The 144,179-nt window shown below is 42.2% G+C and overlaps 1 protein-coding gene, 1 non-coding gene and 2 pseudogenes across 5 annotated transcripts; 1 reads left to right on the top strand and 3 right to left on the bottom strand.

The window, feature by feature from the left end:
* The first annotated feature begins 35,054 nt into the window (after window positions 1-35,054).
* On the top strand, window positions 35,055-142,599 carry LOC105488293 (BLM RecQ like helicase). 4 transcript variants are annotated; one of them, XM_071100661.1, is made up of 23 exons: window positions 35,055-35,167; window positions 40,426-40,535; window positions 66,503-66,604; window positions 68,515-69,215; window positions 71,915-72,071; window positions 76,006-76,133; window positions 81,365-81,497; window positions 81,812-82,473; window positions 84,219-84,410; window positions 86,853-86,971; window positions 88,767-88,880; window positions 90,979-91,077; window positions 91,290-91,438; window positions 106,237-106,343; window positions 108,476-108,636; window positions 113,784-113,979; window positions 117,900-118,090; window positions 122,564-122,711; window positions 130,106-130,305; window positions 131,046-131,238; window positions 135,974-136,096; window positions 138,058-138,259; window positions 142,338-142,599. In XM_071100661.1, exons 3-23 carry the CDS (start codon window positions 66,507-66,509, stop codon window positions 142,513-142,515), a joined length of 4,251 nt encoding a protein of 1,416 aa, XP_070956762.1. In that variant the 5' UTR covers window positions 35,055-35,167; window positions 40,426-40,535; window positions 66,503-66,506; the 3' UTR covers window positions 142,516-142,599. The 4 variants fall into 4 exon arrangements, with proteins under 4 accessions (XP_070956762.1, XP_070956763.1, XP_070956761.1 ...); XM_071100660.1 differs by lacking the exon at window positions 40,426-40,535 and having other exon boundaries at window positions 35,056-35,167; XM_071100662.1 differs by lacking the exons at window positions 40,426-40,535; window positions 135,974-136,096; window positions 138,058-138,259; window positions 142,338-142,599 and adding an exon at window positions 135,114-135,967.
* LOC105488291 (rho-related GTP-binding protein RhoG-like) lies at window positions 48,621-49,365 on the bottom strand (annotated as a pseudogene).
* Window positions 74,947-75,387, bottom strand: LOC112427806 (ubiquitin-like protein NEDD8; annotated as a pseudogene).
* LOC112427813 (small nucleolar RNA SNORD18) lies at window positions 76,444-76,513 on the bottom strand. Its single transcript, XR_003019554.1, has one exon. It is a non-coding gene; the product is annotated as a small nucleolar RNA SNORD18 (small nucleolar RNA).
* Window positions 142,600-144,179: the final 1,580 nt, after the last annotated feature.

The following is a 144,179-nucleotide window of genomic DNA, read 5'->3' as shown; positions in this document are numbered from 1 at the left end:
GATAAACAGGATTTTTTTTTCTCCCCACAAAACAGTGACTAAAATAGTGCCTTGCCTTTTTAGAAAAAAAAGAAAAAAAAATCTGAGGTTAGGAAGAGGCCTAGGGCCCTGCTCGTGTAATCCACATGTCCGTGAGCACGGAATGGTTCAACTGCAGGTCCTAGGGAGACAGTGTATGAGGCCTGCAGCTGAGCCAGGCAGACACGGGCTAGAGAAGGTGTCCCAAAGTCAGGATTCAAGACTGGGGGTCCAGCAGCCTCCTGAAACTTATGCAATCCTCTGTTTCCATCCCAGTCTCAAAGTTGTCTGAGACTCAGAGGTTTTGTCACCCTCATCATGGATGCAGAGGCCCTTGGGAACTGTGGAGGGTCTTCTGGGAGCTGAGCATCCCAGAATTCTTCTGCTGCTGATAAGGCCGAGGCAACCCATCAGCCTCGTGAGCACTTGTTTCTCAGTCTTGCCTCTACTGTGATCCTGAGAATGGCACTCAGTATGTAGGGTAGTCAGAAATGGTGTTTGTCCTCTCTGGGGCAGCGGGGAGGCTGGAGAGGGAAGGCTCTGGGCCCACCTAGGCACTCAGACTCTGACCTTTGAATGGAGGAAGCAAAAGCCAAGAAGAGGCTGGGGCTGACACATCCTTACAGTGTGGCCAGATAAGACTATTTAAAAATCAATTTTTTATTTAAAAAAATAAAAAATAAAAAAATTTAAAAACTTGATCACATTTTTCTGGAGGGGAATCTAACAATATTTACCATGAGCTTTAAGTTAATAGTGTAATATAAAATTAGCTGGGCATGGTGGCCGGCACCTGTAATCCCAGCTACTCAGGAGTCTGAGGCAGGAGAATCGCTTGAACCCGGGAGATGGAGGCTGCAGTGAGCTGTGATTATGCTACTGTACTCCAGCCTGGGCGATAGGGCAAGACTCCATCTCAAAAAAAAAGAAAAAAGAAAAAAAAGTTAATAGTGTAATATTATGAACTACTGATACATGAAACAGATGAATCCCAAAAACATAATGCTGAGGGAAGAATACATACACCAGGCAGGTGGCTCACGCCTGTTATCCCAGCACTTTGGGAGGCCAGGGTGGGAGGATCACTTGGGCCCAGGAGTTCTAGACCGGTCTGGGCAACACAGCAAGATGCCCCATCTCAATTTTTTAAAATAAAAAATAAAAATAAAATAAACCCAAAGCCCAGTGGACTGACAGGCAGACAACACACATACACATACCCCTGTAGATTTCTAGGTGTGAGTCGGACACCCCGTGTCTCTCTGGTTCCAGTGACCCCCCTCGGTTGATCTGAGGAAAGCAGGAGGCACCCTCCCCTCCCCCATGGGTGTGGCTGGGGGTGGGCTCCACAGTACAAACCTCTGCTAAAGAAATCTGCTTTCGCTGGGCTCACACCTGTAATCTCCGCACTTTGGGAGGCCGAGGCGGATGCATTACCTGAGGTCAGAAGTTTGAGACCAGCCTGATCAACATGGTGAAATCCTGTGTCTACTAAAAATACAAAATTAGCCAGGCGTGGTGGCACATGCCTGTAATCCCAGCTACTCGGGAGGCTGAGGCAGGAGAATCACTTGAATCCAGGAGGTAGAGGTTGCAGTGAGCTAAGATCACGCCACTGCACTCCAGCCTGGGCGACAACAGCAAAACTCTGTCTCAAATATAAAATAATAATAAAAATAATACAAAATTTAAAAAATAAAAAATAAAGAAATCTGCTTCCTTGTCTCTGACTCCTCTCTCTTGGCCTGTCCAACTGCTTTATAAGCTGGATGTGGGTGATCAATACAGTGACTCAGAACTACCAGCTCTCAGACATTTCCCTCCCAGCCCTGCATAGGTGGTCCAGCATCCCACGCTGAGATCGGGAGGGGCTGCCCCGCCTGTCTGGGGCCTCAGCCAAGCCTGAGGCAGAAGGAGCCTGCTAACTACCATCTAGGTGCTCAATCGAGGCCCCTCTTCTCCTCCCCTCAGTATTCTTTCCCATTCCTATTTACTCAACCTCTCCCTCCTAACTAGAACCTGCCCACTGACATTTAGACATATTTAAATCTCTCCTGAAATTTAAAAAACAAACAAACAAACAAACAAAAAAACCTGCTTTGACCCCAAATCTCCTTGCAGCTACCTCCTAATTCTCTCCTCCCTTTCAAAGCCAAACTTGTGAAAAAGCTGTCTGCATCCACAATCTCCCTTTCCTCACCTCCCACGCATTCCAGTCTGGCTTCCCCCCTCATCAGTCCCCAGAAGCATCTCTTCCTAAGATGGTCAGCGATGCTCAGAGTGCCAGGCTGAGCCTGGAGAGCAGTAAGCTGGCCTGGCCTGGGCAGGACCCTGCCCTTGGGAGCAGCAGTAGGGGATGCAGTGGTTGGTGTTACCCAGGATTGTCAATGGCAACTGCAGACGATAAACTAGAACTTCTGTGCAGTTCCAGAAAGAACATCTGGCCTTGAGTCCTTAGACTATGCCAACACCTACTTACCTTCATTGATTCATTCATTCATACATTCAATAACTCTTTACTGAGCACACTTGGGCCAGACCCTGAGGTAGGCACCTGTTATAAACTTGGTCTCTACCCTCATGGAGCTAACTGCCTGGGCATTGGTCAGAGTCATGAAAATACACAAAGATGATCGAGATGTTTGATGGAGAAGTACAGAGTGTATTACTGTGGGATCAGATCTGGCCTGAAAGGTCAAGAAGAGATTTTCAGGCTGGAATCTGGCCAATGAGTAGGAATTAGCTAGTCCAGGAGGAATGGGAAAAAATAGATGATAGGAGACTGGGGGAAAGGTCTCTTGGGGACAAAGAGGCCAGTGATTCCAGAATTGAAAAGGACCAGCAGGAAGCAAGTACGGAGGGGTAGAGAGAGCTGGATAGAAATTAGATTTTTCTCTTTTTTTTTTTGAGATGGAGTCATGCTCTGTCACCCTGGCTGAAATGCAGTGGCGCAATCTACACTCACTGCAACCTCCATCTCCGGGGTTCAAGCAATCCTCCCACCTCAGCCTCCTGAGTATCTGGGACTACAGGCGTGCACCACTACGCCTGACTAATTTTTTTGTACTTTTAGTAGAAACAAGGTCTCACCATGTTGGCCAGGCTGGTCTCGAACTCCCAACCTCAGGTGATCCACCTGCCTCAGCCTCCCAAAGTGTTGGGATTACAGGCGTGATCCCAACTGCACTCAGCTGAAATTAGGTTTTTCTCTCTGCCCCTCAGCCTTTGTGCCAAGCCTTTCTCCTGCCTCATTCTGAAGGACTTTAGCACCCTCCACTCCCTTGATGTGGTCGACCCTTTTATTTCCCTTTCTCCCGGGACTCTGTCATGCCCGAGCTCTTGCATGTCCCTTCTCTGACCTGAATGTGAATGTTCCACAGGAGCTCTACCCAGGCCTTACTCCCCTTCCCAACTCTTTTTCTTGACATTGTCTCCCACATTTGTGGACTGTCACTTCTAACAGATCTCCAGTCCCAGAACTCTCAAGATCCAGGTTCAGAGATCTCCTTGCCCAGTGATCATCTTCACACAGATATCCTGCTCATTATCTTAAACACAGCAGATTGTAGAGTTAGGAAACGTTAAGTCTCACTTTTGCTGAGAAAATGTAGAAAGTAACATAAAGCAGCCAGGTGTAGTGGCACGCACCTGTAGTTCCAGCCACTTGGGAGTCTGAGGCAGGAGGATCACTTGAGCCCAGGAGTTTTGAGGCTGCATGGAGCTATGGTCACACCCTGCACTCCAGGCTGGGAGACAGAGTAAGATTCTGTCTCTTAAAAAAAAAAAAAAAAAAAAAAAATTAAAAATAACATAAAGCCTTTTTGTCCCCCAAAACTTGAATAAAAATAAATCAACTAAGACACAGAATCTTCAACAGAGCCTGAGCCTTCCACCTGAACCTATACACTTGATGCAGATGGTGGGCTGTGAATAGCCTTTAGCCTTTCTTTATGCCGATAAGGAAACCGAAGTTAAATGAGCCTTGATTAGTTGATTAATCAAGTTGAAACAAAGTCCCAGTAAAGCTAAATTTAACTGTAGCCTACCCTAGATTCCAAATTGCATGCTTCCTCTTTTATAGTTTTTGCCAACTCAGTGTAATTCGATTGTTGAGTCTGAGTAATGGGTATATGAAGAGTTCATTACACTTCTCTTTTGTGCATACTGAAATTTTTCATAATAAAAATCTAAAAGAAACAATGTCTGTCTCTTTTTTTCTTTTCTTTTCACCTGACTTGACTACTTGGTTAGTGCTTGTCTACAATGTAACTCTTAAACTTACTGCTATGAGAGAATTGCCTGGACTCATGAAACATGCTTTTTGGAGGAAATTAGGTGATATGAGACATATAACTATACCCTGAAGTTGCAAATGACATCATTAGTGAATTAGTTTTCTTTTTGCTTTTCTTTGTTCTTCTAACCATATGTGTATGTAAATGTGTGTGTGTGTATACCCTGAGAATTTCTGTGCAGGGAGGAAGTGCTTCAATCTGCTTGTCTCTGAGCAGCCGTTGGCTTTTAGAATAAAGAAATGACTCTGCCTTGTTTCTGATTCAGATGCAACATGAGGCTTGCTTTCATCCATGAGGTCTAAATTTAAATGCCTGTCTTCTCCCCCTATAAAACTTAATCCTCTTTCCCCATAACATTGTAGAAAAAAAAAAAAACTTGGCTTTATGTGCTGTTTAGGTTAGATCTGTAAGAGGAGCTTAAGTGATTACAAGAAACACTGAGAGAATGAAAACTAGTTTGGAAACCTGACGTAGCTCAGAAAACTCCATATGACAAAGATACCACACAGCTTACGTAGGCATCCAGGTCAGAAGGGCAGGTGCATGGAAGCCTAATTTGTACAGGCCATTGTCATGTTCCATCTAAGGACGGACTCAGCCCTCCCATTCCTTCAACCATAACTTTTATTCCTTTCCACACCTCTCCCACTGCTGTCTTCATTTCAGCAGAAAAAGACAATCTCTCTTGACCAAAATACGAGGCCTACAATAGTATCATTTTGCACATTTCACCCACCTTGTTTAAATTTTTATTTTGATATACAGTCATCCCTGGATATCCGTAGTGGATCGGTTCCAGGACCTCCCTCAGATACCAAAATCCATGGATGCTCAAGTCCCTGATATAAAATGGAGTAGTATTTGCATATAACCTATGCACATTTTCTCATATACAGAACGTTAAATCATCTCTACGTTACTTATAATATCTAATAAAGTGTAAATGTTATGTAAATAGTTGTTATACTGTATTGTTTAGGGAACAATGACAAGAAAAAAAAGTCTGCACATGTTCACTACAGACACAATAAAAAAATTTCTTTTGATTCAAGGTTGGTTGAGTCCACAGATGCAGAACCCATGGATATCGAGGGCTGACTGTTAAATTCAAACATAGAGAAATCCCATCAGCACAGTATAAGAAACCATCATATAGCCTTTACTCTGGCCCCACTTTTTTTCTCTCCTTCTGTCTTTCTTTCTAAGTGCTGGAATTTATCAATTTTATTAATATTTTCAAAGAATGAAATTTTGTGAGCTTTTTGAAACAGGGTCATCTCCCACCTCAGCCTCCCGAGTAGCTGGGACTACAGGCATGCACCACCATGCCCAGCTAATTTTTGTATTTTTTATAGAGACAGTTTCACCACGTTGCCCAGGCTGGTCTTGGACTCTTGATCTCAAGCAATCTGCCTGCCTCAGCCTACCGAAGTGCTGGGATTACAGGCATGAGCCATCATGCCTGGCCTAACATATCTTTAAATTTCCTTTGTGATTTATTCTTTGACCTGTGAGTTACTTAGTAGTATGTTGTTTAATTTCCAATTACTGGGGGATTTTCTAGATTTGTTTTTGTTATTCTATCAAATATAATTCCATTGTGGGCAGAGAACATAATCTATAAGATGTCAGCCTCTTAGTATTTATTGACCTTATAGTCCAGCATATGGTCTATCATGGGGAATTTTTTATGTGTCCTTGAGAACAAATGTATTCTGTAGTTATCTGGCAAAGTGTTTTCTAAATGTCAGTTAGGCAAGGTGGGTTAATTGTGTCATTCAAGTCTTATACATATTAGTGATTTTTGTTTTCTTGGTCAATCAGTGACTGAGAGAGAGATATTAAAATCTCTAATCATAACTGTGGATTTTGTCTAGTTATTGCTTTAGTTCTGTTAGCTTTTCCTTCATGTATTTTGAAGCCCCATTACTGTTATGGACTGAATTGTGTCCTCCCCCAAAATCTGTATGTGTAAGTCTTAACTCTGAGTACCTCAGAACATGACTGTAATTGGAACTAGGGTCTTTACAGAGATAATTAAGTTAAAATGAGGTCATTAGGGTAGGCCCTAATCCAATACGACTGGTGTCCTTGTAAGAAGAGGAAATTTTGACACAGACACAGAAAGAGGGAAGATAATATGTAGACAAAGGGAGAAGATGGCCCTCAGAAGGAATCAACCCTGTCAACACCATTGTCTTGGATGTTTAACCTCCAGAACTGTGAGAAAATAAATTTTGATTGTTGACACCATCAGTCTGTGGTGGCTTTCTATGGCAGCCCTAGCAAACTAATAGTTACTAAGTGCACACATTTAGGATTGTTAAATATTCTTGATGAATTGATTCTTTTATGAAGTTTTTCTTCTTGTATCTACTAGTACTCCTTATCTTGATGCCTACTTTGTTCAATATGAATATAACCATATCAGCTTTCTTATTTGTTCTTATTCTTGTTTATATTTCATCTTCTTACCTGTATTAAATATATATTTCTCCATCCTTTTACTTTCACTTTTTTGTCTCTATATATTCAAAGTGTGTCTCTTAAGACAGCATAGCCAGGTGTGGTGGCTCATGCCTATAATCCCAGCACTTTGGGAGGCCAAGATAGGCAGATCGCTTGAGTCCAGGAGTTTGAGACCAGTCTGGGTGACATGGTAAAACCCCACCTCTACAAAAAAATACAAAAATTAGCCAGACATGGTGGTGCATGCCTGTCACCCCTGCTACTCGGGAAGCTAAGGCAGGAGGATCACTTGAGCCCAGGAAGCAGAGGTTGCAGTGAGCTGTGATCATGCCACTGCATTCCAGCCTGGGCCACAGAATGTGCCCTTGTCTTAAAAAAAAAAAAAAAAAAAAAAAAATCCCTGAAGCCAAAACAAAACAAAATAAAATCCAGCATAGATTTGGGTCATTTTTTACACAATTTGATAATATTTGCCTTTTTATTGAAGTGTTTAGTCCATTTATATTTAATATAATGATTGCTATGATTGTGTTTAAATCTACCGTATTGCTATTTGTTTTCTATTTGTGCCACCTGTTTTTCATTCTGTTCTCCTTGCCTGCCTTCAATTAATCAAATATTTTTATTAGTCCATTTTATTTCTTCTATTGGTTTCTAGCTCTACCTCTTTATATAATATTTTCAGTTTAACTCCAGGTGATTACAGTATGCTTTTTTTTTTAATTTATTTTTATTTTTTATTTTTTTTGAGACAGAGTCTCACTCATTCACCAGGCTAGAGTGCAGTGGCACGATCTTGGCTCACTGCAACCTCTGTGTCCTGGGTTCAAGTGATTCTCCTGCCTCAGCCTCCCAAGTAGCTGGGACTACAGGCATATGCCACCACGTCCAGCTAATTTTTATATTTTTAGTAGAGGCGGGGTTTCACCATGTTGGCCAGGATGGTCTCAATCTCTTGACCTTGAGATCCGCCTGCCTTAGCCTCCCAAAGTGTTGGGATTACAAGCATAAGCTAATTTATTACATTTTGCCTAGAATTAATTTATACCAATTTCCATAAAATGTATAACCTAAAGAGAGAATAATTTCATTTACCCTACCTGTCCTTCTGCTACTATTGTCATATATTTTACTTTTACATGTTTTATTTTTATTTTTAAGAGACAGTCTCACTTTATTGCCCAGGCTGGTGTGCAATGGTACAATCATGGCTCATTGCAGCCTCAACTTCCCAGGCTCAGGTGATTCTCCCACCTCAGCCTCCTGGGTAGCTGAGACTGCAGGCGCACACCACCAAGCCAGTCTAATTTTTTTTTATTTTTTGTAGAGAGAGAGTCTAACCACATTGCCCAGAGTGGTCTCAAATTCCTAGACTTAAGTGATTCTTCTGCCCCAATCTCCCAAAGTGCTGGTATTACAGGTGTGAGCCAGCCTGGCCTTACATGTTTTAAATCTTATAATACATTATTTTTGGTTTTGTTTGTTTTTTAAAGAAGTTGTTTTTTAAAGAAATTATTTTTAAAATTCAAAAAATATAGGCTTTTATATTAGCCCATATAATATGTTCTTCATTCCTTTCTGTAGAATGTACCAAAATTTATTTATCCATTCACCTACTGAAGGACATCTTGGTTGCTTCCAAGTTTTGGCAGTTATGAATAAAACTGCTATAAATATCTGTGCAGGGTTTTATGTGGACATAAGTTTTCAGCTCCTTTGGGTAAATACCAAGGAGTGTCGTCACTGGATATCTTTGCCTTTCAGCCTGATGAACAATCTTTAGCACTTATTGTAGTGCAGGTCTGATGAAAATGAATTATCTCAGCTTTTGCTCATCTGAAATTGTCTATATTTCATGTTATGGCTTCCAGTAACTGTGAGTCCCATGTAAGCATAGCTGACAACAAAAGATACACAAGTTCTTGGCATGTTGCTGTGTCAAAGAATAGCATTGCTTTCTTAGTCTGGTGAGATGTTGAATGAGAAAATTATAGTTATAGCCAAGTGAGTGCCCAAGACTTCAGGAGGCAGTGAGTTTTTACAAACACGTTTGGATTGGTGAAGTATCTTTGTTTTGGGATTGCCAATTCCCTTCAACTGAAGAGGAAGCTAAAACAGAGATTCAAGGCCGGGCACTCAAGTTTGTAATCCCAGCACTTTGGGAGGCCGAGGTGGGCGGATTGCTTGAGGTCAGGAGTTCAAGACCAGCCTGGCCAACATGGCGAACCCTGTCTCTACTAAAAATAAGAAAATTAGCGGAGTGTGGTGGCAGACGCCTGTAATTCCAGCTACTAGGGAGGTTGAGGCAGGAGAATCACTTGAACCCAGGAGGCAGGGGTTGCAGTGAGCCGAGATCCCACCACTACGTTGTCCAGCCTGGGTGATAGCACAAGACTCTTAAGAAACAAACAAACAAACAAACAAACAAACAAACAAACAGAGATCCAGGACCATTCCATAGCAAGAAGAACAGAATCACAACCAACAGCCCCTGGTGGCTGCTCCTCATGAAGCACAGATGATTGCAGTGGTTGTTTCCCTAGCAGCTCCTGTTTTTGTGTCAAGGGCAAAGCTCTAAGTGGCATTGCTCTGTCTCTTCACTCCCCTCCCTGCCTACATTACAGAAGTCTTTTTGCAGTTGTGGATTCAAGGCCAAAGGCCCCTATTAACAATGTTTCAAAGAAGTTTTTTTTCTGGTGAACTTTGATGTGTATCCCAATTTTAGGCTGCACATGGCAGCATGGTTTATCAGGGATGGTTGGTTTCTTAGGTTGGGTTCCCGAAAACAAATTTTGAGACAGTAGCAATGTGCAAATGATTTATTAAGGAAGTGCTCCCAGAAGAAACAATTAAAGGAATGTAGAAAAGAAGTAAAGGAAGAGAAAGACGCCAAGCAAGGCTTTGATGCTGGCCATGTCCCAGCCTCAGCCTGATGCAGAGGTGAGTTCTGAAGGGGAAATTACACTTTACAGTTTGTTCCACTGTAATGCGGGAGCTGGGCTTTCACATCAGTGAAAGTGCAGGTTTTCCTGCACCAGGCAGTGGTTATGAACACAGGGAGGAAGGACACATAAACTCTCAAGCCATTCTCACTCCCTTTGTGTGCTGGTGTGGAAAGCAACCCCAGCAGACCAGGTGTGATGCTCTCAGGTACAAGCCACTGGAAACAAAGGTCACAGAAGGTGGAGGATAACAGGACAGAAATGGTAAAAGGGATCCAGGGGGACATAGGTGAGGCACCAACAGCATCTGCCACAGTAGGACATGTGAAAAGAAGACCTTGACATGCTTTTTATAGAATGCTTTGTACTAATTTAGGAGGATATCATTTAATATATTATTGCTTTTAAGTGGGTTCCCCTGGGAGTATAGAGGGATGTATCATGGGCCAACCCATTAATATTTCAAGATGAGAATGTCTCTTTGATAACTGTGCGTCTTATACTTGCAAGAACTCTGGAACTATCTAGGCCATTTGAATCAGGTTTCTGCACACATCTTGACCAATTTAGTTTCTGAAATTCTATTTTGTCATTTTACACCCCCTACCTGCTGATTCTATAGTGAAAGTCAGTAGTCAAAGTCTTGTTGCATCTGAAAGTCTTCACAGACTTCCTTTCCCATTTGACCTATAAAGTGTTTGTCTCACTGTATTAAAGGACAAGGATATTTCTCTCTCCTTTTTTTTTTTTTTTTTTTTGAGATGAAGTCTCGCTCTTGTTCCCCAGGCTGGAGTGCAACGGCGTGATCTCGGCTCACTGCAACCTCCACCTCCCGGGTTCAAGTGATTCTCCTGCCTCAGCCCCCCGAGTAGCTGGGATTATAGGTGCCTGCTACCACACCCAGCTAATTTTTGTATTTTTAGTAGAGACGGGGTTTTACCACGTTGGCCGGGCTGGGCTAGAACTCCTGACCTCAGGTGATCCACATGCCTTGGCCTACCCAAAGTGCTGGGATTACAGGCGTGAGCCATCGTGCCCAGACTCTTTTTTTTTTTTTTTCTTCTTTTTCTTTTTAAGAGATAGACTCTTGCCTTGTTGCCCAGGCTGGAGTGAGTGGCGTGATCCTGACTCATTGTAACCTCAACCTCCCGGGCTCAAGTCATCCTCCCACCTCAGTCTCCTGAGTAGCTGGTATTACAGGTGCACACCACCACACCCGGCTAATTTTTAAATTTTTTTTTCTTTTTTTTTTTTTTGAGACGGAGCCTCGCTCTGTCGCCCAGGCTGGAGTGCAGTGGCCGGATCTCGGCTCACTGCAAGCTCTGCCTCCCGGGTTTATACCATTCTCCTGCCTCAGCCTCCCCAGTAGCTGGGACTACAGGCGCCCGCCACCTCGCCCGGCTAGTTTTTTATATTTTTTAGTAGAGACGGGGTTTCACCGTGTTAGCCAGGATGGTCTCGATCTCCTGACCTCGTGATCCACCCGTCTCGGCCTCCCAAAGTGCTGGGATTACAGGCTTGAGCCACCGTGCCCGGCCTAATTTTTTAATTTTTTAGTAGAGGCGCAGTCTCGCTACGTTGCCAACGCTAGTCTCGAACTGCTGAGCTCGTTATCTGCCTGCCTCAGCCTCCCAAAGTGCTAGAATTACAGGTGTGAGCCACCACGCCTGGTAGATATTTCAAATTTGAGTAGGAAAACTTTTAACAACTCTTTGATGATGATAGTATAGTATATTTTGTATATGGTGATATTTCTACACTTCTCTAAACATATATTTCTATTTATGTGATCAGTATTTTTTCATCTGGATTAAATTAACAGAATAATACTGTTGTGAATCATGCCTTTCCATTATCTGCCAAAAAATGGCAGACACAGGCCAGGTGCAGTGGCTCATACCTATAATCCCAACACTTTGGGAGGCTGAGGCAGAAGGATTGCTTGAGTTCAAGATTTCAAGACCAGCCAGGGCAACATAGTGAGACCCCCATCTCTACAAAAAAAAAAAAAAAAGAAAAGAAAAAGGCAGACATGATAGTACTGTGGGCAACAATGGAACACACTGGAACACATCCGTAGCATCTAATGACTTTTTTTTTTTTTTTTTTTTTTTGAGACGGAGTCTCGCTCTGTTGCCCAGGCTGGAGTGCAGTGGCCGAATCTCAGCTCACTGCAAGCTCCGCCTCCCGGGTTCACGCCATTCTCCTGCCTCAGCCTCCTGAGTAGCTGGGACTACAGGCGCCCGCCACCTCGCCCAGCTAGTTTTTTGTATTTTTTTTAGTAGAGACAGGGTTTCACCGGGTTAGCCAGGATGGTCTCTATCTCATGACCTCGTGATCCGCCCGTCTCGGCCTCCCAAAGTGCTGGGATTACAGGCTTGAGCCACCGCGCCCGGTGCATCTAATGACTTTTATCAAAAGTCCTTCATTCATCATACCCCCTCTATTTCATATGAGCCATTCCAGGAATCATGTGAACAAGAAGAAGATTCTTGGGTGCCATCAAGTGGCCATTTGGGGAAAACCAAAGGTGATCTGGGTGTAAGACCATCACCCTCTACATAATTTCCTCCCTGAATCTGGGGCCTGGTTTTGGAGCAGAGAAATGTTTTTAAAAAAAAAAAAAAAAAAAGTTGTCAGAGGAACCTAGTTGGAGGTTGAGGATGAAACCAAAGCCATGGCCTGAGAAGCAAGAAAATGGCTGAAGTAGCCAAAGATTATTTTTTTAAAGACTTTATTTTATTTTATTTTATTAGTTTTTTTGAGACAGAGTCTCACTCTGTTGCCCAGGCTGGAGTGCAGCGGTATGATGTCAGCTCACTGCAAGTTCCGCCTCCTGGGTTCAAGCGATTCTCCTGCCTCAGCCTCCCAAGTACCTGGGATTACAGGCGTGTGCCACTGCACCCAGCTAATTTTTGTATTTTTAGTACAGACAGGGTTTCATCATGTTGGCCAGGCTGATCTCGAAATCCTGACCTCAGGTGATCCGCCTGCCTAGGCTTCCCAAAGTGCTGAGATTACAGGTGTGAGCCACTGCGCCCAGCCAGATTTTATTTTTTTGAGAGCAGTTTTAGGTTCATAGCAAAATTAAGAGGAAGGCACTGAGATATCTCATATGTGCATGCCCCCCCACATGCACAATCTCCCCCATTATCAACCAGAGTGCTACATTTATTACAACTGATGAACCTACAGTGACACACCATCACTTAAAGTGTATAGTTTATATTAAGGTTCATTCTTGGTGTTGTACAATCTATGGACAATGGAGAAATATATAGGACATGTGTCCACCATTATAGTATCATACAGAGTATTTTCACTGCCCTAAAACTCCTCCGTTCTCTGCCTATTCATCCCTTCCTGCCCTCAGCCCCTGGCAACCACTGATCTTTTTACCATCTCCACAGTTTTGTTTTTTCCAGAATGCCATAGAGTTGGAATAATACAGAGTGTATAGCCTTTTCAGACTGGCTTCTTTCACTTAATATTACGGAATTAAGTTTTCTCCATATCTCTTTACGGCTTGGTAGCTCATTTCTTTTTAGTGCTAGGTAATATTCCATTGTCTGAATGTATCACGATTTATCCATTCACCTACTGAAGGACATTTTGGTTACTTCCAAGTTTTGGCAGTTATGAATAAAGCTGCTATAAATACCTGTGCAGGGTTTTGTGTGGACGTAAGTTTTCAACTCCTTTGGGTAAATACCAAAGAGTGCCGACATTGGATCATATGGCAAGAGTAGGTTTGGTTTTGTAATAAACTACCATACTGTCTTCCAAAGTGGCTGTGCCATTCTCCATTCCCATCAGCAATGAGAGTTCCTGTTGCTCCACATGCTTGCCAGCATTTGATGATGTAAGTGTTCTGGATTTTGGCCATTCTAATAGGTATGCAATGACATCTTATTGTTGTTTTATTTTGCATTTCCCTCATGAAAGGGAAATGTGGAACATCTTTTCATATGCTTATTTGCCATCTGTTTATCTGCTTTGTTAAGGTGTCTGTTAAGGTCTTTGGCATATTTTTGGGTTTGCTTTTGTATTTTGAGACAGGGTCTTGCTCTATTGCCTGGACTAGAGTGCAGTGGCACAATCATGGCTCACTGCAACCTCTGCCTCCTGGGCTCAAGCCATCCTCCCATTTCAGCCTAGCAAGTAGCTGAGACCACAGGCATGCACCACCACACCCAGCTAATTTATATTTTTTGCAGACACAAGGTCTCACTATATTGCCCAGGCTGGTATTGAATTTCTGGATTGAGGCAATCCTACTGCCTCAGCCTCCCAAAGTGTTAGGATTACAGGTGTGAACCACCACGCCAGGTCTTTGGCTCATTTTTTAATCAGGTTGTTTGTTTTCTTATTGTCAAGTTTTGAGAATTCTTTGTATATTTTGGATAATGATCCATTATCAGATATATCTTTTGCAAACATTTTATTCTAGTCTATGTCTTGTCTTTTTGTTCTCTTAAGAGTGTCTTTTGTAGAGCAGAAAATTTTAGTTTTAATAAAGTCCAGCTTATTAATTCTGTCATGGATCATGCCTCTGGTGTTACATCTCAATAGTCATCATCAGCTAACTGCAACCTCCACCTCCCAGGTTCAAGCAATTCTCCTGCTTCAGCTGCCTGAGTAGCTGGGATTACAGGCATGCACCACCATGCCTGGCTAATTTTTGTATTTTCAGTAGAGACGGGGTTTCATCATGTTGCCCAGACTGGTCTCTAACTCCTGACCTCAGGTTATCTGCCCACCTCCAAAAGTACTGGGATTACAGGCATAAGCCACTATGCCCGGCTGGATCATCTCATAACACTTCTTCAGAAGATACTTGCAAGGCATGTAAAAATTATTAATCTAAAAACATTTGGTAATTTATTTCTCCTCATTGTTTTTCCATAAATGTGAACAACCCAAAAGTTATAGATGGGCCAGGAGCAGTGGTTCACGCCTGTAATCCCAGCACTTTGGAAGGCCAAAGCAGGCAGATTACTTGAGGTCAGGAGTTTGAGACCAGCCTGGCCAACATTGCGAAACCCCGTTGCTACTAAAAATACAAAAATTAGCCAGGTGTCATGGCGCACGCCTGTAATCCCAGCTACTCAGGAGGCTGAGGCAGGAGAATTGCTTCAACTTGGGAGGCAGAGGTTGCAGGGAGCCAAGATTGCACCACTGCACTCCAGCCTGGGTGACAGAGTGAGACTCCGTCTCAAAAAAATAAAAATAAAAAACAAAAGTTATAGGTGGAATCAAAAAATATTGATAGATTTATTAGAAGAGTAGATGTTTTGATAAAAACAATCACCTATCAGAACGTCAGACAAAAATAAAAATGGGCACATTATAACACTTCATGCTCTGAAACCAATGAACAAACTCACCTACATGAAAGATGATAGTAAAATGTCTTTAAAGACAGTAAGGGTTCATTCAGGTGAGCAGTAATTGCATCAGTTGCAAACCCAAGTATCAGTCAGGGTCCTGGTGGAAAAGAGTTGGCAAACTCATAAGAGGATTTTTTTTTTCTTTTTCTGCGACGGAGTCTCACTCTGCTGCCCAGGCTGGAGTGCAGTGGCGCGATCTCGGCTCACTGCAACCTCTGCCTCTCGGGTTCACACAATTCTCCTGCCTCAGCCTCCCAAGTAGCCGGGACTACAGATGCCCACCACCATGCCTGGCTAATTTTTTGTATTTTTAGTAGAGACACGGTTTCACCATGTTAGCCAGGACGGTCTTGATCTCCTGACCTCATGATCCGCCTGCCTCGAACTCTCAAAGTGCTGGGATTACAGGTGTGAGCCACTGCGCCCAGCCAAAAGAGAATATTTAAGAGATGCTAATGAAGAGATTACTTAGTAAAGTATAGGTAGGGCTCAGGGAACCACAAAGAATGAAACTAGCAACAGAAGGAAACCACCACCACACTTTTTAATTGAGAGGGCAAAAGGAAGGAGAGGGTCTTGAAATCTGATACATAGCTATAGCACAAAAGCCACCTGACAGGAGTTATGGCCTTGGGCAAAGGATGCAGCCATCAGTGAACCAGGGCCTGGCTCTGTACTCCCACCCTTTGATCTGCTGATACATGTCACAGGCCAAACCCAGCCTCCTGATTGACAGAGAGAAATAGGTCTGAAGGGCCAATCAAAAAAAGATCTAGTACATCCAACTTCAATAAGGCTTTAAAAAGTTAGGGCATTTTGGCTGGGCATGGTGGCTCATGACTGTCATCCCAGAGCTTTGGGAGGCTGAGGTGGGAGGACGGTTTGAGACCCGGAGTTTGAGGCTGCAGTAAGCTATGATGGCACTACTGCACTCCAGGCTGGGTGACAGAGCGCAACTCCATCTCAAAAAAAAAAAAAAAAAAAAAAAAAAAAAAAAAGCCTAGCATGGTGGCTCTCAAGTCTGTAATCCCAACACTTTAAAGAGGCCAAGGAAGGAGGATCATTTGAGTCTAGCATTTTGAGACCTGCCTGGGCAACATGGTGAAACTCCATCTCTACAAAAATTACAAAACTTAAAAAGAAAAAAAAAAAAAATCAAAAACTAGCCAGGCAACACATACCTGTGGTTCTAGCTACTCTAGAAGCTGATGGGCGAGGATCATATGAGCCTGGGGAGGTTGAGGCTGCAGTGAGCACAGACTGCACCACTGCACTCCAGCCTGGGCCACAGAGTGAGACAATGTCTCAAAACAAAACAAAACAAACAAACAAACAAAGTCGGGCTCTCCCTTGAGCCCAGGGGTTGAGGCTGGAGCAAGCCATGATGTGGCCACTGCACTCCAGCTTGGGCAACAGGGTGAGACACTGTCTCTGAAAAAAAAAAAACAAAAAAAAAAAACTTAGGTAATTTTATTATTTCATTAAGAAGTAGGGCAGCTCAGCCACATGGTTGGTGGATTTGTTGATGTTGTGGAGGGCCCACAGTCTGTCTGTCTTTCTCTTCATTCCGTCCTGATCACAAGAAGGCTGCTGCAGCTCGATGCCACATTCAGCCTCAGCAAGAATTAGCAAAAGAGAATGAGTCTTCCCGGGGGTCTCTTTTAAAGAATGAGGAAACTTCTTGGAAGCCTCCCCATGAGATCGCTCTGTCTCATGGGCCAGAACTCCTTCACATGTCCACACTGGGCCAATCTTCATCCAGGGAAAAGGTGCCTAACTAATCAAGATTTGCCCTTGAGCTGGTAATGGTGTTGGTTCGCGGAGGGGAGCATAGATGTGCCTACAAAAAACAAGATTCGGTTGGGCGCAGTGGCTCACGCCTGTAATCCCAGCATTTTGGGAGGCTGAGGCGGGCAGATCACCTGAGGTCAGGAGTTTGAGACCAGCCTGGCCAACATGGTGAAACTTCGTCTTTACTAAAAATACAAAATAAATAAATAAATTAAATTAAATTAAATTAAACAGCTAGGTGTGGTGGCAGGCACCTGTAATTCCAGCTACTTGAGAGGCTGAGGCAGGAGAATCACTTGAACCCAGGAGGTGGAGGTTGCAGTGAGCTGAGATCATACCATTGCACTCCAGCTTGGGTGACAGAGTGAGACGCCATCTCAAAAAATAAATAAATAAATAAAAATAAAAATTTTAAAAAACAAGATTCTGCTAACAGAAAAGAGGGAAGGCCGGGCGCGGTGGCTCACGCCTGTAATCCCTGCACTTTGGGAGGCTGAGGCGGGTGGATCACGAGGTCAGGAGATCGAGACCATCCTGGCTAACATGGTGAAACCCCGTCTCTACTAAAATACAAAAAATTAGCCGGGCGCGTTTGCTGGCGCCTGTAGTCCCAGCTACTCGGGAGGCTGAGGCAGGAGAATGGCGCGAACCCGGGAGGCGGAGCTTGCAGTGAGCCGAGATGGTGCCACTGCACTCCAGCCTGGGCGACAAAGTGAAGACTCCGCCTCAAAAAAAAAAAAAAAAAAAAAAAAGAAAAGAGGGAAGAAAGGCTTTGTGAAGGCAAGGGTGTATGAAAAAGACTGCAAGACAATTGTGAGGTTTTTAGTAGACTAGAGGTAGAATAAAGATGTTGGAGGCGGGGCACAGAAGCCCATGTCTGTAGTCCCAACACTTTGGGAGGCTGAGGTGGTAGGACTGATTGAAGCCAGGAGTTCAGAGACCAGCCTGGGAAACATAGACTCCATCCCTACAAAAAAATACAAGCAGGCGGCTGGGTGCAGTGGCTCACGCCTGTAATCCCAGCGCTTTGGGAGGCCGAGGTGGGTGGATCACGAGGTCAGGAGATCAAGACCATCCCAGCTAACATGGTGAAATCCCATCTCTACTAAAAATACAAAAAATTAGCTGGGCGTGGTGGCGGGCGCCTGTAGTTCCAGCTACTTGGGAGGCTGAGGCAGGAAAATGGCGTGAACCCGGGAGGCGGAGCTTGCAGTGAGCCACGATCACGCCACTGCACTCCAGCCTGGGTGACAGAGCGAAACTCTGTCTCAAAAAAAAAAAAAAAAAAATACAAGCAGGCATGATGGCTCACACCTGTAATCCCAGCTCTTTTGGAGGTGTGTGAATCATCTGAGGTCAGGAGCTCAAGACTAGCCTGGCCAGCATGGAGAAACCCTGTCTCTACTAAAAATACAAAAATTAGCTGGGCGTGGTGGCATGCACTTGTAATCCCACCTACTAGGGAGGCTGAGGCAGCAGAATTGCTTGAACCCAGGAGGCAGAGGTTGCAGTGAGCCAAAATCACACCACTGTACTCTAGCCTGGGTGACAGAGTGAGACTCTGTCTCAAAAATAAATAAAGAAATTAATTAATCTCTTTTGAGGGTAGGGTATGGTGGCTCATGCCTGTGATCCCAGCATTTTGGGAGGTGTGAAGATTGCTTGAGCCCAGGAGTTCAGGACCAGCCTGGGCAACAAAATGAGACTATGTCTCTATTAAAAAATAATTAAAAATTAGCTGGGCATGGTGATGCATGTCTGTAGTCCCAGCTACTCAGGAGGCTGAGGTGGGAGGATGGCTTGAGCCCTGCAGGTCGAGGCTGTAGTGAGCTATGATGGCATCACTGTACTCCAGTATAGGTAAAAGAGCGAGGCCCTGCCAAAGGGAAGAAAAAAAGAAGAAGAAGAAGAAGAAGAAATCTCTTTGAGGCCCTTTAATGAGGGGGAGGCCAACAGAAGGCTGCTAACATATTGGATAAGAACACAATTTCCAGGCAACATTCTGTTATTTAAATCACTCTTAAGAATTAGGAAGTACAGGAGCTCTGGGCTGAAATTGCAGATTAAACATGCTCATTTAGATCCATTTCCCCAAAAACCTACTATAGTAAAGCGACTGTATATATAGTAAAAACTACAGTAAGTCTACAAGAATGAGAACAGAAGAGATGACAGCAGGTCAGGCCAGGTGGCTCACACCTATAATCCCTGCACTTTGGAAGGCCAAAACAGGTGGATCACTTGAGCCCAGGAGTTCAAGACCAGCCTGGCCAACATGGTGAAACCTTGTCTCTACTAAAAATACAAAAAAAAAAAAAGTAGCCAGGCGTGGTGGGACACACTTGTAATCCCAGCTACTTGGGAGGCTGAGACAGAAAAATTGCTTGAATCTGTGAGGCAGAGGCTGCAATGATCCGAGATTGCACCACCGCACTCCAGCCTGGGCCACAGAAGGAGACTGTCTCAACAAAAACAAAACAAAACAAACAAAACAAAAAAAGATTAGCCAAGCTTGGTGGCACATGTCTGTGGTCCCAGCTACTCGGGAGGCTGAGATTGGAGGGATCACTTGAGCCTGGGAGACAGAGGTTGCTGTGAGTCAAGATGGCGCCACTGTATGCCAGCCTGGCCGGCAGAACAAAACCCTGTCTCAAAAAAGAAAAAAAAAAAGAGAGAGAGAGGAGACAGAGAGAGACAACAGCAGCAAGTTTTTGGAACCCAGAAAGCAGAAGAGTGGTAACTGTCTTAGCTGACCTAAGAAGGAACCATTCTTGGGCCAGTAGTGGGCAGGGTTCTCCAGAGAAACAATAGGAGGCAATAAGGGGTGTATGTGTGCGTGTGTGTGTGCGCGTGCATATGTAGGAGAGACAGAAAGAGACAAAGAGAGTGAGAGAGAAAAGGAATCGGCTTGCATGATTATAGGCTGGTAAATCCAAAATCTATAGTGTGGATGAAGAGGTATTTTATAGCCTCTGGCTTGTAGCAAGACGGTCCTCACCAGAAGGCAAACTGCCTAGCACCGTGACCTTCCAGCCCCCAGAACTGTGAGAAATGTTTCTGTTGTTTAACCAGCCTGTGTATGGTATTTTATCATAGAAGGCTGAGCAGACCAAGACAGAGAGCAATTGACTTCACTCAAGTCTACTGATTTCAATGCAAATTTTTTTTATTTTGTTTTTGTAGAGACAGGGTCTTGCAGTGTTGCCCAGGTTGGTCTCAAACCCCGGGCCTCAAGTAATCCTCCCACCTTGGCCTCCCAAAATACTGAGATTACAGGCATGAACCACCAGACCCCACCTAAATGCTAATTTCATCCAAAAACACCCTCACAGAAACACCCAGAATAATGTTTGTCCAAATTTCTGGGCACTTTGCCCAGTCAATTTGACATATATTAACCATCACAGTATCCTAAAAAGGCACAGAAACTGACAGAACCAGGCATCTCTGGAACTGGGAGTGAAAGGACGTCCAAAATAATGAGAACTGGGTGAAAGCAGTTTGAGATGCAGCTAGATCTTGAGATCCCCTCACCCACTCCATACTTATTAGCAACTACCCCTCCCTTGTCTCCAAGAAGAGGCATTAGTACCTACAGATGGTAAAATAGAAGGTCTTTGGACTAAGGAAACCAGTCATAGTTGAGGATATGAGTACTGCACCAAAAATAAGGGCTTAAGTGACTACTGCTATTGAATGTTAGATGCTGAGTCCAGCTCTATTCTCCCACTGGGCTCCCTGAGGTGGCAGCCACAGCATTACCAGGAGATTGGAACATTCAAAGAGGCTTCTCTGGGGAATCCAAGCGGCCTGAAACACCTAAATAAAGTGATCCTGGAGGTATCAACATAGGGCCTCCCCAGAGCACATGATAGTGACAAGCAAAACCGTAAGCCCTACCTAACTTCCCATTGGCCTTTAGTCCCTCTCCTATAATGATAAGACAAGCAAATATATCCACATACTTGATATTGTTCCATGGATCTCTGAGGCTTGGTGTATTTTTCTTCAGTTCTTTTTCTCTCTGTTTTTCAGACTGGATCATTTTTCTTGATCTGTCTTTAAGTTGCCTATCTTTGTCTTCTGCCTTCTCTATAGAAAGTCAAGTCCTTCTTAAATAATTTTTGTTTCAGTTATTATACTTTTCAGTTCTAGAATTTCTAGACGGTACTTTGCTATAAATGACATTTATCTGCTTGGTAGTTTTTTTCTTTTCTTTTTTTATTTTTTGAGATGGAATCTCCTGCTCTTTTTTTTTTTTTTTTCTTTTTTTTTTTTGAGAAAGAGTCTTGCTCTGTCACCTGTGCTGGAGTGCAGTGGCTCAATACCTGCTCACTGCAACCTCCACCTTCAAGGTTCAAGAGACACTCCTGCCTCAGCCTCAGTAGCCGGGATTATAGGCATGTGCCACCATGCCCGGCTAATTTTTGCATTTTTAGTAGAGACGGGGTTTCCATGTTGGCCAGGCTGGTCTCAAACTCCTGACCTCAAGTGATCTGCCCGCCTTGGCCTCCCAAGTGCTGGGATTACAGGCGTAAGCCACCAACTTGTCTCCTTGGTTTTCTATTCATTCACTCATTAAGATCTTTCCTGGCTGAGTGTGGTGGCTCATGCCTGTAATTCCAACACTTTGGGAGGCCGATGTGGGTGGACTGCTGGAGTCCAGGAGTTTGAGACCAGCCTGGGCAACAAGGTGAAACCTGTCTCTGCAAAAAAAAAAAAAAAAAAAATCCAAAAATTAGCTAGGCATGGTGGTGTGCACCTGTAGTCCCAGCTACTTGGGAGGCTGAGGTGGGAGGATCACTTGAGCCCTGGAGGTTGAGGCTGCAGTGAGCCAAGATCATGCCACCTGCACTCCAGTCTGGGTGTCAGAGTTAGAACCTGCCTCAAAAGAAAAGACCTTTCCTGCCGGGTGTGGGGGCACATGCCTGTAGTCTCAGCTACTTGGAAGGCTGAAGCAAGAGGATCTCTTGACCCCACGAGTTCAAGTTCAGCCTAGGCAATGTAGTGAGAACCTGTCTCTTAAAAAAAGAAAAAAAGACCATATTTTCCTTTTTTTTTTTTTTTTAGAGACGGAATTTCACTCTTGTTGCCCAAGTTGGAGTACAATGGCATGATTTCGGCTCACTGTAACCTCCGCCTCCTGGGTTCAAGTGATACTCCTGCCTCAGCCTCCCGAGTAGCTGGGATTACAGGCACACACCACCACACCTGGCTAATTTTTTGTTTTCTTAGTAGAGACAGGGTTTCACCATGTTGGTCAGGCTGGTCTCAAACTCCTGACCTCAGGTGATCCACCCACCTCGGCCTCCCAAAGTGCTGGGATTAGAGGCTTGAGCCACTGCACCTGGCCTAATTATTTTAACATAGTTTTTTCTTTAATTCTTTAAACATATTTTCCTTTAGAATTTTGAACATATAATAATTTCCTTAAAGTCTTTGCTAAGTCCAACATCTGGACCATCTTGAGGTCAGCTTCTATTGATTGTTGTTTTTACTATGGGTCATATTTTTCTGTTTCCTTGCACGTTTAAGAATTTTAGATTGTGTAAAGGACACTGGATGATACATTGTAGAGGCTCTGGATTCTGTTATCAGACTGACTGTTTTGCTCTCAACTGGGTAGCAGCCTCTCTCTGGTAACCCTCAGGTAGTCTTCCCCTACACATGTACATCCCAGTTTTCAGCCAAGAACTCATGAGAAAGCCGTGGCGTGGATCTCTGCCTCCCACATAAGCAGCTCCATTCTCTCCATGACTTACGGACTGCAGCGGTTTCGGCAGCCCTTCACTCTGATCTCTTCTCAACACAGCAGGGCATCCCAACTCTGCCAGAATTCCAGCTTGCTATGCTGCAATTGGAAAGCTGTCCCTAGCAGAGAGACAGAGAAATTGTGGGAAACATCTCATCAGTGATCTCAGGGATTACTGTCATGCACTGCCTGTTGTCTATTGTTTGAAAATGGTTGCTTATAGCTTTTGGGCAGTTTCATGGTTGTTTAAGGCACAAAAGCTAATCTGATAATAAAAATCTCATTATAGGCTGGGCCTAATGGCTCCCATCTGTAATCCCAACACTTTGGGAGGCTGAGGCAGGAGGACTCCTTGAGACCAGGAGCTCAGGACCAGCCTGTACAACATGGTGAAAGCTCGTCTCTACAAAAAATACAAAAATTAGCTGGGAGTGGTGGCACATGCCTGTGGTCCCAGCTACTTGGGAGGTTGAAGTGGAAGGATCACTTGAGCCCAGGAGGTCAAGGCTGCAGTGAGCTGAGATTGCGCCACTGCACTCCAGCCTGGGCAACAGAGTGAGATGCTGTCTTAAAAAGAAAAAAAAAATTATATTATAGTTGGAACCCTTACCTAATATGTTTTTCTTTTCTTTCTTTTTTTTTTTTTTTTTTCCTTTTTGAGACAAGGTCTTGCTCTGTGGCCCAGGCTAGAGTGCAGTGGCATGATCTCAGCTCACCACAGCCTTGACCTCCTGGGCTCAAGCAATCCTCCCACCTCAGCCTCCTGAGTAGCTGGGACTAACAGGTACACACCACCATGCCTGGCTAATTTTTGATTTTTTGTAGAGACAGGGTCTCCCTATGTTTCCCTGGCTGGTCTTGAACTCCTGGGCTCAAGTGATCTGCCTGCCTCAGGCTCCCAAAGTGCCAAGATTACAGCCATGAGCCACAGCGCTGGCCTTGTTTTTATTTTCTTCTTGTATCCTCCCTTCCCTGCTTCTTTAGCCATTTAAGCAATCTATGTGTCTATTGGCTCAGATGAGAGATGAAATGGTAACAAAAGTGGAAAACACTCCACAGCAATAGTTTCTGAAAGAAACTAAACCTATTCTTAATGATAGGTAATAATAGGTAAAGTTTTTTTTTTTTTTTTTTGAGACGGAGTCTCGCTCTGTCACCCAGGCTGGAGTGCGGTGGCCGGATCTCTGCTCACTGCAAGCTCCGCCTCCCGGGTTTACGCCATTCTCCTGGCTCAGCCTCCCGAGTAGCTGGGACTACAGGCGCCCGCCACCTCGCCCGGCTAGTTTTTTGTACTTTTTAGTAGAGACGGGTTTTCACCGTGTTAGCCAGGATGGTCTCGATCTCCTGAGCTCGTGATCCGCCCGCCTCGGCCTCCCAAAGTGCTGGGATTACAGGCTTGAGCCACCGCGCCCGGCCGGTAAAGTTTTTTAGGGAGACCAGATTAAAAGCCCCTTAAGGCCGGGCGCGGTGGCTCAAGCCTGTAATCCCAGCACTTTGGGAGGCCGAGACGGGCGGATCACGAGCTCAGGAGATCGAGACCATCCTGGCTAACACGGTGAAACCCCGTCTCTACTAAAAAATACAAAAAACTAGCCGGGTGAGGTGGCGGGCGCCTGTAGTTCCAGCTACTCGGGAGGCTGAGGCAGGAGAATGGCGTAAACCCAGGAGGCTGAGCTTGCAGTGAGCTGAGATCTGGCCACTGCACCCCAGCCTGGGCGACAGAGCCCGACTTCGTCTCAAAAAAAACAAAACAAAACAAAAACCCCTTAAGGAGGGGGAGAGAGAAGTGAGGCACTGATATGACAGCAGTGACAAGGTGGCTCCAAGAAAGAAAGGCCTGAGGCCCTGGTTCCTGGGCTGCATGCCAAGGAACAACATGACCCCAGAGATGGCACTGCATATAGGGTGTTTTGGTTGGCAGCGCCGCAGGCACTCTAAGATGTCCATGCCCTTGTTTGACACTGAAGCAACAGAAAGATTCCCATGGACCCCAGGCTGTAAATAGAAGTGGAGAGAGGATGCCCCAGACTTGAAGAAGGCATAGGCACAAGAACAGGTCACTTCTGTGTGACGTACGAAGAAAGATGATTATAAGGAACAATTGCCCTCCAACTCACACCTTGGCACAAGGTAAGACCCTAGAACCCACGCACCATCCAGCAGGAAGGAAAGAAAACTCCAAATTTTGGGCTGGGCATGGTGGCTTACGCCAGTCATCCCAACCCTTTGGGAGGCTGAGGCGGGAGGACAGCTTTAGGCCAAGAATTTGAGACCTGCCTGGGCAACACAGTGAGACCTCCGTCTCTACAAAACAAACAAACAAACAAATCTCACATATCTAAGATTAATTTGCTGTTATCTAGTAGACTGGGAACTCAAAACACAAGTGAAGTTGTTATGTTAAAATAGTTTGTTGCACACCCGATTTGGCAGACTGAGATTACGTCATTATAATAATAAAGGTCACCATTTACAAGGACTTTACTGAGAGAGTTACATCCATTGTCTCAATTAATCTCATCTCATTTAATGGGAGTCTATTCCCTCACACTCCCTGTGATGATTCCTGTGACATGGTAGATATGCATGCCTGAAGAAAAATTAATAATTTTTCATAGCTGGGTGCAGTGGCTCACATCTATAAACCCAGCACTTTGGGAGGCCAAGGCAGGAGGATTGCTTGAGGCCAGGAGTTCAAGACCAGCCCTGGCAACATAAAGAGAACTTGTCTCTGCAAAAACAATTTTTTTTTTTTTTTTTTGAGACAGAGTCTCACTGTCTCCCAGGCTGGAGTGCAGTGGCGTGATCTCAGCTCACTGCAAGCTCTGCCTCCCAGGTTCACGCCATTCTCCTGCCTCAGCTTCCCGAGTAGCTGGGACTACAAGCGCCCACCACTGCGCCTGGCTAATTTTTTGAAGTTTTTAGTAGAGACAGGGTTTCACCGTGTTAGCCAGGATGGTCTCGATCTCCTGACCTCGTGATCCGCCCACCTCGGCCTCCCAAAGTGCTGGGATTACAGGCGTGAGCCACCGCACCCGGCCAACATTTTTTTTTAATTAGCTGGACATGGTGGCCTGTGCTTCTATTCCCAGCTAAACAAGAGGCTGAGGCAGGAGGATCACTTCAGCCTAGGAGTTCAAGACTACTGTGAGCCATGATTGTACCACTGCACTCCAGCATGGGTGACAGAATGAGACCCTGTCTCCAAAAGTAGTAATAGCAATAATAATGTATATTTACTCTGTACCAGGCATTATACCAAGGGCCTTATGTCACTTAATCTTCATACTAAACTTATGAGACATGTATTACTATTTCTATTTTACAAATGTAGAAACCAAAATTCAGAATTGTAAAGTAAGTGTGGTATTTAGATTCAAATCTGGTAGATGCTTTATTTTATGTTACTTGCAATCTGTGAAGAAAAAACTAGATCCAGGATTCTAACAGGAATTTATATAATATGATTACAAAATGAGTTTATTTATAATTTAAATAAACAAATTCCCTTTTATTTTCTACAACAAACATGCTAAGATTATGTGAATAATCTTGGCTAAATATTGTATTCTAGGGAGACATTAAATAAGAACTTCGTAGTTAACATTGTTCTTTCTATTTTATCTTTCTGTCCTTATAGATTTTCTTTCTTTTTTTTTGAGATGGAGTGTCGCTCTGTCACCTAGGCTGGAGTGCAGTGGCATGATCTCCGTTCACTGCAAACTCCACCTCCTGGGTTCAAGCGATTCTTCTGCCTCAGCCTCCTGAGTAGCTGGGAATACAGGTGTGTGCCACCACACCTAATTTTTGTATTTTTATTAGAGATGGGGTTTCACTATGTTGGCTAGGCAGGTCTTGAACTCCTGACCTCAAGTGATCCACCCGCCTCAGCCTCCCAAAGTGCTGGGATTACAGGTGTGAGCCATTGCACCCTGCCGACTAATACTTTTTTATTGTATGCCAAATATTGTGTATAAAGGAACCTTAAAGGTCGAAGTTAATAATATTTTCCTCTGAATGGTTGACTCTATTTTCTGTTAGCCCATGTAGCTCAAAAGAATGATAATTCTATCCAATCAGAAATCGAGCTGATTTCGGGAGAGTTGTGGCTTTACTTAGATGCCGTCCACCTGTTTTTAATTACCTTGAGAGTGAGACCCGTCATGTATTTGTTGCAGGCCTCTCCCTTCAGAGGGACTCCGTATTCCAAACAATAAGAGACTGCAGGAGACCTTACTCTGCCTTTCCAGTCTAGGTCCCGAGCTTAGCAGCCCTTGGCGTCCAGTCTACCCCAGTATTCCGCAAATATCCCATGGGGAAAAAAGCCTCTTATCTGGGCACCTTTAGACTCTAGTCTGTAACAATAGCCTGAGAGGCCATCAAAAGTTCACAGCAAACCACACTCAATCTTTGGCTTTGACAAACGCACCCAGGGAAAAAAATGACCAACAATCCCAGTTCACTTAGCAATGGGCCCTTCTTTCTCTGGTCCCACTGCTCTCTGATGTTCTTATGTCTTTAAAAATGGGATTTGGGCCAGGTGCAGTGGCTCACACCTGTAATCCCAGCACTTTGGGAGGCCAAGGCAGTTTGAGACTAGCCTGGCCAACATGGTGAAACCCTGTCTCTACTAAAAACATAAAATTTAGCTGGGCATGGTGGCACACATCTATAGTCCCAGCTAGTCGGGAGGCTGAGGTGGGAGAGTCACTTGAACTCAGGAGGCAGAGGTTGCAGTGAGCTGAGATGGCGCCACTGCACTCCAGCCTAGGTGACAGAGTGAGACTGTCTATAAATATATACATATATATGTGTGTGATTTGTGTAATTTATCCTTTTTTTGTATGTGTGCATTTTTGTTTTTCTGGTTGTTGTAGCAGGAGTGACAACCTACTGATACCTACTACATCCTACTTGGAAGCAGAAGTTCCTTGTGAATAACAACGTATATTCTCAGAAGAGCATGGTTCTTACCACTGAATATCTCAGACTGCTTCTAACATATTCTTAGAAAACATAACAAAAGGCAGACTATGTATAACTTTAAGTTTAATTAAGATCTTTCTCCACCTACCTGGTCTCTTAAGTGTTCTTTGTTTACTTTGCTCCTGAGTGGTTAGGAGTGTAAATATCTTACTAGCACAGTACATTGAAAATTCAATGTATTTGCTATAATAGGATTTGTTCTTCATAAGGGCTTTATAAAATAAACCTCAAGTTTTTTGTATTTTTAGAAGTCTGGGCTGGGCACGGTGGCTCACGCTTGTAATCCCAGCACTTTGGGAGGCTGAGGCAGGAGGACTGCTTGAGGCCAGGAGTTCAAGACTAACCTGGACAACAGCAAGACTCTGTCTCTACAAAAAATAAAAATAAAATATCTGTATTTCATATTATGAATAGGTAACATTCTCACATGTTCAAACGTCAAAAAATATGAAAGGGTATACAGTGAAGTATTTCTTTTCTTTTTTTTTTGAGACAGAGTCTTGCTGTCGCCCAGGTTGGAGTGCAATGGCGCCATCTTGGCTCACTGCAATCTCTGCCTCCTGGTTCAAGCAACTCTCCCACCTCAGCCTCCTGACTAGCTGGGACTAGAGGTGCATGCCACCATGCCCAGCTAAGTTTTGTATTTTTAGTAGAGATGGGGTTTTGTCATGTTGGCCAGACTGGTCTCGAACTCCTGGCCTCAAGTGATCTGCCTGCCTCGGCCTCCCAAAATGTTGGGATTACAGGCGTAAGCCATCATGCCCGGCCATAGTAAAGTATTTCTACGACTCATTCCTCCATCTACCCAGTTCCCACTCCCAACAGGTATTCATGATTATTAGCTTCTTATTTATTAGAAAAGTTTAAATGAATATGCTAGCTGACACATTATCTGAATCATTTTCCCTCTTGTTTTGTACATAAACATATCATTCTATGGCTACTGTTTTGCAGTTTGCCTTTTTTTTTTAAGTATAAACAGGAATTAATTGGCTTATATGACTGCAAAGTCTAGGACGTGGCTGCCAGCACAGCAGGATCCAGGGCCTCAGACAATTAATTCTACCAAACCCCAACTTATCTCCTTATCTTGCCTGCACTCTCCTCTCCGGTGGCTTCATCCTCAGGCAGGCTCCCCTCCCAGTCCCACATCCAGGATGACATCTTAACAGTTTGGGAACTCCAACAGAAAGGGCACACCTATTACCACATTCCTGGTAAATTCTAGCCAAAGTCCTGGGGAGGGCTCTCATCGGCCCAGCTGGAGTCATCAGGCCAAGCCAGTAGGATACACTGATTGGCCAGGCTGAAGTCGCATGGCCACCCCTAGCGTTCCAGGCTTGAGAAGTCAGTCCCACATTGGCATGGGTTTCCTGGCTGAATTGAGAAAGGTGGCTCTCCAAAGCCGTGTCAGGGTGCTGTAAGTAGATGATTTTCTCCAGGCAAAGATTACAGATGTCTACTGCAAAGGTAGTGTTTTTGATGTCTTTTTTTTTTTTTTCTTTTGGCTCTTTCATGCCTGGAAGCTGCTATTATGCCAAACGCATTTGTGGCTCAGGCCATACAGGACCAAATGAACAGCGAAAGTTGTTTACATCTTTCTTATGATCTTGCTTTTGTGGGCACCCAAAAAATTATATTACAAACCCTCTAACTGGTCCGAAGTCCATACCTCTAACTACCCCCTTTATCTAACACAAAGCCAATACTTCCCCTGCCCTAAATTAACCCAAGGCTAGGTACTAGAGAACCCCTAGAGATACTGCTAATCTCCAAAACCTCCCAGAATTATTCAAACCAGCCAGTCCCCAACTTTCCCTGCACTGCCTTGCCTTTCCTGCTGAAATGCTAATAAAGGTTCTGGTTTAAGCTTTCCCTTCATTCCTTTCTGCCTCCTGACCAAACCTGGTGCTTCTTCTCCATGTGGCCCTGCATGGCGTGGCGTGCCCCTCCTCTCACGAAATGTGGTAAATCATTCCTTCAAAGACACTAGTCTCTCTGTCATAATTCAGTTGCCTCTATAAATTAAAATCCCACAGGTACAACTGAGACAGGGCTGCTGCGACTGAGTTTTCAGTCCTGGAAAACCACACTTTCTTTTGTCTGTCTCTGCAAGGCTTTGGCAGTCTCTCCTCTCCACCCCCTTATTAATGCTGGCCTCTGTTCCACACGTACCTCTCTACCTGAGCAGGTGCAAATTGTCACTGATGGGGGAAACATGACACAAACTCAGATGCCTCCAGGGACACGTTAGAAGCCACGCTTGTTTCAGCCTATTGTTGGCTCAAGGGAATGTGGGCCCTGTGATGATGCTAGATCTTACTTTCTTTTCTTTCCTTCCTTCCTCTCTTCTTCCCTCTCTTCTTCCTTCCCTCTCTCCTTCCTTCTCTCCTTCCCTCCCTCCTTCCTTCCTTCTCTCCTTCCCTCCCACCCTCCCACCCTTTCTTCTTTCATCTTTTTTAAGAAAAACTGAAAATCTATTTCTGTTTTGACTGGGGCTTTCATGTGTGTGTAAAATATGTTGTGTTTTTTTTCACAGCAACTGCTTGTGTGTGTGGTAAAATATGTATGAAATAAACTGCCATTTTAACCTTTTTATGTGTAGAACTCAATGGTATTAATTACATTCAAAATGCTGTACAGCCATTGCTACTATTTCTAACTTTTTCATCCCCCCAAATGGGAACTATGAACCCAGTAAGCAATAACTTCTCATTCTTCCCTCCCTCCTACTGTCAGTTCCTGAAACCTCTAATCTACTTTATCTCTATGAATTTGCCTATTCAAAATATTTCATATAAATGGAGTCAGATAGTATTTGTTCTTTTGTGTCTGGCATATTTGACTCAGAATGTTGAAGCATGTGTCAGAGCTTCACTCCTTTTCATGGCCGAATGATATTCCACTGTATGGATATACTACTATTTTTTTTTTTGAGATGGAGCCTCTCTCTGTCGCCCAGGCTGGAGTGCAGTGGCACAATCTTGGCTCACTACAACCTCCACCTGCCAGGTTCAAGCAATTCTCCTGCCTCAATCTCTCCAGTAGCTGGGGTTACAGGGGCATGCCACCAAGTCCGGCTAATTTTTTTGTAATTTTAGTAGAGACAAGGTTTCACTATGTTGGCCAGGCTCGTCTTGAACTCCTGACTTCAACTGATCCACCCACCTCAGCCTCCCCAAATGCTGGGATTACAGCTGTAAGCCACCACACCCAGCATATTAGATATACCACATTTTGTTTGTTCATTCATCTGTTAATGAACATGTGGGTGAAATATGTCAATTTTTACTTGTTGCAAAAACAAAACACATTATTATTTTTTTTTTTTTCGAGACAGAGTCTCACTCTGTTACCCACGCTGGAGTGCAGTGGCGCAATCTTGGCTCACTACAAACTCCGCCTCCCAGGTTCACACCATTCTCTGGCCTCAGCCTCCCGAGTAGCTGGGACTACAGGTGCACGCCGCCACGCCCGGCTAATTTTTTGTATTTTTAGCAGAGACGGGGTTTCACCATGTTAGCCAGGATGGTCTTGATCTCCTGACCTTGTGATCCGCCTGCCTTGGCCTCCCAAAGTGCTAGGATTACCGGCGTGAGCCACCGTGCCTGGCCAAAACACATCATTGTTAAATAACTCCTCAGGCTACCCTTCTCTATGGGAAAACGCAGAGTAAATCAAGCAGATTTTTAATAGCAAAATGGCCAAGGAAGAAGCAGGATAGAGACAACGCAAAGATACAAACAATCTACCAAATGAATAAAGCCACTAATGTTATTTAGGCTCAAACAGTATCCCCCAAAGTGAGAGGTTGGATACTCACAACTCAATAAAGGGTGACACTCAGCTAATATTGTTGCTGTCTCACATGGCCTTAATTATCTTACTGTTTTTGTCTTCACTGTTCTTCAATTTTGTGCCCTTCTCTAGTGCCAGCCATTGTGGTAGGCCCTGAAGAACACCCTCATGGAGAGCATATTCTGTAGAGGAAGACAGGCACACTAATAGTGTCAATACAACCAATACAAATGCTGACTCATGTTTTGGGAAAACCCAGGAGGGACACACAGGCAGATTTGGAGGATTAGGTAAGGCTTTCCAACTTCCCAACTTCTCCAACGACTTGCAGAAAAGTTGTCCTGAGACCTGAGATGAATGAGAGGTATGATTTGGAGGCAAAGGCCAGGAAACTGGAAAGACTATAAAACACCTTGAGGAAATGTCAGGAAAATGGGGATTAGGGACAGATGACACATGAGAGGAAGCAGGGACTCAATTGGAGTTTGGTCTTCACCTTGAAGGCAAATGGGAGCTGCTGGAAGGATTGTGTGTGTGTGTGTGTGTCTTTTTTTTTTTTTTTTTGAGATAGATTATTTTTGTCACCCAGGTTGGAGTGCAGTGGTGTGATCTCAGCTCACTGCAACCTTTACCTCCCATCTGGAAGGATTCTGTGGATGTTAGCGTAGGGTAATGAAAGGCTTGTGCACTCATATTAATCTTAAATACATACCTTGGCCAGGCAAGGTGGCTCACAGCTATAATTCCAGCACTTTTGGAGGCTGAGGCTGGCAGATCACTTAACGCCAGGAGTTCAAGACCAGCCTGGGCAACATGGCAAAACCCCATTTCTACTAAAAATACAAAAATTAGCCAAGCGTGGTGGCATGTGTCTGAGGTCCCAGCTACTCAGGAGGCTGAGGTGGGTGAATTGCTTGAGCCTGGGAGGTGGAGGTTGAACTGAGTGAAGATGGCACCACTGCACTCTGGTCTGGGAAACAGAGCCAGACCCTGTCTCAAAAAATAAAAACAAATTTTAAAAAATTGAAAAAATACATATCTCAATGATTATATGTATATAATGATTTTATATATAAATGATTTATATATTACTTTAAATATACTAAATGTCTATATAAGATAGATATGTAATTTCCAGCACTCCATAAGATTTCCTTGTGGAGCTTCCTAGTCTACCTCTGCCTCCAGAAGTAACCTGGTATGCACTATATACTCTTTTATCTGCCTCTTTTTGTGCTCAGCATAGTGTCTGAGCTTCACCTATATTGTATGTACCAGTAGTTTGTTCTCCTATTACTTTGTAATACAGAAAAAAACTGAGAAAAGCTTTGAAATGGTCTAAAAAAGATTACTGGGGCCAGGAATAGTGGCTCAAGCCTGTAATCCCAGCACTTTGGGAGGCCAAGGCGGGCAGATCACCTGAGGTCGGAAGTTCATGACCAGCCTGGCCAACGTGGTGAAACCCCATCTCTACTAAAAATACAAGAAATTAGCCAGGCGTGGTGGCACGTACCTGTAGGCCCAGCTGCTCAGGAAGCTGGAGCAGGAGAATCCCTTGAACCCGGGAAGTGGAGGTTGCTGTGAGCTGAAATCACGCCACCTACTCCAGCCTGGGTGACAGAGCAAGACTCTATCTAAAAACAAACAACAAAGAAATGATTACTGGGTGTCATTGAAAAACAAGGTGCCCAGCTGTCCAGCTTACCTTTCTAGGATGTCTGATTCTATGAGGACTCTAAACCTTTCACTGTCTTTGAGCTACAGAACAACTTGGAGGTTTTACAAACTATAGACACTTCTTGTCTATAGAAATGCAAATTGTTTTCAGTAGAATGCAATTGATTACTGAGTTGTGGATTTGATCAGTTCTGCCAGTTTTTGTATATATTTGTAGCTATTTCATTATTCTTCATTTGACTGTGTGTGAGGTACTTTGAATTTTCCATTGAAGCAGTTGTAATCTTTCTGGATCTCTCATTCATTAATGAGTTAGATAAAATGTCTAACATTTATTTTATATCTGTATGATTATATTTGATATTAAAATTACTCTTCAACAGTAGTATACAGTTATATGAATAAGCCGCAATGTATCTATTCATCTATTGGTGGACATCTGAGTTCTTTACCTTTGGCTATTATGAATAAAGCTGCTATAAGTCTTTTGGTGAACAAAGGCATTCATTTTTGGGGGTAAATATCTAGAAATGGGATTTCTGGGGTATAGGGTAGGAGTAAATTTAATTTTGGTAGAGACTGATGTTTCCAAAGTGGTTGTACCATTTTACACTTCCATCAACACTGTATGAGAGTCCCATTTCTGCATCTTTGCAACTAAGGGAATTGTCAGTTTTTTCATTTCAGTTATTCTATGGAGTGTTTAATAGCATCATATTTTGGTTTCAATTTACAATAGAAGATTTTCAGGAGGGTGGTAACTTGAACAGATTTTTACATTTTAGAAAAGTCTTTCTGCGTATTACGTGGAGAATGATTATTTGTATACCAAATTTCACAGCAGCATTATTCACAATAGCCAAAAGGTGGGAATAACCAAGCATCCATTTATATGGATGAATGGATAAACAAAATGTAGTATACATGTATAATGGAATATTATTCAGCCTCAAGAAGGAAGAAATTCTGATACATGCTACGACATAGATGCTCTTTGAAGACATAATGCTAAGTGAAATAACCCAATCAAAAAAGAGCAATTATTGTATGATTCAATTTATATGCGGTACCTAGCATTTACAGATAGAAAGTGCAATATTGGCTATCAGGGGTTGTGAGAAGCGGATAATGGGGAGATACTGTGTAATAGGCAGATTTTCTATTTGGGATAATGAAAAAGTTCTGGAGATGGATAGTGGTGATGGTTTCACAACAATGTGAATGTACTTAATGCCACTGAACTGTACACTTTAAAATGGTGAATTTTATGTTAGATACATTTTACCACACACACAAAGAGGAGGGAGGGCGGGAGGGAAGGAGAGAAGGAAGGAAGTAGAGAGGGGAAACGAGAGGAAGAAAGGAAAGAAAGTAAGATCTGGCACCACAGGGCCCACATTTCCGCGTGTCAGCAATAGGCTGAAACAGAAGCATGGCTTCTCACGTGTCCCTGGAGGCATCTGAGCGTGCGCTCCCTTTCCCGGTTCAATGACAATTTGCACCTGCTCGTGTAGAGGGGTACGGGTGAAGAGACCAGCATTATTAAGGGGATGGAGAGGCAAGACCGCCAAAACCTCGCAGAGACACACCGTCGGAACCAAGAGACGGGGGTGAAGACGCCTGGCTTGGCCTGTGGGAACTGGCAAGTCTCAGCTCTCAGACGCCCGAGCTTTTCAACCCCGCCACAGCCGGGTTCTAGCTTCCTACTTCCTTTAAAGCCTTCACTGACTCTAAAACACCAAAAACAAAGACCCAATTAGCGCCGGAAGCCCGGGATGTAACCGTAGTCACCTGACCCTCCCGTCCGGACTCTGATTGGGGTTTGGAGATACGTTCCCCTCCCGGCGCCGCACGGCGACCCCGCCCCAGCAGCCTGAGGGGCGGGAACAGATGTGGGGGTACGACAGTATTGGTCGGTTTCCCCAGAAAGCAGCCAATCGGAATAGGCAGACTTCCGGCGCGAAGTGAGCGAGATCTCTGCGCGGCAGCCGTGGTCGCGCCGCGGGGAGTTTGGATCCTGGTTCCGCCCGCTTGGAGTCTGCGTGCGAGGTGAGTGCCGCGCGCGTAACTACGGGTAGATCTGCGCTGACCTAGCCCTGCTCTGGTTGTCCGGCACGGAGCTGGAGGCCGCACGAGTTCTTCCGTTTCCTGCACTGGTTCGCCTCGCCCCGCTGAGTCATCTAGTCTGGCGAACATCCTGGGAGGACAGCAGATACATAATACGTTCCCAGATGGGAAAACAGAGGCCCAGGGCAGGGGCGAACTCTGCCAAGGTCTCCCGGGGCGTCGGAGGCCGAGCATGGGCTAGGACCCGGCATGTTCTTGCCCATGTACTCCAGTGCCTAACATGATGCCCCGCACGGGGTAATCCCAGCCCAGACCTCTGGCACTATTACCTCCGTGTCCCTCCTGAGGAACAACGAAAACACTTTGTACTTTTTCTATGGCCTTCCATAATCACGAACTGGGCTACTCTTGTTTTTGAGTGTCTACTGTGTGCCGTGTTCCTGGCACCCATGATCTTACAACTGTAGCTTCACGATATCCCAGCAAAGCGAAGTGATTAAGAATACCGCATCAGATTGCTTGGGTTCGAATTCTAGCTCCTTCACGCTTAGCTGTGTCTACTGCACGTTACTGAAACACTAAGTGTCTTGGTTTTCGTCTATCATGGGGGAAATGGTCTCTTCTACTTCCTGGCGTTTTTGTTAGGATTAAACGACTTAATGTATGCAATAATAAATGCTTCGAAGACTACCTGTTACATAGTACACAGTAAGGGTTCTGTTATTATTACCCAGAGAAGCGGATGAAATTGTCCTCATTTTAGACACGGAGAATCTGAAGCATAAAGAGGTTGTCTCTGTACAGAAAGAGCATTTGGCAATTAAGTGCTAGAGATACAGAATTTGAACTAAGAGCGCCTGATTTTAAATCATGTCCCACAACATCAGGCTTTCTCCATAATCCCAGTACTTTGGGAGACAGGCAAGCGGATCACCTGAGGCCAGGAATTAGAGACTTGCCTGACCAACATGATGAAGCCCCCTCTCTGCAGTAAATACAAAAATTATCTGGGCGTGGTGGTGTGCGCCTGTAGTTCTAGCTACTGCGGAGGCTGAGGCACGAGAATCGCTTGAACCCAGGAGGCCGCAGTTAGCCAAGATTGCACCACTGCACTCCAGCCTGGGTGACAGAGTGAGATTCCTTCGTCAATCATTCTGAAATGTTTTATGCCTTTAAAAGAGAGGGAATAGGGCCCAATTTAACTTTTTAAATTTGATTAGTGGGTACATGGGTGTAATTCTATTTTCTGTATCTTCATGTAAGAAATATTAAAAATTAAAAGATATATATATCTTTTAATTTACATATTTTTTTCTAAGATAAAAAATGGATAGAATAAAAGAGGTCCAAGATAATCGTAGAATAATCCTAGGACTTCAGTGCTGAAAGGCCGTGAGGGTCTCCATTACCTGTAGGATAAAATGTAAACTCCTTAGCATGATACTTGAGGCTTTTGAACATTCTGTTTCTCTAACACATACTATTCTACCTCAGCCTTTGTACCACTCATAGACTAGTCTTCTTCACAACCTCAGTCCTGTCTGTAAAGTTCCACTTGTCCTTCAAGATCCAATTCAGTGTTCTTTGAAAAGCTTCTCTATCTTTTGCCTGTTTTTCCTTAATCTGTGAAGCCATAGTCTTTTAAGAAAAGACTTGATTGTCGGACTTATCTCATTGCTTTGTAATTATTTGTTGACATGTCTATTTTCTGCTAGTCTATAAGCTCCTTGAAGGCAGTAATGACTTGCCCATCTCTGTACCTCAATGCCTACCATGACTGGCACAGAGTAGTCACTGTAGATGTTAGCTGAATGAAAAATACAAGTCGAAGACCGAGAGTGAAAGTTCTTGGAGTTATGACATACCGATTTTGTTCTCTGGAATGACAGGGAACTATTGAGTTTACTTTGTTTAAAAGTTCCTGTATTTTATTGAAACATATTCTCAATGTCAAGAAAAATATTCCAGTCATAATATTATCTTTCAAACACTTGAACTATTTTTATTTTCCATGAGTCCTTTCCAAATTTCAGCTATAAAATTAGTTATACAGATTTAGCTATACAGATTTCTTAGGTAGCTATAGCCTTAATGTATTCATAACTTAGTGTTTTTCTTTTTTCTTTCTTTTTTAACCTGACACTTGAGGAATTTTTTTTTTCTTTTCTTTTTTAAGACAGGGCTCACTGCAGCTCCAACCTCCCGGGCTCAAGTGATCCTCCCACCTCAGCTGGGAGTACAGGGGTGTACCACCACACCTGGCTAATTTTTGTATTTATTGTAGAGATGGGCTTTTGATTTTTTGTAGAGATAGGGTTTCGCCATGTTGTCCAGGCTGATCTCGAACTCATAGGCTCAAGCAGTTTGCCCACTTTGGCCTCTCAAAGTGCTGGGATTACAGGTGTGAGCCACCACGCCTGGCCTGCTTTTTTCAATATTAAATCATTTCTTGGCTGGGCGCGGTAGCTCATGCCTGTGATCCCAGCACTTTGGGAAGCCAAGGTAAGGGATTGCTTGAGCCCGGGAGTTCAAGACCAGCCTGGGCAACGTGGCAAAACTCCATGTCTACCAAAAAATAAAATAAAAATCTGAACAAATTATTTCTTTTAACAAATCAGTCTTCATGCTTGTCATTTATCTTGTAAATTTTCGCAATATTCCTCTCTCTTTGGCTTAATAGGTATGAAATGATGCTCCATGTTATTAATTATTAGAAAAATTTGACAATTTTTTCATAAGTTTACTTAGTGTATATATATTCTGGTGAGCTGTTGTGTTTATATTCCCTGAACATTTGTTCATTGGAACTGGATATTCTTTATATGTTTTTAATACTAATTCTTTATCTGTTATTTGTTGCTAATTTTTCCTGTTTTTTTTTTTTTTTTTGAGATGGAGTCTCATTCTGTTGCTCAGGCTGGAGTTCTGTGGCATGATCTCAGCTCCCTACAACCTCTGTCTCCTGGGTTCAAGCAGTTCTCCTGCCTCAGCCTCCTGGGTAACTGGGATTATGGGCACACGCTACCGCGCCCAGCTGATTTTTATATTTTTGGTACAGATGGGGTTTCACCAAGTCAGGCTGGTCTCAAACTCCTGACCTCAGGTGATCTACCCACCTTGGCCTCCCAAAGTGCTGGAATTACAGGCATGAGCCACTGTGCCCAGCCTAATTTTTTTTAAATATATTTTTATTGGCCGGGCGGTGGCTCACGCCTGTAATCCCAGCACTTTGGGAGGCCTAGGCAGGCGGATCATGAAGTCAGGAGTTCAAGACCAGTGTGGCCAACATGGTGAAACCCCATCTCTACTAAAAACGTAAAAGTCAGCTGAGCATGGGGGCACACACCTGTAATCCCAGCTACTCAGGAGGCTGAGACAGGATAATCACTTGAACCCAGGAGGAAGAGATTGCAGTGAGCCGAGATTGCACCACTGCACTCCAGCCTGGCGACAGAGTGAGACTCCATTTCAAAAAAAAAAAAAAAAAATTTATTATGAGACCAAGATACATTTGTACAAATATACATAATTTGGCTGGAAACCAAGAGTTACAGTGGCTCACACCTGTAATCCCAGCACTTCAGGAGGCTGAGGCAGGTGGATCAATTAAGGGCAGGAGTTCGAGACCAGCCTGGCCAACATGGTGAAACCCCATCTCTACTAAAATACAAAAATTAACCGGCCATGGTGGCCCATGTCTGTAATCCCAGCTACTTGGGAGGCAGAGGCACGAGAATCGTTTGAACCTGGGCAGTGGAGGTTGCAGTGAGCCTAGATCACGATCATGCCATTGCACTCCAGCCTGGGCAACAGAGTGAGAATCTGTCTCAAAAAAATAAAATTTAAAAAAAAAAAACTTACATAATTTAAAGAATAGTTACAAAGAAATTATGAAGTTTAGTTATGCATAAAAATTATATTGTATCCATAGTAAACGTGAAGACTCAGTATAAAATTACAGTTATACATAATCATCATCTAGATCAAGAAAGAAATAGAGTATTACCAGGATCCCAGGACCCCAGAAGTGTATCTTTCTCTTCATACCTCCTCCCTATGTTAGGGATAACTATTGTCCCAATTATTTATTTATTTATTTTGAGATGGAGTTTTGCTCCTGTTGCCCAGGCTGGAGTGCAGTGGCATGATCTTGGCTCACTGCAACCTTCACCTCCTGGGTTCAAGTGATTCTTCTGCCTCAGCCTCCTGAGTAGCTTGGATTACAGGCGCCTACCACCATACCCGGCTAATTTTTTCTATTTTTAGTAGAGACGGGGTTACACCCTGTTGGCCAGGCTGGTCTCAAACTCCTGACCTTTGGTAATCCGCCCGCCTCAGCCTCCCAAAGTAGTGGAATTACAGGCATGAGCCACCGCGCCAGGCCCTATTGTCCCAATTTTTATGATAATGCTTTTCTTGTCTTCGTAGTTTGCCCTGATCTATGCATCTGTAAATAATACAGTTCAGTTTTGCATGGTTTTGAGCTCTATAAATGGGATGATACTATATGTATTCTACTGAGTCTTTCTAGTTTGCATCATTATGTTTGTGAGATTCTTCCATGTTGTAGATATAGTTTTTCTTTTCTTTTTTTTTTTTAATAGTAATTTTGGCTGGGATGGTAGCTCACTTCTGTAACCCCAGCACTTTGGGAGGCTGAGGAAGAAAGATCTCTTGAGGCCGGGAGTTCAAGACCAGCCTGGCAACGACAGGAGACTTATCTCTACAAAAAGTTTAAAAAAATTTGTCGAGCATTATGGCATGCACCTGTAGTTCCAGATTCTCCAGAGGCTGAGACAGGAGAATCACTTGAGCCTAGGAGTTGGAGGCTGCAGTGAACTATAATTTTGCCACTGCACTCTAGCCTGGGTGACAGAGCGATACCTTGTCTCTAAAAAAATTTGTAATTGTTTTTCTTAACCTCTTAACAGAGTTTTACATGTATAGTACCACATAGCCACAGTGTTGTATGGCAGATCTCTAGAATGCATTACTGAAACTTTATACTTTTTGATTAACAACTTCCCATTTCCTGAAAGCCCCTACGCTGGTGACCACTGTGCCCCTCCTTGCTTCTATGAGTTTGCCTATTTTAGATACCTCATTGCAGTGGAATCTTGCAGTATTTGTCCTGTGACTGGTTTATTTCACTTTGCATAATGGCTTCAAGGTCCATCTCATGTTGCAGGATTTTTTTTTAAATTTATTATTTAATTTAATTGTATTTTATTATTTTTCAGACAGGGTCTTGCTCAGCTATACAGGGTGGAGTGCAGTAGAATGATCATAGCTCACTGCAGCCTTGAACTCCTGGGCTCAAGTGATCCTTCTGCCTCAGCCTCCCAAGAAGGTGAGACTACAGGAGTGCACCACCATGCCTGGCTAACTTTTTTGTTTTTTGTAGATTCTGGGTCTCGCTATATTGCCTAGGCTGGTCTTGAACTCCTGGGCTCAAGCAATACTCCTGCCTTGGCCTCCCAAAGTGCTGGAATTCAAGCATGAGCCACTGCATCTAGTCGATTTGTTTCTTTTTAAAGGCTGAATATTTCATTTTATGTGTATACCACTGTAAAGAAAACTCCATTTCCTCTGTACTCTGTACCCATATAATAATTCTTCACTTCTGTCACCAAATGTGTGGTGTTTTTTCCCCCACAATAGTTCAGTTCTTTAGCAGACACTGGGTGTCCTACATTTAGCTCAGTTCTGACTCTAACTGCCAGGAGTTAGTGCAGACCCCATATGTTAACTCCTCCCTGTCCACCCCCATTCCAGACCCCTCACTTCACACTACAATCACAAGTGGTAAGTCCTCCACATTCAGCTCACAGAACAGTTTCCTTACTAGATTATCAGCTTATTATAAACAACTCAGAAGCAGCCAGCTGCAAGAAATACACAGGACAAGGTATGTGGGAAGGGGTGTGGCACTTCCATGCCTTCCCCAGGCACACCAGCCTCCCACCATCTCTACATGTTCTCACCAACCCAGAAGCTCCCTAAGCCCTAGCCTTCTGGATTTTTATGTAGGCCTCCTTACCTAGACATGACTGATTAAATAATTGGCCATTGGTGATTAAGTCACTCTCCAGCCCCTTTGTCCTCCACAGAGGAAGTTTTGTTTTGTTTTTTGAGAAGGAGTCTCACTCTGTCACCCAGGCTGGAGTGCAGTGGTGTGATCTTGGCTCACTGCAACCTCTACCTGCTGGGTTCAAGAGATTCTCATGTCTCAGCTTCCTGAGTAGCTGGGATTATAGGCGTGCACCATCATGCCTGGCTAATTTTTGTATTTTTAGTAGAGATAGGGTTTTGCCATGCTGGCCAGGATGGTCTGGAACTCCTGACCTCAGGTGATCTCCCTGCCTCGGCCTCCCTAAGTGCTGGGATTACAGGCGTAAGCCACCATGCCCGGCCCCTAGAGGAAGTTTTTATTGAATTAATTACAAACTGATAGGTCAAAGAGTGTGTATGTTTTACCTTACTATGTAATACTAAATTGTTTTCAAAAGTGCTTGCACTCCTACCAGTGTGTTAGATTTTCCATTGCTCTGCATGCTGGCTAATGCTTTATATTATATATATTTTTATTTTCCAATCTGGTATATTCACGTATAGTAGTATTTTTCTGGTAGCTTTAATTTCTCTGATTGTTAGTGAAGATGAGTACCTTGATGTGTTTATGGGCTATTTCCTCTTTTTTACAGTCCCTTTTTAAGTTTTCTGTCTTCTCTATTGAGTTGTCTTTGTTTTATGTAGTATAAACATATTTATATATAGTTATCTACATTTTTATATGTACATACATACACATATGTATAGCAAATATCTTCTACTTTGGCTTTTTAAATGGATTTAACATAATTTTAGTCAGTGATTTTTTTCATTTTTACATTTCTTTAAATTGACATAATTGTACCCCAATAATTTATGGGGTTCATAGTGATATTTTGATACATATACTGTATAATGATCAGATCAGGGTAATTAGCATATCTGTCATCTTAAAACATTTATCATTTCTTTGTGTTGGGAGCATTCAATATCCTCCTCCTAGCTATTTGAAACTGTGTAGTACATTATTGTTAACTGTCATCCTGTAGTGCTACAGAACACCAGAACTTATTCTTCCCATCTAGCTGTAATTTTGTATTTTTTTTTTTTTTTGAGACGGAGTTTCACTCTTGTTGCCCAGACTGGAGTGCAATGGTGCGTTCTCGGCTCACTGCAACCTCTGCCTCCTGGGTTCAAGCAATTCTCCTGCCTCAGCCTCCCCAGTAGCTGGGATTATAGGCATGTGCCACCACCCCTGGCTAATTTTGCATTTTTAGTAGAGACAGGGTTTCTCCATGTTGGTCAGGCTGGTCTCGAACTCCTGACTTCAGATCATCCACCCACCTTGGCCTCCCAAAGTGCTGGGATTACAGGCATGAGCCACCACACCCAACCAATTTTGTATTCTTTAACAAGTCTCCCCCTATGCCTTTCCCTCTACCCTTCCCAGCTTCTAGTGCCCTCTGTTCTACATTTTACTTCTATGAGAGCAACAATTTTTAGGTTCCACATATGAGTGAGAACATGTGGTGTTTAACTTTCTGCTCTTTATTCCACCTAAAATAATGTCTTCAGGTTCCATATTGCTGTGAATAACAGGATTTTATTCTTTTTTATGGCTGAATAGTATTCCGTTGTGTATATGTACTATTTTTTTTTTTTTTTAATTCATTCAGCGCTTGTTGAACACCTTGGTTGATTCCATATCTTGGCTATTGTGAATAGTGCTGCAGTAAGCATGGGGGTGCAAATGTCTCTTTGATATACTGACATCTTTTCCTTTGGATAAGTGCTCAGTAGTGGGATCACTGCATCATATGGTAGGTCTATTTGTAGTTATTTGAGGAACTTCCATACTATTCTCCATAGTGGCTGTACTAGTTTATATTCCCACCAGCAGTGGAAGTGTAAGAGTTCTCTTTTCTCTGCATCCTCACCAGCATCTGTTATTTTCTGTCTTTTTGATAATAGCTATTTTAACTGGGGTAGGATGAGACTTCATTGTGGTTTGTTTGTTTGTTTTTTGTTTTTTTAATTTCTAAAATTTTTTGTAGAGACAGAGTCTTGCTGTGTTGCCCAGGCTGGTCCTGAACTCCTGGTCTCAAGCAGTCCTCCTGCCTCAGCCTCCTGAAGTGCTAGGATTCAACGCATGAGCCACTGTGCCTGGCCCTAATTGTGTTTTTGATTTGCACTATTTTTTTTTAACATCTTTTATTGTGAATTGTTGTATGTTATATTTCATAGACATAACTTGTACATGAATGAGCTAATATAGTAGGCCTGAAACTGGTACCTTCAGAAAAGCCTGCTTGCACAATTGGTCCCTGGCTGTGTCTGGGAACTTGGCTTTCGAACCCTTTCCTACACTGATCAGGTTGTTTTGCCCACTGTAGCTGCTAATACCTGTTTTCCTTGTGGGAGTCTGAAATTTTGGTGGGAGGAAGGTGCCTAAGTGACCAGTCCTCAATAAAACCCCTAGATTCAGAGTCTCTACCCAGCTTCTTTGGGGCAGAAACAGTGCACACGCATAGCTGCATTTTCACTGAGAGAGCGTGCACTTTCTCAAGAGTTGGAGAGCATGGGAAGCCTGCACATGAATTCCTACAGACACTACCTGATGTGTTTTTTTTCCCTTGCTGATCTGGCTGTGTATCCTTAAAGTGTTTATGATATAATAAATGTTAGCTGTGAGTACAACTGTACGCTGAGTCCCATGAGTTCTTCTAGCAAAGTATTGAACTTAGCTATTAAGTTCCTCTAGGAAAAAAAAAGCTGGAATTTGGATTAGAAATGCATTAAGTTATAGATGAATTTGGGGAGAATTAGCATCTCAATATTGTCTTCCAATGTGAATATGGTTCATATGATTGTTTCCTCCCTCCTTGACTTCTCTTAACAACTTACAATTTTCTTTTCTTTTCTTTGAGACAGGGTCTTGCTGTCTCTCCTAGGCTAGAGTAAGTGGTGCAATCATAGCTTACTGGAGCCTCGACCTCCTAGGCTCAGGTGATCCTTCCACCTCAGCCTCCTAAGTAGCTAGGACCATAGGCACATGCCACCATGACAAACAAATTTTTGTATTTTTGTAGAGACAGGGTTTTGCTGTGTTGCCCAGGCTGCTCTCAAACTCCTGGACTCTAGTGATCCTCCCACCTTGGCCTCCCAAAGTGCTGGGATTATAGGCATGAGCCACTGTGCCCAGCCCAATTTTCTGAATAGATATCATGGACATAATTTGTTAGATGTATTTTTGGGTATATAATATTTAAAAAAATTTTTTTTGTTTTTTGAGACAGTGTCTCACTTTGTCGCCCGGACTGAAGTGCAGTGGCGTGATCTCAGCTCACTGCAACCACCACCTTCCAGGCTCAAGTGATTCTCCTGCCTCAGCCTCCCGGGTAGCTGGGATTACAGGCATGTGCCACTACTGCCACCACGCTCAGCTAATTTTTGTGTGTTTTTTTTTTTTTTTTTTTTTGAGACGGAGTCTTGCTCTGTCACCCAGTCTGGAGTGCAGTGGCCGGATCTCAGCTCACTGCAAGCTCCGCCTCCCAGGTTTACGCCATTCTCCTGCCTCAGCCTCCCGAGTAGCTGGGACTACAGGCGCCTGCCACCTCGCCCGGCTAAGTTTTTGTATTTTTAGTAGAGACGGGGTTTCACTGTGTTAGCCAGGATGGTCTCGATCTCCTGACCTCGTGATCCGCCCGTCTCGGCCTCCCAAAGTGCTGGGATTACAGGCTTGAGCCACCGCGCCTGGCCTAATTTTTGTGTTTGTAGTAGAGACAGGGTTTACCATGTTGGCCAGGCTGGTCTCAAACTCCTGACCTCAAATGACCCACCCACTTTGGCCTCCCAAAATGCTGAGATTACAGGCATGAGCCACCACACCCGGCTGGGTATTTAAATTTTTGATGTCATCGTAAATAAGTTTTCTGACATTTTATTTTTTGTTTATTGGTGTTATAGAAAAACAATTTATTTTTGTATATTGACCTTGTCTCCAGCAGTCTTCCTAAACTCACTGTATTAGTTTTCTACAGCTGCTGTGATAAATTACCATAAACTTAGTGGCTTAAAACAACATAGAGGCTGGGAACATTGGCTCATGCCTGTAATCCCAGCACTTTGGGAGGCCAAGGTGGGAGTATCACTGGAGCCCAGAAGTTCGAGACCGGCCTGGGCAACACAGTGAGTCACCGTCTCTATTTAAAAATAACAACACAAGGTGGCTCATGCCTGTAATCCCAGCACTTTGAGAGGCTGAGGCAGGCAGATCACCTGAGGTCAGGAGTTTGAGACTAGCCTGGCCAACATGGCGAAACTCCATCCCTACTAAAAATACAAAATGAGCCAGGCATGGTGGTGCGCGCTTGTAATCCCAGCTGTTCAGGAGGCTGATGCAGGAGAATCGCTTGAGCACAGGAGACGGAGGTTGCAGTTTGCCGAGATCGTGCCACTGTACTCCAGCCTGGGCAACAAGAGTGAAACTCAGTTTCAAAATAAATAAGATAAATAAAAACAACAACAACATAGATTTATTATCTTACAGTTGTGTAGTTCAGAAGTCTGAATGGGTTTCATTGGGCTAAAGTCAAGGTGTTGGCAGGCTGAGTTCCTTTCTGGAGGCTCAAGGGCAGAATCCATTTCCTTCCCCTTTTCAGCTTTTAGAGACTATTCGTATTCCTTGACTCCTGGCTTTCCTCCTCCATTATCAAAGCCAGCAACTTTGAGTCCTCCTCAAGTTGCCATCTTTCTGATCTGTCATCTTATTTTGTCTTCCACTTAAAAAGACACTTGTGATTACATTGGGTCCATCTGGTTAGTCCAGGATAATCTTCCTATTTTAAGGTCAGCTTATGAGCAGTCTTAATTCCATATGACAGTAATTCACCTTTGTCATGTAACCAAGCATATTCACAACATCCAAGGATCAGGATATAGACATCTTTGGATGGGTGTGGGAGACGGGAATAGTGGTGGTGGTCACATTATTCTGCCTCCTGCACTCACTTAAGATTTTTTTTTTTTTTGAGACAGAGTCTTGCTATATCGCCCAGGCTGGAGTGCAGTGGCATTATCTTGGCTCATTGCAACTTCCGCCTCCCGGGTTCAAGCGATTCTCCTGCCTCAACCTCCCAAGTAGCTGGGACTACAGGCATGCGCCATCATGCCCACCTAAGTTTTTTTTTGTGTATGTGTTTTTAGTAGAGATGGGGTTTCACTATGGGACCAGGCTTATCTCGAACTACTGACCTCATGATCCACCCACCTTGGCCTCCCAAAGTGCTGGGATTACAGGCTTGAGCCACCGCTTCTGGCCAAGAATTTTAATAATTTAATCTGAAGAGTCTTTTAGATGTTCCACACACAAAATTATAGCCTTTGTGAATATTAATGATTTTACATCTTTCCAGTTAACATGCCTTTTATTTATTGTTCATGCTCTACTGCTCTGGCTTGTACTTCCAGTGTATATCAGGTAAAAGTGGTAATAGTGGCATTCTGGAATTGTCCCTGATCTAAAAAGAAAAGCTTCCTACATTTCACCTTACTGTATTCTCTCTGTGAGGTTGTAGAAGTTCCTTTCTATTCCTGTTTGATAAGAGTTGTGTTTTTTTTGTTTTTTGTTTTTTTTTTGAGATGGAGTCTTGCTCTGTCACCCAGGCTGGAGTGCTGTGGCACAATCTCAGCCCACTGCCACCTCCGCCTCCTGGGTTCAAGTGATTCTCTTGTCTCAGCCTCCCAAGTAGCTAAGACTAGAGGCTGCGCCACTGTGCCCAGCTAATTTTTGTATTTTAGGTAGAGACGGGGGTTTCACCATATTGGCCAGACTGGTCTCGAACTCCTGACCTCGTGATTTGCCCATCTCAGCCTCCCAAAGTGCTGGGATTACAGGCATGAGCCACCACACCTGGCATGATAAGAGTTTTCATTGTGAATAGATTTCACTGTGAATGGATGTTTGATCTTATCATATGCTTATTCTGGACTTCTTGAGACAATGATATGATTGTTCAGCTTTAATGTTGTGGTGAGTTATATCAATTCATTTTTAAATGTTCAACCACTTCTGAGTCATTTTTGAGGCAACACAACTTAGTCTTGGTATTTTTTATTTTATTTATTTATTTATCTTTTTAGACAGGGTCTCACTGTTACCCAGGCTGGAATGCAGTGGCGTGACTTAAGCTCACTGCAGCTGCGATCTCCCAAGTCATCCTCCCATCTCAGCCTCCCAAGTAGCTGGGACTATAGGCAAGTGTCACCATGCCCAGTTAATTTTTATAAATTTTTGTAGAGATGAGATTTAATCACACTGCCCAGTCTGGTCTCAAAATCCTGAGCTCAAGCAATCCTCCTGCCTCGGCCTCCAAAAGTGCTGGGATTACAGGTGTGAGTCACCATGCCCATGGCTCTTGGTTTATTTTATACATGGCTAGATTTATTTTGCTAACATATTGTTTGGGACTTTTGCGTCTACATTTATGGATAAGAATTAGCCTGGAATTTTTCACTGATGAGCTGTCCTTGCAGGACTCAGTATCAGAGTTATGCTGGCCTCATAGAATGAGTTGGGGAGTTGTTTCTTTCTGTATTTTGGAATAGTTTATGTAAAATTGGAGTATTTTACTGCTATAAGTGCTCAGAAGAACTCACCTGCGACACTCTCTGGTCTTGATGCTTTGTAGGTGGATTTTTGACCATCAATAGGACTTCTTTAATGGCTATAAGGCTATTAGGTTTTCTGTTTATTTTTGAGTGAGTTTTGATAAGGTAATTTTTAAGGAATGTGTCCATCTCATCTAAATTTTAAAATGTATTGATGCAAAGTTGTTCATAACAGCCTAATGTTATCTTTTAATGTCTATGGCATAGGTAGTTAAATCTCATCTTTCAATCTCTTCTTTTTTTTTTTCCACTGGAGACAGGAGGTTTTATTGATGCTGATGGGGGTAGGAAAGGCCCCCAGAAGCATGGGGGCTGAGTCAGTCAGCAAATGCATAAGGCCTGGGCACAGAGGAGCAGGTTAGGGCACATTCACCTTCTCAGGATTCTGTGGCTCCCTCATTGGAGAAGGGAGAGAGCATCTTGGGGGTGCAATTCCAAGAGCAGCCAGGGCAGAGGTTAGAGATGGCTGAGAGCCCCTAACCTGAGGAGGCACCACAATAGGCAAGCAACAACTGTGTGGAAAGCTGGATGAACTGGTCAGCAGCGGAAAATGGGAGGCGGCACTGGGTTGGCCTCTTGGGGAGGGGTCCAACCTTGGCTTGGATGAGTTCCTGAGAATACCCAGTGTTCCCAACCAGAGGGGGGCAGAGCCCAAAGCTCCTTTCTCTGCAGGCCTCCTTAAGGGAAAAAGGCGCTCAGAGAAAAAAGCATTCAGGGAGCCCCCTGGAAAGGGCTGCCAGAATTAGTCCTTAAGGCACAGCTGGGGTGGACAAGGCACCAAGGTGCAACTGGTGGGGGAGGGCAGGGGCAGCCTCCAAGCCAAGTGCCAGGGTCACAAGAGGACGCAGGACCGCCCACACTTGATCGGCGTGGGGTTGAGCACAGCCGGGACAGCCTCGGCGAGCACTTCCTTGACACCATCCTGTTGCAGGGCTGAGCATTCAAGGTAGCGCACAGCGTGGATCTGCTTGACCAGTACCTGGCCCTGCTGCGGTGTGATGGGTGCCTGGCCCTGCTCCTTGAGGCGCCGTAGGGTGTAAGGCTGGGCTCTCAGGTCCTTCTTGGTGCCCACCAGCAGGATGGGTACATCAGGGCAGTGGTGGCACACCTCTGGAAGCCACTTGTGCCGCACCTTCTCATGGGAAGGCGGACTGGCAATGGAGAAACAGATGACGAAGACGTTGGTCTGAGGGTAGGAGAGTGTGGCGGCGGTCCCACAGGTTCAGGTTCACTGTGCGCTTGTCAACTGCGCTCTGCGCGCTGTAATTGTCGAACACGGTGGGGATGTACTCTTTGGGGAAAGCGTTAGTTGTGTAGCAGATGAGCAGGCACGTCTTGCCCACAGCTCCATCACCCACCACCACGCACTTGATGCTCTGCATCGTGGATGCAGTTGCTGTAGTGGAGGCAGTGCCTCCTCTCTCTTCCGGACCGCTCTTGGCTGCAGTGACCTGGTGCCCTCCCCAAGCGACTCCGGGCTCGAGCTCAGTCTCTTCTTTTTATGTCTTTTCACAGAACAAACTTGGTTTATTGATCCTCTCTATTCTATATCTATTATTTTTCACTCTTAAATTTTTTAAAAATCTATTTATTTATTTATTTTGAGACCAGTTTATGAAACTGGCTAATTTTTGTATTTTTGGTAGAGATGGGGTTTCACCATTTTGCCAAGGCTGGTCTTGAACTCCTGGGCTCAAGCGATCCACCTGCCTTGGCCTCCCAAAGTGCTGGGATTACAGGCATGAGCCACTGCGCCTGAGCCTCTTATCTTTACAACTTCCTCCTTTCTATTTTCATCAGGCTTATTTTTTCAGTTTCTTTTCTAGTAATTAGGATCATCCATTTTCTTTTTCTTTTTTTTTTTTTTTTTTTGAGACGGAGCCTCATTCTGTCGCCCAAGCTGGAGTGCAATAGCCGGATCTTGGCTCACTGCAAGCTCCGCCTCCCGGGTTCACGCCATTCTCCTGCCTCGGCTTCCCGAGTAGCTGGGACTACAGGCGCCCGCCACCACGCCCGGCTAATTTTTTTGTATTTTTAGTACAGACGGGGTTTTCCCGTGTTAGCCAGGATGGTCTCGATCTCTTGACCTCGTGATCCGCCCGTCTCGGCCTCCCAAAGTGCTGGGATTATAGGTGTGAGCCACTGCGCCCGGCCTGGATCATCCATTTTCTTGTAACTACTTCTTTAGTTGCATGTTACGTATTTTTATGTGTAGACTTACATTATTCAGTTAAAAATATATTTGAATACTCATTATGATATCTTACTTGACCGATGGCTTATTCACAAGTATATTTCTTTATTTTCAATGCAAAGGGATTTTCTAGATCTCATTTATTTTGAAGTTTTAAAAATCTACAGGAAAAAAAACCCTACAGAAAAGTTGAAGAATTAGTGTAGTATATCATCTTCCCAAGCAAACAATTTACATTCATAAAAATAGTTCATATATTAGGTCACAAGGAAGACATTAGTAATTTCATAAAGTAGAAATATTATAATTATGATCACCATGCAACAAAACTAGAAATTAAAAATGAAATTTATAAAAAAGCAGAAAGGCCCTTCCATCTGGAAAACTGAAAACAACTATTGGAAAATAGAAACTGAAATAAAGGATTTCTGAAACTTAACGAAATGAAAACACAGCATATCAGATTCTTAAAAAAAAGGTAAGGCACTAATCAGGGGAAAATTTATAATCTTCAGTACATATTATAAATGAAGAAAGGGAAATAAGTAAATTCCAAACTTAGAAAGTTAGAAAAAGAAAAACAAGTAAATCAAAGGAAAGCACAAGAGAATAAATAATAAAGATAAAAAGAGAAATTAGTAAGAGAACAGAAAAACATCTGATTCAAAAATTAAGTTTTTTTTTGTTTTTTGAGACGGGGTCTCGCTCTGTCGCCCAGGCTGGAGTGCAGTTGCCGGATCTCAGCTCACTGCAAGCTCCGCCTCCCGGGTTCCCACCATTCTCCTGCATCAGCCTCCCGAGTAGCTGAGACTACAGGCGCCCGCCACCTCGCCTGGCTAGTTTTTTGTATTTTTTAGTAGAGACGGGGTTTCACCGTATTAGCCAGGATGGTCTCGATCTCCTGACCTTGTGATCCGCCCGTCTCGGCCTCCCAAAGTGCTGGGATTACAGATTTGAGCCACTGTGCCCGGCCAATCAAAAATTAAGATTTTTATCTTGGCTGAGCGCCATAGCTCACGCCAGTAATCCCAACACTTTGGGAGGCCGAAGCAGGCAGATCATGAGGTCAGGAGATCAAGACCATTCTGTCTAACATGGTGAAACCCCATCTCTACTAAATACAAAAACTTAGCCGGGCATGGTGGCATGCGCCTGTAATCCCAGCTACTTAGGAGGCTGAGGCAGGAGAATTGCTTGAATCTGGAAGGCAGAGTTTGCAGTGAGCCGAGATCGTGCCACCGCACTCCAGCCTGGGCAACAGAGCGAGACTCTGTCTCAAAAAAAAAAAAGAAAAGATGCGTATCTTGAAGTGTTTAATGAAGCAAATAAATTAACCTAATAGAAATTACAAATATACAGAATAACAAATGATAAGCGGTAAATAACCATTGACAAAGGGTAGTTTTTATAACGATTAATTTACATACCTTTACGTAAACAAATTTGAAAACTAAAATGAAATGGATAATTATGTGTGACAATATAGTTTACCAAAATTGACTCAAGTAGATATTGGAAGTTAAATAGCACAATTTCCATTGAATAAGTTTTTGAAGTTACGAAATAACTATCTCACTGAAAAATAAAAAACATGAAGTCCAAATGGTTTAACAGGAAAATTCTGCTACATTTATGGAGTTCAAATAATCCTAATGCTAAATAAATTGTTTTAGAACATAGAAAAGAAGGAAAACTTCCAAATTATTTATTTTCTAAATGGCTTGGTATTGTAAATGCTGATTTAATTGTCTGTCTCCAGTTGTTGAAGGGCTAAAGTGAAATAAAGTAAAACATCTTAAAACACTTTTTAGTTCTTAGACCCTCTTTTTTTTAAAAGTAGTTTTATTGATATAGACTGCACACATTTAAAGTATATAATTTGTGCAGTTTTGACATACATACATCATCACCATAATCCAGTTAATGAACATATCCATCACTCTCAAAAGCTTTCTGATGCCCATTTAATTCTACCTTCTTTCTCTCTTCTTGCCAGACAACCACTTACCTGGTTTCTGTCACTGTAGAATAATTAGCATGTTCTTGGACTTTTAATAAATGTAATAATACAGTATATATTCTTTTGTTATCTCTTCTTTTACACAGCATAATTATTTTATATCAGTTTTTATGAAGCAAGTATAAAACAAATATTTAACATACAAATTAAAGGGCCGGGCGCGGTGGCTCACACCTGTAATCCCAGCACTTTGGGAGGCCGAGACGGGCGGATCATGAGGTCAAGAGATCGAGACCACCCTGCCTAACACGGTGAAACCCCGCTCTACTGAAAATACAAAAATTAGCCGGGCGCGGTGGCGGGCGCCTGTAGTCCCGGCTACTCTGGGGGCTGAGGAGGAGAATGGCGTGAACTCGGGAGGTGGAGCTTGCAGTAAATGGAGATCGCACCACTGCGCTCCATCCAGCCTGGGCGACAGAGCGAGACTCCGTCTCAAAAAAAAAAAAAAAAAGGTAGCACAAAGAAAATTACAGATGGATATTAGTATATTATATATAAAAATTATGTAAAAGTTCTAAATAAAATACCACCAAACAGAACACAATCCAACACTCTATTACAAAAATATTAGCTCATCACCAAGATGTATACCAGGAATGCAAAGATGGTGTAACATTAGAATCATCAATGTAATTCACCATATTTAGCCTACGGAGAACACTCATATATTTACTTTTATATATGCTGAAAAACCTTTGACAAGATTCAACACCAATATATAGTAAAAACTTAAGAAAGAAAAAAAAACTCTTAAGAAATTATATTATAATCAATACTTCTTTTTTTTTTTTTTTTTTTTTTTTGAGACAGAGTCTCACCCTGTCGCCCAGGCTGAAGTGCAGTAGCATGACCTCAGCTCACTGCAACCTCCACCTCCCAGGTTCAAGCCATTCTCCTGCCTTAACCTCCCAAGTAGCTGGGATTACAGGCGCCCACCACCACTCCTGGCTAATTTTTGTATTTTTAGTAGAAATGGGGTTTCACCATCTTGGCCAGGCTGGTCTCAAACTCCCAACCTCAGGTGATCTGCCCACCTTGGCCTCCCAAAGTGCTGGGATTACAGATGTGAGCCACCATACCTGGCCAATCAATACTTCTTAATGATGGTATTCGCTTGCTCACACACACACACACACACACACACACACACACACACACACACCACATACACAGAGAAAGGGAGAGGGAGAGGGAGGGAGAGAGAGAGAGAAGAGAGAGAGACAGACAGAGACACTTTATTCCTAAATCTTGTATTTTATCTAATAGGAAAATACTGGAGGCATTTTTACTAAGATTGAGAAAAAGGCAGAGATACCAACTCCACTTGTATTTAACCTTGTACTGGGGGCTTAGGCAGTGCAGTTAGATAAATCAATTAGAGGCACAAGATTTGGAAAATAGAAAGTAATATTGTCCCTACTTGCAGGTTATATGGTAGTGTATCTGGAATACTGCAGAAAATCAATAATGAAACTAAAACAAAAAAGGAATTTTATAAGAATATGCAAAAATCAGTGGTCTTCATATAGACAGATAACAAGTTTGAATATATAATGGAGGGTAAAATCCCATTTACAGCAACAAGAAAAAGAGAAAGTATTTAGAAGATTAAAAACATGTAAAACCTAGGTGAAGAAACCTTTAAAACACTTCTGAATAACAAAAGTAGCCTTAAACAAATGAAAAGAATCATTTATTCTAGGATAGGACAACAACAACATAAAAGTGCCAGTTATACCTAAGTTAATATATAAATTTAATGCAATCTCAATATAAATATCAACAGGGTTTTTTTCTGGCACTAGACAAGTTGATTCTAAAGTTCATATAGAAAAATAAACATACAAGAATAGCTAGGAAAACAGAAGAACTACAAAGAGAAAGTGGACTTCCAGATATTGTAACATATTGCAAAGCTTCTATCATGAAAATATTGTGGTATAGACCAATGGTATAGAATAGAAGTCAAGAAGTAGTCTCCTAAACACATAAATTTAGTGTATGATAAAGGTGGTTCTGAAATTATTAGGGCAGAGATGGACTTTTTAATAAATAGTGCTGGGACAACTTGTTAGCCACTTGAAAAAACAAAATTATATCTATACTTTATATCAGATACAGGAATAAACTCCAAATGAACCAGAAATCTAATTTTTTAAAAATTACCTACTAGAAGAATACATAGATGAGTTTTCTATAACCTGAATGTGGGGAAAGGCAATAAAAGAGGGGGGATAAATTGGCTACATTGAGAAGCAAATTCTTGATTACAAAAATGAAAAACACCATAAGCAAATTTAAAAGATAGATGAGAAACTAGGAAAAAATATTTGCAAAATACGTTTTAAAGACCTACTATCCCTAGTCTAAATTGAGAGAAAAAAATACCAAAATTGGATTAAAAAGGCAGAATACATGAGCAGATACAATTTTTTAAAAATATTTAAAAATAGAATAAAGTGTCTCTATTAAATATATGAAGAAAATATTCAATTTCACCTAAAATAGGTAGTATAAATTTAAAGCTGCACTGAAATACCACTTCTCACCTATCAGCTCTGCACTAATTAGAAAGCTTCACAAGAAGCCCCATTGGTGAGGCTGTGAGGAATGCAAACTTGTAAAACCCCCTTTGAGGGAGAATTTGGCAGTCCAGCAGATACACATGCATTTGCCCTTTGACCCAGCCATTCCACATGTAGGAATATTCCCTAAAGATACATTTTCTTTTCTTTCTTTCTTTCTTTTCTTTTCTTTTTTTTTTTTTTTTTTTTGAGACAGGGTCTTGCTCTGTTACCCAAACTGAAATGCAGTAATGTGATCTTGGCTCACTGTAGTCTCAGACTCCCAGGCTCAATTGATTCCACCTTGGCCTCTGGAGTAACTGGGACCACAAGTGCATGCCATCATGCCTTACTAATTTAAAAAAATTTTTTATAGAGACAGAGTCTCACTATGTTGCCCAGGCTGGTCTTGAACTCCTGGACTCAAGCAATCCCGTTGCTGCCTTCCAAATTGCTGGGATGACAGGTGTGAGCCACCATGCCTGGCCTTACGTTTTCAACAGTAGGGAAATATGAATGCACAAAGTTATTTGTTGCAGCATTATTTGTAATTGTAAAATATCGGAGAATACTTCAAATGTCCATACAGGAAATTTGTTGATAAATATCTACACAATGGAGTCCTGTACAGCTGTAAAGAAAAATGAGGAAAATCTTTACAAATGGTTATAGAGTGATTTCTAACATATGAATGGAAAGTGTACATACAGTGTGCTATTTTTTATGTAAGAAAGAAGGGAAAGAGACTAATATCTGCTTATTTTGCAAAAAGAAAAACAGGAAAGATAAATCAGAAATTATTGAAATCGAAAACCCACAGGAGGTAGATGGCAAAGGATGGAGTGGGAAGAACACTTCTCTGTGGGAAAAACAGTCTTTTATGTAGTTGTAACTTTTAGAACTATGTAAATGTTTTATATATTCAAAAATCAAATCCACAAGAACAGTACCAACACAAACTAATCTATTTCAAATGATGAATGTAATCACCCTGAAGGTGAGGTGGGGATGACCAATCAAGTAACTTTTGAATATAGTACTTTAATTATGTGCCCTTAATCTAAAGAAAGAAATGCAACTGCATTTTGAACTCTTTTTAGTAGGTTTGTTTTGTTTTGTTTTTTGTTTTGTTTTGTTTTGTTTTGAGACGGAGTCTCGCTCTGTCGCCCAGGCTGGAGTGCAGTAGCCGGATCTCAGCTCACTGCAAGCTCCGCCTGCCAGGTTTACGCCATTCTCCTGCCTCACCCTCCCGAGTAGCTGGGACTACAGGCGCTCGCCACCTCGCCCGGCTAGTTTTTTGTATTTTTTAGTAGAGACGGGGTGTCACCGGGTTAGCCAGGATGGTCCTGATCTCCTGACCTCGTGATCCGCCCGTCTCGGCCTCCCAAAGTGCTGGGATTACAGGCTTGAGCCACCGCGCCCGGCCTAGGTTTGTTTTTTTAGTGACAGGAGTGTAGCAATTTGAAATTACTTCCTGTAGTTTCAGATTAAATAAATGAATAAATATATGATGGGTTTTTTTCTATGAGTTTTAAGATAGATGGATACATCAATGGATGTATAGATGTAGATACAGAAATAGATAGAAGTGTTTATATTTCCTAGATCTGTCTACTAAAAGGGCCTAGGAGCAATGATATGCAAGTAGCAGATCATATCTAATGGCCAGGTCTTAGATTTTAAATATTTTTCCTCATTAAAATAAATGAAGGCTATTTGGGGAAATGGTGATTCTATGGCTGAAGCAGGGAAAGTATAGGAAGACCATGAATGTTGTGCCAGGTAGTAAGAAAGTGCCTGATGGGAAGGGCAGAGGAACCAATGGGTTAAAGAAGAAAACAAGAGACATTAGAGTATATCTTGAGACAAATGAAAACGAAAACACAACATGCCAAAACTCATGGAATACACTGAAAGCAGTACTAGGAAGGAAATTTATAGCTACAAATGCTTACATTAAAAAAGAAAGATCCGAAATCAACAACTTAACTTTACACTTAAAGGAACTGTAAAAAGAACAAACCAAACCCAAAGCTAGCAGAAACAAGAAAATAATAAATATTAGGGCAGAGATAAACAAAACAAGAATAGAAAAGCAGCAGAGAAATTGACAAAACAGAATTGATTCTTTGAAGTGATAAAAAAATTGATAAAACTTTAGCCAGATGGACTAAGAAAAAATAAGAAAAATTACTGAAATCAGAAGTGAACACGGGGACATTATAACTGATTTACAGAAGTAAAAAGATTTATAAGAGAATACTGTGAGCAAATATATGCCAACAAATTTGATAACATAAAAGAAATGGATAAATTCCTCAAAATACATAACCACCAAGACAGAATCATGAAGAAACAGAAAATCTGAACAGACCTATAACTAGTAAGGAGATTCAGTTAGTAATCAGGAATCACCCAACAAAGAAAAGCTCAGGGCCAGATGGCCTCACTGGTCATTTCTAACCAATATTTAAAGAAGAATTAACCCCAGTTTTCCTCAAACTCTTCCAATTAATGATATATTTGATAAAGGGTTAATACCCAGAATATATTAAGAATTCCTCCTCAGCACTTTGGGAGGCTGCCAAGACAGGAGAATTTCTTGAGCCTAGAAGTTGGAGACCAGCCTAAGCAACATAGTGAAACCCTGTCTGTACAAAAAACTTAAAAATTTGCCAGGTGTGGTGGTACACTGCTGTGGTCCCAGCTACTCAGGAGGCTGAGGTGGGAGGATCACTTGAGCCCAGGAGGTCAAGGCAGCTATTAGCTGGTGCACTCCAGCCTGGGTGACAGAGTGAGACCCTGTCTCCAAAAAAAAAAAAAAAAAAAAAACAAAAAAAAAAAAACAACTCATACAGCTTGACAAATAACCCATTTAGAAAATGGAGAAAGGATTTGAATAGACACTTCCCCAAAGAAGATATACAAATGACCAATAAGCAAATGATGCCCATTATCACTAATCATTAGAGAAAGGCAAATCAAATCCAGGAGATAAGACCTCACACCTGTTAGAATGCCTGTTACAAAACAAAACAACAAAACCAGAAAATAACAAGTGTTGCTGAGGATGTGGAGAAATTAGGATGTGGAAAAATGGGAAGCCCTGTGCATTATTTATAGCAATGTGAAGTGGTGCAACCACTGTGGAAAACAGTATGGTGGTTCCTTAAAAATTAAAAATAAATTACCATATGATTCAGCAATTCTCAAAAATATATTTGTACACCCATGTTCATAACAGCATTATTCACAATAGCTAAAAGGTGGAAGCAACTCTAATGTCCTTGAATGGATAAGCAAATGTGGTATGTATCTACAGTTAGATATTATTCAGCCTTAAAAAGGAAGGAGCAGCCAGGCACAGTGGCTCACACTTGTAATCCCAGCACTTTGGGAGGCCGAGACAGGTGGATCACGAGGTCACAAGTTCAAGACCAGCCTGGCCAACATGGTGAAACCCTGTCTCTACTAAAAATACAAAACAAAAATTATCTGGGCTTGATGGCGGGCACTTGTAATCCCAGCTATTCAGGAGGCTCAGGCAGGAGAATCACTTGAACCTGGGAGGCGGAGGTGGCAGTGAGCCGAGATTGCGCCACTGCACTCCAGCCTGGGCAATAGAGCAAGACTCCACCTCAAAAAATAATAATAATAAAAAAGGAAGGAGCCTCTCATGGTGACTCACACCTGTAATCCCAGCTACTCTGGAGGCAGAGGTAGGAGGATCATTAGAGCTCAGGAGTTTGAGGCTGCAGCGAGCTCTGATCTTGCCACTGCACAAAAAAGGAAGGAAATTCTGACACATGTCTCATAACACAGATGAAGCTTGAGGACATTGTGCTGAGTGAAATAAGCCAGTCCCAAAAAGGCATATACTGTGTGATTCCACTTACAGTGTGAATATAGTATGATTCCCATACTGTATGAGTCAGCTGATGACAAACTTGTTTTTTTGATAATCTGGAAGTGTCTTTATTTCTTGTTGCTTTTTAAATAACAGCTGTATTGTTTTTAAATTAGTATTTGTGATTTTTTTGAGACAGGGTCTTGCTCTGTTGCCCAGGCTAGAGTGTAGTGGTGCAATCACAGCTCACTGCAGCCTTGACCTCCTGATTGAGCTGTTCTCCTACCTCAGCTTCCCAAGTAGCTGGGACAATAGGCATGCACCATCATTCCTGGCTAATCTTTTGTATTTTTGGTAGATGAGGGGTTTCACCATGTTGCCCAGGCTGCTCTCCAACTCCTGGGCTCAAGCGATCCCCCCACCTCAGCCTCCCAAAGGGCTGGGATTACAGGCATGAGCTACTGTGGCCGACCTGAATGACAGGTCTATTGAAGTACATTACACATATAAAATTCACCCATAAACTGTACAATCCAATGGCTTTGAGTATATTCAGTTATGCAGCCATCACCACAATCAATGTTAGAACATTTTCGTCAGCCCACAGAGAAACTTGCATACCCCTTGCCATCATCCCCAAATCCTCTCATCTTTCCCAACCTTAGGCAATCACTAATCTACACTGTATCCATGGATATGCCTATTCTTATACATTTCATATAAATGGAATAATATACTATTTCATCTTTTGTGACTGGATTCTTTCACTTAACATAATGGTTTCAAGGCTCATCATTATTGTAGCATTTATCAGTACTATATTTTTTATATGGCCAAATAATATTTTGTTGATATACACATTTTATTTATCCATTCATCACTTGATGGACATTTGAGTGGTTTCTGAACTTGGCTATTGTGAATAATGCTCCTGTAAACATTTGTGTACAAGTACTTATTTTGAATACCCATTTTTCACTCTTCACGCATATATAGCTAGGGGTGAAATTGCTGGGTTACGTGGTGATACGGTTTGCCTGTGTCCCCACTGAAATCTCATCTTGAATTATGACTCCCATAATCCCCATGTGTCATGGGAAGGACCTCGTGGGAGGTAATTGAACATGGGTTTTTCCCGTGCTGTTCTTGTGAGAGTGAATAAGTCTCACGAGAGCTGGTAGTTTTATAAAGGGCAGTTCCCCTGCACACACTTTCTTGCCTGCCACCATGTAAGATGTGCCTTTGCCCCTCCTTTGCCTTCTGCCATGATGGTGAGGCCTCCCCCGCCATGTGGAACGGAGTCCATTAAACTTCTTTTTCTTTATAAATTACCCACTCTCAGTATTTCTTCATAGCAGTATGAAAATAGACTAGTACACATGGTGACTACGTTTTGCTTTTTGAGGTACTTCCTGACTGTTTTCCAAAGTCGCTGTGCCATTTTAGAATCCTACCAGCAGTGTATGAGGGTTCTGATTTCCCCACATCATTGCCAACACTTACCTGTTGCTGTTATTATAGCTACTTTTTAAAAATAACAACTTTATTGAGATATAATTCATATACCATGAAATTCACCTTTAAAAACCTAGTGTACAATTCACTGCCCTTGATTTGTAAAGGATATTTTTTCTGGGAAAATAATTCTGGGTTATTTTCTATCAGCACTTTGAAGTTATCATTCCACTGTCTTTAGATTTTCATTTTTGCTAAAGAGAAATCAATTTTTTGTCCATATGGTACACAGTGATATATTTTGATGTGGATTTCTTTTTATCTCTGCTTGGAATTTTTTGGCTTTCTCAAATCTGAAGGTTAGTGTCTTTAATTAGTCCTGGAAAAGTCCCAGCTGTTATCTTTTCAAATATTAATTCTTCCCTATTTTCTCTTCTTTCTGGAACCCTGGCTAGATTTATGTTAGACTTTCTTACTCTGTCTTCCATGTCTCTTGACTTCTCATATTTTCCATCTGTTTTCTCTCTCTCTCTCTGTGTGCATCTATTAAGTCAAAAACTATGAAGGGTCTGAAGTTTTACCCTACATTTATCCTACATTTATAGCTATATTTATCTTTAACCACTTTTCTGAAGTTCTAATTATCTATTGTTATGACTGATTTTCTTTGGATTGGTTTGGTATATAATCAGGTTGTCTACATGTAATGATAATCTCATCTCTTCTAGTATTTTCTTTTTTGAATATTTTTGCATTGGCAAGAGCATCCAATATAGGAGTGAAAATGAGAGAACAACATTGTTTTTGCTGTTGTTTTTAATGGATTCACCCCTAGTGTAAAATATATGGTATTTGTTGGTTCCAGATTTTAAATACTTGTAATTTTGTGTTTTAATGTGTTTGTTAGACATGGTTTGAGTTTTATTAGATGCCTTTTCAAAAATGCATTGATAATACATACTGTATGATTCTATATATATGAATCAAGAAGTTTGAGAAACAATGAACGAAGAGAACATATGACATAAAATTCTGTCAAAAATCTTTCTTTGTTTAGAAATTGTGTTTGATGTTTAATTTTATCAGAGAACAGAAAGTTGCTTGCCCTAGTTCCCCAGTTAAGATGAAGTTGAGGTTCATAAATACCTCAACTTCAAAAAATACAAAAATTAGATTTTTTAATTTTTCTTAGTTAGACTCACCACCTTTGCCCCAGGGAAAGTAACTCCTCCCCTTTGAACAGTCACTGAGTGAGGTTTACAGAGCGACGCTCTGTTTTTCAGGAACCACCCCCTAAAATCTCCACTTTTAGCAGAAGACTGGAAACAGAAACATCTAAATGTTACTTGGCACTGAATGTCTTAGAGTAGTCTTTTTGGCAGTCTATCCCTTGATAGACTGAAATAGCCATCTCTGACAACAAAATGAATAAAAAGTCAGGTTTGACCTAGTCTTAATTTTGATAGATCCCTAACCAGTAACTTTAGTGTCACTTATTTCAAAGAAAAGGCACTCTTTTTTTTCACTATGTTTTTCTCCATCCCATGTCTCTCTCTCTCTCTCTCTCTCTCTCTTTTTAAAGGTTTATTGTGTTTACTTTTATTCTTTTTTTATTTTTGAGACAGGGTCTCTGTTGCCCAGGCTGGAGTGCAGTGGGGTGATCATGGCTCAGTGAAACCTCGACCTCCCGGGCTCAAATGATCCTTCCCACCTCAGCCTCCTGAGTAACTGGGACTACAGGCACGTGCCACCTCATCCAGCTAATTTTTGTATTTTTTGTAGAGACAGGTCTTACTTTGTTGCCCAGGCTGAGCCACTGTGCCCAGCCTACTTGAAAAATTCTTTTTTTTTTTTTTTTTTTTTTTTGAGACAGAGTCTTGCTCTGGCGCCCAGGCTGGAGTGCAGTGGCCGGATCTCAGCTCACTGCAAGCTCCGCCTCCTGGGTTTATGCCATTCTCCTGCCTCAGCCTCCGGAGTAGCTGGGACTACAGGCGCCCGCCACCTCGCCCGGCTAGTTTTTTGTATTTTTAGTAGAGACGGGGTTTCACGGTGTTAGCCAGGATGGTCTCGATCTCCTGACCTCGTGATCCGCCCGTCTCGGCCTCCCAAAGTGCTGGGATTACAGGCTTGAGCCACCGCGCCCGGCCATTTTTTGTATTTTTTGGTAGAGACGGAGTTTCACCGTGTTAGCCAGGATGGTCTTGATCTCCTGACCTCGTGATCCGCCCGTCTCGGCGAGGGATTACAGGCTTGAGCCACCGTGCCCAGCCGAAAAATTCTTAATAGCCAGTTTTAAAGGTAATGCTTGAAGCTTACATTTCCTGTGACTTTTTTTAAACACAGGGTCTCACTGTCACCCAGGTTGGAGCAGTGACACAGAATTACTCGCTGCAGCCTCAAACTCCTGGGCTCAAGGGATCCTCCCGCCTCAGCCTCCCTGAGTAGCTGGGACTGTAGGTGTGTGCCACCGTGCCTGGCTAAAGACAGGATCTCCCTATGTTGCCCAGGCTTGTCTCAAACTCCTGGGCTCAAGCCATTCTCCCGCCTTAGCCTCCCAAAGTGCTGGGATTATAGGCATGAGCCACCGCTCCTGGCCTGCTTATTTATATGCTTTTGTAATGGCATGATAGCTTCTTTCATATATGTAGGAGAAAATTTTAATCGTTTTCCAGATTGAACTTGTGATTTTTGTGGTCACTCTAATTCATAGGTTTATTTTTTTGGTTTCTGAGTGCTCATTGTACCCAGAAATTGTTCCTTTTTTTAATATTGTGAAACTTCATTAGCCTAAATTTATTTGTTTTCAGTTATTTTTTCTCCTTTATCTCTGATCTTTGTTATTGTGAATGAACACTTTTTTTTAAGAGATGGGGTCTCACAGTGTCGCCCAGACTATAGTGCAGTGGCTGTTTACAGGTGCGATCATAGTGCACTACAGCCCTGAACTCCTGGGCTCATACAGTCCTCCTGCCGCAGTCTCCTGAGTAGCAGAGACTACAGGCATGTTGGTGAACAATTTTCTTTTTGTGTCAAACAATTGTATTGATATTTTAATGGACTATGTACAGAAGAGACACCCTTATAGTTCTTAGTACTCACCAACTTCTTAAAAGCATTCCCACTGAGGATTTAGAGTAAGAAAATTATGTACTCATTACCATACTTCAGAATGTGATTCTGCTGGAGGGTGCTACCTGGAGAGGAATAACCAAAGAGCTGTGCATATCAAAAGTAGGAAGAGGTCCTCTCAGAGTTAAGGTTGACTGCATGCTAGCTGTGAATCCATAGTGTAATCACTACAGTTGTAAAATAGTTAATCAAACAATTGTTCTCCTGGGATGGCTAAATAAACATAAAACCATGCTGTGCAGTAATGTAGGAAATCTCTGTTATTAGAATACCATGACTAGTTTTGATCCAAAAATAAGTTATGGAAGGAATGTGAGAAAAGGGTAAGTAATGATGCCATGGACCACTTTGTTCTGCTTAGTGTCATAAGACTGAAGATCTGTGTACCTCTGCCTCCTTGTCAGTAGTCTACTTTGTTGATGTTGAAATTCTGAGAAGGCAATAGTCTGACTTCACTCTTTATCGCAGTGGCGCAATCTTGGTTCACTGCATCCTCCGCCTCTCTGGTTCAAGCAGTTCTCCTGCCTCAGCTTCCCAAGTAACTGGGATTACAGGCACATGCCGCTATGCCCAACTAATTTTGGTATTTTTAGTAGAGATGGAGTTTCACCATATTGGCCAGGATGGTCTCAATCTCCTGACCTCGTGATCCACCCATCTCGTCCTCCCAAAATGCTGGGGTTACAGGAATAAGCCACTGTGCCCAGCCAAGATCAATACTTTTAAACTGGATTCCAAATGGTGAGGTGCCCTAGGAACTGCAGAGATCAAGGTCTTAAAATATTTTCCATTAAAAAGAATCAGGGAAGCCAGGTGCGGTGGCTCACACCTGCAATCCCAGCACTTTGGGAGGCCAAGGCAGGAGGATCCCTTGAGCACAGGAGTTCAAGGCTAGCCTGGGCAACATGGTGAAACCCCATCTCTACCAAAAATACAAAAAAATTAGCGGGGCATAGTGGTGTGCACCTGTGGTTCAGCTGTGTGGGAGGAACACTTGAGCTGGGGAGGCAGAGGCTACAGTGAGCCACCACTATACTCCAGCCTGGGCAACAAAGTGAGACCCTGTCTCAAAAAAAGAAAAAGAAAACAAGAATTAGGGATGCTTGAAGAAATGGCTGATTCCAAATCTGGTGCAAAAAAATGCACAAGGTAAGCCTGGAACATCTTTTCATGCCATATAGGAAGGAAGCTCTCAATGACTCATAAGGTTAAGTCATAAGGACTGAAGCGCCCACCTGAAAACTCCCACTGGCAAAACATGAATCAATTTGAGAATCAATAAGGATGATCACTGTATTGGATTGAAACACACCTAATATGTTTAATCCGTGAGTTCATAATGATACTGAAAAAAAAAATTCACTATTTGAAGGTGGTGAAAGAATGAATATCATTTTTAATTTATTATTATTAATATATTTAAGGGATACAAGTGTAGACTTCTCTTTTGTTGTTTTTTTTTTTTGAAACAGAGTCTTGCTCTGTTGCACAGGCTGGAGTGCGGTGGCACAATCTCGGCTCACTGCAACTCAAGCAACCCTCCCACCTCAACCTGCTGAGTAGCGGGGACCACAGGCCTGCACCATTATGCCAGGCTAATTTTTTTGTAGTTTTGTAGAGACAGGGTTTTGCCATGTTGCCCAGCCTGGTCTCAAACTCCTGGGCTCAAGCAATCCGTCCACCTCAGCCTCCCAAAGTGCTGGGACTACAGGCATGAGCCGCTGCTGCCAGCCACGTGCATATACTGTATAGTAGTGAGGTATGGGCTTTTAGTGTACTGCATCATTATTTTGAAACTTATGATAAAAGTCTTATAGCTGGCTAGGCATGGCTCACACCTGTAATCCCAGCACTTTGGCAGGCTGAGGTGGGATAATGACTTGAGCACAGGAGTTCAAGACCGGCCTGGGTGACATGGTGAGACCCTGTCTTTACTAAAAATTTAAAAATTAACTGGGTTGTGGTAGTGTACACCTGTAGTCCCAGATACTCAGGAAGCTGAGGTGGGAGGATCACTTGAGCCCAGGAGGTCAAGGCTGCGGTGAGCTGTGATTGAGCCAGTGTGCTCTATCCTGGGCAACAGATCAATACCCTGTCTCAGAAAGAAAACAAACAAACAAAAAGTATTCCTGCTAATGAATGAAAGAAGTAATAACAGAATCTAAATGTCACTATTTTGGGAGGTGGCCTTCCAAAATGGTGGAGTAAGGAACTCAGGGTGTATGTATAGCTGTAACAATATTGGATGAGTTGATAAGTGTTGAATCTGGGTGATAGGTATGTAGGGATTTATTCCTTCCATCTACTTTTTTTGGGGTAACAAGATATAATTCACATGCCAATGTGAATTATTCAATGTTTATTAAATAACTAGCTATATTACCTAAAGCAGGTTAAAGAGGAAAAAGCAGCAGAAATAATTCCTTCTGGAGAAGGTGGGACAAAAGCTGTATTATGATCATGCTTATAAACATGAAGATTTCTCAATTGAGTGTAACTTAGTTTCTTCTAAATTCTGCTTTTCACTGTTATCTAAAGTCAAGATGGTTGATAGATATAGGTTAATGAGTGGAACATGGCTTATGTGAAACTTCATATTTCTAGAAATATCATCTAGCGTTAACCCTGCCTCCTAAGATATATGCTATAAAATAATAAAAGTAGATGTCTGGTAAAGGTAGGGAAAAGGGTTTATGGGGTTATAACTATCAGCTAAAGTGAGGATTTTTTAATGCATGGATTACAGCTAGGATCTTCCTTTAGCCCCAGTAATTTTAAGGTGGTTAAGCCGAGGAGGGCTATAGCTCAGCATTACCACAGCTTGTTACACAGGGATATAAATGTGCTTGGTAAACGTATTCTTTCAGGTTGCAACTAGATGATTATGAAGCATAGTATCTTGCTGGTAAACCTTTGCTCTCATTGGTGGTGGCGTTCCTCCTTTCCCCAATTTTGCCCTTGCACAGAATTCAGTTATTCATTTGTTCTTTGGGCTTTCTGTGTGCTTTGATCATTTCCTCCCATCTCGCTCCCTTCCAGCTTCCGTTTATCCTTCTAGGCCAGGTCCCATTTTTCTAAAAGCCCTTTCCTAATAATCCCCTCCCTAATGTCTTTTGTACTTATTTTAGTATTGTGGAGGAAGAGAGGGGGAACCTGGTTATTGCGTTATTCAAGTGAGCCTTCAGTTAGTTGAAGATTATATATTTCAAGTGTCACTAGTTGTAAATGTCAAAACAGTCTATTGACCCAAAAAAAAACCAAAGTCCTATTACTCTGGGCACACTTGGAACAATGCCTGTTTGAATCAAATCCTTCCTCCCTTCAATAAACATTGTGATTAATGCAAAATACCTAACTTCACTGAATTTTTTTTCACTTCACTTTTTAGGATTATGGCTGCTGTTCCTCAGAATAATCTACAGGAGCAACTAGAACGTCATTCAGCCAGAACACTTAATAATAAATTAAGTCTTTCAAAACCAAAATTTTCGTAAGTGTTTTTATTGGTTTGCTGTCACACAGGCACTAACTTACCACATTGTACACATGAGATATCTTCTCTTTAAACTCTGTCATTGTACAGATGAAGAAATGAAGCTGAGAGATTCATTGATCTTCCCACTTTGTCAATTAATGGTAGAGTATGTTTTAGCAGCACCAGGTGAGATTGTGTCTCACCTTTGCATGGTTCCTGGCACATAATATTTGCTCAATAAAGATTTGTTGAGTAAATGAATAATCTTGTAAATTTGGGCAGATAAGTGTTTTTTAAGTTTTGTGGGGTTTTTTGTTGTTTTTTTGTTTTTGTTTTTGTTTTGTTTTGTTTTTTGAGGCAGAGTCTCGCTGTGTGCCCAGGCTGGAGTGCAGTGGCGCGATCTCGACTCACTGCAAGCTCCACCTCCCGGGTGCATGCCATTCTCCTGCCTCAGCCTCCCAAGTAGCTGGGACTACAGGTGCCCGCCACCACACCCAGCTAATTTTTTTTGTACTTTTTAGTAGAGACGGTTTCACTGTGTTAGCCAGGATGATCTCGATCTCCTGACCTCATGATCTGCCCACCTCGGCCTCCCAAAGTGCTGGGATTACATGCATGAGCCACCATGCTTGGCCTTTTTTTTTTACTTTTTTGAGACGGAGTTTCACTCTTGTTGCCCAGGCTGGAGTGCAGTGGCGCAATCTTGGCTCACCACAACCTCTGCCTTCCAGGTTCAAGCGATTCTTCTGCTTCAGCCTCCCCAGTAACTGGGATTACAGGCATGCGCCACCATGCCCGGCTAATTTCATATTTTTAGTAGAAATGGGGTTTCTCCATGTTGGGCAGGCTGGTCTCGAACTCCTGACCGCAAGTGATCTGCCCTCCTTGGCCTCCTAAAGTGCTGGTATTACAGGCATGAGCCACCACACCTGGCCAAGTATTTTAATATAATTTTACATCCTTTCGAACAACAGTTTATAAGGAAACTGCAGCTCTCCAGTTCTGCCTCTCCTCTGAGCTATCCTCCAGACTCCTAATGATATCTGATAATAATTTATATTATAAGTGATGCTTTTACCAGGTTGTAGACTCTGTCTGGGGTGCCTGGCTTTGAAGTCACCACTGACTTTTCAGATCATTAAATCCAGCAGACAGCCATGATTCCCGCCTCTTTTACTTATCCTGCAGATTTTAAGAGTTAGCAGTTTTTAACTCTTTTTCCCCTTAAAATTCTTATCAGAGTAGCAAAAAGTAGCCACATTTGAATCTCCTCCCTTTTTCTTTTTCTTTCTCTCTCTCTCTTTTTTTTTTTTTTTTTTTTTTGATACAGTCTTGCTCTGTCACCTAGGCTGGAATGCAGTGGCACAGTCTTGGCTCACTGCAACCTCCACCTCCTGGGTTCAAGCGATTCTCCTGCCTCAGCCTCCTGAGTAGCTAGGGCTTTAGGCATACACCACTATGCCCGGCTAATTTTTTGTATTTTTATTAGAGATGGGGTTTCACCATGTTGGCCAGGCTTGTCTCGAACTCCTGACCTCAAGCAATCCACCTGCCTCAGCCTCCCAAAGTGCTCGGATTACAGGCATGAGCCACTGCGCCCGACCTCTTCCCTTTTTCATTTATGCTGTCACCCCGCTCTGTAGATGCTATTGACTAAGGACTACTAGCCTGAGAAATAAAGTAGTGGGAATGGACTCTCAAAGCCAAATATAATTAGCCTCTGAATGGGAAGGACCAGAGAACAAATAGAATTTAAGTTACCTGATAAATTTAAAATCAAGAGAGAGATGGATTCTTTGCTCAGTTGGAGTTGGGATACAATTAATGTAACCTGTGTGAATTAGTTTTTAATATTACAGTTTTGTAGAGTTTGGGGGGGTTGTTAATATGGATCTATCTAATCCAGTTTTTCCATTATTTTTCAGAGGTTTCACTTTTAAAAAGAAAACATCTTCAGATAACAATGTGTCTGTAACTAATGTGTCAGTAGCAAAAACACCTGTATTAAGAAATAAAGATGTTAATGTTACCGAAGACTTTTCCTTCAGTGAACCTCCACCTGACACCACAAATCAGCAGAGGGTCAAGGACTTCTTTAAAAATGCTCCAGCAGGACAGCAAACACAGAGAGTTGGCTCAAAACCATTATTGCCAGATTTCTTGCAGACTCCGAAGGAAGTTTTATGCACTACCCAAAACACACCAACTGTAAAGAAATCCCGGAATACTGCTCTCAAGAAATTAGAATTTAGTTCTTCACCAGATTCTTCCAGAACCATCAATGATTGGGATGATATGGATGACTTTGATACTTCTGGGACTTCAAAAGCATTTGTTACACCACCCCAAAGTCACTTTGTAAGAGTAAGCACTGCTCAGAAATCAAAAAAGGCCAAGAGAAACTTTTTTAAAGCACAGCTTTATACAACACACACAGTAAAGGCTGATTTGCCTCCATCCTTCTCTGAAAGCGAGCAAATAGATTTGACTAAGGAACAGAAGGATGACTCAGAATGGTTAAGCAGCGATGTGATTTGCATTGATGATGGCCCCATTGGTGAAGTGCATATAAATGAAGATGCTCGGGAAAGTGACTCTTTGAAAACTCATTTGGAAGATGAAAGAGGTAACAATTATTTTATCTTCATTTTAGTATGTTCATTGTACTTTTTTATTCAAAGCTAGCCATTAGGAATAGTCATGAATATACGGAGTTTTTGTCCTTAAGGTTGTTAGGGTCTTTAGTGGTGCTTTTTGAATAATCTGTTGGCCACATATCTAAGGCAGGACATACTGATGAAATGGAAGGTTTTACTCTGCTAATATAATTTCCAGGATAGCTCTGTGATTTTATACATGACGAAAATGCAGTAGTTTCCCCTTGTCCACAGCTTTGCATTCTGAGGTTTCAGTTACCCGCAGCCAGCCGTGGTCTGAAAATACTGCATATCTTCTCTCGCGCTTTGGAACCATTATTAAGAAAACACAAGCCCTGCCATACCGCGACAGTCAGTCTGATAACTGAGACCACTACTAAGTGATTAACAGCAACTCAGGTGGACAGATCAGGTCGGGGCAAGATTTTATCACACTACTCAAAACAGCTTGAAACTGAAACTTTATGAATTAATTTATTTCTGGGATTTTCCATTTACATCACAATGCCTACATTATTCACCTCTCTTCATCTCATCATGTAGGCATTTTTTTATCATCTTACATCTTTACAAGAGGAAGGGTGAGTACAGTACAGTAAGATATTTTGAGCGAGAGACCATAGTCACGTAATTTTTATTGCAGAATATTGTTATAATTGTGCTATTTCATTGTTCATCTTTTTGCTGTGCTTAATTCATAAATTAAACTCTATCATAGGTATGTATGTATAGGAAAACACACAGTACTTATAGGGTTTGATACTGTCCGAGATTTCAGGCATCCACCGGGGTCTTGTCACATATTTCCCGAGGAAAAGGGGGGTGCTGTTGTAAGATCCATAGAGGTTAAATAGTGGTCAGTGGTAAATTGGAAAATGAAACTAAGCCTTTCTACTGTAATTCCTTTATGGCTTGTTGCCACCTAATATTGATGAATAATGTACACTAGTTGTACTATTAAAGTATTATAAATTACATTCAAAGTTTTTCCTGGCTAGATCTTGTAATTATTAAGTGTCCAAAATTGAGTAATTGAGATTACCTACATGTGGAAGTAACCACCTTATGAAGCAGTTGCAAATATGAGAGTAAAATTGTTAAACACCTGAATCCCATTAAGGTTACTCTAGGGTGAGAGAGCACTGAAAAGTGATTGATAATAAGCAAAACTATAATCTCATCAATGATGCTTCTGTTTCTGAAGGGAAAATTTGTTAAAAGATAGACAGCAACAATTTGGGTTGTGTTTTCCCCCATAGTCCAAAAGAGAGACTTAAATAACTAGGAAACTTTGTGGTAAAGGTGGTTTGTACAAGCAGCCATGTTTATGTTATTATCAGACTTATCTGTTACACTTTACCCTTATTTAAATATGAGTGAAAAGCTGAAAACTAGAAACGTTGATACCAAATATGTGTCTCGTAATTAACCAGAGACAGACATGAAAATCTCTAAGCAAGTCTTTGGCCTCAGTCGAGCATTCACTAGACTTAATCCAGTTGACTCAATAATAATCATTTATGAATAAATAAGCCAGCATTAGTGTGTGAAGGGAGAGGATCCATACAAAGTGGTGTGATTGTTTGTGACTTGCCAGAAGCACTCATTCTTTTTTTAATTATTATTATACTTTAAGTTCTAGGGTACATGTGCACAAAGTGCAGGTTTGTTACATATGTATACATGTGCCATGTTGGTGTGCTGCACCCCTTAACTCGTCATTTACATTAGGTATATCTCCTAGTGCTGTCCCTCCCTCCTACCCCCTCCCCACAATAGGACCCGGTGTGTGATGCTCCCCTTCCGGTGTCCAGGTGATCTCATTGTTCAGTTCCCACCTATGAGTGAGAACATGCGGTGTTTGGTTTTCTGTTCTTGCGACAGTTTGCTGAGAATGATGGTTTCTAGCTGCATCCATGTCCCTACAAAGGACACGAACTCATCCTTTTTTATGGCTGCATAGTATTCCATGGTGTGTATGTGCCACATTTTCTTAATCCAGTCTGTCACTGATGGACATTTGGGTTGATTCCAAGTCTTTGCTATTGTGAATAGTGCCGCAATAAACATACGTGTGCATGTGTCTTTATAGCAGCATGACTTATAATCCTTTGGGTATGTCCCCAGTAATGGGATGGTTGGGTCAAATGATATTTCTAGTTCTAGATCCTTGAGGAACCACCACACTGTTTTCCACAATGGTTGAACTAGTTTACAGTCCCACTAACAGTGTAAAAGTGTTCCTATTTCTCCACATCCTCTCCAGCACCTGTTGTTTCCTGATTTTTTAATGATCGCCATTCTAACTGGGTGTGAGATGGTATCTCATTGTGGTTTTGATTTGCATTTCTCTGATGGCCAGTGATGATGAGCATTTTTTCATGTGTCTGTTGGCTGTATGAATGTCTTCTTTTGAGAAGTGTCTGTTCATATCCTTTGCCCACTTTTTGATGGGGTTGTTTGTTTTTTTCTTGTAAATTTGGTTGAGTTATTTGTAGGTTCTGGATATTAGCCCTTTGTCAGATGAGTAGATTGCAAAAATTTTCTCCTATTCTGTAGGTTGCCTGTTCACTTTTGCTGGAAGCACTCATTCTTACGCACTCATGCCCTGTTCTTTCTGTCTCATTAGTGGTTAACAAATCTACGTTTATCAACTGTTTTACTGTAGATAATAGCGAAAAGAAGAAGAATTTGGAAGAAGCTGAATTACATTCAACTGAGAAAGTTCCATGTATTGAATTTGATGATGATGATTATGATATAGATTTTGTTCCACCTTCTCCAGAAGAAATTTCTGCTTCTTCTTCCTCTTCAAAATGCCTTAGGTAAACTAGCTAAATAATTAGCATTATTATTTGTTTCTGAGATACTTTAAATAGTTTAATTTAGTTATATAATATCATTTCTATATAAAAGTGTTTTGTGTAATTATTTTACATTCAAGTGAAAGTCTCAATAAAAAACCCTATTTATACATTTAATTGGTTGCATTCTAAAGATGAAGTCCCGTTATGATTAATTACATGAACCTTCCAAACAATTTTATGTAGTTGATTTTTTTTTTTTTTTTTTTTTTTTGAGACAATCTCGCTCTGTCGCCCAGGCTGGAGTGAAGTGGTGTGATCTCGTCTCACTGCAGCCTCAACCTCCTGGGTTCGAGTGATTCTTGTGCCTCAGCCTCCCAAGTAGCTGGAGCTACAGACACACGCCACCATGCCTGGCTGATTTTTCGTATTTTCAGTAAAGACGAGGTTTTGCCATGTTGCCTAGGCTGGTCTTGAACCCCTGAGCTCAGGCAATCCTCCCGCATTGACCTCCCAAAGTGCTAGGATTACAGACATAAGCCACCTTGCCTGGCCTTATATAGTTGATTTTGACATAAGGAATATATTTCTGAAAATATTATATTTCCAAACCTGACCTGAAATGACACAAAGCTAACCCATTATATGGGAAGTGAACTGGGACATTAGTACTTTTTAAAAAATCCTACAGGATAGAATTGGCCATTGTATTTGTTATTCACTCAATTTTAGCAAATTGGTGACATGATGATTGTTAATTGGTAGTATTACGAGAAAAATAGATACTCCATATGACTCATCAATAGCTTAAATTGCTAAGTGTCAATGTTACCTTCATCCTCATCCCAGTCTCACTCTCAGACCAGTTGAGTGGTAGAGTATAATATATACTAAACTGAGCAAAAGTTTGTATGGGGTCTCAATTCTAAACCAGCATTCTCATTTACTAGGTGGAACAGCTGAGGCCCAGGCAGGAGCAAGGAATTGCCCAGGATGATAAAATGAATGAGAGATGAACTCAGATGCAGTGTAGTGCTTTTCCAGTGTCATACTGATTCCTTGTTGAATGCCTGGCTTTTTTCTTTACTTATTAAAAATATGTATTACACAAATAATATAATCATTTTAACAAGTATTCTAAATAAGAAAGAAGGAGCACTGCTGGGTGTGGTGGTGTGGTAGTGGCCTGTAGTCCCAGCTACTCAGGAGGCTGAGGCAGGAGGATCCCTTAAGCCGAGGAGTTCAAGGCTATAGCATGCTGTGATTATGCCTATGAATAACCATTGCACCCCAGCCTGGGCAACATAGCAAGACCCTCATCTCTAAAAAATTAAGAAGAGAGAGACAGAAGGAATACTAGTAGTCCCACAATTCTGACTATTTTCTTTATCCATCTTCAGTTTTGATCCTTTTCTTTTTTTCTTTCTTTTTTTTTTTTTTTGAGACGGAGTCTCGCTCTGTCGCCCAGGCTGGAGTGCAGTGGCACGATCTCCACTCACTGCAAGCTCGCCTCCCGGGTTCATGCCATTCTCCTGCCTCAGCCTCCCGAGTAGCTGGGACTACAGGCGCCCGCCACCACGCCCAGCCAATTTTTATGTATTTTTAATAGAGACGGGGTTTCACCGTGTTAGCTAGGATGGTCTCGATCTCCTAACCTCATGATCCGCCCACCTCGGCCTCCCAAAGTGTTGGGATTACAGGCGTGAGCCACCACGCCCAGCCAGTTTTGATCGTTTTCTACATGTGTGTTTCATTTCTGCATTGTTGTAATCAACATGTAATTATAATTTTATATTCTGCTTTATTTCTCTTAGCATTATTTCTAAATTATTTTCCAATTGCTAATATTTAATTCCTTTTAGTGGCTACATAATTTATCAAATTGTCATACCATAAATAAATTTACCTAGAGTCTTAACAGTTAAAAAAGCTTATTTTGCAAAGTATTTCCAAGGTAGACTCTCTTTGTACATTTCCCATTGTAACTTAGTATACATATGTGTATATATTATAAAAAATGAAATAGAATTTTCACAATATTTTTTGTGCAGTGCACAGCTTAAATTCTGTGCTACATTTTATTTCAGTTTTAAAAAATACTAGTTGTATCCTCTGAATTTCAGAAGTCAAGTGGTCAGACAGTATATAACAGAGAAGAGAGACCTGTTTTTCAATCTCCTCTTTTCTAAAACCTCTGTAGCTGGCCCTCAAGATTCTGCATCTTCTGGCCACAATTTACCTTTTTCAGCTTTATTTCCACTTATGCCCTTGCAATAATCCAATGGTCTTAATGAGTCAAACCAACAATCTAGAAAGCATTATCATTTTCTTTAATTATAATGTTATTGTTTAAAAACCAATATAAAAAAGTTACACTATTTTGATTTAGTTAGAAAGTTGCATTCCAAAATTCTGCTTTAGGAAAATATGGTTGATTCCCAGATGTCAAGCAAATAGAATTGTCCTTTTTAAAATCTTTCTTTCATAGTCTGGCACTTTCCCCATACTTGTCATTCAAAGTTTGCTTAAATCTTATCTCCTTGGGAAAGCCTTCTCAAGTTCCAAAAAATGTTACCTTTCTTTGGATTTCCACTGTATCCTCTCTTTTTTTTTTTTTTTTTTTTTTTTTTTTTTTGCCAGGAAATACTTTATTGACAACCAGGGACACAGCCATAAAAGGAGGAAGCACACGGGACTGCAAACTAACACCCAATAGCCAGCAAGGGCCCTCTGGGCCAGGAATACTGAATCCTGGGGTCCTCACAGTCTCCCACGAGTAGATGTACAATACTGGGCATCCAGGGGAGGGGGCAGTGGCTCTGGTGTCCCAGAGAGTGAGAGGATATATGATGCCTCATTATGAGCGACACGGTACGGAGGTAAAATGGAGGGTCCATCACTGCCTAAGACTACCTCCTCCTCTCAGAGCCAACACCAGGTGAAGAACTGAACCACCTAAAATCTTGTAATCAGCTGCTGTCTTCTCATCATTCATCTGTTTGCCACTGTAGATGAGCCTCTGCTGTTGTGGGGGGATTCCCTCTTTCTCCTCCACACGCTCCTTGATCCGCTACACCTTGTCTGTAGGTTCAGTGTCAATCTCAGTCTCCTTTCCGGGCAGCGTCTGCCTCAGTCAAGGAAGTGAGGCTGGTCCAGGATGCCAGGCTCAGAAAGGCAGATGCTGACTGAACACACTCCCTGCTTTGGTTCCTTCACTTTAATTAGCATCTTCTTTCCAGTTTGGGGCTGCACACGGATAAATTGCTGCTCCTACCGCTCCGGTCGCCGCTGCCGCTCTCCAGCACTCTGCCTGCTGTATCCTCTCTTTAACACTCATTCAGTACTAATTTATTTTGTTATTTGTAAAGTATTTTTTTCTGTCTAATCAGACTGACCAGGTTTGTATGTTAATATGTTTTTGTATAATCTGTGTGGTGAGGTAATTATATATACAGACACACACAAACACATATACATATATTTGCATGATAAGAGAAGTCCAGAAAAAGTGCTTTGAAATCTCAGAAAAAAGAGACATTAATGATCATTTGCTGGAGAAGTAACGCTTGGGCTGGGGCTAGAAGAACAGGTGTAATTTGGGTAAAAAGAGATTGGAATGGCAGGTTTTCCAAATTGAGGGGATCAGTAGCAAAATCCCCAAAATAGGCAATGCAGGGCTTATATGAAGAATGTAAGTGATACAGTATGATCGAAGCCTTGGGTTACTGAAAGGACATAATTGGAGATAAAGTTGAAAAGGGCTCTTGGGACCAGAGGAGGGACAACTTTGAGGACCAGCTAAAGAAGTTTTATAATTGAGGAAATTAAAAAAACTACTTCTCTTTTCTGTTATATATTGTCTGATCAGTTGTAGAAAAATATTAAGGGTTTTGAAATTATACATTTATTGGGTCTAGCCTGTAGTATGATTGGCTTAACATTTTTTTATTTGCAGTATGTTAAAGGACCTTGACACCTCTGACAGAAAAGAGGATGTTCTTAGCACATCAAAAGATCTTTTGTCAAAACCTGAGAAAATGAGTACACAGGAGCCGAATCCAGAAACCAGCACAGACTGTGACGGTACAAACAATATTTTAGACATATCATGTATTTCAACTACTACTTTTGAAAACAACGTAACACAAAGATTGTGTTTTCAACCTGTGGCTGTATGTTATAAAATGGCAGATTTGTAGTCTCTTCTAATGTTATAACCCTGTTCACTGGTTAGCCAGCATTTACCTGAAGAACTCATGAACTCATGCTCTCACAAGGGCGTTCTTTCCATATTTTGAAAACGCTACTTGTTAGAAATAATCTCTCATACTCAACTTTAAATTCTAGGAGGTTTTTACATATTTATTTATTTATTTATTTATTTAATCTTCCACAAATGAGAACTTCCACAAAATCATGTGTTTCAGAAACATGGACCACAGAACGTAATCTCATCATAATAGAGTTTTTCCCCACCTTGACTAAATATTGTTAGGTCTTTTAACTCTCCTTGCTAGAAATTGCTTTCTTGACCTTTTATCCTCCGGTTCTCCCTTGTATATACTCTGAGTCTGAGTCTGGGTCTGGGTCTTGATGTTCATTAAAGCTAAATACTTGTTTGCTTGTTTGTTTTGTTTCTAATTCATTTTTTGTTTTTTATTAAATATCTAGTGTAAATAATCGGATAGCAGTGCAAGTCTTTGACAGATGACCCTCCCCCTTCCCACCCTTGGTGTCTGCTTCTCAGAGGCACCTTCAGTCTGAAAATTTACATCCTCTTGTAGACATTTTTCTGGCATTATTTCTTTTTACTTTCTTTTTCTCTTTTTCACTCTTCCTGGAACTTCTGTGATTTGCATGTTAGACTTCCACTAATTATCTTTTCTATTTTTCGTCTCTTGATTTTCTGCTTTTTAGGATATTTCCTTGATTTTATCGATAACTCTTCTATGGAATTTTTTAAGTTCTATCAAGGCAATTTCCGAGAGCTCTTTTTTGTTCTCTGAATATTTCTGTCATGCGTTCGAGTCTGAGGGCTGCTGGGCTTTTTTAGCGATGTCTGCATGCATGTGCAGGTCATGTGTGTAGTGTTCTCTGTTGTTTTTGTTTCCTCCAGTTTTTTTGTTGTTTATTTTGGACTCAATTTATTTTAGAGATATTCATGAAATAACTGATGTGCTAGGCGCTCTTATAAAGTGCCTTACAATATTAACTAATTCACTCATCACAATAAACTACGTCAAACTTTAAGGTAATTTCTTTTCTTTTTTTTTTTTTTTTTTTCCTGAGACAGAATCTCGCTCTATCACCCAGGCTGGAGTGCAGTGGCAGGATCTTGGCTCACTGCAACCTCCGCCTTCCGGGATCAAGCAATTCTCCTGCCTCAGCCTCCCGATTAGCTGGGATTGCAGATGTGTGCCATCACACCTGGCTAATTTTTTGTATTTTTAATAGAGACAGGGTTTCACCATGTTAGCCAGGATGGTCTCGATCTCCTGACCTCGTAATCCGCCTACCTTGGCCTCCCAAAGTGCTGGGATTACAGGCGTGAGCCATGGCACCCGGCCCACTTTAAGGTAGTTTCTGTTATCCCCATTTAACAGATAATGAAACTAAGGTACAGGAGCATTAAATAATTACACACTGTCATAGAATTAGCCGCAGAGCTAGGATCTGAACACAGCAGTCTTGAGGCTTTGAGTTTTCATTAATAACAACTGCATTATACTGTCTCTGTATCATTAAGTTTCACTAATAAAATGGTTAGCCAGAACAGGGGCAAGGACAGAGTTCTCCAGCATGTCAGTAGAGGCTTCCCTCTTGGCTTACATCAGTCCATTCATTACCACTTCTTGTTCAGCTAGTTACATATCTGTCTTCAGACCACGTTTCTGTTCTTTATCCATGGAGACACAAAAGACTTGGCCATGTGACTCCAAAAAGTTTGAGGTGTGAGGCAGCAAGAGGAATGGGTGGGACATTGACTCTAGAGTGCTACAGACCTGTGATAGAAACCTGTCTCCTCCTACTCTTGGCTGTGTGACTATGGCAAATAGTTAAACTTCTCTGGACTTCAGTTTTTTTTCTTCTATAAAATGAGGAGAATGATATCTACCTTGCTGGGTAGTTGTCAGGATTCAAGGTAAAGTGCCTAGTACACTGCAGGCCTTTCATAAATGATAGCTATTGTTATCTGCCAGTCTAGTAATCCTTATAAAGAAGGAAATACGTTAAGATGGGTGGTTTGTCTTTCTGACTCTATAATTGTTTCTTCCCCCTTAGAGCTCACAAAGCAGCTATTTGATAACAGACTCTAGAATTTTGCTTTGAATTTACATCAAATCCCCAGCCTGTAGTTTTTGTCAATCACTTTCAAATTTTTTGAAAATTAGACCAATGTTTGTCCTCACTTTCCATTATTTATCTTATTCACTAGATGCCTCACACACGTGTCAGTGACAGGGGCTCTGAGATCCTGTTTGCAGGTTTCCTTTGTACTCTGAGGTATAATCTGTCTAGACAAGGAGTCTTGAGCTAGTTTCTGATAGCTAGGTACTCTCTTTTATCTCCCTCTGAGCCTGTCTTGGCTTTCAGTTCCATCAGACCATTGTGTATTCTCTTTCCAATCAGATGCTTGTTTTTCTTGCAGAGAAAACAGAAGTAACATAGGAATTCAGCAATTCCAGTTTTACGTCTCACACCTCACATTTCCCTCAGTCACCAGCAGAAGTCCAAATTTCTCAGGCCATTCTTGTGCAGATGCCCTTCCCCACCCTGCCATCTTCACTCCCTGTTCTGTCCTCACTGCCTGTCCTTCCTGGCTTGTAAACCATTTAACTGACTGCTCCATCAACAACTTCCCGGTAGCCTCATCGTCTTCTCTGATCATTCTCTTCCCCTTCTTTCTCTAATCATTTTCTGAGAATATACACTGTTTCCCCTGCAGCCCACCTAAACTGTTTTTTTCTCCTGCAGACTTTAGGCCTGAGAGGTGGCACAGGCATCTGTTGTCCTTGCTTCCTGTTGCCTTTTTTTTTTTTTTCTTTTCTTCATTTTTTTTTTTTTTTCTTGCTCTGTCACCCAGGCTGGAGTGCACTGGTGCAATCTCTGCTCACTGCAACCTCCGCCTCCCAGGTTCAAGTGATTCTCCTGCCTCAGTCTCCTGAATAGCTGGGACTACAGGCGTACGCCATCATGCCCAACTTTTTTGTATTTTTATTAGAGACAGGATTTCGCCACGTTGGCCAGGCTGGTGTCGAACTCCTGACCTCAGGTGATCCTCCAGCCTTAGCCTCCCAAAGTGCTGGGATTACAGGCGTGAGCCACCATGCCCAGCCACAGTTGAGATTTTAGATGAAGGAAAGGGCCGGCACAGTGGCTCACACCTATAATCCCAGCACTTTGAGAGGCGAGCTGGGTGGATCATTTGAGGTCAGGAGTTCAAGACCAGCCTGGCCAACGTGGCAAAACCCCATGCTTAATAAAAATACAAAAAAGCCGAGCGTGGTAGCGTGTGCTTGTAGTCCCAGGCACTCAGGAGGCTGAGGCAGGAGAATCGCTTGAACCTGGGAGATGGAGGTTGCAGTGAGCCGACATTGCACCACTGCACTCCAGCCTGGAAGGCAGAGCAAGAATCTGTCTCATAAAATAAAATAAAACCTCAACTGCTTTGAAATTCTATTTATTAGTTATGGCTTAATTTTTAAAATGGGAGTGGGCTGGCAGGATTCAGTTGTTCCAACATCGTATCAGGAGTTGCTCTCTCTCTCACTTGCCTTCTCTCTCCTCTCTTTTGTCCCATCTCTCTGGGTCAAGCCTCCATTTCTTTCTATCTGCTTTCTACTTTTCCTTTGTATCAATCTTATTTGAAATCTGTCTTTCTTTATAAGGTGACAGAAATGGCCACCAGAATCATATTAAACTTGGAAAAAGAGAGGTACTTTTTCCCAGTCAGTCCTAAGTATTTCCAGAGTTAATTTTCACTGGGCTGCCTTATGTCAGATGCCTACTGAGGGAGTGGGAAGGGTAGGTCTAATAGGAAATCTCGGTGCTATACTGTTACCATTAAAGGGAAGCCTGGATTCCAGGCCGATCAAAACAATGGGTAGGGCTCTTGCCTGTCCAACGCTTAGCAGTACACTTTGTGTTGGCACAGTGAGCTTTGCACATGAAGTTAGTTTAAAAAAAAAAATCATAGCTAACTGATAAACCTTTGTTCCAGCCAATGACCTTGCTTACCCCGAGAAATGTTTATTAAATATTATTAAATTAAATGAAAACAGTTATGAGCTCTTATGATAAAGCATAGAGACAACCTAATTTCAAGTTAATTCACAGGAAGATAATAGGACAATATATGGTTGTTTATGATCTTGTTTTTACACTGCTTCACATTTTACATATGTGGCTTTCAAAATCTTAAGACTTGACTGGGCACAGTGGCTCACACCTGTAATCCCAGCACTTTAGGAGGCCAAGGTGGGAGGATCACTTGAGCCCAGGAGTTTGAGACCAGCCCGGGCAACATGGCAAGACCCTGTCTCTACAAAAAATAATTAATTAAAAAAAAAAAAAAAAAAAAAAGATGTGTTGTGTTGCTGGGCACAGTGGCATACGCCTGTAGTCTCAGCTACTTGGGAGGCTGAGGCAGGAGGATTTCTTGAGCCCAAGAGTTTAAGGGTTCAGTGAGCAGTGATTGCACCACTGCAGTTTAACCTGGGCAACAGAGCCAGACCCACTTTCTTTCTTTCTTTTTTTTATTTATTTATTTATTTTTGAGACAAAATCTTACTCTTGTCCACCAGGCTGGAGTGCAGTGGCACGATCTCAGCTCACTGCAACCTCTACCTCCCAGGTTCAAGCGATTCTCTTGCCTCAGCCTTGCAAGTAGCTGGGATTACAGGCACGCACCACCACGCCCGGCTAATTTTCTTATTATTAGTAAAGACGGGGTTTCACCACGTTGGCCAGGCTGGTCTCGAACTCCTGACCTCAGGTGATACACCTGCCTCAGCCTCCCAAAGTGCTGGGATTACAGGCGTGAGCCACCATGCCCGGCCCATGCTATTTAAAAAAAAAAAAAAAAAAAAAATCAAGATCTTAAGACTTTTTTTTTTTTTTTCTTCATTTTAGTGACAGGGTCTCGCTGTGTTGCCCAAGCTGGTCTTGAACTCCTGGACTTAAGCAATCCTCCTGCCTTGGCCTCCCCAAAGTGCTGGGATTAGTCATGAGCCACCACGCCTAGCCAAGGCATTTTGTTTTTTGTTTTTTGTTTTTTTTCAAAGAAAAATATTAACAACATAATTACTTTATAGCTAGACAGATAAATTTACAGCAGCAGCTTATTCACGTGATGGACCACATCTGTAAATTAATTGATACTATTCCTGCTGATAAACTGAAACTTTTGGATTGTGGGAACGAACTGCTTCAGCAGCGGAACATAAGGTATCTTGATTTTCCTCCTTCTGGAATATATCCGATTATATTTTTACCACTCTTAAGTAAAAAAATGGACAAGGCAAAATGTTCAGGCTTTCTGGACTGGAAATGGCATAAAGATGCTCATCATGCAACTATTTTTTAAATTCATTTACTTTTCAAACTACTCCTTTACCATTCGTATTCATATTTTTAAGTTAGAAAAAAATGAATGTATTTTGCTACAATTTCTATTTGGTATGAAAACTAAAGATTTGCTTTTGTGGCCTACCAGAGTAAACTACTTATATTTAATACGTTGTTCTGTTTTCTCTCTTCAGAAGGAAACTTCTAACAGAAGTAGATTTTAATAAAAGTGATGCCAGTCTTCTTGGCTCCGTGTGGAGATGCAGGCCTGATTCACTTGATGGCCCTGTGGAGGGTGATTCCTGCTCTGCAGGGAATTCTATGAAAGAGTTAAATTTTTCACACCTTCCCTCAAATTCTGTTTCCCCTGGAGACTATTTACTGACTACCACCCTAGGAAAGACAGGATTCTCAGCCACCAGGGAGAATCTTTTTGAAAGGCCTTCATTCAATACCCCTTTACAGAAGTCCTTTGTAAGTAGCAACTGGGCTGAAACACCAAGACTAGGAAAAAAAAATGAAAGCTCTTATTTCCCAGGAAATGTTCTCACAAGCACTGCTGTGAAAGATCAAAATAAACATACTGCTTCAATAAATGACTTAGAAAGAGAAACCCAGCCTTCGTATGATATTGATAATTTTGACATAGATGACTTTGATGATGATGATGACTGGGAAAACATAATGCATAATTTAGCAGCCAGCAAATCTTCCACAGCTGCCTATCAACCCATCAAGGAAGGTCGGCCAATTAAATCAGTATCGGAAAGACTTTCTTCAGCCAAGACAAACTGTCTTCCAGTGGCATCTACTGCTCAAAATATAAACTTCTCGGAGTCAATTCAGAATTACACTGGTAAGTTTAAAATAAATTGAATGCTTATATGAAAACAAAACTGTCCCAAAATAGGAATTATATAAGAAAAACCATAGCAAATCATGATTGCCTGAAAACCACATTGTTGCTATGCAAATTTCTACTGACGATATGAATTACAAATCACAATTTCAAAAGCAAGTTGCTCGTTTGTCTCTATAGCAGCTGTAGTTTTATAAAATGTGTAATTATAACCTATTGTAGTAGGGCTCTAAAGTCATTACAAATGTGCTTTGCCTTTGAATTAACATTTTTTAGTTCCTAAAACAATAAACTCATGAGGGCCAAGTTTTTAATGATTTTGGGATGAGCAAAAGCAAAAATGAATTCGCATGCTAAAAATGTACTTTAGAATTCTGTACTGATGAGAATCAATCAATACAAAGTAGGGAAGCATGTTTTATGTCTTAAAATGTTAAAATATAGGGCAGTCTAAAAAGGATGTGAAGTCAGAAGTGTCTTACATCAGTCAAACTACTTCTTTGGGCCTATGTGCTCACTACATGCCATGTGCTATGCTGGGCACTGGTCATTTAAAGATGAATAACAAATACTAAGTAGTTCCTGCCCTCCTGAGCTCACAGCTTAGTGAGAGAGAAGTTTTGAGAGGAATGAAATTAGCCACTATTAAGGCTCCAGAGAAAAGCCAAAAATAATTTTAAAACCTTTTACATCAACTATATAAAGTTATCAAAAGTATTTTTTAGCTGAAAAAAGTTTATAAGGTACAGCCCTCCCTATTTTTGTCATTGATGACTTAATACCATGGAGGTTGTTCTTACAGTTACGCTGCTGACCTTTAAAACAACCATTAATGGATTTATTTTTGTATCATGTTAGAATGTGTCATACTTGATATTTGCAATTATCTTGAGACAGTTGAGTGTTGGGGTTAGCGTAACTGCCAGAGCTGAGTGAGTACCTCTTGTTCTCTGTGCTGAACCGGAGTTGCGACAGCCAGGCTGCAGAGCAGGGGCGCATGTGAGAGGTGTTATGAAAGAAGAGCCTGAGGAAGCTCAGATGACTCTAAGGTTTCAGACGCTGATGACTGGGAAAACTGTGACAACAGTAACACAAACAGGGGAGTCAGGAGGCAGAGTCAGTTTTGGAGAAAAGCTGAGAAGGGCTATTTTAAGACTAGAGGTTAAAGTGCTGGTAAGTCATTCAGGTACCAATGCCTTGCAGACAACGGGAGCTGTGCGCAGGACTGGAACTTAGGAGGGTGTCATTTGGGTCTTAAGAGAGGTGTAGACATTTGCTGCACACAGGTCATGTGTGCAGCTAAGTGACTAAGCTATGATGTGACTAAGATCATAGGACTAGGAAAGCTCCAAAAAAGAATGTCTACAGAGCCCAGTCCCAAATATCTGAAAGACTCCCCTGTTTATGGGGCAGATGGAGGAAGTAGAGCCAGGAAAGGGAATTTAAAGTGAGTAGAAAACCATGATTGTCTTGATGATCGTGGTTGGAGGAAGGGAGAAGAGGAAGGAAGGAATAAAAGTAGTGGTAGGTGCTGTAGAAAAAGTCAAGGAAATACTTGATTTGGGCCTTTGGCAAGTCTTTGGTGGCTTTGAGACTTGTAGGGAAGGAAAGCCGGTAAACAGTTTAGGAACTGTGCTGTAGGGAAACGTGTGCCAGTGATTCTGCAGGCCAAGGGAAATGCTAAAGCTGTACTTTCACTGTATTCATGCACTGATTTTTCTTAATGTTGATTATTTTCCTAGACAAGTCAGCACAAAATTTAGCATCCAGAAATCTGAAACATGAACGTTTCCAAAGTCTTAGTTTTCCTCATACAAAGGAAATGATGAAGATTTTTCATAAAAAATTTGGCCTGCATAATTTTAGAACTAATCAGCTAGAGGCGATCAATGCTGCACTGCTTGGTGAAGACTGTTTTATCCTGATGCCGACTGGTATGTATTTTTAGAAGTGAATTGGCAGGAATCCATTGGCAGATGTTAAATGAAAGCTCTTTAATAGAAATAAAAAGACCACCTACACACTATTTCTATCATTTAGGGACCTCTTAAACCTCCCATACCGTAGTAAGAAAGTGTATTACTTTATATCCTCTGGTCTGGTTGTTGACATGATGAAGTTTATAGCCCTGTAAAATTTTCTTTTTTTTTTTTTTTGGGTGGAGAGGGGATGGAGTCTCGCTCTGTTGCCCAGGCTGGAGTGCAGTGGCGTGATGCCTGCTCACTGCAAGCTCTGCCTCCTGGGTTCACGCCATTCTCCTGCCTCAGCCTCCAGAGTAGCTGGGACTACAGGCGTGTGCCACCATGCCCGGCTAATTTTTTGTATTTTTAGTAGAGACGGGGTTTCACCGTGTTAGCCAGGGTGGTCTCGATCTCCTGACCTCGTGATCCGCCCGCCTCGGCCTCCCAAAGTGCTGGTATTACAGGTATGAGCCACTGCGCCCGGCCTCCTGTAAGATTTTCAACTTGAAGCTCATTGTGTTGAACTGATCTAGAATTTTTCATTGGGAATTTTTCTTTTTTCTAGTCTAAACAATTTTGGAAATCAAACAGAAAAATCACTGTCAGAGACCATGACCATTTCTGGCAGTCTATTTGCAACAATCTAGTGTTGCATAGTGGTTAAATCATGTATGCATACGTGCATAGTGGTCCATCAGCTGTGGACCAAAGGCCTGAACTTAAAGAACAGCTCTGCTGCTCAAAGCAGTGTGGCCACGTGCAAGGCACTTTACTCCCTGGACCCGTTTTCTCATGTGTGCAATGGTGATAGCAGTGAAGTACCTGGTTCACAGAATGGCATGAGGATTAAATGAAAGTCATTTAGCACAATATTGTGTTGGCGCCACTTTAAAGAGTCTAGGACATTCATTGTGCTGTTAAAGCTTATGATAGCTGTTCAATGATTTATAGTCATTCACATGAGAATATTAAATAAACAGGGCAGAGCGCATGGAGAATTTGCAGTTTCAGTACCTACGTATCTAGACCTCCCTCTGTCTATCACTTGACTTGTGACCTTTAGCAAGTTAGCTAGTGCTGTCATTATTGTATAACGTTGACTGGGCATCTGAACTTTTTCAGCCTGGTTTTTAGATTCAGATAGCCTTGGCTTAATAATCAGCATTTCAATTTTTATTAATTTATTAATCACTCTGTGCCTTCCTTTCAACCCTATTTTGGTGTTCCAGAACTCTAAAGCTGGAAAAAACCTTGGCGATGATCTAATCCGTTGATTTTTTTTCAGGGCTTTCCATTGTCCTTTAGGGTTTCAAGAGGGCATTTTTAAGGTCCTTCTACCCCAATTTCAACCACTTGAGATATATACATATAAAAAATATCATTATGTATACTATGTATATTGTATTATAGATAATATGTCTATTATATGTAATTATAATATAGATATAGTGTGTGTGTATAAATATTCCAAGTAAGGTTTAGTTTTATTTATTGTTTTTGAGATAGGGTCTCTTGGTCTGTCACCCATGCTGGAATACAGTGGTGCTGTCATAGCTCACAGCAGCTTCAACTGGGTTCAAACAATCCCCCCCACCTAAGCCTCCCAAGAAGCTGGGACTATAGGCATGTGCCACCACACCTGGCTAATTTTTAAATTTTTTGTAGAGATGAGATCTCACTGTGTTGCCCAAGCTGATCTCAAATTCCCTGGGCTCAAGCAGTCCACCTGCCTCAGGTTCCCAAAGTGATGGGATTTATAAATAATAAAAATAAATAAACATTATATAGAAAGTAATTATTTTAATCCTAGCATCATTTTTAGAGACTCTTCTACTACTAGAAATAAAAAGTTTACTGTATTCCATTACATTTTAAGTTTCCTGCCCTAATTCTTGCCTTTGCTATTATATATGTCTATGTAAGATGTCCTAGGCACAGTGGCTCTTGCCTGTAATCCCAGCACTTTGGGAGTCCAAGGAAGGTGGATTACCTGAGGTCAGGAGTTCAAGACCAGCCTGGCCAACATGGTGAAACCCATCTCTACTGAAAATACAAAAACTAGCAGGGTGTGGTGGTGGGCGCTTATAGTCCTAGCTACTGGGGAGGGTGAGGCATGACAATTGCTTGAACCTGGGAGGTGGAGGTTGTAGTGAGCTCAGGTGGCACCACTGCACTCCAGCCTGGGCAACAGAACGAGACTCTGTCTCAAAAAAAAAAAACAAAACACTTTTTTTTTTAAAATCATTTTTAAATTGTCTAAATGTAATAGTTGGAGTCATTTGAGTGTGGCAAATTGTTGACACCAGGGACAATATGCCTTGGTGTCCTATTAAAGATATGATTTCTTTTGTAACTTTTACATTCATGCTCTCAAGACAGAACCTGACAGATATTTTTTCATTGTTTCTCTTTCAGGAGGTGGTAAGAGTTTGTGTTACCAGCTCCCCGCGTGTGTTTCTCCTGGGGTCACTATTGTCATTTCTCCCTTGAGATCACTAATAGTAGATCAAGTCCAAAAGCTGACTTCCTTGGATGTAAGTTGTAAAAATACTAATAAAAACATGCCTTAGAAACAATTAAATTTCCGTCCTCTGGATAACCTTTTTATTAAATAGTTCATAATTTGTAAAAATAAAGCACAGCAATTAAATTAAGTTGTGCAGTTAAACAGAAGTCTGAAAATTTGATACAGATAACCTGTAGTTCAATCTCATTTTATTCTACAAGAATGTATTTTAGTAAGAACTTTTAACCAATGCTATTTTTTGCTGATGTAATTTTTTTTTAACTAATAGAAAATCATTTCTTTTTTCAGTACTGCCAGGTCAGCGTAGTTCTCTTTCCCTTATATCTTAAAATGCATACACACATGCATGCCTGCACACATACGTCTTTTTTCCTCATGGCTGAGTTTAAGGAAGTAAATGAATGCATTCTACCTAACTCTTCACAATGTTGGTGGGGGTGGTGGCTCACGCCTGTAATCCCAGTGACTTGGAAGGCTAAGGTGGGAGGATTGCTTGAGGCCAAGAATTCAAGATCAGCCTGGGCAACACAGCAAGACTTTTTCTACAGAAAAATAAAATAAGCTGGACATGGTGGTGAACACCTGTGGTCCCAGCTACTTAGGAAGCTGAGGGTCACTTGAGCCCAGGAGTTTGAGGCTGCAGTGAGTCATGATCATGCCACTACAATCTAGCCTTGGTGAAAGCAAGACCCCAACTCAGGCTTCACATTGTGATTAAAAAGAACTGTTTTAGGAGTTAAAGTAACCACTCCTTGATAAGACCACTAGTTTGGTTTGCTTCCAAAGAATGTCTTAGTGCAGTGATGGTAGCCATTATTCAACCATTTGTGATATTATGACCCCTTCCTTGTCATTAATCTTTAAAACCCTGAAATACATTTATCTAAAAAAAAAAAAAAATGACACCATACAGTAGGATTGGAATATCTTGTATACCAAATTCATATTTATCTTAAAGCAAGAAAAGGAAATAAACAATGAGAAGACCATTTTGTGTTATGCTTTTTTTTTTTTTTTTTTTTTTTTTTTTTTTTTTTGAGACGGAGTCTCGCGCTGTGTCACCCAGGCTGGAGTGCAGTGGCGCGATCTCGGCTCACTGCAAGCTCCGCCTCCCAGGTTCATGCCATTCTCCTGCCTCAGCCTCCAAGTAGCTGGGACTACAGGCGCCCGCCACCACGCCCGGCTAGTTTTTTGTATTTTTAGTAGAGACGGGGTTTCACCATGTTAGCCAGGATGGTCTTGATCTCCTGACCTCGTGATCCACCCGCCTCGGCCTCCCAAAGTGCTGGGATTACAGGCTTGAGCCACCGCGCCCGGCCGCTTTTTTTTTTTTTTTAAAGACAGAGTCTTGTTTTGTCGCCCAGGCTGGAGTGCAGTGGTGCAACCTTGGCTCACTGCAACCTCTGCCTCCCAAGCTCAAGCAATTTTCCTGCCTCAGCCTCCTGAGTAGCTGGGATTACAGGCACCCAGCACCACGCCAAGCTAATTTTTGTATTTTCAGTAGAGATGGGGTTTCTCCGTGTTGGCCACGCTAGTCTCGAACTCCTGACCCTAAGTGATTCACCTGCCTCAGCCTCCCAAAGTGCGGAAATTACAGGTGTGAGCCACCACGCCCTGCCTGAGTTACACTTAATAAGGGTTTTTAAAAAATGTATGTACTTACATACTTGTTATATTGAGATATGTATTTCCTTTGATAGATTTGATATGTGACTAATAAAGTATTTATAAAACCTAAAAACAAATGTAATTTTGTCAGGTTAATGTATAAAATTGAAATTGTTTACTACTTTTATACTTAGATTCCAGCTACATATCTGACAGGTGATAAGACTGACTCAGAAGCTACAAATATTTACCTCCAGTTATCCAAAAAAGACCCAATCATAAAACTTCTGTATGTCACTCCAGAAAAGGTTTGTATTTATATCATTATTTTAAAATATATTAAAGACCACTAGAATACATATATTTTTAAAATTTTAACAAAATTTTTTATATGTAGTGCAAAGAATTTTTGTATAACTTTCATCCAGAAACCCTAAATGGTAGCATTTTACTATAATTGCTTTGTTATTCTCTCTCTGCATATATTTTCCTGAAACATTTGATTGAAAATTGCAGACATGGTATCCTTTTAAACCCTAAGTACTTCACTGTGCATTTCCTAAAAACAAAGTATTCTCTTATATAACCTCAGTATAATGATCAAAATTAGGAGATGTATATTGATGCAGTACTATTACTTAATCTGTAAACCTTATTCCGGTTTCACTAGTTGTCCCAATCATGTCCTTTATAGCAAAAGAAAATCCCAGATCTTGCATGCATTCAGTTGTCCTTCTCTGTAATCTTGTAAACAGTTTCTCTCTCTTAATGTCTTTAATGATATTGACATTTTTGAAGGCCAGTCGTTTTGAGAACTATCCCTCAATTTGAGTTTATCTTGCTTCCTCCTGCTTAGATTCCTGTTACTCCTTGAATATCACAGAAACGGTGATATGTTCTCATACCCACTGTCAGGAGGCACTTGATGTCGATTCGTCCCATTACTGACTATGTTAGTTAACTGATCGCTTGGTTATGGTAGTGTCTGATAGACTTCTCTGCTACAAAGTTATCCTTTCTTTTCGGCCTTTGTAATTAGTAGATATCCTGTTGTGGGATGCTTTGAGACTATGTAAATACCATTAGTGATCAGAATTTTACCCACAACTTTTAGCATCCATTGATGATTCTTCCTCAAATCAATTATTACTATAATAGATATAAAATTATTTTTTAAATGTAGTTGGCGTTTTGCTGTAAAAAGAGTTTTCCCGTTGATTACACTTTTTTTTTTTTTTGGAGGTGGAGTCTTACTCTGTCACCCAGGCTGGAGTGCAGTGGCGCAATCTCAGCTTACTGCAACCTGTGTTCAAGCAATTGTCCTGCCTCTGCCTCCCAAGTGGCTAGGACTACAGGTGCGTGCCACGACACCTGGCTAATTTTTGTAGTTTTAGTAGAGATGGGGTTTTGCCATGTTGGCCAGGCTGGTCTGGAACTCCTGACCTTAAGTAATCCACCCGCCTCGGCTTCCCAAAGTACTAGGATTACAAGCGTGAGCCACTGTGCCCAGCCCACATATTTATTGATACAGCATGAACTCATGACTTCTTAATTTATTCAGTGAGTTACAATCAATTATCAAGTATTTTGATGTTCTAATTGTCCTAGATGTGACCAGTGAGACATCTCTATCAAGCTGGCTTCTCTGTCCTTTTGACATGTCCGTCAAGATGTGAGTGCTACATGTGCTCGTTGCTACTGAGATGTCCTTGCTTCTAGGCCCTGTTATGAAGAGAGCTATAAAATATATAATTTCTTCCCCAGCCAACATGCATCCATATAACCCAGATATGGAACCGTGTTGCCAGTGTAAATGTGTGGTGGCCCTCAGATGTCTTGAAGCAGACAAAAGTTTTAGAACCACTAACCTGCTAAATAAGCTGTTTGCTTAATGTTGGTGAACATTCTAAAATGTGATCTGCTATTTTCTGTTACTTCTGCTGTTCTCTTCATAGATTGAAATAAGAACCAATTTTATATGGAGGTGTTTTTTTTGTTTGTTTTGTTTTTTCTTGAGACCGAGTTTTGCTGCTGTTGCCCAGGCTGGAGTGCAGTGGCGTGATCTCGGCTCACTGCAACCTCTGCCTCCTGGGTTCAAGCAATTCTCCTGCCTCAGCCTTCCTGAGTAGCTGAGGTTACAGGCATGCACCACCACACTCGGCTAATTTTGTATTTTTAGTAGAGACGGGGTTTCCCCATGTTGGTCAGGCTGGTCACAAACTCGCGACCTCAGATGACCCGCCTGCCTCAGCCTCCCAAAGTGCTGGGATTACAGGCGTGAGCCATCGCACCCGGCCTTATATGGAGGTTTTAATACAGCTTAAGTTGTAATGGAATTCGAAGACAACAGAATCATAAGGTGATGTGTTTCAGTGTTTTTAAATGTCTAATATATTTCTGGCCTAGATCTGTGCAAGTAACAGACTCATTTCTACGCTGGAGAATCTCTATGAGAGGAAGCTCTTGGCACGTTTTGTTATTGATGAAGCACATTGTGTCAGTCAGGTAAATATTGTTTTTTATATCCGGAAATACCAATAAATACATACTACCAACAATATATGTATTTTCAATACTGAAGAAAAACCCACGTTGAGTGAACTAGTCTGCTATTTTACTGAAGAATAAGGTGGTTCTTAATATATTGAGCAGTGTTGGCTTTTTATAGAGGGAAGCTCCAAATAGTCTGAAAAGCATTTTTTTTTTTTCCCAACTAGTGGGGACATGATTTTCGTCAAGATTACAAAAGAATGAATATGCTTCGCCAGAAGTTTCCTTCTGTTCCGGTGATGGCTCTTACGGCCACAGCTAATCCCAGGGTACAGAAGGACATCCTCACTCAGCTGAAGATTCTCAGACCTCAGGTGTAAGTTGTTGCATGTCATGTATTTGAGAACCCTGGGGCAGTGATTGCCAGAGCTGCTACACGTTAGAATTACCTATGGTGCTTTAACACCACTACCCCACCCCACCCCCATGCCCAAGTTGTACCCGATGGCAGCTAAATCAGAATGTTTGGGGCTGAGAGCCAGTAGTTTTTTTAAAAATCCCCAAGTGATTACAATGTGCAGCGGAGTTTGGGAACCAGAGTCCTAGGGCTTTTCTTCACTTGCTGAAATTAAAACTCCATTTCAGTACCTACTTTGGAAGTAGGGATAAATTGCATACCATACCTATCATCCCTGGTATAGTCCCAGCAATAAATAAATTTTTACTTATCTAATTTTGGCGTCCATATATCCTAGAGTATATTTCGTGAAGTGAAAGATGACCCTGCTTTGTCATTTCCCCCTAAGGTCCCAATTGAATCCACAATGTTGAAAATGGTCCAGACACTATGTCGAATAGTTTTTTTACTTTGTTTTCTTCTCAACAACAAATTGCTTCTTGTTGCCACCACATCCATAGCTCTTCAGTAACAAAACCTATAAAAGAAATCCCCGCATATGTATCTAGGCTGTACTGGATTATTTTATACTTCTACCTGAGTTTGTAGAGATACGGATTTTTGGTAGGTTTATTCACTCAGCGAATATTTAACAACCGTTGTGTGCCAAGGTTAAAGTATTTTTTTCTTCTAGTTTGTTAGTGTGCGCTTGAGTTTGAGATGTAAACATTAACATGGTATGCCTGAAGGAGTAATGACGGAACCGGATACTGGGGTGAATTTTTGAAGCACAGCTTTTGTTCATTTGAAAATAAAGGGCCGGGCGCGGTGGCTCAAACCTGTAATCCCAGCACTTTGGGAGGCCGACACGAGCGGATCACGAGGTCAGGAGATTGAGACCATCCTGGCTAACCCGGTGAAACCCCGTCTCTACTAAAAAAAAAAATACAAAAAACTAGCCGGGCGAGGTGGCGGGCGCCTGTAGTCCCAGCTACTGGTGAGGCTGAGGCAGGAGAATGGCGCAAACCCGGGAGGCAGAGCTTGCCGTGAGCTGAGATCCGGCCACTGCACTCCAGCCTGGGCGACAGAGCAAGACTCCATCTCAAAAAAAGAAAAGAAAAGAAAAGAAAGACAAGCTGGCTCTGTAAATATTATAAGCAGTAAGAACAGCAACAGTATCTCTTAGAGGATTATGAGAAGAACTGAAGGTTCCTTATGAAGGATATGAATGGGTCATTAGATTAAGATAGCTACAAAGGCTTTTGCAGGTTAAACTGGCAGCTTCTAAATTATCTGATCTAAATCAAGGAATTCCAACATTTTGGGTTTCTTCCAGCCTTTAAGTTGTTTGGTTCCGGCCTAGAATATTTTATTACTAGTAGCACTGTTATATAGCACTAATGACCATACTCAAGTGCAAGGATTTTAGAGTCCTCAGAATTTTGCGTGTGTGATCACAAAGTTTGGAATGGAATATTTTAATTTAATCTCACTTGCAGAGGAGTATTTGTATAAAATTTGGGGAAAAATATTTTGCTTCTATCATTGATATGCATTATAATGCTATATTTAACGTGTCATATTAGGCTAGGCATAGTGGCTCACACCTGTAATCCCAGCACTTTGGGAAGCCAAGGCAGACGGATCACCTGCGGTCAGGAGTTCAAGACCAGCCTGGCCAGCGTGGCAATACCCCATCTTTACTAAAAATACAAAAATTAGCCAGGCCTGGTGGCATGCGCCTGTAATACCTGCTACTCAAGAGGCTGAGGCAGGAGAATTGCTTAAACCCAGGAGGTGGAGGTTGCAGTGAGCCAAGATCACGCCACTGTACTCCAGCCTGGGCAACAGTGTGAGGCTCTGTCTCAAAAAAAAAAAAAAAAAACACACAAAAACCAAAAAATTTATATTATACTCTAGATTCTAATAAATAGCCTATTTGCAAGAACTTTGCTTCTATAAGTACTGCATTGATCCATAATTTTTTTTTTTTTTTTTTTTTTTTGAGACAGATCTTGCCATGTTGCCTTGTTACCCAGGCTGGTCTCGAACTCCTGGGCTTAAACAATCCTCCCGTCTCAGCCTTCCTAAGTGCTGGGATTTTTCTGTCTGCTTATACCAGATGTAATCTATTGTTCTTTTGGATCAGTTACATTAATGACAAATGCCCATAGTTAAATGATAAAAAAAATTTCTTTTCCTTTTGAATGACTTTTTGTAAGTATAAGATTTGTGATTTATGTTTGAGTAAACAGTGCACATATTTATTTATTTATTTAGGGGCAGGCACCTTGAATCTCTTTTCTTAGTACTGTGGAGAAGAGATCTGCCTGGGAAAGCAAGGTTGTGGATTTCCAGTCTCCAGCACTTGGTACATAATTGGTACTCAGTAGTAATCAATAAATGAAAAACATGGAGGAATTTGGGTAAATGTAAAAATTTAGGTATGTCTGTTGACTCCTTAATGTGTTTGGCCCTTCCCTGCATTTGGAAGTAGGAAATTTTAAGGAACACTTTCTGGGACTCTGTTTCCTGATCTCTTCTGCCAGTAGGCCCCTGGTTTGGATTAACTTTGCTCAACTGCTGCTATGTCGTGACCCTGGTGAAGTCAGGTATTCCTAAGGTTGAAGCCACAGCCCCTGTGCTGCTCTCCTCCTGCCAGTCTATAATAATATCCTTCCTCTTTGGGAAATACAAGGCACATAAGAAAGGCTATATTCCATTTCCTTAGGGCCTTCAAATATGAACTGGAAGAGAGCAAAGAGACAGGCATATAGAGTTAACTATAGTAGAACAATAATAATAGCTAACACTTACATATCCAGCCTACTCAGTGTGCCAGGCACTGTTGTCATTTTATGTGTATTAACCCCCTTGTCCACACAGAAGCAAGGTAGGTACTCCTATTTTCCTCATTCTACAGGTGAGGAAATTGAGGCACAAAGAGACTACATAACTTCATATGCCTAGCAAGAGTTGGAGTGAGAACTTAAAACCCCAGAAAGCTGGTTTCAGAATCCTTTAAATACTAGGTCAAATTGCAGAAAGAAGAAAGCAGTGATTTGAGATGTAAATTACAACTGCAGAAACTGAAGAAGACAAGATAAGCTAGAACCCCCAGTAACAGCTGTTATGAGGAGGGGTCAGATCAAGTTTCATAAAGGAACTAGGCATTGTAGGAGGAGTAGTTTATTTAAAAGCGTAGGCTGGGCGTGGTGGCTCACGCCTGTAATCCCAGCACTTTGGGAGGCCGAGGTGGGTGGATCACCTGAGGTCAGGAGTTCAAGACCAGCCTGACCAACAAGGAGAAACCCTGTCTCTACTAAAAATACAAAACTAGCCAGGCCTGGTGGTGCATGCCTGTAATCCCAGCTACTGGGGAGGCTGAGGCGGGAGAATTGCTTGAACCTGGGAGTCGGAGGTTGCAGTGAGCCGAGATTGTATCACTGCACCCCATCCTGGGCAACAAGAGTGAGACTCTGTCTAAAAAATAAATAAATAAATAAATAAAAGTGTAAACAGCAGCCTAGCACAGTGGCTCACACCTGTACACCTGTAATCCCAGCACTTTGGGAGTCCAAGGCAGACAGATCACCTGAGGTCAGGAGTTCAAGACCAGCCTGGCCAACATGTTGAAACCCCATCTCTACTAAAAATATAAAAATTAACCAGGTGTGGTGGTGGGCATCTGTAATGCCAGCTACTTGGGAGGCTGAGGCAGGAAAATTGGTTGTACCTGGGAGGTGGAGGTTGCAGTGATCCGAGATCATGCTACTGCACTGCAGCCTGGGTGATAGAGCAAGACTCCATCTCAAAAACAAACAAACAACAACGAAAGCTTAAACGGCTGTATTGAGATACAATTTACATACCATAAAATTCACCTAAAGTTGACACTTCAGTGGCCTTTTTTTTAGTTTGTTTATGGGGTTGTGCAGCCATCACCATTATCTAATTTTAGAACATGTTCGTCTCCATTGAAAGGAAGAGCACACCCAGTAGCAGTCAATTCCTACTTTCTCACTCCGCCATTCCTAGGCAACCCCTCATCTACTTTCTGTCTCCGTAGATTTGCGCCTATTCTGGACATTTCATATAAATGGAATTAAATGGAATCACATAACATGCGACCTTTTGTGACTGACTTATTTCACTGAGCATGTTTTTAAGGTTCCTCCATGTTGTAGCCTGTTCCAGTATTTCATTCCTTTCTATTTTCAAATAATACTCCATTTTATGGATCCTACTCTCTGTTTTATTTACCCATTCATCATTTGATGGATGTTCAAGCTGTTTCAATTTTTTGGTTTTTTTGAATAATGCTGCTGTGAACATTTGTGTAGAAATTGTTCTGTGGTCATAAGTTTTATTTCTCTTGGGTTGCTGGGTCTGTGTTAACTGTACGATTAACCTTTTCAAGGACTGCTAAACTATTTTTCAAAGTGCCTCCATCTTTTTTTTTTTTTTTGAAACAGAGTCTCACTCTGTCACCCAGGCTGGAGTACAGTGACACAATCTTGGCTCACTGCAACCTCCACCTCCTGGGTTCAAGCGATTCTCCTGCCTTAGCCTCCTGAGTAGCTGGGAGTACAGGCACGTGCCACCACACCTGGCTAATTTTGTATTTTTAGTAGAGACGGGGTTCTACCATGTTGGCCAGGCTGTTCTTAAACTCCTGACCTCAGGTGATCCACCTGTCTCGACCTCCCAAAATGCTGGGATTACAGGTGTGAGTCACTGCGCCCGGCCGCCTCTATCATTTTATATTACCTTCAGCAGTGTATGGGGGTTGCAATTTTTCCACATGCTCATCAACATTTGTTACTGTCTTTTTTTTATTACAGCTATATGAAGTGGTAGGTGAATGGCATTTTAGCAGGCAAAGAGTGAAAATTCAGGGCTGACGTTTCTGTTATAAAAATACTGGTCAGGCCAGGCTCGGTGGCTCACGCCTGTAATCCCAGCACTTTGGGTGGCTGAGGCGGGTGGATCACCTGAGGTCAGGAGCTGGAGACTAGCCTGGCCAACATGGTGAAACCCCATCTCTACTAAAACTACAAAAATTAGCCGGGCGTGATGGCATGCACCTATAGTTGCAGCTACTCGGGAGGCTGAGACAAGAGAATTGCTTGAAACTGGGAGGCGGAGGTTGCAGTGAGCCAAGATCACACCACTACACTCCAGCCAAAAAAAAAGTACAGGTCACGCCCAAGGAATGGTGAATAATCCATTGGATAAGTGGAGAAACATAGAGAAGGGATGACCCTGACAAGGTGGCTTGAGGCCAGATCATGGAGGGCCTTGCATATAACGATGGTAAAATGTTTGGACTTTATTCTTTTGGCACTTTAACCTGGGAAGTGGCTTGATCTGAACTGTGTGGATGAATGATAACCCTGGCAAGAGAATAGAGGAGAGGATGAGTGGGAGAACAGAAAGTTAGAGGTAGAGCAGCCCTTCAGGAACCTGTTGCAGTAATTGAGGAGAGCTGATGCTGGTGGTAACAGCAGAAGTGGAAGAAAGAAACGGAGTCAAGAGAGAGGGCAGGAATGGCAACTAAATGGAATGAGAAAAGTGGATATGGTTGAAGTTTATAGTAGTTCCTGGGGCAGGTGACTAGTACCATTGACCATAAATGGAAATGGAGGAAGTAAGATGAGTAATAAATTTGATTTTAGATGCATGGTGCCTGGGATGTTTAAGGGATGAGTGGATGACCAAGATAGCTATCTTCAACCTTCTTTGGTCACATGTACCTCCTGAAAGAATCCTGGAAAACTATGTACCTCCTGCATACATACATACATACATATATATATATATATGTTTTAGACTGAGTTTGGTTCTTGTTGCCCAGGCTGGAGTGCAATGACACAATCTCTACAACCCCCACCTCCTGAGTTCAAGTGATTCTCCTGCCTCAGCCTCCCGAGTAGCTGGGACTACAGGCACTTGCCACCATGCCCGGCTAATTTTTGTATTTTTAGTAGAGACAGGGTTTCACCGTGTTGGCCAGGCTGGTCTCAAACTCCTAACCTCAGGTGATCCGCCCGCCCCAGCCTCCCAAAATGCTGGGATTATGTGAGCCACCACACCCAGCCATAAGCAAACATTTTGATTGAGAATGGATCTCTTAATGAGATAGGCCTTTAGTTTGTTTAAGAGATGAGATCTCGTTATATTGTTCGGGTTAGTCTAGAATTCCTGGCCTCAAGTGATCCTCCCACCTTAATCTTCTAAATAGTGGGGACTACAGGTGAGTACCACCACACCCAGCTAGGACTTTTTGTTGTTCAGTTAGTTCACATGTCTGGACGAATTGGGTCTGTTCATATTTCTTATTTTTATGGATGTAAGCACTAAGAAACATTGCTCACATAAACATGTAGATGAGAATGGAAGGCATTTTTTGTAGCTGTAACAATTATTTGAATTCCTTCTGACATATATGCCAAGATTACATAATGATCCATCATCAAAAATTATTTTTAATTATCTGTCAACCTAATTCAATTAGGTCCTTCAGATTCGTGGTAAGCAAAGAATTGGAAACTCTCTGACTGGGAAAATAAGCAAGATCAATGGTTATTCACTTTATTTTTTTCTAGGAAAAATACCCTAAAAAAAGCTTTACCAATACTTACCTAATGACTATTAAGTAGTCTTATTATTCTTTCAACAAGAATCCTGTTCCCTGTATCCAATATGTATGGAAGAGTTAGAGAAATCAGAATACTGTTAGTTTCAGTATACCTTTCCAATATGATATTTTTGACAAAATATTTTATTGTGTGATGTGCTTCTCTAATAACTTTTTTGTTGTTGGTTTTTGAGAAAGGGTCCCAGTCTGTCACCCAGGATGGAGTGAGTACGGTGGTGCAATCTCGGCTCACTGCAACCTCCACCTCCCAGGCTCAATTTCTCCTCCTGCCTCAACCACCTGAGTAGCCGGGACTACAGGCGTGCACCACCATACCTGGCTAATTTTTATGGTTTTTGTTTGTTTGTTTGTTTGTATTGTTTTTTCGTAGAGACAGAGTTTCACCATCTTGCCCAGACTGGTCTCAAACTCCTGAGCTCAAGGGATCTGCCTGCCCCAGCCTCCCAAAGTACTGGGATTACAGGCGTGGACCACCATTTCCAACCATATTATGTGATATACTTTTAAATACAGTTTTGTCAAAACTTTGTGGCTATAGATTAGCTCTTTCCAAAAATGGGAAATGACTACCATATAACCTAATTGGTAAAGCCAGTCTTTACTGCTAAATTAGACTTCTTTTCTTTGTGGGTTTTGTTTTGTTTTGTTTTTGTTTTTGTTTTTGTTTTTGTTTTGGAGATGAGGTCTTACTCTCACTATGTTGCCCAGGCTGGTCTTGAACTCCGGGGCTTAAGTGATCTTCCTGCCCTAGCCTCCTGAGTAGCTGGGACTACAGGCACATACCACCATGCCTGGCTGACTTCATTTTTCTTTTCTTTTGAGTGGGGGGAGGGGAGGATGGAGTTTTGCTCTTATCACCAAGGCTGGAGTGCAGTGGCTCACTGCAACCTCCACCTCCTGGGTTCAAGTGATTCTCCTGTCTCAGCCTCCCGAGTAGCTGGGATTACAGGCTCCTGCCACCACGCCCAGCTAATTTTTTGTATTTCTGGTAGAGACGGAGTTTTGCCATGTTGGGCAGGCTGGTCTTGAACTCCTGACCTCAGGTGATCTGCCCGCCTCTGCCTGCCAAAGTGCTGGGATTAGGCGTGAGCCACTGCACCTGGCCTCATTTTTCAATTCACATTAACTATTTAGTATACATCACATGACAACTATTGTCAATTCCAAAAGCAGCAAGCTGAGCTCTAGTTGACTTTGTTTCCTCACACAACACTTTGAAAAGACATGAGTTTGACACCTCAAACATGATAATATTTACCATTTTAATGGTAATATCCAGCAGAACCTTAGACAAGAAACAATAGAATCTAACTTTTAAGAAAACTTTATTAAAATTTAATTCACACACTATAAAATTCATCCATTTAAAGAGTACAATTTAGTAGGTTGGTTTTTTTCTGTATTTTCACAGAATTGTACAACCATCCCCAATATCTAAGTTGAGAGGATGGGGAGCAGCTGCTATTTTCACAGAATTGTACAACCATCCCTAATATCTAAGTTTAAGGCATTTTTGTCACCCCAGCAAGAAACCTGGTATCCATTAGCAGCTGCTCCCCATCCTCTCCCTCTTGTTTGTGCCTGGCTTCTTTCACTGAGCATAGTTTTCAAGGGTCATCCATGTTGGTGCATTGGTCAGTACTTCATTCATTTTTATAGCTGAATAATATTCCAGTGTATGAGTGTTTTGCATTTTATTTATCCATTCATCAGTTGATGGGAACTGTCTGTAACTAGATATTTGGTAATTCCAAACATCTTATTTTCCAACAGGCAGAGTAAGATTTGTTACATGTAATAAACTCCAAGGGTCTATTAACTTTTTCATTATAACAAATTGTGTAAATATTGCTTTTAGTTAGTTACCCACAGTCCTTTTGCAGAAGAGATAGTTGTCTTGGTTTTAATTGGATTTGTGATCTACAACTTTATGTTCTAATCTCATGTCATTTTTATTATTTTTAGTAAAAGTAATTTGTTTGACTAAATTAACTGGTAAACAGTTCTGAGCTTTTTCAATTGTGTCTACAAATTTTAAGAAATTCAGATCATATGCCAGATGTTTTTAGTAACAGCTTTGTTGTGGTATAACCCACATACCATACAATTCCCATATTTAAAAAGTACAATTCAAAGTTTTTAGTATATTCAGAATTGTACAACCGTTGCCAGAGTTTTAGAACATTTCATCACCCTCCAAAAACACCCAAACCCATTACAGTTCAATCTCCTTTTCCCCTCACATCTCCACCCTGCCAGCCCTAGGCAACCACTAATCTACTTTCTATGTATAGATTTGCCTACTCTGGGTATCTTGTATAAACAGAATCAGAATCATCCAATATGTGATCTTTTGTGACTGTCTACTTAATATAATGTTTTCATGGTTTATTAGTGAATAATATTCCATTGTATATGTATATGACATTTTATTTATTCATCAGTTGATATTGGGTTATTTCCATTTTTATTTTTTTACTATTATGAATAATGCTAGTATAATCATACATGTATAAATTTTTGTGTGGACATATGTTTTCATTTCTCTTAGGTATATACACCAGGAGTGAAATTATTGGGTCATATAGTAACTCGATGTTTAACCTTTTCCTTTTTTTTTTTTTTGAGACGGAGTCTCACTCTAACCCAGGCTGGAGTGCAGTGGTGCAATCTTGGCTTACCACAACCTCCGCCTCCCCAGTTCAAGTGATTCTTCTGCCTCAGCCTCCTGAGTAGCTGGTACTACAGGTGTGCACCACCACACCCGGCTAATTTTTGTGTTTTTAGTAGAGATGGGGGTTTCCCCATATTGGCCAGGCTGGTCTCAAACTCCTGACCTCGTGATCCGCCCGCCTCGGCCTCCCAAAGTGCTGGAATTACAGGCATAAGCCACCGTGCCTGGCCTATGTTTAACCTTTTAAAGAACTGTCACACTGTTTTCCAAAGTGGCTGTGCCATTTTACATTTTCACTAGTGATGTACGAGGGTTCCACTTTTTTCATATCCTCCCCAATGCTTGTTTTTGTCTCTCTTTTTGACCCAAAGATTTTTTTAAATTAATAAAACACTTTTCTGAAAATAAAGTGTATTTTTTTAATGTGGGAAAAAGCAATAAGGCCATTGTTGTGCCTAGTCACAATAGCATTCCTATCGGTGGGGAGACTCATGCACCATTTCCAAATCGAGTCAAATAAATTTTAAGATTTTCTTTATCATTTGTATTCCTAGACAGTTCTTAAATCTACTACCTCTTTTGCCACAGTCTGCTATACATTCTTCCTTTTCAAGCACTAAAAGGACTCTAGGTGTTTTTTGCAAAGAAATGCTGTCATAAGAGAAGTGGTATCAAAGTATTTTTTAATGGTAGTCTCAAAGACTTTCAGGGTAATGCATTCTGTGATTATAGAGATGAAAGAAACAACATCATGAAGTGAAGGCCATCTTCATTCCCACCGCCTTATTCTCAGTATATCTGAATTCAGAACATCCTAATAAGGGCCAAAATACTTTGTTCCTAGTTACTCTTCACCCTTAACAGAAATAAGTAAAACACCTAAAGATATGAGGCCCTCCTACCAAGGATTTCTAGTGCTTTAATTAAAGAAAATTTCACCTACACCCATACTATATTTCAATTTGCTTTGTTTGGTGTCCTGGAGGTTTTTACATCCTGGAACAGTGCACAGTGGTAAAATTCAGAATGGATGAAAAGTAGGATTGGTTTGTTTGTTTTCAGAAAGTGAGACAATTGTAAAAGGGAAAAATGGGAAAGGTGAAACAAGCAGGATGTCTTTTTTCTTTCTTTCTTTCTTTCTTTTTAGACAGAGTCTCGCTCTGTTGCCCAGGCTGGAATGCAGTGGCGTGATGTCAGCTCACTGCAACCTCCGCCTCTCGGGTTCAAGGGATTCTCCTGCCTCAGCCTCCTGAGTAGCTGGGATTACAGGCATGTGCCACCATGCCTGGCCAGTTTTTGTATTTTTAGTAGAGACAGGGTTTCACCATGTTGGTTAGGCTGGTTTCGAACTCCTGATATTGTCATCCGCCCGCCTTGGCCTCCCAAAGTGCTGGGATTACAGGCGTGAGCTACCGCGCCCAGCCAGGATGTCTTTTTTTTTTAAATAGAGACAGGAGTCTCACTTTATTGCCCAACTGGTCTTTAACTGCTGCGCACAAGTGATCCTCTTGCCTTTGCCTTCCAAAATGTTGAGATTGTTGATGTGAGCCACCGCCCCTGGCCAGGATGTCTTGTCTGTGGGAGCATTCTCAGATCAGTCTTAGGGAAAAGGACAGCCAGCCCTTCGTATCCACAGTTTCTGCATCTGCAGATTCACCCAACTGTATATCAAACACATTTGAAAGAAAAATAGTTTCTGAAAGTTTCAAAATGCAAGATTCGAATTTGCTGAGCACCAAGTGCTATGCTGTGTCCACATGAATGAAGGGATGTGTAGGCATACTCTGCTGTATCCTGCCGCCATGACAGAAGAAAAGTGTTACATAATTACTGACAGTACAGTGTAGCAACTATTTAGATGGCATTTATTTAATACATTGTATTGAGTATTATAAGTAATCTAGAGATGGTTTAAAATATACAGGAGGATGTGCATAGGTTATATACATATACTACACCATTTTATATCAGGGACTTGAGCATCCTTGGATTTATGTATCCGAGGAGGCCCTAGAACCAATCCCCCGTGGGAAACCAAGGGATGCGAAAATTGAGGGTCTGAATTTGTTTAAGACTATCTTTGCTCATGTATACACAGAAAGTCTTTGTGAACCCCTAGGAATGTATGCTTCCCAATTTTAGACCACTGGTCTAAAAAGATATTGAAATGTGGTTTAGAACTCTGAAAAGAGGTCTAAGGTGAGGGCAAAAGCTGGGACACATGGGACTGAAATTTGGGTGCTGTTTAAGGCAGTGAGAGTGCTGAAGGAGATGATGGAAGAGAAGAGAAGAGAGCCAGATGTCTGTGGGGTGATTCTCACTTAAGGAGTGAGCAAAAGAAGAAGAGGTGGAAGTGGAGAAACCAGAGATGCAAGGGAGAAAATCCCATGGGAATATAAAGTTGTAAGACATAATAGAGAATTTTCACTAAGGGTAGCCAACAATGTAGAATACAGGCCAGGCGCGGTGGCTCACAACTGTAATTCCAGCACTTTGGGAGGCTGAGGCGGGAGGATCACCTGAGGTCAAGAGTTCAAGACCAGCCTGACCAACATGGTGAAACCCCATTTCTACTAAAAATATGAAATATTAGATGGGCGTGGTGGTGAGTGCCTGTCGTCCCAGCCGCTCAGGAGGCTGAGGCAGGAGAATTGCTTGAACCTGGGAAGCAGAGGTTGCAGTGAGCCGATATCATGCCACTGCACCCCAGCCTGGGGGACAGAGTGAGACGGTCTCAAAAAAAAAAAAAAAAAAGGTAGAATACAGAGAGGCCAGAGAGACTGAAGTCTGAAAGAAGACCCATCTTTGCATATACCAAATGCAGCAAGATCACTGCTGCCTATTGTGTGGGCCCATCTAGTTGGATTTAGATGCAAAAACAGAAAGCCAGTGGTTTTATTCCTCATCTTTTCTTCCTCTGATCCTGTATATAGGCAGCCCCCGCGACACAGGTTACTGCAGTTTATGATCTTTTCTTCTGTCTACCCAGGCATGGAGATGTCTTTGTGCTCTATCCTTACCATGTTCCACAGTGTTCTCTCTCCTCCTGTGGGTTGGATATAGTTGAAATGTGGAGCAGTGGAGGTACCTGGAGGGCAGGACCCTATAACAATTCTGTCACCTTTCTTTAGTTTTAAAAGCCTTGGAAAAAAAATTGGTAGAATTGTAGAGGCAAAATTGAGAATAGAAAATAATGATAATTGAAATTGAATGTGTAGTTAGTTGGTTGGGAACATAAGTATCTTCTGAGAAACTTGCCATTGGAGGAAAAGAGACAAGTTGATTAGAAGATAGATCAACAGAGGCTTTTGTTGGAAAGGGTGGTCCTAGAACATATTCAGAGACAGAAGAAAAATTCACAGAACAGACTGAAAATACAAAAGAGGAGATAATGGAGAGAACAAGCTCACTGAGGAAGTGGGAGGGAGGAAATGGGACAAGAATAGTAGATCAGAGGAAGAGGAGGAGCCCATCTGTCTCAGAGTTAGCCACATTTTATTTGGGGTCAAGAACAAAAATAAAGTGACCATGATCAGTAGGGCTTTAGCAACTTCTGCTGTCCTGCAGTTAGCTCTTTATATATCCCAGGGGTGTCCAATCTTTTGGCTTCCCTGGGCCATATTGGAAGAAGAAGGATTGTCTTGGACCACACATAAAATACACTAACTGGCTGGGTGCGGTGGCTCACACCTGTAATTCCAGCACTTTGAGAGGCCGAGGTGGGCAGATCACCTGAGGTCAGGAGTTCGAGATGAGTCTGGCCAACATGGTGAAACCCCGTCTCTACTAAAAATAACAAAAATTAGCTGAGCGTGGTGGCGGGCACCTGTAATCCCAGCTACTCAGGAGGCTGAGGCAGGAGAAGTGCTTGAATCCAGGAGATGGAGGTCGTAGTGAGCTGGGATTGCACCCTTGCAGTCCAGCCTGGGTGACAAGTGCAAGACTCCCTCTCAAAAAAATAATAATAATACACTAACAGTAACAATAGCTGATGAGCTTTATTAAAAAATTGCAAAAAATCTCACTGTTTTAAGGGAGCTTATGAATTTGTGTTGGGCCACATTCAAAACTACCCTGGGCTGCATGTGGCCTGCGGGCTGTGGGTTGGATGAGCTTGAGTACCTGGTCAAAATTTGGGAATATTGATGGCCTAAAAATACGCATATTTCCAGCCGGGTGCGTTGGCTCACGCCTGTAATCCCAGCACTTTGGGAGGGCAAGGCGGGTGGATCACGAGGTCAGGAGATCAAGACCATCCTGGCTAACACAGTGAAACCCCGTCTCTACTAAAAATAAAAAATTAGCCAGGTGTGGTGGCGGGCACCTGTCGGTCCCAGCTACTTGGGAGGCTGAGGCAGGAGAATGGCTTCAACCCGGGAGGTGGAGCTTGCGGTGAGCCGAGATCGCCCCACTGCACTCCAGCCTGGGCCAAAGAGCGAGACTCCGTTTCAAAAAAAAAAAAAGTATATTTCTTGTATGAGTTCCTTAATATTTTAAATAATATTCTAACCATCTCTGCTTATAGTCAGCCTCATCTTGGAGTCAAGAGACTGGGCTCCTGCTTACTTTGTCTTTTCTATGTGTTTTCTCTTCTACAATCCTAATTTTTTGTCATCTAGTCCCATAAACATTCCCTCTTTATCACCATTCTTTTCTTTAACCCTTAGCCTAACTTCCATTTCAGTGTTCTATTATGTAAGCTGCTAATGACAGTATTCAACTGAAGACTACTTGATAGGCTGGGCCCGGTGGCTCATGCCTGTAATCCCAGCACTTTGGGAGGCTGAGGCGGGTGGATTGCTTGAGGTCAGGAGTTCGAGACCAGCCTGGCCAACACAGTGAAACTCTGTCTCTACTAAAAATACAAAAATTAACCGGGCGCGATGGCGGGCATCCGTAATCCCAGCTACTTGGGAGGCTGAGGCAGGAGAATGGCTTGAACCCAGAAGGCAGAGGTTGTAGTGAGCCAAGATCGCGCCACTGTACTCTAGCCTGGGTGACAGAGTGAGACTGTCTCAAAAAAAAAAAAAAAAAAAAAAAAAACTACTTGATATTAGCTTGGGCTGCTATGACAGAATACTGTAGACTGGGTGGCTCAAACAAAAATTTATTTCTTATGGTTCTGAAAGCCAGGAAGTCCAAGATCAAGATGCTAGCAGATCCCATGTCAGATGAGGTCCCTCTTCCTGGTTTGTAAATGGCAGTATTCTCTTTGTATACTCACATATGAGGGTGGGGAGAGCCAGCGAGGTCTCTGCTTATTTTTGAGCACTTACCTCATTCATAACTCCACCTCTCATGACCTAATTATCTCCCAAAGGCTCCAACTCTAATACTATCACATTGGGGGTTAGGATTTTAGGGGGACACATGTAGTCTATAACAATACCGAAAGTTATACTTTCTCATAATAACTAAATTTTATGTTTGGGACTTTTTTAGGTTTAGCATGAGCTTTAACAGACATAATCTGAAATACTATGTATTACCGAAAAAGCCTAAAAAGGTGGCATTTGACTGCCTAGAATGGATCAGAAAACACTACCCATGTGAGTACAGCCATGTGATTAACTGTCTAGAAGTAACAAATAAATGTCTTTTTAGTACCACAATAGGATATATAAAATTGCATATTAAACATTCCTTTTTGCATTATGACAGCACTAACTTGCTATTTATAGAGCAGACTATTGCAACTCTCTCAATTCTGGAAATTGTAAAATCTCATTTGGTTTGATAACAAGAAATTCTAACAAAAATATATTAAATACTCCCTCCTGCACACGTGTATTATAACTTTTGGTTTCAATGTCTTTCCTGAGGCTTCAATCAGTGTTTGAATTATACAGCTTTTTGTTTTAGTTCCTTGTCCCAAGCCTGCCTGCCTTTGAGTTTTACTAACTAAAATGAGATTCTGAATTCATAGTAGTTTTCCATGTAACCCCCTTTCCACTTTTCCATGGAGAATATTTTTGGTATTTCTATTTTATTTTTTAGAAATTAATATACATGTTTGTGTGGACAAATCAGTCAGTAGAGATCCACCAAGAAAAAGTCAGTGATTTCCCTGCTCAGGCCCACCTCTCCCAGGCAGCTAATGTCAGTAGCTTCACGTGTATATCTAGACCTTTGGCTCAGTCACAGAGAGATGACTTTTCCTTTAATATCTTTTAATTTCCATTTCTAAAAACAACACACATGGCCAGGCATGGTGGCTCACGCCTGTAATCCCAGCACTTTGGGAGGCCAAGATGGGAGGATCACGAGGCCAGGAGATCGAGACCAACCTGGTTAACACAGTGAAACCCCGTCTGTACTAAAAATACAAAAAAACTAACCGGGTGTAGTGGCGGGCCCTTGTAGTCCCAGCTACTCGGGTGAAGCAAGAGCATGGCATGAACCTGGGAGGCGGAGGTTGCAGTGAGCCGAGATCACGCCACTGCACTCCAGCCTGGGTGATAGGGTGAGACTCCGTCTCAAAAAAAAAAAAAAAAACCCCCACACACACATAATAATAAATATAATACATGCTCATTAAAGAAAATTTAGATGGCCAGGCACTGTGGCTCACACCTGTAATCTCAGCATTTTGGGAGGCCAAGGTGGGTGGATCACTTGAGGTCAGGATTTCAAGACCAGCCTGGCCAAAATGGTGAAACCCCACCTCTATAAAAATTAGCCAGGCATGGTGGCACACACCTGTAGTTCCAGCTATTCTGGAGGCTGAGGCAGAAGAACTGCTTGAACCCGGGAGGCAGAGGTTGCAGTGAGCTGAGATCGTGCCACTGCACTCCAGCCTGGGCGACAGAGCAAGACTGTCTCAAAAAACAAAAAAGAAAATTTAGAAAGCAACAAAAAGAAGAAACAAAAGACAAACATCATTCAATGAGCAAAATCACTGTTATCATGTTATTATTAATTTCCAGTATTAATCTACTTTATATCATGAGCATTTTCCCATGTCTTTTAAAAATTTAGAAAACACTTGATAGTTATAGTATATTTTATTTCACAGTTCCCTTTACTTATTTCCCTAATGTTGCTATTAAAATCTTTGTGATTTTTAAAGTTTGAAGTTTTGCAAGGATGGCTTTTTTTTTTTTTTTTTTTTTGAGGCTGAGTCTCACTCTATCTCCAGGCTGGAGTACAGTGGTACAATCTTGGCTCTCTGCAACCTCTGCCTCCTAGGTTCAAGTGATTCTCCTGCCTCAGCCTCCTGACTAACTGGGATTACAGGCGCCCACCACCACACCTGGCTAATTTTTTTTGTATTTTTAACAGAGATAGGGTTTCGCCATGTTGGCCAGGCTGGTCTTGAACTCCTGACCTCAAATGATCTGCCCTCCTTGGCCTCCCAAAGTGCTGGGATTATAGGCATGAGCCACCTCGCCCGACCAAGGGTGGCTTTTTGATGCCCACATGTATCTAGTGTGAAGTAGAACCCAGAGTTCGTCCAGGTCCAACTCACGTGTCATTAGCAGCAACAGGATGAAAAGCCACATCTCATTTCCAGTGCACATGAATTCCTTGCTTGAATTATTCACGTGTGTGGTCTTCCAGCAGTATAAGAACACTATGGGAGATCTATTTATGGTTCATGTATTTCTAAAAACATAGTGTAAATTGTGTTGTTGTTTATGTTAAAAATTCTTGTTTCTCAGTACTCTTGGTTTCTTGGCAGATGACTCAGGGATAATTTACTGCCTCTCCAGGCGAGAATGTGACACCATGGCCGACACATTACAGAGAGATGGGCTCGCTGCTCTTGCTTACCATGCTGGCCTCAGTGATTCTGCCAGAGATGAAGTGCAGCAGAAGTGGATTAATCAGGATGGCTGTCAGGTAACATTTTTAAAGATAAACAAATAATAGAAATAATATTTTATAGCATATAACCAAACATGCATGTGTAGAATGCAAACTTTTACCTTGAAGGTAGTAAACATCAAAATAAGACTGAAATTTAAAAACGGATTTTCCTTTGATACTTCTAAAGTTGCTTTTTCTTTCATAAAAAAGTATTGCTTGAGATATAATTCACATATCATAAAATTTATCCTTTCAAAGCAAATAAGTTAGTACTTTTTACCATATTTGCAAAGTTGTACAATCATCATCACTATCTAATTCCAGAATTTTTGATCACCATAAAAAGAAACCTCATACCCACTCGCTTCCCCCACCCCCTAATGCCTGGAAACCACGAATCTACTAACTACTACTAACCTGTTTCTAGAGTTTATTACTCTGTACATTGCATGTAAATAGAATCATACAATATGTAGTCTTTGTAACTTTTCTTTTTTTTTTTTTCCGGAGACAGAGTTTCGCTCTGTCTCCCAGACTGCAGTGCAGTGGAGGACTCTCAACTTACTTCTACCTCCACCTCCCAGGTTCAAATGATTCTCCTGCCTCAGCCTCCTGAGTAGATGGAATTACAGACACGCACCACCATGCCCGGCTAATTTTTGTATTTAATATTTTTAGTGGAGACAGGATTTTGCCATGTTGGCCAGGCTGATCTCGAACTCGTGGCCTCAAGTGATCCACCTGCCTCAGCCTCCCAAATTGCTGGGATTATAGGCACAAGCCACCTTGCCTAGTCTGTTTGCTTTTATTTAGCATAAGTTTTTCAAGATTTATTCATATTTTAGCATATATAAGTACTTCATACCTTTTTATGGTCAGATAATATTCTGTTATATGGATATAACACAGTTTGTTTATCTACTCATCAGCTGGTTAGACATTTGGCTTGTTTCTTTCTTTTTTTTTTTTTTTTTTTTTTTTGAGACAAGGTCTTACTCTTTCATTCAGAGCTGGAGTGCAGTGGCATGACCTCTGCTTACTCCAGACCATACCTCAAACAATCCTTCCATTTCTCAAGTTGCTAGGACCACAGGTGCACCACTATGCCCAGCTAATTTTTTTTATTTTTTGTATAAACGAGGTCTCCCTGTGTTGTCCAGCCTGGTCTTGAACTCCTGGACTCAAGTGATACTCCTGCCTCAACCTACCAAATTGCTGCAATTATAGGTGTGAGCCACCATCCCCGGTGTGTTTCTGCTTCTTGACTACTATGAATAATGGCTTTGTGAGCATTCATGTACAAGTTTTTCCATGGACATATGCTTTCAGTTCTCTTGGGTAGACACCTGGGAGTGGACTTGCTGGGTCAAATGGCAACTCTTTAACTTTTAGAGGAACTGTCAAACTGCTTTTCCAAGTGGCTCTGCAGTTCTGCATTCTCACCAGCAATGTATGAGGTGCCAGTGTCTCCACATCTTCGCCAATATTTTTTACTGTCCAGCTTTTTTAATGTGTTCATCCTTGTGGGTGGGAAATGGCATCTCTTTGTGGGGTTTTTTCCTTTTTTGAGACAGAGTCTTGCTCTGTCACCCAGGCTGGAGTGCAGTGGCGCGATCTTGGCTCACTGCAACTTCCACCTCCCAATTCAAGCAATTCTCCTACTTCAACCTCCCAAGTAGCCAGGACTACAGGCATGTGCCACCACACCCAGCTAATTTTTGTATTTTTAGTAGAGATGGGATTCCACCATATTGGCCAGGCTGGTCGCAAACTCCTGACCTCATGATCCGCCCACCTCAGCCTCCCAAAGTGCTGGGATTACAGGTGTGAGCCACCGTGCCTGGCCCTCTTTGTGGTTTTGATTTGCATTTCCCTAGTAACTAACAATATTGGGCATCTGTTTCTGAGATGAGAAATTTTCCATCACCCAGGTGGGTGGGGAGGAAATACTGAGAATACTTTAGGCATCTCTTATTGTGATAAATGCCAGCCTTGGATAGATCCCTCTAAATGTAAGGATGAATTTGAGCAAAACAACTAATAATTACTTGAAGCCAATGAAAAGTTTTGGTGTAGGAAAAAGTATTTACTTTGAAGATTCAGAGGAAAAATATCTCTCAAAATTGTTTTCTCTGGGAAAACAAAATTTTAGAGGATATCAGTTTAGTATCCTGAGAAAGATATAAGAAGACTTGAAATACATGAACTAGCAACAACTTCCATAAGAAGATCGCAGGGTGAGATGAAGGGAGAAATAAAAATCCAGTTTATGGCCAGGTGCAGTGGCCCACGTCTGTAATCCCAGCACTTTGAGAGGCCAATGTGGACGGATCACCTGAGATCAGGAGTTTGAGACCAGCCTGGCCACTATGGTGAAACCCTTTCTCTACTAAAAATGCAAAAATTAGCCAGATGAGGTAGTGGGCATCTGTAGTCCCAGCTACTCGGGAGGCTGAGGCAGGAGAATCACTTGAACGTAGCAGCCGGAGGTTGCAGTGAGCTGAGATCATGCCACTGTACTCCAGCCTAGGAAACAGAAACGAGACTCCATCTCAAAAAAAAAAAGAAAGAAAAATTCGGTTTATCCAAATAAGAAAAACAAAACTAAGAGCAGAATTATATATTAAGACACAAATGGAATGACTCAGTGGAGACAATAGAATCAGTGATGTAGTGAATAACTTGAGAATGCAAGGGAAAAAAGAGATTAAAAGGGGATGGGGGTAGAAATTATCTTTGTTGACAAAAGGAGGTAAGGATTCAGCCTAAGAACAGTGAGTGTACCCAAGCAAGAAAGCAGGATAATTGAAACAGATAAGTGCGTTATAAATAAATACATAACAAATATATAACAAAAATAATAGAAGACTGTCTTCAGAATTGGAAGAAGGAAGACTGGGACTGAAGAATTTCATACCCAGCTCATTATGAAAGGTCATTTTCAGATATGCAAAAAGTTCAGAAATATATCACTGATTTGTCTTCACTGAAATACTGATTTCAGTCTTCCCAAATTAGTTTATATTTTAACCCAAATGCCAGTGTTTCCGCCCGCCCCCCCACCGTTTGATAAACTTTTTCTAAAGTTTGCCTGGAAGAATATTCAAATGAAAATAAGAGTTTGGAAAAACAAAACAAAACAACTAATAACGTAGGAACACTAGTTTGCAATACATTATAGGCAGATCAGTGGGACAGAACTGACCAGAAAACATGTAAAACAATATATGATAAGGAAAAAGTTTTCAGGAAAGGGCCAGGCATGGTAGTTCACACCTGTAATCCCAGCACTTTGGGAGGCCAAGGTGGGAAGATCACTTGAGCCTAGGAGTTCGCTACCAGCCCAAGCAATGTGGTGAAACCCTGTTTCTACAAAAAAACACAAAAATTAGCCTGGCATACTGGTGCACACCTGTAGTCCCAGCTACTCGGGAGGCTGAGGCAGGAGAATCGCTTGAACCCTGGAGGTGGAGGTTGCGGTGAGCCAAAATCGCGCCACTGCATTCCAGCCTGGGCAACAGACTGAGACTCTCTCAAAAAAAAAAAAATGATTTTTTTCAAGTGCTTTAAATTGTTATATATAGTATAAATAATCTACAGTGGAGATATACATATAACTTTGATGAAAAATATGGTTTAAAAATAGGGGTTTATAAAAATCTAATTATTTCTGCTCTCAGACTAATTAATCCTTACAGTCAGAATATAATATTAGCCTACACCAGCTCGACAGACTTGATCTTGTTAGATTCATGAGAATCTAACAAATAGAATAAAACTTGGCCATTATTCTTCACAAAGAATGATGTGGTTTGAAGTTTTAAAAGCACAGAAATAAAAAAGGAAATCACAATTAAAGCCACTTTTCCCAATTTCAAGAAATAAGAGCTTTCAGAAAGAGTTGGCAGCATTGCATCTTCACCTGGAGGCTGCAGGCAGTGCCTCACAGCCCTGTGCCCGCCCTGATAGTGGGAGATGCACCTGAACTTCATGGAACCCTGTGGGTCATGCTTCCGGACCTTTCGGCTGACATCTTGCATGCAGCCTCTCCACCTGCTCTCCATCACTAGAAGCTACAGTAGTCTTTCTGTTTCCAAGGAGATTTGCCTTTGATCAGAGTGCCATAAATGTAGATAGATGACTAACCGAGAGCACAGGCCACTCACCGCCATTCCTCGTGTTGATAAATGTACCCCTTTACTGTCCACATACTCCAGAGCTTGCAGTTCCTTCCACTGGTACTCACAGTTACTGAAATCATGTCATTAGCCTCAGTCTGCCTGCCAGATACTTCAGATGCCTTTGAAATACTGTTCTTGCAGTAGCAATTCATTTTTTTAAGTGCTAAAAAAAACTTGCAGTTTTATTTGTGAAATGTAATTTTGCCTGGAGATATAACATTTTGGTCTGGGTTAAATAGCTCCTAAATTTGCAACTGAAATGGATATCCTTGAAAACTGATTTGTCAAGCTCCTGAAAGTGAACTATCACCTTGCTTCCACTAAGTAATTTGTATGGGCTAAGATCCACAGTTCCTGGTGTTTTTCCTTTTTTTGGTATAAGTAGCTCTCAGACTTTTACCCACATGAGTTTCCATTAAAATTGTACAAGCTTTGACTTGAAATCAGCTGATGAATCGAAGGAGTTGGTGTGTGATCAGCTGGTGCCATTGGGAAAACTGATGATAAGCAGTGGAGCAGGTAAGAACGCATTGTTCCTGAGCCATTGGAGGAACTAGCAGCAATGACCTCTGAGGAGCCCTGGGAACACCCTGGAGCTCCTGAGCAACATGTTGCTTATGATCAGTGACCTGGATATCATGACTGTGTGAGCAACACCCCCCACACCTCAGTAGCAAAAACAGAGAACAGTGGCAGCACATCGTGGGCTGACTGCAGTTGATTCTGGCTCTCTTACACGAGAATGCCGAGTCATACAAGAAAGTGCCTGCCATGCTAAGCTTCTCTTTACCTTCTTGGGTTTTAATGGAATTGCAAGTTATCAATATAAAAACTCATATTAGTTATACCAAATAGTGGGACCAAGTTAAGTTATTAGGTTGTTATGTAGTGTGCATTTTAAAGTAAACAAATGATAGAGCTTTTAGAAGCATCTGTTATTAAAAATGTTCCTTCAAGTCTGTGCTTTATGAATCTAATAAGCTTTTGCTTTTATATCAGGTTATCTGTGCGACAATTGCATTTGGAATGGGGATTGACAAACCGGATGTGCGATTTGTGATTCATGCATCTCTCCCTAAATCTATGGAGGGTTACTACCAAGAATCTGGCAGAGCTGGAAGAGATGGGGAAATATCTCACTGCCTGCTTTTCTATACCTATCATGATGTGACCAGACTGAAAAGACTTATAATAAGTAAGCTGGGCTCCATTGCAGAGACATTCTATCATCTTTGGTCTCATGATAGTAATCTACTCCTGCTATTGTGGTACTTCTGGTCCAGTTTTCCTTAAATAATCGTAGAAAAATAGAGGTGTTTATACAGATTGGCAATTTTATTTTAGTTCATTTTTATTATAAAAGTGGTAAGTACTTATTATGTAAAACTCAAATGATATAGATGTGTACAAGGCAGAAAATTTACAAACTATGCCTTATAGTTTTGCCCCAAAAATAACTCTAGTTATTGGTTTCCTTTGTATCCTTTCAGACCCAATTTCTGCATGCATTCTTGCATGTAACACATATTTCAAACATGCAGGAAGATAAAAAGGAGAAAATAATGAGCTGTCATATACCACCATCTGGGTTAAGAAAGAAAACAATCAATCGAGCTAAACCCCTCCCCACCACCCCATAGTCTGTCTTGTTTCATCCATCCTCTCCCCTTAGAGGCAGGCAATATCTTGTATTTGGTATGTACCTTTTCCAAATGCACATCTTTTAAAATGTAAATGGAATTATATAATGACCCGATTTTTTTCAGTCAACAATAGGATGTAATTATTCCAATGAATACATATAGCCTGACTACCTAGAATTCCATAGTGTGGTTATTCCATGGTTATTAAACTAGTCCCCTCTTACTAGATCTTTTTCATTGTTTTTCACTGTTATCAACAATGCAGTATTGAACATCCCTATACAAATATCTTTGGGCATTTTTGCAATTATTTATACAAGATAATTTTTTTTTTTTTTTAAGACCGAGTCTCACTTGGTCACCCAGGCTGGAGTGGCACAATCTTGGCTCACTGCAACCTCCATCTCCCGGGTTCAAGCAATTCTCTCACCTCAGCCTCCAGAGTAGCTGGGATTACAGGCATGTGCTACCACGCCCAGCTAATTTTTGTATTTTTAGTAGAGACAGGGATTTCACCATTTGTCCCAGCTGGTCTCGAACTCCTGACCTCAGGTGATCTGCCCACCTCAGCCTCCCAAAGTGTTGGTATTACAGGCGTGAGCCACCACGCCCGGCCTCATAGGATAAATTTCTAAACTTTAACTTGTTGGGTGAAAGTGAATGCATATTTTAGAATTTTATTACATTCTTTGCTCATTTTTCTCCTGGGTTGTGAGAGTTAAATATATTTCATAAATATATGTATTTCTTTTGAGACCACTTTTTGTTTTCTTCTCTTTTTTTTTGAGACGGAGTCTTGCTCTTGTTGCCCAGGCTGAAGTGTAGTGGCGTGATCTCGGCTCACTGCAACCTCTGCCTCCCAGATTCAAGCAATTCTCCTACCTCAGCCTTCTGAGTAGCTGGGATTACAGGCACCTGCCACCATGCCCGGCTAATTTTTTTTTTTTTTTTTTTTTTTTTTTTTTTTGAGACGGAGTCTGGCTCTGTCACCCTCGCCCAGGCTGGAGTGCAGTGGCCGGATCTCAGCTCACTGCAGGCTCCGCCTCCCGGGTTCACGCCATTCTCCTGCCTCAGCCTCCCCAGTAGCTGGGACTACAGGCGCCCGCCACATTGCCCGGCTAGTTTTTTGTATTTTTTAGTAGAGACGGGGTTTCACCGTGTTAGCCAGGATGGTCTCGATCTCCTGACCTCGTGATCCACCCGTCTCAGCCTCCCAAAGTGCTGGAATTACAGGCTTGAGCCACTGTGCCTGGCCCAAATTTTTGTATTTTTAGTAGAGACAGGGTTTCACCACGTTGGCCAGGCTGGTCTTAAACTCCTGACCTCCAGTGATCTGCCTGCCTCAGCCTCCCAAAGTGCTGGGATTACAGGCATGAGCCACCGTGCCCAGCCAAGACCACTTTTAAATTAACTCTGGCAGAAGTACTGAGCATGGGAAATGGCACTTACCAAGCACTGTGCCCAACGCTGCATATATCACCTCATTACCTTATTTGTTCAAAACAACTAACTTGTGATGTAGAGGTACTCCCATAAAAAGTGAGCTTCAGAAAGGTTTTGTAACTTTTCCCCAAGATCACTGAGGTAGCAGGAGCAATAGGAGTAGTTGTTGTAGTAGTATAACAATGGTAATTATTATAGATGGTATTTATTTAGCACTTCCTTTGTGCCATTCTAAATGCCTTACATACATCATCAACTAATTTCATCTCCACAATAACCCTCAGAGATAAGACCTTTGCTTTCCTCATTTTACAGAGGAGGAAAATGAAATGCAAAACTAGTAAATGGTAGAGCCCTGACAGAACCCAAGTTCATCTGATTCCAAAGTCCATGTTCCTTGCACTATACCAAAGTGATTCTCAGTGAAGAAAATGAAATATTTACACTTGGTTTGCCCATTTGTGTGTTTTTTTTAATCTATATTAAAGCTAGGCCCAAACATGGCCAGGCATGGTGGCTCACACCTGTAATCCCAGCACTTCGGGAGGCCAAGACCAAAAAAAAAAAAAAAAAAATTTAGGCCCAGACAATTTAATAGATATTTAAGTCCTGATGACAGCAACTATTTGGGGGGGAAAATACTCATAAACTGGAAGAAAACAATAATTTTTTTTTTTTTTTTTTGAGACGGGGTCTCGCTCTGTCACCCAGGCTGGAGTGCAGTGGCCGGATCTCAGCTCACTGCAAGCTCCGCCTCCCGGGTTCACGCCATTCTCCTGCCTCAGCCTCCCGAGTAGCTGGGACTACAGGCGCCCGCCACCTCGCCCGGCTAGTTTTTTGTATTTTTTAGTAGAGACGGGGTTTCACCGGGTTAGCCAGGATGGTCTCGATCTCCTGACCTCGTGATCCACCCGTCTTGGCCTCCCAAAGTGCTGGGATTACAGGCTTGAGCCACCACGCCCGGCCAAATAATATTTTTTAAAAATTCTTTTTTTTTTTTCTCTTTTTTTTTGAGACGGAGTTACACTCTTGTCGCCCAGGCTGGAGTGCAGTGGCATGATCTCAGCTCACTGCAACCTCCACCTTCTGGGTTTAAGCGATTCTCCAGCCTCGGCCTCCTGAGTAGCAGGGATTACAGGCTCGTGCCACCACACTCAGCTAATTTTTGTATTCTTAGTAGAGACAGGGTTTTGCCATGTTGGCCAGACTGGTCTCGAGCTCCTGACCTCAGGTGATCCGCCCACCTTGGCCTCCCAGAGTGCTAGGATTACAGGCATGAGCCACCATACCTGGTGTTAAAATTCTTAAGTAACGACAGTTGCTTACTGATGGAAAGTATGCCACTGCTGTTCTCACACATTCGAATCAAATCAGACACTGCCACCCTCATTTCCTGTTTCACACTGATTTTCTTGAGATTCTTCTTTTTATCATAACAACTACCAAAAACCCAGCTTTGCAAAGATAAGATATTGCTAATAGGAATGTAGCACAATCTAATGTTAATACCATTAACTACCTCAAGCTAATAATTTGGGTGATGTTCAACAGATGTTAGGCATTGCTGTGTTTCCCTTAAATTTAAAATATTCTGTCTCTGTGAGTTCACCACAGCACCCCAGGGCTTGTTGGCGCACAATTTTGGAACCATTGCTGTAACTACTTTGACCTCAGATACTCAGAGAAGTGCATGGCCACTGCCATAATCTCAGGCTCTGCTTCCTCGGGATGTTCAGTTCAGTACATGCTCAACTGATAAATACAGCAAATATAAGTCAAACCATCATCATTGGGGATAATGAAGATTTGAAAAAAAAAAAAAATCTAACATTTATTCCTATAATACTAAAATCTTGAGGATGAACATTAATACTCAGTTAATTATAATATAGAATGCCATGTTGACATAATGCTGTTAACAGTAATTTTCTTATTTAATATTTAAAGTTATATGAATCTATTCTAAATATTTCTGTGATGTTCTCTATTTTTCCCCTGTATGTCTTACTATACTCTTCATCTCTTTCAGTGGAAAAAGATGGAAACCATCATACAAGAGAAACTCATTTCAATAATTTGTATAGCATGGTACATTACTGTGAAAATATAACGGAATGCAGGAGAATACAGCTTTTGGCCTATTTTGGTGAAAATGGATTTAATCCTGATTTTTGTAAGAAACATCCAGATGTTTCTTGTGATAACTGCTGTAAAACAAAGGTAAAAAAAAAAAGAAGTTTTAAAATTATTTATAATTAAAATGTTTTTTAATTTTAAAAATGTAGATACAAATTAGATTGCAAAAGTTGGTCTCTGACAGATTAACAGGGGAAAGACAGCTTCCTTCCAGTAGTAATTTGGAATGGAAACATTTAAAAAGTAATTTCATGCAGTATCCTTTCTTTATAATTAGAACCCTGTTAAAAAATATACTGGACATCTGCATATCCAAAATATTGAGTTTATATATGTGCACTGATGATTACAAAATATTTTAGAAATATGAATATGCAAACACCCAAAAAGATTCAACATGGGCAGGTAGAATATTTTAAATTTAATATATTGATGTTATTAATATATTACATTATATTAAAATTTTAATTGATTAAATTAAATATATTTAAATTGATGTATTAGTATTTAATTTTTTAAATATTTAATTAATATACTAAAAGAGCTCATTCTCAAAAGAATAATAACTAGCATACTGTATGTTTGAATTCAAATCAATGACATTACTCTTTTTTTTTTTTTTTGAGATGGAGTCTCGCTTTGTCGCCCAGGCTGGAGTGCAGTGCCGCAATCTTGGCGCACTGCAAGCTCCACCTCCCAGGTTCATGTCATTCTCCTGCCTCAGCCTCCAAGTAACTGGGACCACAGGTGCCCACCACCACGCCCGGCTAATTTTTTGTATTTTTAGTAGAGACGGGGTTTCACCGTGTTAGCCAGGATAGTCTCGATCTCCTGACCTCGTGATCCACCCGCCTTGGCCTCCCAAAGTGCTGGGATTACAGGCGTGAGCCACCACGCCCAGCCTACATTACTCTTTTTTTTTTTAACTATAAAGAATAACAGTAACTGCTTGTAGATAAATTCACTATTATCTGTCCTAAAATACCCTTGGGAATTGTTAAATTCAATCATTAGGTACCTATTTTACCTATTATGGTAATTCTACATTTTAATGTCTACTGTATCTTACTGCTTACTGAGCATTTTCACATTTGGTATATTATTTACCTATCTGGGAGTATTAAACTTATATGTGCAAGATGCTGGAGAGCCACAAGTGAACATGGTGTAGACCAATTCATAGACTGGAGTGGAAACTGACATACATGTGTTCATAGAAGTTTAACACTCTGGCTGGGCACGGTGGCTCATGCCTGTAATCCCAGCACTTTGGGTGGCCGATCACCTGAGGTCAGGAATTCAAGACCAGCCTGACTAACATGGTAAAACCCTGTCTCTACTGAAAAAATACAAAATTGGCCAGGCGTGGTGGCCCATGCCTGTAATCCCAGCTACTTGGGAAGCTGAGGCAGAATTGCTTGAAGTTGGTAGGTGGAGGAGGCTACAGTGAGCCGAGATCACGCCATTGCACTCCAGCCTGGGCAACAAGAGCAAAACTTCATCTCAAAAAAAAAAAAAAATGTTTAATACTCTCAGTAAGTATAGTTAAAAAAGACAGAGCACTGGCCGGGTGCAGTGGCTCAAGCCTGTAATCGCAGCACTTTGGGAGGCCGAGATGGGCGGATCACAAGGTCAGGAGATCGAGACCATCCTGGCTAACACAGTGAAACCCCGTCTCTACTAAAAAAATACAAAACACTAGCCGGGAGAGGTGGCGGGTGCCTGTAGTCCCAGCTACTTGGGAGGCTGAGGCAGGAGAATGGCGTAAACCCGGGAGGCGGAGCTTGCAGTGAGCTGAGATCCGGCCACTGCACTCCAGCCTGGGCGACAGAGCGAGAGTCTGTCTCAAAAAAAAAAAAAGACAAGAGCACGAGGCAGAGCAGAGGGTCATCTCTCTCAGTGTGGAATTGGCAAATTCATGCCATCTCCTCCCACCCCACGCAATCCCGTAAACATTGCTAATCACTTCCCTCATTCAACAGATATTTGTTGGGCTGTGTAACAGGCACTGTTGTAGGAATTTGGGATACATCACTAAACAAAATTAAAATCCCTGCCCTTGCGGAGCTTACACTCCAGCAGAGGGAGGCCAGTTACAAACAATATACACGATAAATATATGTGAAAGGATAAGAACTGTGGTGAATGACACAGCAGAGTAAAGAGACAGGAGGAATGGGTAGAGTACAGTATGCAGTATTAGACGGGGTGGTTGTTGGAAGTCTCATTGAGAAGATGGGAGCTGAGCAAAACCTTGAAGAAAAGAGTTAGCTGGCAGCTCTCTGGATATGAGCTTTCCTGGAAGAAACATTGGCTAGAGCAAAGGCCCTAAGGTGGCGGTGTGCCTGGTGTGTTCGAGAGATAGCAAGGGAGCCCCATGTGGCTGAGCAGGATTAAGAGCCAGCGAGAGGAAGAGGTGCTGGAGAGCCAGAGCAGTCACTTGAGGGCTAGAGTCCCAGAGTAACTAGAGGCCTGAGTAACTGGAAGGATGGGGTTTTCCTTGGCTACAATGCAGAAGGCTGGTTGGCAGAGAAGATCAAGAGTTTGGTTTGGGTTACCTAAATTGGGAATCTAATATTGAGTTACATATTAGATTTAAAAATTCTGAAAAGAGACTGATGGCACATGGGTGATATTTAAAGCATGGCCATTAGCTGACAGTTGGGATAAGAGAAGGGACAGAAGAGAAGGGAGAAAGTATGAAATAGTTGTCTAGGACAGGGGTCAGTAAACTTGCTTTTAAAGGGCCACAGAGTAAATGTTGTACACTTTGCAGCCATAGTCTCTGTCACAACGACTCACAACTTTGCCATTGTAGGCTACATGCAGACATAAACAATAAATACACCGATTTTCCAGTCATCTTCCATGGCTGTGTTCCAATAAAACTTTATACACAAAAGCAGGCATCCAGCTCCTGGGCCATAGTTTGCTGACTCCTGTTGTGAGAGAATGGAGGAATGATAGGCTAGGGAAGTATAAAGATAATGATTGCCTATAGCATTAACAGTCCATTCGAGCTTTGTGACCATGTATTGACCGTGAAAATGCCAAGTTCAGTCACGTAGGTACAGGGATAGTGTAGATGGAGAATTGGGTCCACTATGTTTTGCCAGGTAATATGGTGAAGTGACCTAAGGGCAAAAGAGCTGACGCTCTATGAGAGGTAGTGATTATAATGATTGACTGTGGAATTTCAGCTGAGTTAGGAGGACATCTGAGGGTGAGGGTCAGCAGATGGGCATTCCCAGGGGATTGTTGGAGTCAGAATACCAGATGGCATGAGTTAGAAAGATATGATGTGGTCTTCTGAGAATGAAGGAGTTGCCATTATTAGCAAGCTTAAGGTACGAAGTGTGAGTGGCTGATGTATGTGGAGAACAGGATCATTGGAACAGAGGAGATCAAGAACCAAAAGGTCAAAGTAGGATCAGCTCTATATATCCAATCACCAAGAATTAAGGTAGGTGGCCAAGTGCAGTGGCTCACACACCTGTAATCCCAGCACTTTGGGAGGCTGAGGCTGGCGGATCACCTGAGGTCAGGAGTTAGAGACTAGCCTGGCCAGCGTGGTGAAACCCCATCTCTACTAAAAATACAAAAAAATTAGCCTGGCATGGTGGCAGGTGCCTGTAACCCCAGCTACTTGGGAGGCTGAGGCAGAAGAATCGCTTGAACCTGGGAGGTGGGGGTCGCAGGGAGCCGAGATTGCACCATTGCACTCCGGCCTGGGCAACAAGAGCGAAACTCCATCTCAAAAAAAAAAAAAAAATTAAGGTAGGAATGGAGTGACAGGGTACTTTTTTCAATGATTCTAGATAGGGCTTCAGAATTGCTTCCAGTTGTTAGTGTAAGACCAGAAACCTATTCATCTCCGGATTATTGGTGTGTGCAAATGACAAGGATTAGAAGGTAGGGAGAACTGCATGCACAGAAGCACCAAGCATGATGCAACTTTTTACACCCGTGAGTGGTCAGTATTGCTGGTAGAGAACTAGGAGAGAGGAAGGCAAAAAGTCATCTAGTAATGGGGGCTCTAAAAAGTGGGCAAAGTTTGGGGATAGCTGAAGGAAATGAGAAAGGAAACTCACAGAAGATAATGAAGGAGCATTGACTGTGGCACCAAAGACCCCAGAGGGGTTAGAATTCGTGGATATACATGGCTGGACAGTATTTTTCATCCCACAGGTTGCCACCCAGTATGTAACAGAGCACTATTCTAGGAGGTGTGAAGGATTTAAATTGTGTGTGTGTGTGTGTATGTTATATATGTTGGTTGGTCCATGCCACTCAGCCTATCATTAGCCAAACATCTACCCACAGAGTGCTATCAGGTAGTTGAAAGACAAGCTGTATCTCTGTGAAACAGTAACAACATAGAGTGGTAATTGTTCTAGAACTTAGATAAGAATGAACATTTGAAATTTCCGTAGTTTTTAGTCTTGGTATTGCTCTGGAAATGGGTTAAGACGAATCTACCATAGTTAATATTAAACCCTAGTAATCTAGGCGTTGCTACCTTAATTATAGCAGAAAGTATTCTCTTTTTATTCACAGGATTATAAAACAAGAGATGTGACTGATGATGTGAAAAGTATTATAAGATTTGTTCAAGAACATAGTTCATCACAAGGAACGAGAAATGTAAAACATGTAGGTCCTTCTGGAAGATTTACTATGAATATGCTGGTTGACATTTTCTTGGGTAAGTCATCTGTTTTGAATGTTTGAGTTACGTCAATTGAAATTGAGCATCTAAAGAATTTATTACAAGTAAATAGAAAAAAATCACTTTTGTCTATTTTCTTATAAAACTGGAGTTTCTGAATAAAACTTTTGAGTAACAAAAGGAAGTCAATTTTATTATACTATTTTATATAATGTATATGTCACTAAGTTGAGATGGTTTCGCATACAAAAAAAAGAAAATAATAAAGCTTATGCAAGTTCATCTGAGTGAGTGGAATGTAACTATTAAAATGTTAGTAAGGAAATAAAATGAGGATTAGACCCATAATAGCATAGAGAATAGGAGAGAAACTATTATCAGATTAGAGCCTTTAAAAATCTCTTAGGGGCTGAGCATATTAGCTCACACCTGTAATCCCAGCACTTTGGGAGGCCGAGGCGGGTGGATCACCTGAGGTCAGGAGTTCGAGATCAGCCTGGCCAACATGGTGAAACCCTGTCTCTACTAAAAAATACAAAAAATTAGCCAGGCGTGGTGGCAGGCGCCTGTAATCCCAGCTACTCGGGAGGCTGAGGCAGGAGAATCACTTGAACCCAGGAAGTGAAGGTTGCAGTGAGCTGAGATCGCACCATTGTACTCCAGCCTGGGCAACAAGAGTGAAACTCTGTCTCAAAAATAAATAAACAAACAAACACAAAAATTAGTGGGGTATGGTGGTGTGCGCCTGTAATCCAGCTACCAGGGAGGCTGAAGCAGGAGAATCACTTGAACCCGGGAGGCAGAGGTTGCAGTGAGCCGAGATCACACCATTGCACTCCAGCGTGGGCAACAAGAGCAAAACTCTGTCTCAAAAAAAAAAAAAAGACTTAGGAAATGGATGGAAGCATGTTGACAAATAGAACAAAATGTAATAAAGCCACAACCCAAAATGAATATAGGGAAGATTTATAACAGAAAAGGGACCATCAGCCAGGCAAAACTCCAACACTAAGCATCAGTCTTGAAGTCTAGAGGTACAAGAGGATAGGAGTGAAACCCAGGGAGCCAAAATTAGGAAGCAGGGCTAGACATGGTGGCTCACACCTGTAATCCCAGCACTTTGGGAAACCAACATAGGAGGATTGCCTAAGCCCAGGAGTTCGAGACTAGCCTGGGCAACATGGCAAAATACCGTCTCTACAAAAAAAATTACAAGAATTAGCCAGGCATGGTGGCACATGCCTGTAGTCTCAGCTACTCAGGAGGCTGAGGCAGGTAGGTCGCTTGAACCCAGGAGGAGGAAGTTGCAGTGAGCCGAGATCACACCACTGCACTCCAGCTTGGGCGACAGAGCAAGACTCCGTCTCAAAAAAAAAAGAAAAATAGAAAATGTGCCCACAAAAGAACTGCATAGAATGCCTGGAATTGACTCAAAAGCAACAGTAAATGAAGTGATTGCCTAAAGAGTAGAAGGGCAGCTGAATTAGGGGTCAGAGCCCCTAAGTGGCATTTGGGAACTGCCTGGCCTACCTAAAGTCTGGTCCGACCTACTTACCCTAAAGCAAACCTGACAATTAAATATCCCCATTCAGGGAAGAAATTTGGGAGGAAGTAAATCTAGATAGAAAATAACAGAAGAAACCCACCTAAGAAGTTTCACCTAGTCCCTGAAATTTACTTAGAAATGAACAGTAAAGGCCAAGCACAGTGGCTCATGCCTGTAATCCCAGCACTTTGGGAGGCCAAGGCGGGCGGATCATGAGGTCAAGAGATTGAGACCATCCTTGCTAACATGGTGAAACGCTGTCTCTACCAAAAATACAAAACTTAGCTGGGCGTGGTGGCGCACACCTGTAGTCCCAGCTACTCGGGAGACTGAGGCAAGAGAATTGCTTGAACCTAGGAGATGGAGGTTGCAGTGAGCCGAGGTAGCACCACTACACTCCAGTCTGGTGACAGAGTGAGACTCCATCTCAAAAAAAAGAAAGAAACCCAGGAGGCGGAGCTTGCAGTGAGCTGAGATCGCACCACTGCACTCCAGCCTGGGCAACAGAGTGAGACTCCGTCTCAAAAAAAAAAAAAAAGAAAGAAATGGACAGTAAAGAGGAAGACCAAATAAATAGAACATTTGACCCTGGGTAATAGAGATCATTGAATATAGTAGTTTGGGAGAGAGGGGAGAGAAGACTCCTTAGTATCATCTTAAAGATTTTTTAAAATAAAGAGATAATTGAAAAATGGAAAAGAAACAAAAATGCGAAATAGCTGTCAATTTTAAATGATTGACAAAGTAAATTTAGTGGAGAGGTTGGAAAATAAAGTCAAGAAAATTTAGGAACTGATCAAAGTGATGTATGGAAAATAGAGAAAGCATAGAAAGGATTAATCCTCAGCAGATGTAAAATCTGACAAAAATTTTGGAAATAGAAAATAAAGGGAATTATCAAACCAATGATATAAGAAAACTTCCTAGAGTGGAAGAGATAAAAGTTTTGGATTAAAATGTTCACTGAATGCCAAATAGGATGCCTGTTTAAAAAAAAAAAAAAAAAAAATTAAGACATATGGCCATGAGATTTGAGAATACTAAGAGTTAAAGACATGTCAAAGAGGAAAACCTTTTCCTCAACCCTTCTTAGATTCAGTGATGGGGCCTGCAAATTAAACCAACAGAAGACAGATTAGCAAGGGAAAAGTCAGATTTAGTCATGTGTGGATAGGAGTTCACAGAAAAATGTGGTTCAAAGGGGCAGTTAGAATGTGGGGCTTATATACTATCTTAATAGAGGAAGGGGAGGAGGAGGGGGGCACTTACGGAAAAACAAATGACTGTTAGGAAAGACAGATGGACTGTTAGCAGACCAGATGGGAGAGACAAGGTTTTTATGACAATGTCTGTTTAAGTGTGGTGTGAAGTCTTATCTCTGTTTAAAAGGGTCAGCCTTCCCTGGTTTTTCCAAGGGAGGGAATTTATGACAACTGAGTTCTTTTGGGAGGCCCTGCTTTTTGGCAGATAAGAGATTTCAGGCCGGGCGCGGTGGCTCAAGCCTGTAATCCCAGCACTCTGGGAGGCCGAGGCGGGCGGATCACGAGGTCAGGAGATCGAGACCATCCTGGCTAACACGGTGAAACCCCGTCTCTACTAAAAAAAATTCAAAAAACTAGCCGGGCGAGGTGGCGGGCGCCTGTAGTCCCAGCTATTCGGGAGGCTGAGGCAGGAGAATGGCGTAAACCCGGGAGGCGGAGCTTGCAGTGAGCTGAGATCCGGCCACTGCACTCCAGCCCGGGCGACAGAGCGAGACTCCGTCTCAAAAAAAAAAAAAAAAAAAAAAAAAAGAGAGATTTCAGATGCCTTCTGCTCAAAATAATTTTTATGCCACAGTGGCATATTCTGGACCCCTTCAGAGACAATCCTGAAAGCTCTGGAAAGAAAACAGGAACCCAAACCAGACTGACATCAGCTTAATATCAGCAATCCTGGAGACCAGCAGGCAAAGAAAGTAAGCGCACATCATGATTTGATAAGCAGTGGAACCCACCCATGAGTCCAGTGAAGAAAACCCATTGTCACAGTCAGGCAGTAGGGCCAGTAAGCAATCCATGCAGACTAACAAAAGTCAGGAGGAGGCTGCGCGTGGTGGCTCACGCCTGTAATCCCAGCACTTTGGGAGGCTGAGGCAGGCGAATCATGAGGTCAGGAGTTCGAGACCAGCCTGACCAACAAGGAAAAACTCCGTCTCTACTAAAAATACAAAATAAGTTGGGTGTGGTGGCACGTGCTAGAAATCCCAGCTAGTCGCGAGGCTGAGGCAGGAGAATTGCTTGAACTCAGAAGGTGGAGGTTGCAGTAAGCCAAGATTGCGCCATTGTACTCCAGCCTGGGCAACAAGAGTGAAACTCCATCTCAACAACAAAAAAAAAAAGTCAGGAGGAGCAGGACCCACCCAACATAGAGAGAGAGTAAGAAAGGAATGGTTTTGGCTGGGCGCGGTGGCTCAAGCCTGTAATCCCAGCACTTTGGGAGGCCGAGATGGGCGGATCACAAGGTCAGGAGATCGAGACCATCCTGGCTAAACCGGTGAAACCCCGTCTCTACTAAAAAATACAAAAAACTAGCCGGGTGAGGTGGCGGGCACCTGTAGTCCCAGCTACTCGGGAGGCTGAGGCAGGAGAATGGCGTAAACCCGGGAGGCGGAGCTTGCAGTGAGCTGAGATCCGGCCACTGCACTCCAGCCTGGGCGACAGAGCGAGACTCCGTCTCAAAAAAAAAAAAAAAAAAAAAGAAAGGGAAAGGAATGGTTTTATTGGTAACAGTGAAGAATGCAAACGTTACTTCTCAACAACAACAAAAAACAAACAAACAAAAAAAAAAAACGAGAGAGGCCCTTAGAAACTCCAGGGAAAAGATTATACAAGAGAGCAAGATCAAATATAAAACAAAGGAAGTTGTGGCCAGGTACAGTGGCTCATGCCTGTAATCCCAGTACTTTGGGAGGCCAAGGTGGGTGTTTCACTTGAGGTCAGGATTTCCAGACCAGCCTGGCCAACATGGCAAAACCTCATCTCTACAAAAAAATACAAAAATTAGCCACCACTGATAGTGTGCGCCCTGTAATCCCAGCTACGCAGGAGGCCGAGGCAGGAGAATCGCTTGAATCTGGGAGGCGGAGGTTGCAGTGAGCTGAGATCGCACCACTGCACTCCAGCCTGGGTGACAGAGCAAGACTCCATTTCAAAAAAAAAAATTGTAACATGACTTTGAATTTAGTAAAATGTACAAAAAAAAATCCATTTGACATGGATGTGATAAACATTCTCCTTTTGGTTCCATAAGAGTCATGACATTGTTCCCATTAGGGAAGGAAATTTGTCATCATGTAAACAACGATTGAAATCAACATATAGACCTAAATGTGGTTACAGGACAGAACAGATGTAAATGTTAATATTGATGATGTAAAAGTAAAAGTACAATCACTAAAAATAAAAGAAGGCATATACAGGGAAGGCTTGGGTACTAATAACATCTCACATTGTGGGGCGGGATAGTGGTCAGAAGTTCTGTCTAAAGTTAGAAACATAATTAGTACATGACCCAATAGTATCATATAACTAGCAAAATTCAGAGAAGAATGAAACAAAGTGGGGGTGGTATGAATGAGATAAATCCTCATCTTTCATAGTAAAGGGGCAAGGGCAATAGATAAATATCAGGCTATTGGACAGAAGGCAAGATTTCAGGTCCTTCTGTGTGTAGGTAACCACCTGAAGAGCTGAAAACAAAAACTGTTTAAAAAGTGATTCCCTTGGGGAAGGGAAGGATAAGTCAGGGGAATGTTGCTTTTAATTATAAACCTTTCTAGGCCGGGCGCGGTGGCTCAAGCCTGTAATCCCAGCACTTTGGGAGGCCGAGACGGGCAGATCACGAGGTCAGGAGATCGAGACCATCCTGGCTAACACGGTGAAACCCCGTCTCTACTAAAAAATACAAAAAACTAGCCGGGCAAGGTGGCAGGCGCCTGTAGTCCCAGTTACTCGGGAGGCTGAGGCAGGAGAATGGCGTAAACCCGGGAGGTGGAGTTTGCAGTGAGCTGAGATCCGGCCACTGCACTCCAGCCTGGGCGACAGCGCGAGACTCTGTTTCAAAAAAAAAAAAAAAACAAAAAGACCTTTCTGGCTGGGTACAGTGGCCCATGTCTGTAATTCCAGCACTTTGGGAGGCCAAGACAGGTGTGTTGCTTGAGCCCAGGAGTTCAAGATCAGCCTGAGCAACCTGGTGAAACCCTGTCTCTATCAAAAATACAAAAATTAGTCAAGCATGGTGGCACGCACCTGTAGTGCCAGCTACTCCAGAGGCTGAGGTGGGAGGATTACCTGCGCCCATGAGATTGAGGTGGCAGCGAGCTGTGATCCCGCCACTGCACCCCAGCCTGGGCAACAGAGCAAGACCCTGACTCAAAAAAAAAAAAAAATTGCATTTCAGCCAGCTTTCTTAGTTGTCCTTAGCAGTAAGGTTGGTCCACGCCACTCAGCCTATCATTAGCAGAACAGTAGTCCTGTTTCTGTAATGTGACCTTTCAGGGACATACATTACTTAAAGAAAAAGTTGAATAATTCAAGATATATGGCCAGAAGCCATTTGAAATTGACAATAATATAATTATTTGGAACTCTTTAAAAACAGAGCTAAAGCTTTACATAATAACCATTAATTCTGATTATTATAAATGTCACAAGGTCTCTTAAGTAGATCGTTACAATAAAATTGTGTTTATAATGAAGACATTAACAGTTACAGCAGCTTGTGAATGAAACAAAGGATCCAGCCAACTGTGGCTCTCGGCTGGTAAGAGAAAGAGGGAAATGTGTGTTCATATTCCTGTCTTCATCTCTCCCCTTGAGCACCTTATAGGGTGTTGTGCTTTTCTTTGAGAATTTGAATAGGCTTCATTAGTGAGGGTGACAAAAAGAATAGACTTAAATACTTGGATTATCAACTAGTAGCAGTTTTGATAACAGGGCCAGGGATAGTATTTATAAAACTGTCAGAAATTTTTTGTAGCCAGGTGCGGTGGCTCATGCCTGTAATCCCAATAGTTTGAGAAACCAGGGTGGGAGGATTGCTTGAGGCCAGGAGTTACAGACCAGCCTGAACAACATAGTGAGACCCTCGTCTCTACAAAAAAAATTAAATATTATAAAAGGACATAAAGAGTGTCACTGGATTGTTTGCAACTCAATGGATAAATACTTGAGGGAATGGATGGCCCATTCTCCATGATGTGCTTTTTTCACGCTGTATGCCTGTATCAAAATATCTCATGTACTACACAAATATATACACCTACTATGTACCTACAAAAATTAAAAAATTAATAAATACTAGATGCAGTTAAATATTTAAAATTTTTAAATAAGTGGGTGTGATGGGCTGCACCTGTTATCTCAGCTAGTCAGGAGGCTGAGGCAGGAGGATCACTTGAGCCCAGGAGTTTGAGACTGCAGTGAACCATGATTGCACCACTGCACTCCAGCCTCCACAATAGAGTGAGAACCTCTCTCTTAAAAAAAAAAAAAAAAAAAATTGTAACTAGATAAGTAATGGACAGTTACCCTAATACATAGCACAGTGATAGAAAGCTATTACGGTTTATGTAAACTCTTTCTTTGATTTATTTGCTCCAATATAATTTTGCTGCTGTTTTTTGTCCATGTGTATTGTAAAAAGATAAGGAAAAGTACATACAACCATAGAAATTTTAGCGTTCTACTCAAATATTCTCATTTTACAGAAATGAGTGTCTGTGCCAGGGGTTTGTGATCTATTCCATCTGTCCAAACCTGTCCATAAATGACTTTTTAGCCTCTTCTGTTTGAGGGTGATGATATACCTACATTTACTCATCTTACTTCCTGAACCTTCTTATCAGGGAGTAAGAGTGCAAAAATCCAGTCAGGTATATTTGGAAAAGGATCTGCTTATTCACGACACAATGCCGAAAGACTTTTTAAAAAGCTGATACTTGACAAGATTTTGGATGAAGACTTATATATCAATGCCAATGACCAGGCAATCGCTTATGTGATGCTCGGAAATAAAGCCCAAACTGTACTAAATGGCAATTTAAAGGTATGGTATTTTTCATGTTTATTTTATTATCTCACAATGAGTTGAACCAAAATATATTACTGTGAAGTATAGTGTCTTTGTCCAAGCTTATAGATACTGAATTTATATGTACTGTTCTATATGAACATATTCTGTTCTTCTTCTTTTTTTTTTTTTGAGACGGAGTCTCGCTCTGTCGCCCAGCCCAGGCTGGAGTGCAGTGGCACGATCTCGGCTCACTGCAAGCTCCGCCTCCCGGGTTCACGCCATTCTCCTGCCTCAGCCTCCCGAGTAGCTGGGACTACAGGCGCCCACAACCGCGCCCGGCTAATTTTTTGTATTTTTAGTAGAGACGGGGTTTCACCGTGGTCTCGATCTCCTGACCTTGTGATCCGCCCGCCTCGGCCTCCCAAAGTGCTGGGATTACAGGCGTGAGCCACCGCGCCCGGCCTTCTGTTCTTCTTAAATTGGAAAGAGATCTTAAAATTCAACCCAAGTAATGTAAAAAGTAATTTAATGGGTTATCAGGTCACTAAATTTTTATATATTCATTAAAGAAACATTTATCAAGAGGCTATTCTATGCTTGACACTAGAGATACAAAGATGGAGAATGCACAGCCCCTGTTCCCAGGGGGCTCACTCTCGGTGTGACAGAATAGAATTACCCCCAACAAATGCAATTATGCATTAAATAAAGCCCCTGTATGGGTACAAGTGCACATGTACCCACTCCTATCATTTGTTTCTCTCTCATAAAAGGTAGACTTTATGGAAACAGAAAATTCCAGCAGTGTGAAAAAACAAAAAGCGTTAGTAGCAAAAGTATCTCAGAGGGAAGAGATGGTTAAAAAATGTCTTGGAGAACTTACAGAAGTCTGCAAATCTCTGGGGAAAGTTTTTGGTGTCCATTACTTCAATATTTTTAACACCGCCACTCTCAAGAAGCTTGCAGGTGAGTACGCATGTATCCTTTGTTACGTGGCACAGATTAATAGGCCGAAAGTTAATCTTGCTAGGAAACTCCTTAAGTGATAAATATATCTCAGTGGTTTGTTTCTTTTTGGGGTTGTTTGTTTTGAGACAGGGTCTAGCTGTGTCACCCGGGCTGGAGTGCTGTGGTGTGATCATGGCTCACTGCAGCCTCAGCCTCCTGGGCTCAAGTGATCCTCCCACCTCAACTTCCCAAGTAGCTGGGACTACAGGTACATACCAGCATGCACAGTTAATTTTTGTATTTTTTCGTAGAGACAGAGTTTCACCATGTTGCCCAGTCTGGTCTCAAACTCTTGGCTTCAAGCGATCCTCCCGCCTCAGCCTGCCAGAGTGCTGGGATTACAGATAGGCATGAGCCACTGAGCCTGGCCTCAGTTGTTTTTATTTAATCTCTGGATTAAAATCTCAGAGAAACAATTGAAACTTACTCTTTTTCTGTTTGCTTTTGAGATGGTGTTTCACTCTTGTTGCCCAGGCTGGAGTGCAGTGACGCGATCTCAACTCATCACAACCTCTGCCTCCCGGGTTCAAGCGATTCTCCTGCCTCAGCCTCCCAAGTAGCTGGGATTACAGGCATGCGCCACCATGCCCAGCTAATTTTGTATTTTTAGTGGAGACGGGGTTTCTCCATGTTGGTCAGGCTGGATTTGAACTCCCAACCTCAGGTGATCCACCTACCTCAGCCTCCCAAAGTGCTGGGATTACAGGCGTGAGCCACCACGCCCGGCTGAAACTTACTCTTTTTTTTTTTTTTTAAGGATATCTAAGACTGTTGAGTATTAATCTCATTCTTAAGATAAAATATGTTCTTTAACATATATACAGTACTTTGTTATATATGGTATAATAGTACCCTATATATGTTATATACGGTATAATTGTAATTATAGCTCTGTGCCTGTATGAAAAACACATATAATCAAAGTAAATTGTGGGCCATGCCTGTAATCCCAGCTACTCGGGAGGTTGAGGCAGGAGAATAGCTTGAACCCAGGAGGTGGAGGTTGCAGATATTCGTACATAACACAGCTGAACACTATCAGGCAGGCAAATAATCAGCACAAAAAATGAAGTGATGTCTGGTTTCGGAAGTTACAATGATCCGGCCAGACGTGGTGGCTCACGCCTGTAATCCCAGCACTTTGGGAGGCCGAGGCAGGTGGATCACGAGGTCAGGAGTTCAAGACCAGCCTGCCCAACATGGCAAAACCCGTCTCTACTAAAAATACAAAAAAATCATCCGGGCGTAGTGGCAGGTGCCTGTAATCCCAGCTACTTGGGAGGCTGATGCAGGAGAATCACTTGAACCCGAGAGGCAGGATCTCACCATGTTGGCCAGGCTAGTCTCAGACTCCTGACCTCAGGTAATCCACCCACCTCAGCCTCCCAAAGTGCTGGGATTACAGGCGTGAGCCATTGCGTCTGGCCAGATTATTGTAATTTCTGAAACGAGACATCACTTCATTATTTGTGCTGATTATTTGCCTGCCTTATAGTGTTTAGCTGTGTTATGTACAAATATCTTCATCCTCCACCTCCTGGGTTCAAGCTATTCTCCTGCCTCAACCTCCCAATTAGCTGGCATAACAGGCATGCGCCCACCATTTACTTTGATTGTATGTATTTTTCATATAGGCACAGAGCTGTGGATAATAAAAATCAATGTCCAAATCACTAAAACACAATTCTTTCAAAAAAGCACTGTGTCATAGTTTAATTAGCAGAATTTTTTCTTCCTTAATAGTCCATAAAATAACGGTATCTTAATATAGTTGGCATCTTAGAGTCAGTGAAATATTGTAATGACCAATTGTAATATTGTAATGGGTTGGGTGCCGCGGCTCACCACCTGTAATCCCTACACTTTGGGAGGCTGAGGTGGGCAGATTACCTGAGGTCAGGCGTTAGAGACTAGCCTGGCCAACATGGTAAAACCCCTTCTCTACTAAGAATACAAAAATTAGCTGGGTGTGGTGGAGGGCACTTGTACTCCCAGCTACTTGGGAAACTGAGGCAGGAAAATTGCTTGAACCCAGGAGGTGGAGGTTGCGGTGAGCCAAGATCGCGCCACTGCACTTCAGCCTGGGTGACAGCAAGACTCCATCTCAAAAAAAAAAAAAGTCTGCAGTGAAGAGATTGTGTTTTATGCTTCTTTGAATCTGGATCTAGCACACTGCTATGTCTTTAGTTAATAAATACTTACTGGTCTGAGTTATTTCCATGGGCAGATAGCCCAACCCAGAATTTCAGTAGTAGAGTTCCTGGAAAACAACGTCTTCATATAGTTGACCAACTGGGCTATATTACCTTCCATGTTCTTCCTCATAAAATCTCATAATCATCACCTTCTGTCTTCTTCATTCCCTCTTCTACCATAATCAATCATTACAATATTTCACTGACTCTAAGATGCCAGCTATATTAAGATACTGTTACTTTATGGACTGTTAAGGAAGAAAAAATTCTGCTAATTAAACTATGACACAGTGCTTTTATTGAAAGAACTGTTTTTTTTACTGATTTAGACATTGATTTTTATTATCCACAGCTCTGTGCCTATATGAAAAATACATATAATCAAATTACTGTAGGTACCTATAAAAGTTCACATTCAAAGCCTGACTCTTCTGAGTCACTTTTTAACTGAGTTGTCCATGTCTTTGTTTTTCCCTGTGTCATCACTAACATTCTCATTAGCCATAAGGCATTTCCAGAGTGTTCCACTATTTTCCCCCAGATTTAATTGAAACCTCTGTTATCAGTTCTATTTTGAAGGTGGTGGTTTCTTGATGATACCAGAAGGTGTCAACAGAAGGTTGTACATCTCTCAGTAACAAAGATGTAATGCTGCCTCATCTACTTTAGGTGTCTTCTTTCTTAGGTCATGTAAAGCACTTGGTTGTACTTGCAAGAAACTATGGAATTGTGGGCATGTGTCCTCAGAGACAAATAGTGCTTGGGTTTTTTTTGTTTTGCTTTGTTTTTTTTTTTTTTTTTTTTGGAGATAAGATCTTATTCTGTCGCCCATGCTGGGTGCAGTGGTTGAACACGGCTCACTGCAGCCTAGACCTCCTGGGCTCAAGTGATCCTCCTTACCCCAGCTTTCTGAGTAGCTGGAACTACAGGCATGTACCACCATGCTTGGCTAGCTTTTTCATTTTTTTGAAAAGACATGGCCTCACTGTTACCCAGGCTGGTCTCATACTCTTGGGCTGAAGCAATCTGCCCTGTCTCAGCCTCCCAAAGTATTGGGATTACAGGCATGAGCTACCGTGCTCAGCCAGATAGTGCTTTTCTTAATGCCAGATGTGTTCCTTGCTACTCTGTTTCAGAACTTTTCTGCATTCACAATCACTTTTTTAATGCTAATCACAGTAGAGTCTTTTTGAAGACATGTCATGGCAGTTAGACTCAATACATGAGGTACAAACAGTGCAGTGACTTTGTTGACATGCTGACAGTACTAATAGCTGTGACTAAGTTCTCACAAGCGTGAGCAGTAACAACCGCAAGGCAGCTGCCATTTAGCCATCAGCAGTTCTAAGACACATCTTGACCTCAGGAATGCTAAATTGTGAAAAGGTGCGTATCTTGGAATTGATGAAATATGGTATTTTATGGTATGTTATTTCTAGGCTCTTAGTGTAGTTTCTTAACTGTCCTCCTTACCTCCTGCTGTGAATGTGATATACATTTTAATCTTTCAAAAACTAGTAAAACTACAACAGCTGCCCAGATAAAGTATACATTTTATCAAGGGTCTACATTTCTTCCTGCCTCTCCCACTTTATCTTCCATTAAACACCCTTCATAAACCTTCTGTTCTGTCCACAGTCTGTTGCTTTTCCTCTAAACATGGGAATGATGTAAAAATCACAGATGGGAAAGGATTCGAAATCTACCCTTTGCTCAGCTCAAATACGTAGGAATGATTACTCCCTCGCTACCCAGAGCCAGTGCATCAGTCAGTCCTCCAGAGCCAGCCTCCAAAACTCACCCAAACCTTGCTTCACTGTGTCTCCACTACTGCATTCCAGTTCACTCCATCCTCACTCGCTCCTGCAACGGCTTCCACCAGGCTCCCGGATTCTACTGTTTCCTTTACAGTCAATTTCTTATACAGCAGCCAGGGTGACCTTTAAATGACAGGCTTGTCTAGCTGCAAGACTGATATGCAATCTCTATGCAGAGGACTCAGCTGGGGAAGAGTGGAGGAAGAAAAGTTTGTGCTGGAGGAAGTAACAATTTGGTTATGCCATCTAGGGTGGGGTGTACAAGTCTGGAGTGCAGAGAAGAGGCTGGAGCTGGAAATAGAAATGCAGCCTTCTCAGTAAAGACAGGGCATGCCAATCTCAGCTAGATGAGTATTGGCCATGGGAATAGTGGGCAAGAGCAGGTCTGCTCCACTCTGCGCACATGGCACAAGTCCCACCCCCAGCCTCCTCCTGCCCTGGCTCTTGCCCTTGCTCTGCCCTGGCCTGTGCCGCTGGAATTGGATGGTGGGTTCCTGCCCTCTGCGCCTGTCTGCTGCCTCTGAGGTGCTAACTTTGCCCTTTACAAAATTGGCCTGTGTTCCCAGTACCCTGCAGTTAGTTGGCACTTAGCAGACATGTGCTGAATGCGTGAATGAGCATGAATTCAGTGGGTTTTCTATGGGTGATAATTTAAATTCCTAATTTTATGCCTCTGCACAGAATCTTTATCTTCCGATCCTGAGGTTTTGCTTCAAATTGATGGTGTTACTGAAGACAAACTGGAAAAATATGGTGCGGAAGTGATTTCAGTATTACAGAAATACTCTGAGTGGACATCGCCAGGTTAGTATACAGCCATGTGTGTTCTCTAAAAGCCTGTTTAATGTGAAGCGACGCATCTCACTGAATTAGAATGATGCAGTTTCCGGGTTGTGTGAATGCTTCCTACACCTCGTCACACTGACATCCAAGTCAGCCCCCAGTGATGTGCCAGTCATCTCTGAGAGGACACTAGTGCTTTTGCCCCCTGCGGGTGCCAGTTCTGAACTTACTCATAGGATCCAAAAGGGGACCTTTGGGCCCAGGGGTTGCTAGTTCCTGTAATGCAAGTGCTCGAGGAATCAGAGCCCTGGGTGCCAGTCCCAGATCTGCCACCGTGTCATGCTGTGTGATCTTTGGCAGGCCACCAATAGCCTCTTTGTGAATCAGGTTCCTCCACCAAGGAAGAAACATGTTATCTGACAAACATGTCTAAAGATAAAATTTAAGACTAGTGTTTAAATGTTTTGGAGAAATGAGCATGAAACTAGAATGTTACTATTGTTAGTCATTGACAGAACCTGCCTGAGTGCATCATTATCAGACGTTCCCAGAGTCACGTTAGGCCTGTCCTGTGGCACCTCTAATCATGAGCTTCATCATCATTACAGCTTTAGAAATCATTGACCAGGGGGGAATGAGAACAACGAAGTATTTTGTTGCAGGCGATATTGAGAGCACAGAAGTTTTCCGCCCTCTGATAACATCACCATGTAATAGGACACAACAGACAAGCCCAATTCAGTGTTCTTCCTGCTTCCAGACAGGCAGTGTGGGGGTCTTCCCAAGGGTGATGGAAATGATGAGCAGGATGAGATGGTTCAAGTTCTTTCTTTCCCCAGTCACCTTTTTTTTTTTTTTTTTTTAACAGAGTCTCACTCTGTCTGGAGTCTCACTCCAGGCTGGAGTTCAGTGGTACAATCTTGGCTCACTCTGCCTCCCAGGTTCAAGCATTATCCCACCTCAGCCTCCCCAGTAACTGAGACTGCAGGCACACGCCACCATACCTGACTAATTTTTGTGTATTTTGATAGAGATGGGGTTTCACTATGTTGGCCAGACTGGTCTCAAACTTGTGACGTTAAGTGATCCACCTGCCTCAGCCTCCTAAAGTGCTGGAGTTACAGGCATGAGCCACCACACTTGGTCAGTTTCTTATAATTCTTCTATATGGTAATTCGTCCATTAAAAGCCTTGTTCCGAATACATTTTGACAGTGAGCCAGGTTTGGAGCAGCCACGGTGGAGTCCTGTGCCCTCCATGTTGCTCCTGTAGGACAAACCAGACCAGCCAGGAAATGGAGACTGGGTCTCCGTGTGACCTATCTATAGGGAGGTTTCGTGCTTTTTGGGTGCCTTGGGATGCAAATACTTATGGAAATTACCATCTTCTTTGCAAATGTGTGCTTTCATGCAGTCCCACCTCCCGCATAATATGTGACATGTTCAACTATTGTGCAAAGACAAGTTTTTTTGTCTGTGAAGAGTAAAATAGGGTCTAGAATTTTCTTATGCTCATTTACTAAGAAACTATTGTTCAAAGATGAGATACAGAACCGTTTGTTTCCCTTATATTGAGCTAATTTTTTCAGCACATTTAAAATAAGTAAAATTGCCTGCCATCTTTATAGCACTTGATATTTTTTGAATTGCCTACCAGAACTAACTGCCCGATCAACAACAGGAATACAGGCCGTATGCGACAGTATGAGCTAAGCCTCATGTCTCTAGTTAACTTCAGGAGTATCACACATTTTTTAAATGAATTCTGATTCTCTTTTGTTAAAAATGAATTGCCATTGAACACTTTGGGGCTTTGTGAAGTCAAAAAAGGTTTGGTTCTTACTGAATTGTTGAATCCATATGGCAGGGAGGAAGCCAGGTTATCTGCTAAAACAGGCCCCTGCAGTGTGTCCCTTCATATAGACTAAAAACACGTGGACCAGTGCGACATCACCGGTAAGCATCTGCATTTTCCATTTGTAGCTGAAGACAATTCCCCAGGGATGAGCCTGTCCGGCAGCAGAGGCCCCGGAAGAAGTACCGCTGAGGAGCTCGACGAGGAAATATCTGTATCTTCCCACTACTTTACAAGTAAAACCAGAAATGAAAGGAAAAGGAAAAAGATGCCAGCCTCCCAAAGGCCTAAGAGGAGAAAAACTGCTTCCAGTGGTTCCAAGGCAAAGGGGTAGGTTTTGTGACATCTTTGCAATATAGGGAACAAGAGAAGAAAGGACAAAAATGTAACAGCTCTGCCTTGCTTTGAAGTATTTATTAAAATAAGCCATTATTAAATATTGCCTCCCCAGTTAATAGAGTGACAATTAAGGTTTGATCCAAAGCAAAAATATTTGCTTCAAGAAACAACAAAAAATATTTGCTTCAGATGTTTAAAACATCTACTGACTAACAGTTATGACTGAAGTTTTCTTTCTTTCTTTTTGTTTTTTTATTCGGGGGCAAAGTCCGGCTCTGTTGCCCAGGCTAGAGTGCAGTGGCGCAATCTCAGCTCACTGCAACCTCTGCCTCCTGTACTCAAGTGATCCTCCCACCTCAGCCTCCTGAGTAGCTGGGACTCCAGGTGTATACCATCACTCCTGGCTAATTTTTGTATTTTTTGTACAGATGGGGTTTCCCCATGTTGCCCAGGCGGGTCTCAAACTCCTGAGCTCAAGCGATCAGCCCACGTTGGTCTCGCCAAAGTGCTGCATTACAGACGTGAGCCCCCACACTCGGCCTGACTAATGCTTCTTGTTTGCAAAGATGTCTTCCATATTGATCTTCCCTTAGATATTTGTTTGCTTGTTTGGAATGATGGCTCTTCTTAAGAGACTTTTCCACCTAAATTCCTATAAATCATACACCAGCTGAATAAATAACAAAGGGTTTTGTGTCCTCGTGACTTTTACGATTCTGTCAGTACTTGCTCTGCTGCTTTTATTGCTGCAGAATCCCATGGATCTCCACCTTGAGGCCGTGCACACTCCCTGCCTTTCATTAACGCCTGGGAGAATCGACCTCCCAGCCTTTGCAGGGGTAGCGAGAAGAAGCCACAACAGAGAAACCAAAAGTTCAGTCAAGCCAGGCCTCTTTAGGGTTGCATAAATGGCTTCTGTCTTCCCCTTCCCACGTTTGCCTGGGCCGCTCGTCTGGGACATGTCTGTCCTGGGTGCTTTCTGCACACCAGGGGAACAACAAAGATAGCACGGTCTGATCTGTGCGATGATCTTGGCAGTGTCCTTCTTTCTAAATAATTGCATTGTTTCCGACAGCCCCTTTTTGGTTTTCTGCCAGGGCACCCTCTGCCTTCTGGCAAGTAGGTAAGGCCTGGCAGGAGGGAGACCATTCCATCAGTCTTGAGAACGTGACCCCAAAGTAACTGCATATTGTAACAGAATTGCTTGCAGAAAAAAGAAACCAAAAAAAAGTCCACAGTCAACTTTGCAAGCTGTTGTGTTTTCTTTTGCAGTTTTTCTACCTCTTGTCCTTCTGGGTAATAAAAAACAAAAATTGAGTGGGGGAAGAGAAAGGGAGGCAGACATTACCAAATTGTCATTTTCTTGTTAAGTCCATAAACAAACATCTTGTATGTGCTAATTCTCCTGCCAGAGTACTGAAATTAAAGGCATTAGAAAACGTTAGTTTAATTTTGTGGCTTTGAGTGCGCAAGCGATCAGTAAATGTTCTTAAGTGAAAACATTTTCTTATTTCCATCATTTATTCCTCCGCTTTGGGAAATACTCATTTCCTCCATAACACAGAGCCAGAGACCTTAAAAGGCATCTGGCTCAACACCCTGGGTTTTTGAAGAGGAAGCTGAGGCCTGGCCTGGGGAGGGCTTATCGGAGGCCAACCCTGCCTAGTATCAATTTCAAAGATAGAAGCGGACACTGGCCTGCCCACACCTGCCCGGAGCACGTCCACTTCTGCATGTTGCCTGTGGAGACTCCTAAAAAACACACATGGTCTCCCATCTCATTTTTATGTATTAGAACAAAGCAAACCATATTCCAGTGTTCAGTGCTATTGGCTCCCTTATTTAATTTTCACAACTTTTGTTTGTAAGAGTGAAGCACTTTGCAGCATCACCTGGAACCTAAACTGATAAGAAGCAGTAAAGCTCACACTCGTGCAAAAGCCAGTACCAATTTCCATGCTTGTTTTCAGTGAGCCTGGGTGTTTAAGATGGGATTATTTGTTGTTGTTGTTGTTGTTGTTGTTGTTGTTGTTGTTGTTGTTGTTGTTACAGAGTTTCACTCTTGTCACCCAGGCTGGAGTGCAGTGGCACTGTCTCAGCTCACTGCAACCTCTGCCTCCCGGGTTCAAGCTATTCTCCTGCCTCAGCCTCCCAAGTAGCTGGGGTTACAGGTGCATGCCACCATGCTGGGCTAATTTTTATTTTTATTTTTATTTGTTTTTTTTTTTTTTGAGACAGAGTCTCACTCTGTTGCCCAGGCTAGAGTGCAGTGGCCGGATCTCAGCTCACTGCAAGCTCCGCCTCCCAGGTTTACGCCATTCTCCTGCCTCAGCCCCAGCTAGCTTTTTTTTTTGTATTTTTTAGTAGAGACGGGGTTTCACTGTGTTAGCCAGGATGGTCTCGATCTCCTGACCTCGTGATCCGCCCATCTCGGTCTCCCAAAGTGCTGGGATTACAAGCTTGAGCCACTGTGCCCGGCCTAATTTTTGTATTTTTAGGTGGGGTTTCACCATGTTGGCCAGGCTGGTCTCAAACTCCTGACCTCAGGTGATCCACCCACCTCAGCCTCCCAAAGTGCTGGGATGACGGGCGTGAGCCACTGTGTCTGGCCAAGATGGGATTCTTTTTTAAGCCCTACCAGCTAAAGCCAGTGCGCTGTGTGACTTTGTGTTACCTTTGGAGCAGCCTCTTTGTGCTCCACTCTCCTTTCCACCAACCCAGTCTGCTCCCTGGATTGAGAGTCCCTGTGCAGTGAAAGAATAAATGTGGCTCTCTGCCAGCAGCCTCACCTCCCCACCCTACCCTCAGAGTTTTACATCTTCAGTACAACATACAATGAACCAGTTGTGTTCTGGGCTCTCTGAGTGGGAGTAAATAGATGGCCCAGGTGAAATGGAGGCTGCTGTTGGCAGATTCATTCTGTAAATCAACATAAACAGCAGGTTTTCGCTCCGGGCTTAATTTCTCAGCAGGAAATCAGCATAGGGAAACTTCAGGCTGCATCTCTGCCGGTTTAGCAGATCTTTGCCAGTTCTGCAGGAAAATTGCCCTGGAGCCAGAGTTGAAGTCATGGAGCTCCCCCAGAACGTCATTACCCACAGGCTGTGGCCCTATACCCTCAATTCAGACGGGAGGCTGCTTGCATGCCGTGGTGCCATGGAATTAATGTTGGGCCTGACATCAGCCTGGTTAAAAGCAGCAGGAAAGGCTTCTGTGGGTACTGCTGCCCACAGTCATCACTGTAAACATGCCGGCCTCATGGTTTTGTTTTTTATTTCATTTAGGGGTGGGAAGGGAGCTGTTATCTTAAGGTCTGCAAGGAAAGTGAGATGCTGGAAGGACTTTGGAATCGGCTGTGGCGGCTTCTTCCTTGGCTTTAGAAGGCAGCGAGTGGGAGGGCGAGCGGGCAGATCTCCGGGTGTAGGCAGGTGAGCCAGGGAGCTGCAGATGCGGCCCTGACAGAGACAGGCCACACCCTTGGATAAGGCAGCTCAGCCTCCCCAGGAAGCTGCATCTGCAGCCCTCCTGGGGCTTCCTGGGGCTGGCCAGGAAGACGCCCAGCTCTGCCACTCCTGGCCACCCAGCTCCACGCCACACGTGCTCACCCCACAGCTGCCTTGCTCTGGACTGTACAAATCCAGTCGTTCCGGGGTGCCTGTCAGCAGGGAGCTGAGGCCCTGCAGCAAGGTGTTTCACTTCCTTTATTTGGTCGGAATGGATGAGGGCATGTGAACCTCAGCTCCTCTTGTTGTAGGGCTCTGGTTGTAGGCTGCCGAAGGTGTGGGTGGAGAGAGGGGCGGTGGGTTGGTCACAAGTCAGAAAATCAAGAAACAGTCCTTCACATTTCAGAAGGACAAATCCAGGACAAATTTATATGAAGGGCAGTGGTCCTTTATTCCTTAAGTAGTAAAGGAAACTTACCTTACCTAGGGGCTTCATAGGCAGAAAATGCACAAGGACATATTAGGCCCAGGAAAGTCGTAGTGTAGCTCTGTGCAGGTTGAGAGGAAGATGGTCATTCACTTTTGGTTCCATTTAACATTTTGATTTTTTCTTTGTCACATTTCAGGGGGTCTGCCACATGTAGAAAGATATCTTCCAAAATGAAATCCTCCAGCATCATTGGATCCAGTTCAGCCTCACATACTTCTCAAGTGACATCAGGAGCCAATAGAAAATTGGGGATTATGGCTCCACCAAAGCCTATAAATAGGCCATTTCTTAAGCCTTCGTATGCATTCTCATAACAACCGAATCTCAATGTACATAGACCCTCCTTCTTGTTTGTCAGCATCTGACCATCTGTGACTATAAAGCTGTTATTCTTCTTATACCATTTGAAATTTTTACTCGTCTCTATTAATATTTAAATAAATGCTGGGGGTGATAGTTCTTTTTAAAATAAACATTTTCTTTTGAATAAGCATGTTTTGCTGCCGCTGCAAGTGTTGTGGCCGTTGTTTCTCAGAACGTCTGAGGCAGCAGCTGAATCATCTCAGTGCAAGAGATTCTGAGCATAACACGAAACCCAGAAGCCAAAGGAAGAGCCACATGTGGGCCCTTGTGAAACTAAAGCTTTTTGTATGAGACAACACAAACAAAATTAAAAGACAAATGACGGGGAAAAGAGGAGAAAATATATTACAAAGGATTAGTATCCATCATATACCAAATACCTGTGAACCAGTCAGAAACATCCCAGTGGGCAGGTGAACCAAGGATGTGAACAGGCTAGTCTCAGAAGAAGAAATACACATGCCCACGGCTGGGTGCCGTGGCTCACGCCTGTGATCCCAGCACTTTGGGAGGCCGAGGCAGATGGATCATGAGGTCAGGAGTTCGAGACTAGCCTGACCAACATGGTGAAACCCCGTCTCTATTAAAAATACAAAAATTAGCCAGGTGTGGTGTACAGGCACGACTGTAGTCCCAGCTACTCGGGAGGCTGAGGCAGGAGAATCGCTTGAACCCGGGAGGCAGAGATTGCAGTGAGCCAAGATCATGCCGTTGCAGTCCAGCCTGGGCAACAGAGTGAGACTCCGTCCCAAAAAAAAAAGAAGGAAAGAAATACACATGCTCTGCAAATACGTGAAAATGGTCAATCTCCCTGAATACAAATATGATAAAACCACGTGAGTTCATTCTTTTGCCTACAAATTTACACTGGATAATATCCCAGTATTTGGGGTCAGCGAGAAAGGTTGGCAGGTTGTTTGGGTGGCGTGTGTGGCAGTTCCTCTAGTCCTTTGGTATTGTGGTGGCCTCGCTTTTCAGGATGCTCCATAATGGGCTGATTGGCCCCAGCATCCTAGGTAGGATTTTGGCCTCTCTTGCCTCAACTCCAGTGGCCTTGTTTTTGCAGACATGGGTTTCTCAGCTCTAGGTCACCTTTGGGTCCCACACAGCGAGGAAGTGGCATAAGTCGTGAAACACACACCTCGGCCTGCCCCTTGTGTGGTGTTACCTGTGACCTCACTTAGGAGGGTATAGCTGGGAAGACCCTGCCTGTGCCAAAGCCAAAGGTGTGAAGAAGGGGTTGATTGGAAGCCATGTGGCCTCCACCTGGTGACTCAATCCTGAGAGGGACCCTGCACCCACCCTGAGGACCCACCCTTGTGGTAGCACACCAACTTCCTGCCTCCTGGGCTGTCTGTGAGCCCCAACTGCGGCCTGTGGGCTTTTGGCTCATTTAATGGGGTTGACTGGCCAGGTGACTTTGCTGAGGGCTGAGCACCATTAGCACGAATGCCTTCCGGATCTGACATTTTCAGAGGCCATCCTTCTGGCCAGAAGAACCTTCTCTGGGGATGAGGAGTGGAAAGGAGACAAAGTAGCCAGAAGTTGAGGCACCTGGGGTAATGTCCACAGCATGAGGCCACCTTGGAGAGTTGCTGATCCAGCCAGCACATCT

The sequence above is a fragment of the Macaca nemestrina genome, chromosome 7 (assembly GCF_043159975.1).
Source record: "Macaca nemestrina isolate mMacNem1 chromosome 7, mMacNem.hap1, whole genome shotgun sequence".
NCBI classification, from domain to species: domain Eukaryota; kingdom Metazoa; phylum Chordata; class Mammalia; order Primates; family Cercopithecidae; genus Macaca; species Macaca nemestrina.
The sequence above is the reverse complement of the archived record's forward strand: the minus strand, read 5'-3'. Positions and strand labels throughout refer to the sequence as shown.

Bases quoted from the DNA above. Each gene is read 5' to 3' on its own strand.
- LOC105488293 (XM_071100661.1), top strand. From the start codon at position 66,507: ATGGCTGCTGTTCCTCAGAATAATCTACAGGAGCAACTAGAACGTCAT. The intron at 84,411-86,852 runs GTATGTATTTTT...TTTCTCTTTCAG, and splicing joins TTTTATCCTGATGCCGACTG to GAGGTGGTAAGAGTTTGTGT. The intron at 91,078-91,289 runs GTAAATATTGTT...TTTCCCAACTAG, and splicing joins AAGCACATTGTGTCAGTCAG to TGGGGACATGATTTTCGTCA.